At 31.4% G+C, this 123,302-nt stretch overlaps 5 protein-coding genes across 17 annotated transcripts; 1 reads left to right on the top strand and 4 right to left on the bottom strand.

Annotated features, from left to right (window-relative positions):
• The first annotated feature begins 4,120 nt into the window (after positions 1–4,120).
• LOC139520930 (cilia- and flagella-associated protein 99-like) lies at positions 4,121–32,326 on the top strand. 11 transcript variants are annotated; one of them, XM_071314019.1, is made up of 20 exons: positions 4,121–4,264; positions 8,733–8,848; positions 9,282–9,426; positions 10,473–10,567; positions 11,488–11,600; positions 16,948–17,039; positions 17,459–17,517; positions 18,184–18,291; positions 19,074–19,226; positions 19,568–19,588; positions 22,226–22,314; positions 23,756–23,960; positions 24,543–24,601; positions 24,914–24,996; positions 25,660–25,712; positions 26,535–26,675; positions 27,153–27,236; positions 27,808–27,887; positions 29,610–29,790; positions 31,355–32,326. In XM_071314019.1, the coding sequence occupies exons 2-20, from the start codon at positions 8,735–8,737 to the stop codon at positions 31,481–31,483; spliced, it is 2,004 nt and encodes a 667-aa protein (XP_071170120.1). In that variant the 5' UTR covers positions 4,121–4,264; positions 8,733–8,734; the 3' UTR covers positions 31,484–32,326. The 11 variants fall into 11 exon arrangements, with proteins under 11 accessions (XP_071170120.1, XP_071170123.1, XP_071170119.1 ...); XM_071314018.1 differs by lacking the exon at positions 19,568–19,588 and adding an exon at positions 20,960–21,010 and having other exon boundaries at positions 4,138–4,264; XM_071314016.1 differs by lacking the exons at positions 4,121–4,264; positions 19,568–19,588 and adding exons at positions 4,328–4,473; positions 20,960–21,010.
• Positions 32,327–38,627: 6,301 nt separating this feature from the next.
• LOC139520928 (uncharacterized) lies at positions 38,628–58,774 on the bottom strand. Its single transcript, XM_071314014.1, has 10 exons — positions 58,660–58,774; positions 48,614–49,008; positions 46,976–47,785; positions 46,531–46,712; positions 44,850–46,016; positions 43,861–44,051; positions 43,339–43,489; positions 42,593–42,784; positions 39,368–39,525; positions 38,628–38,922 (listed from the first exon to the last, which is right to left on the bottom strand). Exons 2-10 carry the CDS (start codon positions 49,003–49,005, stop codon positions 38,770–38,772), a joined length of 3,396 nt encoding a protein of 1,131 aa, XP_071170115.1. The 5' UTR covers positions 49,006–49,008; positions 58,660–58,774; the 3' UTR covers positions 38,628–38,769.
• Positions 58,775–66,997: 8,223 nt separating this feature from the next.
• LOC139520927 (eukaryotic translation initiation factor 2-alpha kinase 3-like) lies at positions 66,998–88,176 on the bottom strand. Of its 2 annotated transcripts, none has more exons than XR_011663979.1 (18): positions 87,820–88,176; positions 85,168–85,297; positions 84,681–84,878; positions 82,795–82,928; positions 82,103–82,230; positions 80,955–81,061; positions 80,116–80,260; positions 79,327–79,458; positions 78,530–78,628; positions 76,861–76,981; positions 76,324–76,417; positions 73,220–73,296; positions 72,667–72,786; positions 72,345–72,488; positions 71,215–72,001; positions 70,638–70,818; positions 69,534–70,471; positions 66,998–68,609 (listed from the first exon to the last, which is right to left on the bottom strand). XR_011663979.1 is itself a non-coding variant. In XM_071314013.1 (18 exons), the coding sequence occupies exons 1-18, from the start codon at positions 88,038–88,040 to the stop codon at positions 68,430–68,432; spliced, it is 3,147 nt and encodes a 1,048-aa protein (XP_071170114.1). In that variant the 5' UTR covers positions 88,041–88,176; the 3' UTR covers positions 66,998–68,429. The 2 variants fall into 2 exon arrangements, 1 of the variants encoding a protein (XP_071170114.1); XM_071314013.1 differs by having other exon boundaries at positions 69,534–69,698; positions 70,654–70,818.
• A 6,092-nt stretch (positions 88,177–94,268) lies between these two features.
• On the bottom strand, positions 94,269–99,267 carry LOC139520899 (peptidoglycan recognition protein 1-like). Of its 2 annotated transcripts, none has more exons than XM_071313929.1 (3): positions 98,937–99,267; positions 95,687–95,875; positions 94,269–94,779 (listed from the first exon to the last, which is right to left on the bottom strand). In XM_071313929.1, exons 2-3 carry the CDS (start codon positions 95,868–95,870, stop codon positions 94,406–94,408), a joined length of 558 nt encoding a protein of 185 aa, XP_071170030.1. In that variant the 5' UTR covers positions 95,871–95,875; positions 98,937–99,267; the 3' UTR covers positions 94,269–94,405. The 2 variants fall into 2 exon arrangements, with proteins under 2 accessions (XP_071170030.1, XP_071170029.1); XM_071313928.1 differs by lacking the exon at positions 98,937–99,267 and adding an exon at positions 97,512–97,636.
• A 6,243-nt stretch (positions 99,268–105,510) lies between these two features.
• Positions 105,511–118,961, bottom strand: LOC139520898 (fibrinogen-like protein A). Its single transcript, XM_071313926.1, has 9 exons — positions 118,652–118,961; positions 114,778–114,966; positions 113,028–113,051; positions 111,950–112,057; positions 111,010–111,117; positions 109,791–109,918; positions 109,104–109,200; positions 107,584–107,748; positions 105,511–105,966 (listed from the first exon to the last, which is right to left on the bottom strand). Exons 2-9 carry the CDS (start codon positions 114,914–114,916, stop codon positions 105,716–105,718), a joined length of 1,020 nt encoding a protein of 339 aa, XP_071170027.1. The 5' UTR covers positions 114,917–114,966; positions 118,652–118,961; the 3' UTR covers positions 105,511–105,715.
• Positions 118,962–123,302: the final 4,341 nt, after the last annotated feature.

Raw genomic sequence — 123,302 nt, 5'->3', positions numbered from 1 at the left:
CTTTGAGGGCTACTTGCAAGATTCATTTTTGGGATATAATTAAATTTTATTAGGTTAGACATGCCATTGTAAATGCTTTTCAAAACTACTCTGCTTGCTTCGAAAATCTTTTCCGCCATTTATACAGCTGTAGCGAGTTAAATAATTTGGTCATTCTGTGGAATAGTTCACACTATCGCATTCCATTGTCATATTCTGAAAACTTGAAAATTTATCACAAATATTGATATCTTCGTTTTCAGACATTGTCTTAAAATTTAAAATCAGTGATCGCCGGGATTACACGCCTCCGCTCCTCACCCCTACCCCCACCCCCACACCAACCGTTGACCGTCCCCTGGTGCTACTGAAGATATTACACGCACTTCCGTACGCACATAAAATGACTGACATAAAATAAGCAGCGTTGCCCGTATGAGGTACACTATCTCGGTTGATAAGTACAACAAAATGTATATTAGTCCCAGGCATTATTTCAACCGACCGTGCAAGGACTGTATATATAGCCAGTCAAGGTCGTTAAAAACTTCCATCGTCAACATTTTAAAAGATTTCAATTCCAATTCAACTTAGGAAAATCAGTGATAAGTTATTTGTCTGAGTTCTATATTTTAGTAGCATTGTACTGTAGTCTGGCTGAAATAATCTTTAGCTAAATTATTGATTAGAAATATACCGTGATATAGGCTAAACTTATCATTATCTGCCTGTCCCAAGTCATGTGTTTGTCGATGGTTCATGTCTGTCATATCTGTCGTAAATTGTTTTGTAATTAAGATAGGCCGTTGGGTTTCTCGATTGATTTGCTTCATATTTTTCATGTCGGAGCATTTTATACTGAGCCACTGACCATACGGTATGGGGTTTCCCTTCTCGTTGTGGAATAAGATTATTTAAAAATCTAGGACTGTTTTTGTTTATTAGTTGATTATCTAAGTTCTTGTTTCAAACAAAAAATCATATTGCGACTAAATTGGCAAAAAAAATTATTATTGGACACCCCCATAAGGGGCTTCAAAAGCACAGAATAACAGGGTTTTCAATTCAATTCAAAGTTTCATTTAGAGTCGACATTCAGTAAACTACATAAAAACACAAGCTTTATGGTCTATCTGACTAGTGTCAAGATGTATATAATAATATGCTGGAGATAAGCGTGTTTTGCACCCCCCTCCTGTACGTCTAACCTGGTACAGTAGAGTAACACAACACAACATAAGAACAAACTATATAAATCAGTTGGAAATGGCTTGACTCATCAGATTGGCACGAAACAACAACTAACATAAAAACAAAACTACACAAATTACCACCTAAGAGTACTAGCTCGATGTTACTGAAAGTCGGTTCAAAACCAATAACAATATAAAATAATTCATGTTTTCCCGAATAAAATTATCTACAGTTATAATTATCATTTTTATCACAATGAATTTCAAAGAGAGAATACAATAGGTACAAGTACAGTCTTTAGATCGTATTTTTTTTTACATCAGAGGCGATTTTTGTATTCACATTCATACTTTTCTTTTATGTAGCATCTACATTTTGGGGCAGGCATATATCTCTAAGTATCTCTAAGTAATCTAGGGATAACATTTCGTATAATGCTTTCAATGATAATTGGTTGTTGCTTACAGATAAGCTATTTAACAAGAATCTTAATGGTAAAGGTGTCTGTCTCTTTATGTGGAGGTTTCTTTTCAGCTTCGAAGTTTATATTATGTTGGGTTTTTTTTTCAAATTGATTCGAACGTCACTGATGAGTCTATCACTCCTGGTGCAAGCTTCTCTCACTGTGTTGAAGACCCATTGGTGGCCCTCGGTTGTCTTTTGACACATTCCCCATTTCCACTCTCTATTTCATTAAAGACGATACTTTATCACCCTAATTTCAAGTCAGTACAACGTATTTCAAATGCATGGGTTCTTTAAAACTCTTCATATACAGAATGTGGTTGGGTTAATATGTTTCGTAAACAGACTAAATATTTTTAAAGATCTTATGATGAGCAATAGTTTATCTTGGCTGAACCGTCACGATACTGTGTAAATGTACAAGTATATAAGTATAATAAATAATCGTCCATAGAACCTCCCACGTAAACACATTATGTATACCTGAATTTGTATCCATGTTTATACTATGTATGGTAACTAATTTATATGCGTTTGTGATTTTATTGTTTCAAAAATAAGTTCATCATGTACAAAGTTCAACAACTTCAGCACCTTAATTAATTCAGATATGAGGAAGCACATTGCCGGTTTAAATCTCAACGCCAGATTTCAGTTCAGAAATATGGCCTCCTTTGAATTATTAAAAAATCATACATATCTAGCTGGTGTTGTACCAACAAAATGTTCGCATTGTCGTTGAATACCAAACGTTGCTGTCTTCTGTCTGGATTTATCAGTTTTTCAAGTTCATCTTTTTTGTTATAAAAGTTTTACTTATTTGCTATCTGCTTATAGGCTATACATCGTTTGCTATATGCTTACTAATGCTTTGTGATTATGCTGCGAATTTGAACTGTTATACTTCAATTTTTTATTCTAAACACAACTTGTATGTGCGAACATGAAATTTTGATGTACAGTTGATTCTTACATGTTTGCTTATTATTACCTTTGCTAATGTGTGCTTATAAATGCTGTACACATGTTGTGTGCTAATTTATATTAGATCAAAGCTCATATGATCAAGGACCGTGACGGTATATAAGGTGTAGTAATGGAATTCTGAGTGACATTAGTAATATGTCCTTGAAGTAGCATTTATTATCGTGTGCATCATGCGTATTTGTGATATTTTTTTTATCATCTTTAATTAGACTATGTGCGCTCATAACTATATTTGCTTCTATGTCTTCTATGTGATCATCATTGGCTTTGCTCAAGTTTGCTTTGTATTACCAGGTACTTTCTATACTAGTATTAGTATATAAAGTCCCTGGTATTACTGATGATCTATATGATTGTGCTTATCATAAGTACTACTGCATATACGGTCCTACTAAAAAGCGCCCGGGAGCGCCCGGGAGCGCCCGAGAGCGCCCGGGAAAAGAAAAAGCGCCCGGGGAAAAGAAAAAGCGCCCGGGGAAGGAAAATTAGCGCCGGGGAGAATAAAATAATAATATTATATAACAATAAATTTTTTCCGTAAAAAAAATCATTGCTTGTTTTGTCCTTAATATAAATTGGGATATGTACAATGCAACATCTAAAGTGCCGGTTCTTGCACTTTTGCATTTTAGATTTCAAAATTGTATATAAATAAGTAAATAAATATAAATGAGAGTATATAGAAGAATCATGAACGATATTGTCCTCGATCAAAACGTATATTTTGTTACTTTAAAAAAAAATAATCAGTGCCTGAGGTCTAATATTTTAGCAACTGCATGGTGAACACCTTTTTTTGTGCAGATGCTGATTAGGATATATGATATCTTTTTATAAAACTACAACTGTTTTAATGGCAATGCTTATCAGGATTTTAATGCTTAGTTTTAAATTTAAACAAAACTCCTGCTTTTTACCCCCTTTTTTAACTACGGTACATGTATAGTACCGCTTTATTTTCTGATTTATTATGTGTTACTCTTTAATTTTGAAATTTTTTTTATTACATTTTTCATTTTGGTATCGTTTTTGAAAAACATGTCTTTGATGTCTTACATTTTATAAATCTTCAACATAAACTGTGATCCATTACTATCTGTCTTTCGAAATAGTAGGCCTTTTCATATATTATTGTTAAAATTGAAACATTTATACTTGTTTTTGTGTTTTATTAAAAATATCTATTATCTTAATTTACAAATTACTTGTCTAAAATTAAAAAAAAATCAATGTGCATAACTTATATCATCGCCGGACACAAAGTTGTCTCATGCCAATAAAATATCTATATAATTTCCCCGGGCGCTAATTTTCTTCCCCGGGCGCTTTTTCTTTTCCCCGGGCGCTATTTTTTCTTCCCCGGGCGCTTTTTCTTTTCCCCGGGCGCTTTTTCTTCACCCGGGCGCTCCCGGGCGCATTTTAGTAGGACCCTGCATATATGCAATGACTCCGCATTGACTACAGAGGGGTTCCGTCGTCTGTAATGTTTTAGTTTATATAAAAAAACTCTTTGTAGATATATCTTATTCGACGTCAGTAAAATGTTTGAATCTCAAAAATCAAAAACAATACAAAAGCGCATATAAAATACGTTAAACTTGCTTTAGAGCTTACGAAAAGGTGTTTAAATACACATAAGGTAAGAATATATATCACATTGTATAAATACAATTAGAAATAATCAAATAAAGACAAGTTTACTGTTGCCAAGGATACTGCAAATGGCGACCTCCATGTAAAAGTGTTTACGAAAATTTAAACACGAAACTTTGATGAAATTAGCTAACATTTAAGTCAGTTAACCATATCTACCGGGAATCCTAAAGCAATTGCAATTTTTTACCAAGAGTATGTTTATAAAAATAATATTCAAAATGTAACAAACTAAATAAAAAGAAAATTTGTCGGTGGTGTTTTGGGGGTATCAACACGACAACAGAGACATAATCACATATACGAGCTCTATATACTGGTTAGGAAATTTCAAAATATTATGGAATATACCTCAATTCAAGTACAATATCCCATTTAACATACAGTGAGATCAACCAATTGATGTATAATACAGACTACAGAATTTAATATGAGGCAGGCATTACCTGTGAAAGGGGACAAAGTCGCAAAGTCTGTATGAATTATTTTAATTAATTCACACATATTTTAACTTCAAAATTTTGGTTCTGTTGTTAGGGATTTAAGGTTGTTTCATTGGGGGGTTCCAATCCCGGATTCCTGAATCCCGCTTACACTATGTACGTAAGCAATTTTCATTTTTTTTTTGTCATTTCCCTGTTCCCGCTAGACGTCATTTCCTGTTTTCACGACACAATAATTTGACTTTCCGTGTCCCGCTTACAAAAAAATGGCAATCCTGCGTCACACTTAGACCCCAATGAGACCCACATTTCAGTGATGACGTCATATTCAATGTAAACAAAGAAACGCTATCATCAGGTTAAGTGGTATCAGGTCCGTTCGCGCCAAATACACTTTCGCACCCTACACGTTCGCACCTCGCACGTTCGCACCCAAGGTCCGTTCGCACTCTACACGTTCGCGCCTAAATTTTAATTCAAATTCCAGTTGAATAATTGGAAAATCATGATTGTTGTTTTAAATTGCTTTGGTGTAAATACTGAATGTATTTAGCTTGGTATGAGTAAAACATTGAAGATTTTAAATGAAAAACACAAAAGATAATTGTTTTTAACAGCTTGGTCCCTTTAATCTGAAACATTAAAATATAGCCATACACTATAATAACCTAAACATGATAAAATTTATTCAACACACACAAAAAAACGTAGTCAGAATCTAACTTTATTTTGAAACAAGTCAATGAAACAAAGTTATAGCAATACACTAACCAAAACATGATTTAAAAGAGTTATTCAAAACAAAATAATACGTTGACAGAATCCCAATATATTTCGAAAGGATTATTATTTTTTTAACAATACAATATCCAAAACATGATTAAGATTTATTCAACACAAAAAAAAAATGCTGTCTCACTCTATTTTGAGACAATGACAACAAATATACTCATAACAATACACTTGCCAAAACTTAATTACAAAGTTACTAAACACAAAACCAATTAAAATTGGGCGCGAACATGTAGGGTGCGAAAGGACTTTGGGTGCGAACATGTAGGGTGTGAAGGTGAAAGGGGGCGAACATGAGTGGGTGCGAACGTGAATGGGCGCGAACGGACCCGGATTCAGGTTAAGTTTATTCATAGACAATAGACAATATTTATTAGCACAAACACATTTACATTAAATGGTTATGGCATACAAAATTAAGACAATAAATTGACAATAGTTAAATTGATTATAATTATATTATAGTGACAGTGGTATTCACAGCGAAGAAAAAAAAAAGACTAAATATCAACAGTTAACACATTATTAATGTTCATGAACAAATAATAAAAGAACATATCAAAGACAAAGAGTTATTAAAATAAATGAAATTAGTATTGTCTTCCTTGAGTTCCTATATAATCATTTTACTATACTACTCAAAGTCTCATGACAACGAGAAAATGCACAAATGCAGGAAACTAAAAAAATCTGAAAAAAAGTTAACGATTTTGAGTTCATTAGTCGAATGAAAATTTAGTGAAAATTTCCCAATTTAATTTTTTTTTTCATTGCTTTTTCTACCATTTTAGGGGACCTTGTCCCCTTATTAAAAAATATTCATCATATGAAATTCGACCAACTGTTGTATAATTATCCTCGTATTATAAGGGGACTTTATAAGGGGACAAAGTCCCCTATAACCATGATAACAGTAGAAAAATGAATAATAATAATAAAAAGATTAAATATAATTTCCATTGTCATGTATGAACTTAAAATCATTTTCTTTTTTCTAACTATTTTTTTTTCTCGCATTTACGCAGAAAAATTTGTCATGATAATTTGAGTAGGATATATATTTATTAGTGTAGTTATATGAGGCAGGCATTACCTGTGAAAGCGAACAAAGTCTGTATCAATTATTTATTGTTTTAATTCTAACATATTTTAATGTTAAAAAAAAAAGGGAAATACTGTAACTTTTTAGATGTTGGTCCTGTTATTAGTGATACTCAAAGTCTCATGTCAAATGAGACCAGAAAAAAGAAGGATATTTCTGCGCAAATGCGGGAAAATTAAAAGTTAAAAAAAAAAACCTGAACCAGTTTGAGTTCAGTAGTACATTTACATTAGAAATTATATATATATATTTTTTTTTTATATATTTTTCTTCTGTATGACTGTCATCTATAGGGGACTTTATCACCTTGATATTTAAGAAATGACTGTAATATTTTTTCTGTCTATGAAGAAATAACATAAAAAATTTGGTGCACACTGAATAACGCGCGTAGCAGGTTATTTAACAGTGTGCACCACATTTTTTATGTTATTTCGAATAGACAGAAAAAATATTACAGTCATTTCTTATAATTTAATTCTAAATCCCATTTTAAATGTAGAAAACCTTGAAAAAACGTTGATGACGTCACGGTCACATGACTAAATTATGTCTATGGTCTGATAGCAAAATAACGTCGGCCAATCAGAAGATGCGTTACATCCAAAATTAAATTATATAGGAATGAGCATAATAACAATTTCATTTTATTTATTCTTTGATATGAAAAAAAAGGTACATGATGATAGCGTCTCTTTGTTTATATTGAAAATGATGTTAATGACTATAATTATGTCCCATCTAAAATCTCTGACTATAGAACCAAAATCTGAAATATTACGACATTTCTGTTTCTTTTTAAACATTAAAATATGTTAGAATTAAAAAAAAAAGTAATTGATTATGACTTCATCCATTTTCACAGGTAACACCTGCCTCATATTAGGTTTTCATGCTATTAAGAATGCACTTTGACGTCATATATCACAGTTTCCATTTAAAGAACATGAATAGTACATATTCATATGATGTACAAAAAATTATGATCTGATCATACATGTACATAACATCTTATTCTTAACCCTTTTGTTGCCAGAGAGACACATTAAATATTCAGTTCTGTATCTTTTTCAAATAAAATAATTTACAGAAGATTAAACCTTGTTAAAATTCTTTCAATACATCCCAATGTAACATCATTGTTGGTCATGGGACGCTACAAATGTAAAGCTGCTGAATTTTTGGCATATGAACTGCAACATAGTTTACATTTGTAATTACTGGCAGCAAGAGGGTTAAGCTTTGTTGAGTATTACTGTGGATTTATTATTATTCGTTGACTTGGGTACCAATTTCATGGGTTTCGTTGGAACAGGTGAACCACGAAATCAAATGTTCAACAAATGACAAATTTTCTATGAGTCTTGTATGTAGAAATTTGAAAAACCACGAAATAAAATATCCATGAAAATGCAATTTTTCGTGAATTCACGAAAATTGGCACCCACGAAAATAAATGAATCCACAGTAATTGCTTTTGACACTTCATTCTGCTTTTTTTTATTGTATAAATTCAAAATTGATAATCACTTGAATCTTATTTTTGTTCTGACTGTAATCTCTTACTGTGGATTTTGACAATAAAATCTTAAAGTTGGTACTGATGCAGCCTTAAGGAAACTAGTTTTATGTTCAAATGGATTGAAGCAGAAAACCCAAGGTTGTAGTTTTACACCCCAATGGTATATATAATTTTTAAAATTGGAAGAAAAAAACCCAAAAATTTAAATTTGAAAAGTTGGAAAATAAAGATGGCATATGTACAAATGTATAAGACAAAAAAAACCCATGTATACCAGTATGCTTTTTTCTTTAAAGCTGAAAAAATAGGGAAGCTAGGTAGGGAAAATTTTATTTTAACATTGATACAAGATGCAGGTAACTTTCAGAATGGAGGCCTAGGATATTCAAACCAAATGAGCATTACTGATTATTTTAGGAGAGAAGAAATTAAGTTATATAATTTAAATTCAGTTGTTGTCCCAAAGTTGAATAAAAAAGGCAGCACAGGAAATAAAGTATCATCAAAAATAAGTTGTTTTTCAATTGTTAACATCTTTGTGTTGTTTGTTTTGCAACCAGGCTAGCCTCTGTTAAATCAACCTTTGTTTTTGTAGATATGACACAGAATCACAAGCAGTTATTTGTCCACTGTGTCCAAGTGTTGAATACTTATAATGTGGATACACAATCTGTAGAGGAACATGTCAACAGATATCTGAAAGAAAATGGGGTAATTGTTTAAAAAATCATTCAATTTTAATGTGGAGGTTTTCTATATGTATAGATATGACATATTGTGATGTCTCATTTAGAATGGAGCTGAAATACAAATTAAAGTTGTGGGGTAAACTACAATAAGACAGCAACCCTATAACAAAAAAAAAAAGGAAAAAAAGACACCTAGTGGTTAGCATACCAAGATTCTCTTCCAAATTTCTGTTCAAAAACATGACACTAGAAGTTGCAATTCAAAATTTGACATATCCAGTAAGGACATAATTGATTTTCATTGTAAAGAGAGAGAGAGCTATTTCTTTTTCTTGTGAGAAAGAAGTAAGGAGCTTGTCTTATCTTGTTTGACATCAGAATTGGTCTGAAAATTGTTTCATCCTGAAAAATATAACAAAGCATTTGCATTTTAATTGAGTCCATTTTTATTTCAGATCTTTGATGAAAGTGATCAAACTTTTATTGTTGAGGTTTTTTCTGAATGTGTGAGATATTCCAACTTAATGGAAGTTGTCCTTAATGGTTTTTACAATAAAGATGGAAAAACTACACTTCGTTCAGAACAGAATCTATATCATGGTAAGTATAGAAAACAATTGATGTCTAGCTAAGTTCACATAGCTTTGAATCTGAGATTGCTGCTATATAGCTACTTTGTGCTGTTGCAGCCTAAAGCAAAAACTAATCAATTGAAACTTAGATCTGTGTAGATGTTGTTTTACACTTATATTTTATTTCTAATCTGGCAACTTATGAATGTCTTACTTGTTACTCTGATGAATTACAGTATTAACATAAATTCTTAAAGTTACATCGATATGGATGCAAGCTTAATGATTATGGCATGGTGATATGCTTATACTTTGTTAAAAAATTAGATATGGTATTATTAATGAAACAATGGCTGATCCAGAACTTCTCCTAAGGGGGGCCCGCTCCAGTCATGCTTCAGTGATTTTCTATATAATCAACCAAATTTTTCCAACAAAAGGGGGGATAGGGCCCCCTGGATCTGCCTATGTGAAATGTAGATTAATAGACACTTTTGTTGGATTTGTATGATAAAGAGATTTTAACTGATTATTTTGCATGACAATCCTGATATCATTCCATGACCCATATAAGATTCCATCTAATGTCTCAGACGATATGAGAGTCTTTGGATAATTTTAAAAGTACTAATATGGAAAATAATTTAAAAATATTTAGTGATAACGTTTGGTAATTAGAAAAAAACGGATATTGTAATTTTCTACATTTTGGAAGCATGTTGGTTTCCATAAAATAGAGACCTCTGAGTCAACACTCTGCAGACCATTAAATCATGTTCAACCCAAGACTTTTTGGTGGAACTAATATCAAGTCAGGAATGACAGACATTTCCCACTCTATTCAATTTTGCCATGGAGTTAAGTACATGTACATAAATTTGTTATTTTGAAAGAATCTAGCTGTTATGTCATGATTTTTTTTGAATATCCTGTTTATATATATGATGTGTGTGTAAATTAATATTAATCTGCACCATGGTTTACTTGTCTTAAGACCTCACTTTTAAGAAAATTATGTTTTGAGCGGTAAGTTTATTTTCAAGTGTATGATTATCTAAAAATTTAATATTTCAGTAATTTGTTACCTGGCAACCTTCAGATTAGATGAACTTGGAATGGCTCACTTCAGAAAGTTTGTTAGCTCACAAGATATCAACAAAATGTATAGGGTAAGTAATACTCATAAAACCAGTGATTCACTTACATGTACATATTTTTATGCATGTGAAACAAAAAAATGTTTAAAAAAACGACTTGAAATTTGAATAAAACACCAAAACACTTGAATTTTGAATTTAATTTTTAGGCACAAACCATTACATAATTGCTTTCAAACTTGCAGCTATATTTAAGCTTTTAATGTTTATATTTCTGGTGAATTATAATTTGTTTTTCATTTCTTGTTTTTTATAAAAAATATAAAAAATTATGAGAGCTCAGCATATTCACACAATCTTAGAGAATGGTTTAGAAATAGTTATTCAGTTTTAGATAAGATCTAAGAATAAAATTATACTGTAACCAAACAGTACATTTGTCCAGATATCAGCTATACATTTTTGTTTATTTGTTGTTATTTCTAAATAAGGTAAGACCATCAAGGTTATGAGATCAGGTCAGACCACATATAAAATAAATCATATTGTGAGTAAACAACATGTAAATATTTAGAATTAGTGAGTGGTAGTTCTGTTTATTATACAGATCATCAAATTAGATATGGATGACTTTCATAAACCAAATACACATATGTGTCTAAATTATTTAGATATTATTTATGTCATCTTTTCATTTCTTGGTCTTCAGCTACTCTGACTTTCAAATTATGTGGTGTGCCTATACCTTAATATCAATAGAGTACATATATGTCAGGTCTTGATGGCACTAAATGTGAGAAATAAGAAATTACATGGGAAGATTGGCAAACATTTTCAAATTGAAGAATATCAATATAAGAAATGTTATGAAAAAAAAAAACGAATATAAATTTGTACAGAAAAGGACTTATCTTCAGTCTTACAGCATACCCCTTTTAGTTGAATGTCTTTGGTGTTGATTAAATTGAAGATATGTATATATTGTTTTGTAGTTTTTATCATTTTTCCTGAATGAGAGGAATTTGTTGACTTGGATTAAAGATGGTTGGGAGAAATACTATGAACATGTGTTCGTACAAACATCACTGTTGTCACCATTACAAAGGTAGGATATGGTTAGGAGAAATACTATGAACATGTGTTCGTACAAACATCACTGTTATCCCCATTACAAAGTTAGGATATGGTTGGGAGAAATACTATGAACATGTGTTTGTACAGACATCACTGTTGTCACCATTACAAAGGTAAGATATGGTTGGGAGAAATACTATGAACATGTGTTCGTACAAACATCACTGTTGTCCCCATTACAAAGGTAAGATATGGTTAGGAGAAATACTATGAACATGTGTTCGTACAAACATCACTGTTGTCCCCATTACAAAGTTAGGATATGGTTGGGAGAAATACTATGAACATGTGTTCGTACAAACATCACTGTTGTCACCATTACAAAGGTAGGATATGGTTGGGAGAAATACTATGAACATGTGTTCGTACAAACATCACTGTTGTCCCCATTACAAAGTTAGGATATGGTTGGGAGAAATACTATGAACATGTGTTCGTACAAACATCACTGTTGTCACCATTACAAAGGTAGGATATGCAAAAAAATGGATTGCTTTCTTATTACAATGGCATTATATAACTCTTTAAAGGCTGGCATACTCTTTAAAAGCTTTACTGTTGACTCCAGCAAACAAATTTAACTTTGTTTCAGAAATTCCACTTATAATAGAAGTGTGCATAGTATGTCATTGCATTCTATTTCCCCATGAAGATTAATTTTTTTCTACAAATATCACTTGACAAATGCTTGAAGACAATTTGCTCCCTTTTTCCATTATTTCAAAATGGTAATTTTAGACATTGATTCATATATCATTTGTTTATTATTTGGAATCTCAGATTACTAAAGCAACTGTAATCAAGCTTCAATCTATGAACTTCCAACACTGTTACAAAAAGTAATAAAGTATATTTTGAGATATAAAGGAATATTTAATGCATTTAATTTTTTTGTTTGTTTTTTTCTTGGCAAGAGATATCTTGATTCAATTTGATGCCCCTAGCAGGACTCACCACTTCAATTACTTCTTTAAAAACTTGGTCTTAAATTCAAGTTGAAATACTAAATTTGTTCATTATATTTTTAAACAAGTGTTATTTTAATGTTGGACATTTAACATCATGTTAATTGAAAACTATTTTATTATTTCTGAGTGACATGTTTATTTGAAAATTGACATTAATTTAAAAACATGTAGAGCTGGCCAAGTTTTACCTGCAGACATTTAACACAGAAATATCACAAGAATACATAATGTGTTTACATGATAAATCTTCCAAATTTACATTTAAAAAGTTTGTATTTGCTTTGAAAACTGTGTAATGAATATTAATTTCTCAATTCTAAGTTTATCACAATTACCAGACAGTTGACATTATGGAAATTTGACAAGTTGTTTTGACTATTTTATTTTATTTATTCTATTTTGTGTCATTAATTTTTGTTGTGAGGTTCTGTTAATGACAAACCATCACAACAAAGAATAATATGCACCGGACTTTTTCCCCATTTTTGTTGAGCCTGCAACTTTTGTCACAGAAAGCTCGACTTAGGGATAGTGATCTGGCGTGGCGGCAGCGGCTACAGTGGCGGCGTTAGTTCACTTCTTTAAAGCTTTATATTTTAGAAGGTGGAAGACCTGGATGCTTCATACTTTGTATATGAATGCCTCATGTTACGAAGTTTCCGTCAGTCACATGTCCAATGTCCTTGACCTCATTTTCATGGTTCAGTGAAAAAGGTTAAGTTTTGGTGGTCAAGTCCATATCTTAGATACTATAAGCAATAGGTCTAGTATATTCAGTATATAGAAGGACTGTAAGGTGTACATGTCAAACTGCCAGGTGTCATCTCACCTTGACCTCATTTTCATGGTTCAGTGGTTATAGTTAAGTTTTTGTGTTTTGGTCTGCTTTTCTTATACTGTATGCAATAGGTCAACTATGTTTGGCCTATGGAATGATTGTGAGGTGTACATGTCTAGTTGGCAGGTGTCATCTGACCTTGACCTCATTTTCATGGTTCAGTGGTCAAAGTTAAGTTTTTGAGTTTTGGTCTTCTTTTTGGATACTATATGCAATATGTCAACTATATTTGGTGTATGGAAATATTTTATGATCTATATGTCAGTTGCGCAGGTTTTATTTGACCATGACCTCATTTTCACGGTTCATTGCTCAGTGTTAAGTTTTTGTGTTTTGGTCTGTTTTTCTTAAACTATAAGCAAAAGGTCAACTATATTTGTAGTATGGAAGAATTGTTAGCTGTACATGCCTGCCCGGCATGGTTCATCTGACCTTGACCTCATTTTCATGATTCATTGGTCAATGTTTAGTTTTCTTGGTTAATGTTAAGTTTATGTGACAGTTGTAATAAAGCTTTATATTAAAGAAGGCGAGACATTTCTGCGTGTGCACTCTTGTTAAATGTAAAGACAGGTTTCATTAATTGATATTTTAGTTTCAGTATTGTTATTGCTGGTGGTATGCAACCATACTTATTAATCATTTTAATACCAAATCTAATAATAAAATGTTCGTGATAATTAAACAGGTCAATGAAAAAGGATATAAAATTACATTAATTTAATTTAATATTTATCAATTGCTTATAAATCTACCATTGTAGTGAAATATTTGTTTGAATAAGATCAGTGGCGTATCCAGAAATGTTCACTCACTGCCTAAGAGGTGGCCTGTTCCAGTTATGTTTCATTGTTTCCCTATCTAATGAACCAAAAGGGAGGTCCAGGGCTCCATGAAACACTCTAACTACGCCTCTGGAGATGAACTTGATTACAGATTTTTTTTATTTTAAGAGAGTATGATCTCTAATTTTTAAGGTGTAAATTATGTCCCATCAAAATTTTGACTAAAATTAGTGCTGTGCTTACATATTTTTCTTCACGTTGACAGGTAATTCAAAACAAGAGGTCAGAATGGTATTTATGTCTGAAGTACTATTTACCTCAATAAAGTACTAGGTGTGAACTCCATGTATACATAATTAAAGCTATTACAAATTCAAACAATGATTTTGTGTTTTATTTTAAATCACCTGCATGTACATGTATACAAAGTTGTTATTGTGATTGTATTTGTAATATTAAATTTGCTTTGGTTTGTATTAAAATGACCTAAATATCATCATAGACCATGTTTTGTTCCTTTCATTGTATGTTTGTTATTTAGGAGAAGTCAAATAAGGATAGTAATTGTGGCCTAATGTTTTTTGGCTATTCCTGTTATTCCTTTTTTGTAAATATATTTTTTTCATATAAAGTACCGTTGATTCATTATTCTTCATTTAGGAGATAACTGTATTGTATTTTAAGCTCCGACGGCATCAATTGGGGATTTGATGGTCGCAAATTAAGTTTACTGGCAACGCGTTAGCGGAGACAGTAAACAGGTATTTGTGACCATCAAATCCCCAATTGATGCCGTCGGAGCTTAACATACAATATTGTTATCTCCATTCTAATGATTCGAACAGAAAATAACGTTAAAACATGTATTTAAAATCTGTCATATGCCGTCTGCGCTTGCGTGTACATCCCATAGCATCAATTGTCAATTGATGCCATGTAAATAAGTAACGTTATCCAATCAAAATGAACGTTACAAATGTTGTTGCATTAAAATGAGTAATAATTTGCATGGATTTTGTGGACACAGGTAAACCACAAATAACACATTTTTCTATTAGGTTGTATGGAGACTTTATAATATCCACACGAATGCTATATGAAAGTTTTTCTCAATCCACGAAATTTGGTACCCATGAAAATAAATGAATCCACAGTAAGAGAAAAAGACAACTTTACAGAGAATTTTATATGCTCCACAAGAGATAATCTTACAAAGAAAGGCTGTCTCATGCTAATTTTGAAGATGCTTTACCAAAATATTTCTGGAGTGAACATAGTATTTAAGGGAAACTTCCAATTATAGTAAATACTTTTCTGCCTTTAACATAAATAAAAAGAATTACAGTCAGATTTAAGTTAATAAATAGCATGAATATTCTCTTCCCTATTTTAAACACAATAGACCTCTCAAGTTGCCAATAAAAACAGGAAATATTTTGGTAGCTATATAGATATATTAAACAGAGCATTACATTGAAGAGAAACAAATTATTCATAGGTCAGAATTCGTTCTATGTGATCATATTTATCATATATATAGAACCAAATTGGTACCATTTATTTAACACAGATCAGTCTGATAACACTTAAAATAATAGTTTATTTTAAAAGGTCACTGCCTTTGAGCTAAACTTTTTTGAACATCTGACCAGATAATCGGTCAACTGTAGTGTTGACTTCTAGGTCTAGATAACAAGACGTTTCTCCCTGCATAGTTATTCCCAACACTTCAGGCTAGTCGTGTAAATATTTGTCAACAAACTTTGTCAGCTATTAATACCCAAACATTTGTTTTGCTTATCGTAACAAGGTCACTGATCAATAAAAATACCACTATATACTTTTTATAGTAACGTGACCTTGAGAGTTTTAAATTTTTATGAATCAGATCTCATTGAACATAATTGATTATCGATGTGTAGTCACTTGTTTAGTTTTATTTGTTGTGGTTAAAAATAACCACTAAAACGTAGATATGAAAAAATGTAATTTTTTACTTCAATTGAAGGCCATTCATTGTTTTAAATAGGTTTTGTTCCCTTAACCTTCTTTAGGAAACACATTTTACTATCAGCAGTTTTTGAAATAAGGGATCACTATTTAAGGAACAAATAATTTGAGTTATAGCAATTAAACAATTATGTTAAAAAAAAACCATACTAATTTTCCTATCACATTATGGTTAAGTCTTAGTTAAGATATTTGATAATAATATAAACTGAGTCATGTGTACAGAGTAGTGAACATAACTAAAATAAAAACATATACCGGTATGAATAAAATTATTCATCACATCTTGTTTTATAACTTATGCTATTTTTATAAGTTGCCCAAACTATTTGAGTTTAAATTTATTCAATTTTCTCCACTTAAGGGTATGTATTGTCATCTATGAAATGTTTCTCTAGACATATTTCCTGTGTACTGTGACTTAATTTAAAATGTTTTTTGAAATATGCCCTCTATTTTTCAGTGCTTTTAAGAAATTTTGAATATGTTTTTTTTTGGGGGGGAAGGGATACCTCAAATCCTTACCAAGATAAAGGACAGGGAAAGAAATGATTGAACTAGGGAATAAACTTTGATGATGAAAGAATTGATTGCAGCTTCCCTTTGTAAAACAATCTAATTAGATACTTCTCTTTAGTTCTACCAAATAGGTTAGGAAACTATTTCATGTAATACATTTTGTTTTTTCAGCTTAATTTAAATTGTAATTTCTTTCAGATGGATGCCAGAAATTGATGAAATGTTATCAATGATGAAAAGCACCATAGATAACCGATTAAAACCTAAATCTAGAGCAGGCTCTGTCACAGGTAAATAATCTCTAACATTTATCATGCAAAACAGTAAACATTGACACACTACCGGTATTACAAAGTCTTAAGGCAGTTTGAGTTATTTCCCTTAGTTTAATATGAAATTTCTATTTTAATAGAAACATTTATCTCAAAATTTTATAGCAAATTGTATTCATATTTTAGGTTCCTTTATTGAGGAAACATTCAATTCAATTAAAAAACAAATGAATATGAGGAATATAATACATGTAATATGAATTAAGGATGATTTTTTTAATATATGTCAATGAGACTGTGAGGCAACATCACAATTTAACTTAGACCTTCTGCTGTTGTTTTTGAATGTGTCATCTATAGAAAAATAAACATATAGACCAATTCAGAAAAACCTTGACTTTTACTGAATCAAATGGGTCCTTTTCTGTCTTTTCCAGAGACCAGACCTTTTAACATAACACAGCCCAGACCTAGAAGTATTCCTGTACCTGAACCTGTAAGTCAATGGTTTTTTTGTAAAGAGAATAATATTGTTTATATCATGACAGACTTCTCATTAGAAAATACTAGTCTACCTGATTGCTTAGTACTTTGATCATAGTTAATTATTTGTATAAACTGATGCCAATACTGCCTATCCAAGGTTATTTATAAACAATGTTGATATTCAAACTAGTGTTTTTTGTTTGTTCATGTACACATAAGAAAACATTTTCAGATCAGATTTACAGGATATATGTTTTGGAAATACCACCACTGCTTGAAATCACGTAAAAAATCAAAATTGTATAAGGTAATTTTTGTAGATTCATCAAAGTAGACCCCATTTAACCTTGCACTTTAAAAATATGCATGAAACCAATGAATCTAAGATGTTGCAAATAAACACATCCCAGCACATCCATGAGTGTGGATGTTAGGTGTCTAACTTCATCAGTGATCCATTTCTAAGTGGGAGTGTTTTCTCTATTTATTGTTTCATTTTTGATGCTATATTGAACCTTTCAATGGTTGTCTTTAGTAAAATGTGTTGTTTCCTCAAATGTTGAGAGCTAAGTGCTGATTGCTTTGTGATTGGCTGTTCTTGCTTATTCTTTGATACTAGTTTTGATGTAAAATTTTAAGTTTTTCATTAGCTAAGTTTCCTTTTATTTTATTTAAGATACCAAAGTTAAAGAAACACAAACCAGCTCCTGTAACCCTGTATGATAAACCTGTTGAGTTAGAGATGATACAGAGAACCAAGGAAGCTAATAGAAGAAGGGCAGAGGTAAATATAAAATGGCTGACTTAACATGAGACAAATACGTCTCATTGCAGGCAAATTTGTTTCATTTGTTGTTCTCATATTTAGAAAAATGTAAAAACCTTAAAATCAGAAACCTTTTTAGCATTCTGGTATTATTCACCATTTAAAAATCGAATGCATTCTGGGTAATATTTTCATATGCCAACACCATAGTCTAATGAATGGTTGATAACATACAAAAACATGGATAGTATACCAATGACATAATAATAGTTGTTGTAAGACAAATGATATTTACAATTTATAATACCATTCTTCAACAGCAAATCAGAACAAGTGTCCAATACAATGTATTTGACTGAATAAACTTTACGGTATGAATGATGTGAGGAATTACAGGAATATATGAATTAAATGGGTCCATAGCTAAAATCATATTGGGGAAGGCACCATAGAGTCTCAATACAATACCACATATTTCCCCATTGGTCTATAAAATGTTGAAGTTTTTTCTCAAGAGGTTTTGTCCTCCAAGATGAATGCTAGTGCATTCAGGTTAAGATTTTCAGAGTTGTTTGTTTATTGTTAGAACATTTAGTTTATTATCAGTAATTTCACACTAGTTTTTGTTTTATTTTTGTCTAAAATTGCCTTGTGGCCTCTAGACTTAAGACATTAGAAGTTGCCTTATTTGTATACAGTCATCAACAGAGCCACTCTAACATAACAGTTGTAATACACCATGATGGAACAACCTTACAGGACACAAACTGTGTATGTAAAACAGTTTCTTTATTTTACAGGAAAGATTGATGGAAGCTTCCAGGTTACAGTATGCCTGTGCTAATCCAAATAAATCACAGAAAACAAAGGAAATTATAAGCAATATAATCTATGAAGAAGAAAGTAAAATAGACTTTGAGAAACACAAAGCTAACCCAACTCCAGCTTTCCTGGTATGTAAACAATTAAAATAATGGTTAAAATGTATGAGGAAATCAAACATGTATGGGCTCTTCTTTTTTGTTAGAAAAGTTTAATGTGGCAATGAATAATCAAGTTGAATATTCATGAAGTTTATTTTTTTTAGCAAATATGAAATAAGATATTAAGAAGAATTTAAGATTTAATGATTTAAAAAAAATTCTTTTATATGCTTTTACATGTACTTCATAATTTAAGTTAATGCAAACAAATCCTTTACAATAATTATTATACAAAAATATTAATAGGTTAGTTTTACATAAAATGAAAAAATGATCAGACATGGAATTTAAATAAATCTAATTACTTTTAGAGATTGATGAAGTTTCGACAGGTTAGGAATTGCATGCATGCAAATGTATATTATTAAATGCATGTTGATATTTCCCATAATATACATTGTACATACATAATCTGCCATCAAATAATTATAGAAAAATTACTTCAAGACATTGTGTTTTGAAAATATACAGCTAGTGACTAAATAGAACACTAGATTACAGATGCCCATAGAGCATTTATGAAATGTTTACGTTCAGTCAGGATTTAAATCTTTTCCATTTCCCTAAATAGAATAGTAATTTTTATGTTTATTACATTAATACTGGTGAATTGCAACTAATTCATGGTGGAAATTAAACTCATTATATTTTATTATTGACAAATATTTTCTGGTGTTATATGTAATAGCACTTTGATTTTATGGTTGGGTTGCTGTCTTTTTGATATATACTCAACATCTCTTTTTTATATCATTTTGAGAAAATTGTTTATAGGATTACCATAGACTGAGCAAATTCAGGATGTAATTATCCTCTAAATTCACCAAATAAAAAAGAGAATATGTATAATATTTCTGTGAAATAATTTCATCAGTAACAATGTAATACACAATTTCCATTAGTCATTTTAGACATTTGTCAGTCATTAAACCATCTATGCTTTATAGCTAGAAATAAAAACTGTATCAACTGCATAAATTAAGTGAGTTAAGATAAGTTACTTTTTACTCAAACTTGTTCAAGGTATATAATCTTCAATTTTTAGAAACTCTGTTTAAAAGGCATTATAATAAATACATGTATCACTGAACTATAATTATGTGAAGAAATATGGATAGGTCATAAGATCAAATATGTGAAAAAAAAAGAATTGAGATAGATTGCTAGAATAGACTTGTAGTATGTACAGCGTATCATTATATTAATTATATTAATATCGATGTTTGAATATTCAGAAAGCATGATTTGTTCTGTGATTTAAGAAAATTATTTATTTTCAATTTGTTCCATTTTTTGTCCTTTAGTGTGTTTCTGTTTCAGAAAAAAACAGTAGATTTTGCAATTATAAGTTGTTAGTGAAGGTCCAGGGTTATTTGCTCTTAATTGAAAATATCTTCTGAGACTTACCATATCTCCTCTTAGGGGAGACAATTTACTGATATGTTGTTTTATGGAATTAGCTCCACTGATTGAGATTTCAGATTGATGATGTTTGTAATTTATAAAGTGTCTCCCATAAACTATACTTTAGAGGGGAAACAACTGATTAATTTTTCATATTATGATATGTTACAAAGCTGTCTCCTTGAGATAAATGTTGAAAGGTGAATGGAGATAATCAACTAATATATCTCATTTCAAATTGAGGCTCGCTTGCTTATAAATGACATTTAACACATATTACATTATCTTTCATTGTTAAGTCTACTCCAGAGATATCAGATATGACCCCCACCAAATGGAGGGCCATACTTGTAAGTCTGTGATCATATGTATATATGTGGTAGACGGTGGTGTTTTTGTTGTACAAATTGTGGCACTTTATTTCAGTGTGTGTAATATCTGAATATTATTTATTATCAATTCTTTGAAAAGTTAGCAATGCAATTGAGAAATAGGAAATTTAATGGTAAAGTTCTGCAATTCTCATTTATGTCTTATTTATAACTAGACTGTAAAAACATCAAGGCCTGAGAATTTCATGATCATCTTAAGATTGAAAGATTTGTTTGTGCTGCTCTAATTTGCAAATAAGTTGAAGTTTATTTAGGTTCCAATACACTAAAATCATTTCAATAATGAAAAGGCTTCATCATTTGAGCATTTTTTTCTGCTGTGTTGCATTTTGAATTAATGAATTTCTTATATTAGCATCAGGAATCATTAGCTTTTAAGTACTTTTTATGTGATTCATTTAATTAGTGATGTGCATTGTGTGTCTTCTTGATAACTTTGAAGTATTGTTTTCAAAATGCTTTTATTTTGTGTAAATTGAATTAAGTAATTTTAATTACACAATCTTGTTTTATGTTTAAGTTTTTCTTATTTTTTCTTATTTTGGAAATTCTCAACTTAATTCTAAGATAGTCTTCATTGTATGAAAATCTTACATGTATAGATGATTGTAATGAAATGAAGTTGGGAAAAAAAATCATTTATCTTAATAATTTCTGTGATTTTTCAATAAGATAGAATTGAAAGTAAAACATATTTTTACAAATTTGATAAGGGTTTGAATAGTACGTCAAATTTTGATAGCCAAGAAATCATGTATCACCTGGTAAAAGGGTGTTTTTTAGGGAGTATAGAAGTCTCTCACAAAAATAGGTCACTCTGACCTACATTTATAGCACATCCTTTACATGAATGTGAACTAAAGAAAAAATATAACAGTATTGTACCACATTTATTGCTTATGCATTTTCATCTACTACTGTTGTATAACTGTATTGCTTTAGAGGAAAAATAATTGGTAATAGGTAAATAAAGATATATTGATGGTAGTTTCAAAATAAAGGTAAAATATTCATTCCTTTGCCAACTTTTGCTCTTAAATTACAAAGCAAAGACAAGGGCAACTTAACTTATTCATATTTCATGTAATGCTTTGAAACATTTCATTTCTAATTGAGCATTGGCTGCACTCTGACATCCATGTCTTTTATATTGTCTGCACATTATTTTTTCAGAGTCGAGAAGTTCCTGTGAAAATGAATACTGCCCAGATTTTAAGAGAAGGAAAGTTATATCAACAGAGGGAAGAAGAGATTATTAAAAAGTAAGGCACATCTTAACAGAAAATTATAATCTCATCAACTGTGAGCAATTGGTAACTTCGTTCAAGCAATCCTTAAACAAAAAATATGTTACCCCTGACCAGATCACCAAGCAGTTATTACCTTCCACTATACTTAAACACAATCAAATCAAATCTCTAGCTATAAAGCTATATCTTTATCAAACGGGAAGCAATGAAAATTAATCCATATGAAACCCATTTTAAAGATGAAAAAAAACTTAATAAATTTATACCCCTTCCCCCTGGTGTATAAAAATATTTAGAATTTTTATAAAGCTTTAAACAATATGTATTCCCTACAAAATGAAATCTTGTATAGGCAAATTGAAGTAGACTTTCACATGTTTAGATTTTTTGATTTTCATGCAAATAAATAAAAAAGAATGCATTGAAACTAATTTAGAAAATGTACCTGAAGATATAAAGTGAAATTTTTTATCTGCTACGCAATTGATTCCACTGAAAGTTAATTACTTGTTATTTTCTCATGAGATGTAAATTAATTGTTTAGATCTGAATATTTAATGAGGGTAAACACTATGAATCTATTAACTTAAGGAAGCTTAAATCAATCGTCTGTTCATTTTCATTATTGGTCAGTAATAGAGTTGATTTATATGGGGATCATATTCAGCAAATTGGAATCTACTTCATATGTCATAGTTACTCAAAAGTCTTGTTATAAAGGTATTTAAATTTTGTATTATCATTGGTCAAAATAACAAAGTAAGATTTTTCCAGTACTACTGTGGACTCATTATTATTCGTTGGATACCATTTTTCATGGATTTCGTGGGCACAGGTGAACCACAAATTTGAATGTTCAATGAATAAAATACTTTCAATAGGCTTTGTATACAGAGATTGGCAAAACCACGAAATCAAATATCCACGAATATGTAAGTTTTCAGCAATTCATGAAAACTGATAGCCACGAAAAATTGTTGCCCAAGAAAATAAATGAATCAACAGTATTTATTAACTGTTTAAAATTTAAAAGTGAAAGTTATAGAAGTATTTTCATTGTTATTTGCATTTAGAAATTTATCATATCTGAAAGCACTTATTTTAAAAGTAGGTCAAATTTTTAAAAATTTACCAGTAATTTATTATTTATGATGATTTTTTTAAGAAAATTATTTCAATATCCAATTTTTGGTAAAGACCGAAGTTTTTACTGGACATGAAATATATTTGTTCAGAAAATAAACTAAAAATCTGATGTTTGTGAGAAAAATGTACCATGCAAACCAATCCCATCTTTATAAAATCATTAAAATGTAACAATATACAATACTTTAGAAAAACTATGTGATACGTAGCTGATGTAGGTTGTTACTTTCAGATATTCTCTTATTTGAAATACCTTTTTTTATATCTAAAGTTTTTATAACTTTATCTGCAATTTTGTTATTTGTAGATTAGAGAATTTAGAAGCAGGTGCAAAAGATGCTAGTGACTTTTTGAAATGGCAGTCTGAGATGAGGCAGAAGGATCTGGAGGGAAAACTAGCAGATATAGAAAGACGGAGATTAGAAGGAAAACTAAGTCATGAGGAGGCCATCTTTGCCAGGCAGAATCTCATCAAAGATAACAAACAGAAAGTTCAAGAAATGAAGGAAGAGGTATGTCTGTATTTAGATACTTTGTTTCATCAATCACTCATTTTACTGTTGTCAAATGATAATTTGTAGTGATGAAGTGTTTGCTCTTGTGACATTAAATTGTGCATCAAATATTTCAAAGGGAAATAATTTCAATTATTGATGCCTCTTATTTAATTTTTTATGCCCCACCTATGATAGTAGAGGGGGCATTATGTTTCTGGTCTGTGCATCTGTTTGTTTGTCCATTCATTCGTTTGTTCGTTCATCCGTTCGTCTGTCCGTCAGTCCCGTTTCAGGTTAAAGTTTTTGGTCAAGGTAGTTTTTGATGAAGTTGTAGTCCAATCGACTTCAAATTTAGTACACATCTTCCCTATAATATGATCTTTCTAATTTTAATGCCAAATTAGAGTTTTTACCCCAATTTCACGGTCCATTGAACATAGAAAATAATAGTGTGAGTGGGGCATTCGTGTACTGGGGACAGACACATTCTTGTTTTATATAATTCACTTCGAAAAATGTAAAAAAAAAAACTAAACTATTTAAGCTATTATTTATTTTTGTATATTCCTATTGTTATGTGTTTTATTTTATTTTTAGACTCAGCAAATGATGCAAGAATTCCTAGAAAAGAAGTTTAAAGAAGAAAAAGAAATGAGGTAACGAAATCAAAGTTTATAATCTGATAGGTTATATTAACATATTTGTACAACCAAATAACAAGGCGAACATAACTTAACATTGATTTTGAATATGTTTCACAGCTAAGCAATGCTCCATCTTTTGGGTCTTCAGATGAAGGATTTTAGAGTAATATATGACAAATAATATCTTTCAAAACTACAGAACAGATATATGTAATATTCTATTATCATTGTAGGCACAAAAAATTAGTTCCAAGTGTGCATATTGTATTTTGTATTGAATATGACAACATAGTTAAACACAAATATTTTTATTTTACTATAAAGAAACCTCGTTGAAGAAACCATGCAGGGCCATAAGAATACCAAAGAAGCCACAAAGAAATTAAAGGACTATAAAAGAAAAATTGGTAAGTTATTTGTATGAAAAATGAAAACATGTGAAATTAATATTACAGGATCATCTTGTTATTAAGTGACCAACTTCATTGAATAACTTTCATGGTAAATGATTATAATGATAACAACTAAACAGGCAAACATTCACAAAAAAATACTGTTTTAAAAGTAGCTAGTGTCATCTTTGAATATTTTTTTTAAAAGTCTCTGATGAAGGTCCAAGCAATCTAAGAAACAAGTCGTGCATTAACCACCAGTAGCAATACAAATGGTCAACATTCATAAGGATCAAGTTTAAGAAAATGAAAATTACTTATAGGTTTAAATATATTGTATATTCTTTGCTAATTCAAATATGTAGTACATGTGCTTATTTTTCCTTTCCAAATCTTTGAATGATGTGTTATTTTACCTCATTTGAGTGAAAAATAATAACGAAGTTTTAACTATGATTGACTGATTTCATAGAGATTCAGATATTATTCTAAATATAATAGATTTGCTACTGTAAAAATTTTTGTTAACAGATTCTTAGATATGACATGAAAGGGAGAACAAAAATTCCAGTTGATGCAGTTTTAGGAGGGGGGGGCGGACACATCTGAAAACCAAAAATGTATTTGCACAATAAATGTAAATGTTCAAGTTATAACATTATACTGCTTTTGTTTCAGTCCAGGAAGTCAATGAAGAAAGCAAAGAGCTAATGAAACAAGCTTTGGAAGAGGTAGGCAACAATATTAAATTGAAAACATCTAATGGAAAAAACAAAGCAAACCACTATTATAAAATAAAAGAAGAATAGATTATTTCCAGTTATACAGCCATCCACCTTTTTAAAAATGTCGACATTAAGAGGTCAGCATATGGGTTCTAGCTTTGAAGAATACAATACAATAAGATAGGCTTTGATAAAAACAGTATGAATGTAAAATAAAAAAGAGACACCAGTAAAAAGAACAACACCCCTGGAGTACCTACACATTGCTTGTGACAGGAAGTATGTTACAGAGTTACAAGATTGGGATGATTGCATCCTTCTAACAAGTGGCAGTGATGTTACAGCAAAACATTTCAACTAACTTAAATTCAACTTACAGATCTTTTACTTCTCATCATACATAGGACAAAAACAATAAATAAAATATTAAAACCAGTAGCAAACTAAACAAAAAAAGAAAGAAGATGTGGTATGATTACCAATGTGACAACTCTCCACAAAATGACAGAAATTATCAATTATAGGTCACTGTACAGCCATCAACATGAGTTAAGCCTATACTGATAGTCAGCTATAAAATGTCTTGAAATGAAAAATGTGAAACAATTCAAACAAGAAAACTAAAGACCTAATTTAGGTACAAAATAGTGAACAAAAATAAATATGTAACACAGGAACAAAACTTTTTAATACAGAAAACAAGATTTATATAAAAATAAACCAACTTTTCAATGCAAATCTTTCGGAGACATTGATAGTGTACAAGATTTTATTGTTGTGTTTAGTTTGATTCATATTTTTATAGATCTCAAATATCTTTCTTTACAGGCTGAATTGGAGATGAGAAGGAAAATGGAACTAATACACCAGATAAAAGCCATGGAGGCTGTTCCTATTATACGACAGAAATTAGTGGACCTTTCTGAATCTGCTGGTCACGGTTTACTCAGTGAAATGTCTATTGCAGAGGTAAGCCAGTTTTTGTTAGTGGTAATAATTCATATGTTGTGTAAGAGTGCTTCTTAGATTAAAAGATATTTTGTTGTTTTTCAGCATTCTTAATTCATCTCTCTTACTTGGAAAGATAGGTTCTATGATTTTATTTTTGAGAAGTTGAATATTACAAAAAAAATTTGTCATTGTACTATCTTTATAGTGACCTGAGATAAGAACAATATTTCATGACAAAAGTTTTAATTCTTTGCTTAAACAGTTCTTTTTTATTTTTTGTATTTTTCTTTTGAGAAAATTGTAAATATCTTTTTCCCTAATAGAGAGAGCTATTTTTTTTTTAAATCTTTGAAGGGAAAGACATTTATAGGTGAAACCCAAATGCAGCACTTTAACTTTTAAGAATTTTTTGTTTGCCTATATTTTGTAAGCAGATTTGTGATGTAGAATAAGTTACTAGATGTTTTAATGCTTTTATTTGCAAACCTTTTACAGTTAAGAGAAAGAGTTTCTTTATGTAAAGCTGCAGAAAAAGAATCAGAAGAAACTAGAAGAGATGACATCCTTCAGAATAAAGAGGCAAGTTTTATTCTCTACAAAAAAATGTTTCATACTTATGCCAAACGGTTTTTATAGGCCAAATATAGGAATTATCATTAATAGTTCTTATTTGTTTGCATGTTAGAATTTTATTTGTATTTCACTGTCTAGTCAGGGTTTACACAACATAAAGTAAGGTCTTTCTTTGTGAAATTGAGAAAAAATGTTATCTTTTTCAATAAAAAAAATGGTCTGATTTGCTCATTGGTATTTCCAACCATGTATAATTGTATGTATACACAAATTATGACAATGTCAGATTTTTAATCGTCATACTTTTTACATCAGGCTAAATTTATAATTATAGATGTGTTCTAAGGGAGATAATTCATCATAAATTGTCAGTGCCTCAGTTTAACAAGAAAGATTGTACAAAATAACCTGTACTGAAGAATCTATTTCAGTGAAGAATAAAATTGAATCAAAAGTTTTCAGAAACAACTTGAAGTTTATCTGTCCAATTTTCATTATCTTCACATGTTTTTACATGAATGCACAAAAAGTAATTTTTTCCACATATGTAGTATATTAATTATGTTATACTCTGCAGGCTAAAGACCAGCTCTTACTGAATACATTAGAAACAATATCTAAGCACAGACTAGAACAAACTAGAGCGGCTGCCACCAGGTATAACTGTTTAGGAAGTCTGATTTTACATAGTATAGTTCAAATCTGTTCTATGTTATACTGAACAATAAATTATAATGACTCTTAATGTAATAGTATATGGTATGTACTCGTAATACATAAACTTCTAATTACTATAGAATAACTGATACAAGAATTCTGGTTAGGCTAGGAAGAAAGTCTTATATAAAGCTCAGTTATCTATCTCATGAAAGATTTAGATTTTCATGCTGAAAGTTACTATGCAAAAGAAATTCTCTAGTTTGGAAAAAAAGTTTTCACTAATCACTCTGAAAGACACATACATTTCAATTTCGCTTGCCTACATCCATGAAAGAGGGGGTCAGAGGGGTCCTGATCCCCAAATCCCAGGCTTAAAAACATGAAATCTGAGGTCACAAATTTAAAGAAATTTAAATCCTGACATCCTGAATTCCAAAAAAGAATTCCCGGATTCCCTGAAATCCTAAGCTTAAAAACACTCGATCCCGACGTCCAAAAAAAAGGTCCCCCCCCCCCCCCCTGAAAGCTATGCAAAAAATTTGAATCCACTATACTACCTTATATCATTGAAAGGTTAGAAATAAATCTATTTGCCAAATCCATAATGTTTCCTGGGATAAGATATCCAATGAACGAATTGATTCTTGTAGGAGGGACATAAATTTGTATTGCAAATGAAAGGCAAATTTATCAGTGCTTAATGTATGTAATCTGTTACTTTTTAAAATCTTCTAACTATATTTAATCTGTTGTTAAGCTAAAAAAAAAAGACCATTTATATCAATACTTATATTTCAATAAATCACTTTCATGTTTTGCATAGACAGGAGCCCATTTCCAGTTTTCAAATAGAAAAGGAGACAACTTGTGTTCAAATTTGTAAGGGTTCCACAGAACCCAGTGTCTCGCTACTTTTGCTGTTAATCCCAGGCTGAACCAAAATGAGGAAAAAATCAATAAAATTATTCCTCTGGATACTAACTTTTGATTGTAAGAAGCTTCTGTCCAAGATTGGTAAAAACCAGTTTATAAATCTAATAAATGTTTTAAAAACTTTAACTGCATTCTCTATGAATGTTAACTGGAAGAAAAACTAAGTCCATTTATAAGTAAAATACAGATACACAGGTACAAAATTTTAACAAAATTTTCTTCTAAGATACTAGCTTTTGGTCATAAACAAGCTTCTGTCCACGTTTTGTACAAATCCAAAATAGTATAAGAAAGTTATTAAAATTTTAAAAACTTTAAACACAGAGTGAATGTGTTGTTTCCTGGCAGAAAATCTAAGTTCATTTAAAAGTATAATATGGAAAAAAGGGAATTTTATTTTTACAAAATTTACTTCTGGATACAATCTTATGATCATAAACAAGCTTCTGTCCAGGTTTGGTAGAAATCCAGTATAGTTTAAAAAAGTTATCAAAATTTCAAAAGCTTTAACCACAGAGTAAATATTTGTGGATGCCACCGACGCCGACGGAATGTAGGATAGCTATGTCTCGCTTTTTTCGACTTAAATCGAAGGATCAACAAACATGATTAATGGATCTTATTTGTAATTTGAAAATAGTCTATTGAAACTGATGTTGTATCTGTCTCCTAGAAGTATGGTGATTCCTAAGCCATTGAAACAAATAAAACCTTCATTAATATTGTTAATAAAATAAAGACATTTGAAATAAGTATTTATTAAGTTTCAAACTGCTGTCTTTTCAGATTAGAAACAAAGAAGAAATCGGAACCAAAGAAAATAGAATTGAAAGATGAAAAACTCACTGAATTACAGAAGAGACTTGAAGAAAGAAAAGCTCAGAGAATGAAAGAAAGACAATCTGCTAAATTAGGAACAAAACGGAGTTCAGCTGATAATAGAACAAGAAGTCTTATTAATCAGAAGGTATTGTATAGAGCAATGATTTGTGCTTTGTTTGTGTTTAACCCTTCTTACAATGACCATGGCTATACTATGGTGATCAGTTTGGGTTGTTAGAGGTGTCAACGTATATTTGTTCCACCTAACAGAAGTTCCAATGGAAACTTTGTTATAAACAATGTCATTATATCTGTTCCTGTTGGAACAAATATTCTATACCATTTATTCCGTTAGAAACATTTACTGTAATATTTAATTAATCCATTGGAAATAATATTCCAGAATATTGTTTCCATTTGGAACTTATATTATGAAGGAACTTCTATTCCGTGTCAGAGGAAGTCAACTCCCCTCTAGAGATCTTTTTTAATTAAAATCAAAGACAAGCTTACCTTGCCACAAGCAGAGTTAATTTATGCTTTTCTTGTGGTTCTATCATCAGCACCTTCTTTTCTTTTCACTTTATTTAAGTATAAGTATATATGATATTTGGTGTTTTGCAAAAGCAAACATGTGTCTTTATTGCTAAATGTTAGTTCGGGTGTAAAATGTAACTACTTTCATGCATTAGAATGAATTTGGATGTGAATTGATGTGTAATTTATTATGAAATCCATGTGATCTTGAATCAGTTACATTTTTATGTCTGCTGTCCAAAACAAGTGCACTCAAACAGTTTTGCAATTATTTGCCATATAATTTACGATGGAATTTATTTTTTAAAGAAGATTTGTAAAACGCAGAACAATGTCAAAGTCTTTAAAAAAAATGTATCTACCTTGGTATACAAACATTTGAGCTGCATCAGATAGTAATTGACCTGATGCATGTATAACACTATTGCCAATTTCGGATTTTCAAATATGAAATAAAACATAAATTTTGGTCTGTTTTGTATGGTCCTTTAACTAAATTTTCAAAAGGTTACAGACTTTCCATACAATTTTTTTCAACCAGACAAAATTGGTTACCAAATTTACTGATATCCATTTTTATCGTCCTTCCCTCCGCCTATATCACCCTGCTCTGTTGCTCCGTAATTTTCGTATCAAGACTTCAAAACGAGACCAGGCATTATCAGCGACGTCACAATGTGAGACGAGAAGTTATCAGCGACGTCACAATGCGAGAGGAGACGTTATCAAGCTTGCTTTTGTCAAGTGTAAAATTGTCTTAAGGAGAAAGAAACGACCAGTATTAGCACGATAAAAAGATAATCGGGTTTTCTTCGTATAGATATCGTAAAATATCAGCCGTTCGACACAATGTGACACTTTTTAGCTCATTCGCTACACTCACTCGCCAAAAGGGTTCACATTGTGGCTCGCGGCTGATATTTTACGATATCAATGTGTAGAAAACTCGATAATCTATACGCATACGGTGATTTTTTATCCGACACAGCTCATTTGCCTTAGATTAATCATTGGTCCAAAATCACCTGTTCATCTTCAAAAAAAAATTTTCAAGAAGTGTTAAAAGAATTTTTATGTGTTACATTTATCTAAACTGAAATATATGTAAATTTTTTGTATTGTTGGTTTTTTTTTTTATCTTTATTCTTTAAAGTTATTTGTATTTATTGCAGAAAGCTCTTGAAGAAAACAGGTGGAGAGAACTTGAGCTTACACAAGAGAGAGCAGCTAAACTTATGGATGGAAGTCTTGGGAAAAGTAAATCTGCATCCCGACTAGCTTCTAATCTGGTTATGACATAGACATTGGTTGATTTCTATAAAACACACACTGTTACAGGCATTCTAATTTACAAAAGATGTATCCCAAATGCCTCATTTATTTTGTTGAAGCTCTTTCTGTGATAACTGTGGAAATATAAAGTATATATTATGGTTGTTGGATATTTTACAAAAATAAAAAAATAAAGTACGAAGGATTAATGACAAGTTTAAATTCTCAAAATTCCAAAAAGAAAGAGAGGAATAATTATTTGTGAAAAGTGGCCAGTTTAATGTTTTATTGAGTATGATTTTATTTTTAGACATAATTTCATGGCTAGCGAAAAAATTACCTGAGGAATCTTGAAACCAAGGCAATGTTCTTTTGTTTAAACAGATTCTCTGAGATATTTCTAAAACATGATTTTATTGTATAGAGTTTATCATATAAAATACTTTATTTTTGGTAAACTTTGTATGTGTAAGTTGTATGTATAAATATAATTAATATTGAGTATGAAGGACTATATAAATTTTTTTCTGTATTTTTTGCTATATTTATTATGGATTGGTTGTATGATAGAACAAAGCATTTTTATGAAAGTTTCTTCGTGCTGCAGATGAACTTCTATGGCTAAACATTAATATCTAGAATACTAAGCTAACAAGTTACAATATTTTCCAATTACCTGGTCATGTTTATTAACATTTGTTACACCGTAGTATTTCATAATGATATATATCTATTTTTAGCAACATTTTAATGACCAGTTTGATGTTCAAGCCATTGAAGTTCTTTTGTACCATCATGAACATTCCGTCCTAGATGTTATTTTTACATCAATTGTTTTTATTTTGTGACTATTTATTAAACAATGTTTTGTATTCAGTTGTTTATTATTCTTGCTTTGACAAAATATGTCTAAAAGGTATGGTAATGGCTCTATTATTTTGTCAGAAAAAAAAACATTGACTTATTGCATATTTTATAGAAAAGTGACAAAAAAGGTTGAATTTTGAAAAAAAGGAAGTTTTCAGTGTCCAAGATGGATTTACTTGTGCATTATACACAATAATAAAGAGATCTATTTGCCCAGTTTTATACAGATAGTTTCTAATTTTGCAGGTATAAAGACAGAAAATAATTTAATATTTTAAAGTGGAGTTGTAGGGTAAAGCCAAAATGAGACAGAACATCAATTTAACAAATAACCATGTGTAGAATCTGTTTTATTTGAATTGGCCTATTTCAAATCTAATGCTTTCTGGCCTTTCTGATAAATATTTTTAAATACATACCCCAAAATATAGGGAGTTCATCCTTGACATTATTTTCTTTTTGGGATATGAACAATGAGCAAATTCACCATAGATACCAGGAATAGGATTATGAAATTACAAATAGTCCTTTCAATTATGAAAAGGTGAATTGATTGATTTATGGCTGCTTTAAATTGAAACATGTAATTTTGTGAAAATGTGTAAAAGAACAAGTGATATGATATTTCTTATCCATAATTATGGTGGTTTAGCTAGCAATAAAACCAGGTTAAACCAATTATTTTCCCCTTCGTTCTGTTGATTGATAAGGCAAAAAAAAATAAAAAAATACATGTGTTTCCGCTAACGCGCTAAAAAAAAAGGGTAGGTAGGAAGGCAATATTATTTTATTTTTGAAACTTTTGAGCTGATTACTACTGGGGAAACAGTCTGACTTTAACAGTGCTTGTTCCAAAATGGCATAAAAAGTGTTAGGATAGGCATTAAAAATTAGGGTAGATAGGGTTAGAAGAAACACATGTATTATTTTTTTGGGCCTAATGTGAAATGTTTGATTTGTCAGTTTTTATGGACTTACTCATTTTTAATATACCTTGGATTTAAAAATACGTGTATACAACAGACATAAAAATATGTGTATACAACAGACACAAAAAACATGCAGCAAACTAATGACTGAGGAACACAAACCAACTTACATCAAATATTGTTGACCTATTGGTTATAGTTTCTAAGAGACCGACAAAACCAGAAAAACTAAACAATGACCAATGAACCATGAAAATGAGATCAAGGTCAGATGAACAATGCCTGACAGACATGTACACCTTATAATCAATCTGCATTAAATATAGTTGACCTTTTGCTTATAGTATCTAAGAAACAAACCTTATCATGAAAACTTATCATTGACCAATGAACCATGATAATGAGGTCAAGGTAATATAAAACCAGTGAAACTGACATGTACTTCATAAAATATTTCCATACAACAAATATAGTTGACCTATTGTATATACGGTAGTAGAAAAAAGACCAAAACACAAAAACTTATCTTTGACCACTGAACCATGTTGGACATACACACCTTACAATCATTCCATACACCAAATGTAGCAGACCCATTGCTTATAGTTTCTGACATGTTGGCTTGACCACAAAAACTTAACCTTGTTCACTGATCCATGAGATGAGGTCAAGGTTGAGATCTTCCACCTTCTAAAATAAAAAGCTTTTAAGAAGTTAGTTTAGACTGCTGCCTCTACCGGATCACTCCTTATGTGGAGCTTTCTGCAACAGAAGTTGCAGGCTTGACACAAATTGGAGGTGAATTTAGAGTGCTCACCAAGGGTAGGCACCTGGGGTGTTGCAAGTAAGAATTGGGTAATAAATCACATTTGGTAATTAACAATGAAGGAAATAAAGACATTATTGCCATTACAAACAATCACAGATTTTCCATTAATGTAAACCAAAACATCCAGGAAGCTTTCAAAGCTTTGACTTTACCATTTGAAACCCTTGTTCAATAGCTCATGCAAAATTTCCTCAATCAAGGGAACACAGGACTAGATCATGTCAGTTTTGGTATACTTTTTGTTTGAATCCAGGTAACTTTGATGTATGATGTAACCCTTTCTAAAACAAGATATTTGTACATTGGTCATTCTTCATAAATGAAACAAAGTAGCACTTATTCAAGTTTGGAAGAAGGAGTACAGAAGTCATTTATGTTTATACTACTACAGGCAGGCGGAAAGAGGCTAAAATTGTATGTACTCCAACAGATCTTTGGAATTTATAGTAACCGAATCTAATTCCCATAATCCCCTAGGACTGGAACTGTAACAGAAACTCAGATTTTTTGATTGTTTATCTGATCAATCAGTAGTTATTACAAACGCCATAGTAGATAAGGTATAGAGTACTAGATATTTATTAAAAGTTAAACTTCGCCAAGAATCCTCACAGACAAGTCTTGTAATGCCAAAGGACACATTTCAATTTATTGTTTTGTTAAAAACGTACATGTGTAGGGTACTAGAGATTAGGTCTTCAAACATCAACTTAAACTATTGGTTAACCAGTTAATTGGTCGAACGATCATCCGAGTAACCGGTTAGTCAAAACTGTTCTATTTGACAACACTAATGTTTAGATGTGTTTTTCAAATACTGATAGCAATATTTCAGTTATATTTGGTGTATGGGATAATTGTTTATCAAATCTTGACCTCATTTTCATGGTCAATATTAAGTTTGTGTTTTGGTTTGTCGTTCAATCAACTTGAGCAATATGTCATCTGATTTGGTGTATGGAATATATTAAGGCGTAAATTTATCTCACAATGACCTCATTGTCATGGATCTTTAAAAATGTCAAGTTTAAGTGATACTTGTAGTAAAACTTTATCTTTGACCTTAAACATAAAATCAATTGTTAGTAAAGCACTCTTATTTATGATTTGCATCAAAAACTTCACACAACACCCCTTTTCAATCATGAAATGACCTTTTTCAGAAACCTACTGAAAAGCATCCTTTGTAACCCATGTATTCATTTGTATCAAGTTGGTAAAAATATGTGGAATTTTACAATTTCTATGGTTATCCTTTCCTTTTCATGTACACCATTATTTTATAATCTTCAGTTTAAAACTACTCTGGTCTTGAGCTCTGACTCGTTCATGCATGAAAAATAATAGGCATTTCTGATAGCTATACATGATACTCCTAGAGCAGACAACAGTTTTTTTTCCATATATGTATTTGACAGCATTTGACCACAACCACTGACAGACAGACAGATGCAAAGTCTATATACCTGAATAAGTGTGGGTCAGGTAGAAATTGACAGCTGGGAAAGATTATCATACTTCATGCTTATATGTAATTTATGACCTTCGGTAAAATACAGACACATAAATCTGAGGTGAAGAGCCAAAAAAATGACAATATAAAATAATTTTTAAACTTTATTCTTGTAACATTTGTACATATTTAACAAAAAAGAAAATTGTTCCCATAAACAAAATGACTAGAAAATAATTACAAGGTCAATTTCTGCTCAAAAACACTTTTCCATTCACAAATATATTTTTTTAATAATGTACATTAACCCTTTAATCTGAAAGCAGGACTGAAATATGATAATTTCTTGTACATTATTCAGTAAAAAATCTTGTGATCTTCATTTTTTGAAAAGTAAATCTCTTATTAATGGAAGTTAAAGAGAGCAGAAATTTTCAATGCAATTTTCAAATACATGTATTCAGCAATTAATTAATTAACGTCTCCACTGACTGATATCATTATTAATCATAGAGTATTGTAAACATTCATCATCAATCATTTAGCTATTAATATCATAAACCTTTCTGTTAGCCCTTTTTAAAAAAAAAAAGATGGAAAAGCTACAAGTGAGAGTAACAGAGATGGATACTATTACCATATCTATTGTGGAATGGGCAATTCAGGATCTGAAAACTTGTCCAACAGTAAAGCTGAGAAGTTGAACCTGGCAGTACAATTAGAAAGATCACATCATAGGGAACATGTGTACTAAGTTTCAAGTTGATTGGACTTCAACTTCATCAAAAACTATGTTGACCAAAAACTTTAACCTGAAGCAGGAAAGAGACACAGACCGAAAAACATAATGCCCCTAAAAAAAAGAACATGTGACCATGATTTGAATGTGTGATGACTGCTTTTGTTAATTCACTTTGGATATAGGTTTTCAATTTAAGGTACAGTTTGCAGTTTCTTTTTAATCTTCAATTTGAAGAAACTTGGTCAAACAATGTTTGCCTTGTTCAACAGAAAGCAGACACACATTACATCTCCTCATTGTAAACGTGCCAACTAAGAATGAAATCACTGTTCTGTTATTCATGAGAAAAGTTAATGATGGATTGAATGGTATTTATTCAGTTATTAATGTTGGAGGAAGACAAAGGGCCCAGAGAGAGCCACTGACCTTCAGTTGGAAAACTAACAGTCCTGGTCAATTAGATGAGTCGAGCGGGATCCAAACTCACAACCTCAGTGTTGACAGGCTTGGGATAAAGCAATTTGTCTATTAGACCACTAAGCCACCAAGGTTCCATGAAAAAAGTGTGAAAGAAATATGTCATGGATAAACGGACATGGTGAATGCGTCATAGCCCCACTTTTAGTGTCTGGATATCATTTGCCACTGCCAATTGGGGAAGAATATAAACCAATTAGTGCAATTTATTCTTTTACTGCTTTTTCTAAATGGTAAAATTAATCGTCTACAAGTAGGAATTTTTTACAATATATTTATCCTGATTTTTTTTTAAACTACTTCTCTAACAGATCTAGAAAAAAAGAAATATATAAATACATTTCAATGAGGGCTAAAATCTGCATGGAATCTTGTCTTAGGAAACACAATTGTTTACATCATATTTCTAACACTAAAATATGTTAAACTTGATACAACTATAACAAATTATGATATTTCAACTCAAAAAAAATATTATACAATTACTGTCTTTTGATGAGGTAAATATGCGGTTTTATTGACTTTTGAAAAAATGATATTCACTGAGGCGGACGGCCGAAGTGAATATCAGTTTTTCAAAAGTCAATTAAACCACATATTTACCAAAACAAAATACAGTAATTGTTTTATTCCATATTCCGAGGAGATAAAATGTATTTGATGACAAACATAATACCAAAACAAATTTTACATGAAACATTTTACCATAACGTAGCATGTAAAAGCGTGCGACGTTTAGCGCGGTGAATAACACTTTCTCAGGTGAATAACACTTTCTCAGGTGAATAACACTTTCTCAGGTGAATATTCTTTTTTATTCAAAATCCAATTCATATAGAGAAATCTACTAAAATAATATCAATATGGAATAAAACAAATTATTACCTTTTTTTAACTTGTATACAATATTATTGAAAACAAATACAGATTTAATGATACTTACAAACACATTTGTGTACCATGGATAATTCATGATAACATCAATCCAAGACATAATTTGCAATTAATTAAGAACCACAGACTTAATATAAATGGTTGTGCAAGAAATAAGGTTGCAAAAATGATTCAAGAGCAGTCAAAGTTGTATATAAATGTATATAATTTCACTCTAAAGGACAACTGACTTTCAAACTGCGGTTTACTTATGTTGAAATGAAATCTGTCAGGTGGAATTGTCAAGAAAATGGAACTACATATAGTCCTACCTAGTATATGAAAGCTCTCTGACAAATAACCTCCAAGTATTTGGCAACGTTGTTGTCCACTTGAGGTCAATGTTTCCAGAGTTGTTGAAAATTTGATAAATAGTAGATTAATGACATTAGAAATACCAGCATCAGTTTGGATATGGCAGTCATCACAAATACTGCTTTTCAGGCTCACCTTAACATCAATAATATACAGTGGATTTATTATCGTTTGTTGGAAACAAATTTTTCATGGATTTTGTTGTTACAGGGAAACCACAAATTTAAATGTTCAAGGAATCAATTATTTACTGTAGGATTAAATGTAGACTTTTGGAAAGCCACAAAATCAAACATTTACAAAAATGCAAGTTTTCCTCAATCCAAGAAAATAAATGAATCCACAGTATATTCACTTTCAACCATTATGGCCACAACTTACAACAGTGCCAAACACATAACAATTATTCTTAATTATGCCTAGGCTGAAATACTGGCCTTACATATAATACAAATCTACATAAAACTTAATAACTGTTAACAAAAAATTACATAAAAAAAAATAACATGATTATTTTGGAATGCGAATAATAAAATCTAACATGTAGCACTACCACCTTGTTTTATAAGTGATAACAAAGTCATTCTAATTTGCTTCTTTTTCAATATCAGTTTATTGTTCAAATTCCTCTATTACATCTTGTTACAACTTCACATTATCATGAAAAATGTATTTTTTTCTCTCATAATAATCAGGGAATAACAGGCACATATTCATTTCTTTGAAACCAATTATGATTTTGGTTAATTGACAAGCCTTCCACATAATTCTCAGGTATCACCTAGTTTGTAAATTTTGAGCTGATGATTGAGGAAGTTGACAACAATAAGACGTCCATCTTCTGTTAAATGCATATCGGAGGGTCTTTTGATGGGTTCTGAAAAACCAACAATACACACAAATCCACCATCTGGACGGAATATCTGAAATACAAAAAAAAACTTTACTTGATGTTGTTATAATTTACCAAGTGAACTCCTTAAATGATATAAGAAGTTCAGTACACTAATCCCATCAATAATTATGTTAATGTTATCAACAAGTAATTACAAAAGTCTGTTGCCTTTAGAGGAAATATTTCATGGGACTAGATCATCACAAAAGTTTTGTAAGTCTGAAGTTCCAGACAAAGTACTTGAGACAAAGTCATATTAACTAAAACATCAACACACAATAAAAAGAACATGTGTACTTTTAGGTTAACATGTGTACTTCTAGGTTTCAACTTCTGAACTACCTTTATCAAAGATTTAATATGATATAGGATATACAGAAACAGGCAGGGCATATGAGGCAAAATGTAATTAATGCTGAAATTTCATGATGATTTTACCACTACTATCCACAACCTAGTAAACTATTTCCTACCTGAACCCTGTCATTTTTACTGTCTGCTACAATCATATTACCAGTACTATCCACAACAACACCTGAAGGTTCAAAGAACTCTCCATTGCCATATCCTCCCCTACCAAAGTACGACTTGATCTTTCCTTGTAGATCGGTTACATAGATCTCATGTCGACCTTGAAAATAAAATTTTTAGTAAATCAGAAATTAGAGACCTTAATCCTTTGGATATTGGATGTGTATTGATTGATTGATATTTTTGACTAAGATATTTGATTTTTTTCCAATTTGTTGTTAGTTGCTTTGAAACAACCTGCAAGTACTCTCAGATCTCAGACTACTTAGTAGGGTATATTTTATGTTGTTGTTAGAGATAAAGGATGGATATGTACACTGCCACGTCCTGTATGTGTTTTTGTTGGATTTTTTCTATTGATAAGGATATAAAGTTTACTTTCAAGATGAGTTGAATTATCTCCCCTTTAAGACAGTTGGCCTCAGATCACAATTAATTCCCTTTGTTCGTGGTCTAGGAATGTAGTTCCCAATTATTATATGGGGTATTTCTTCCCAAGTAATCTGTCTACTGTTTTCTTTGAAATGTTTACTATTTAAGTGGTCCTATCAGTTGCATATATATTGAAATAAGTAAAACATGTGGAAACCAGGTGCTCCGCAGGGCGCAGCTTTATACGACCGCAGAGGTCGAACCCTGAACAGTTGGGGCAAGTATGGACAAAACATTCAAGCGTGATACAGCTCTGAATTTGGATTGTGATCAAATTTTTGACATTACATGTTTTTTTTTACACAAAACAAATGTCAAGATTTTACAAATCAATTAAAGATTTCTTCTTCAAACTTTTTAAATCTAAAATTAAATAGTTGACACAGCATAGGTTTCTGACACAGAATGAATGTGGTCTAATGAACTTAAAATATTTTTTTTGCCTTTGAGCAATTCACTATGCTGTTGAATATTAATCCTCTCAAAAAAATGTTTGAAGAAATTTTCTTTTTATTTATGAAATCTGAAATGAGAAAAATTTAAACCCCCCCCCCCTTTTTTTTCACATCCCCGTTTCCCTTTTTCCAAAACTGATATCAATTCAAATTTCTAATGGAGTTTGCAACAATAACTACTCTTTTAAATACATCATAAAATATTAAAATGTAAAATAAAGTGCTTGTTATCACTGAATGGTAAAGATTGGTTGGTAGTAAAAGTGAATATACATTGTTTATTGTATAAAACAATAAAAAAAACTTCATCAGCAACATTTTATATTGGCAAATTTCCAATGAAGTTATTTACATAAAGTTATTGGCAAATAAAAATAGAAAATGACATCATAGTCATGTCTGGCAAATGTCCAACATACATTATCTAAAAACATTTTAGATAAGATAAGGAAAAAAAGCTTCATCAGCAACATTTTATATTGGCAAATTTCCAATGAAGTTATTTACATAAAGTTATTGGCAGATAAAAATAGAAAATGACATCATAGTCATGTCTGGCAAATTTCCAACATATATTATCAACTTCTATTCTATACAAAGAAAGATAACTCCAATTGAAAATTAATTGCTATTGCACAATATTGTGCAATTAGATATTTCTTGCTATTGTGCAATACTGTGCAATTGAAAATTTCTTGCTATTGCACAATACTTGATATGGAATCCTGATTTGGACCAACTTGAAAACTGGGCCCATAATCAAAAATCAAAGTACATATTTAGATAAAGCATATCAAATAAGCCCAAGAATTTAATTTTTGTTAAAATCAAACTTAGTTTAATTTTGGACCCTTTGGACCTTAATGTAGACCATTTGAAAACTGGACCAAAAATTAAGAATCTACATACACAGTTAGATTTGGCATATCAAAGAACCCATTTATTCAATTTTTGATAAACAAAGTTTAATTTTGGACCCCCATTTGGACCAACTTGAAAACTAGGCCAATAATTAAAAATCTAAGTACATTTCTAAATTCAGCATATCAAACAACCCCCAGGATTCAATTTTTGTTAAAATCAAACTAAGTTTAATTTTGGACCCTTTGGACCTTAATGTAGACCAATTTGAAAACGGGACCAAAAATTAAGAATCTGCATACACAGTTAGATTCGGCATACCAAAGAACCCCAATTATTCAATTTTTGATGAAATCAAACAAAGTTTAATTTGGACCCTTTGGGCCCTTTATTCCTAAACTGTTGGGACCAAAACTCCCAAAATCAATACCAACCTTCCTTTTATGGTCATAAACCTTGTGTTTAAATTTCATAGATTTCTATTTACTTAAACTAAAGTTATTGTGCGAAAACCAAGAATAATGCTTATTTGGGCCCTTTTTTTGCCCCTAATTCCTAAACTGTTGGAACCAAAACTCCCAAAATCAATCCCAACCTTTCTTTTGTGGTCATAAACCTTGTGTCAAAATTTCATAGATTTCTATTAACTTAAACTAAAGTTATAGTGCGAAAACCAAGAAAATGCTTATTTGGGCCCTTTTTGGCCCCTTATTCCTAAAATGTTGGGACCAAAACTCCCAAAATCAATCCCAACCTTCCTTTTGTGGTCATAAACCTTATGTTAAAATTTCATAGATTTCTATTCACTTTTACTAAAGTTAGAGATCGAAAACTAAAAGTATTCAGACGACGACGACGACGCCTACGTGATAGCAATATACGACGAAAATTTTTTCAAATTTTGCGGTCGTATAAAAAATTATTGTTGAAAGTGAAAGTAGTGATTTGGCCAAAATGAAAGTAGGGTAGAAATCCGCCTTCGTCATTTATTCAAGATTCAAATCCTACCATGGGCATGCTAATAGGGCCCTCAAAAGAAAAAGCACTGACGGATTGTTCTGGGACAAGCATAGTTTATTAGAATAATAATGGTCTATAAGCAGTTAAATTTATTTCATGTTTGTAGCGGTGCAAATTTTTTAATTCAATTTGACTTTAACTAAAAAATGAATTGTAGCCAAGGGGAAGAATAATTGTGTTCTGAGGCCAGTTAACTGGTATAAAATATGTTAATAGATGGTGTAAATGCCATTTATGAAATTAATTTAAAGTTTTTGGAGACAGACAAATAAAAAAAGGCTTTTCTGGGTATCATGTACATGTATGTTTGAATGCAACAGATCCAAGATTAGGTAATTTGAGCTTTGTTGATGATGTTTTAGTTGTGCTTCTAGTTCAGATTTTTCAGTAGCTATTTACCTAGATCACTGACAACAAGTGTACTCTGGCCAACATCTAGAAATCTACACCTTGTCTGCGGAATACGTCCCTGCAGTGGCTCATAAGGAAACGAGTTAACCAATTCTCCCTTCTGGGAGAAAATAACTATTTTAGGGTTTCTTTTATCAACATCCAGTGTTAACAGATTTTTGTCAGGAGTCATACTCAGACCTGAAATTAAAGAGTTGATAACATTGAAGAATAGAAATTCAAGTTGAAAATTACCATTTTATATACAACAATTTTTTTATAAAGAGTTGCATTGAAAATTACAGTGTTACCCAAACAAGACCTGTAGATTTCACTGAGGTCTATGTCATTTGATCATCTTCACAATTTCGTATCTTGAATTAAATCTTGTACATAATTATGTACCAACCATTTCAAATTAAGTATTGAATGTTTATATCTGAATTAAACAAATTAAGTATTGAATGTTTATATCTGAATTAAACAAATTAAGTATTGAATGTTTATATCTGAATTTAACAATTCTTTATCATTTAGGCATATTAATGAAGGATTAGAGTAATCCAATTTTCTTCAAGTATAAATTATATATCTGAATATGACAATACTTCAACATATGGGTGAGAAAGTGGTTTTCTATTTGTTTAAGTTATATTTGAATTTTATCATACCATACCAGAAGGCTGGGAGTGTTATCCATTACCATCTGTCTATTAACTATAACATGTTTATATCTAAATTTAACCATATTTTACCATAAGGTTGAGAGAGCTGACCAATACCCATCTGTCTAATTATAGCACCTCGCTCTAAATCAAACATTCTGATACATTTATCATCCTTTACAAACAGTTCATCTCTCTCATTTACAACCACTGCTGATGGTCTCTGCATGGCAGGTTTCAGCTGGCAAAAAAATAATATAATATGCTAAATAACCTGGATAGATATCACAGAGAGGTCTTACTTAAAACAAATAGCTTTTCAAAATTACCTAAAATGTTATGCAGAAAAGTACTGTTTTTAGTCTGATTTATAGAAGGGCTGTTCTATTTATGATTGATTGTTGGTTGCTTAACATCCAGTGGCAAATATTTTGCATGTTCAGGACAAGCCGTTCCATTTAAACATTCACGAAACCCACGGAAACAGGCACATTCAAAATTGAAAAACAATATAAAGAGGCAAATTAAGAATTTCATTTACATTTTCAAAACTGATGAAAATTTTGATCATTTGTTTTGCTCATAACCACAATTTGTTATAAATTAAATTACCGTGGTACCGATGGTCAATTTCAGTTTGCCGTCAGCCGTGAAAATCTTAACAAGGTGATTTCCAGTGTCTGCCACTATGACATCCCCATTACTTGAAGTGGTGACACCTATTGGGAAATGGAAACCCTGGTCTTTCCCACCAATTTTTCCAATAAGTTTGGCTGGTATTGGAGGCAGAATCTTGGATACACCTATAATATCAAATAAACATTCATGTGTCAGAGTTAATCAGGTTTGTTCATTATAAACTTTATAGTTTCACATACATGAGCAATAACTACTGAACATTAATATTGTTGGAAAACCACAATTACAACAATACAAGCCTGTCTTTTAGCCTTAATACATTTTGATATTTATTCATAAATTAAATTCTTACATTTATTTAACACTAGATGTGTCACAGCGACACGAATGGCCCTGTCTCCAAAAGTTGAAAAATCTGCAATTTCAATAAAAATTACAGCAAAAATTAGCCGAGCGGAGGGAAACTTAAACCTGATCTGTAACTCATCATGAGTAACTCACAAACCAAAAATCAGCCCAATATCTGGAAGCATTTAGAAAAAAAAGTCTGTATAACTGTGATTTTCAATAATTTATCAAAGTCTAAAGCCCGTAATTTCATCAAAAATTAGCAGAGCAGATCAAAACTTAAACTTGATCTGTAACTCATCTTGGTTAACTCACATGCCAAAAATCATCCCAATATCTGAAAGCGTTTAGAAAAAAGTTTGTATAACTGTGATTTTCAAAATTTATCTAAGTCCAAAGCCTGTAATTTTGACTAAAATTAGGGGAGCAGAACGAAACTTAAACTGGATCTGTAACTCATCATGGAGAACTTATATTCCATATATCAGCCCAATATTTGAAGCGGTTTTTAAAAAAACTCCCTATAATGGTTTGTTGCGGAATGACGGACAAGGGTAAAACTATATGTCCCGACCACTTAGTGGCGGGGCCATAAAAAAATATTTATAATATACCTTTTGACATTTTCTCTATGTATTTAGCAACAGGACTAGGTGTACTAGCTCTAGGATTAACACTCAGTGTGTCTGGTTCAGGTTTGTTCAGTTTTGCTTCATCTGGTTCTCCGGTGTTAATTTTGCTTGTACTGATTCCTGTTGAAGGACCAGTAACTGAACTACCCCAATCGTCTTTAGGGTTATGCCCCTTTTTGCCTGTTAACAAACTGGTTACTTGTTTACTTTTAGCACCAGACCCTGTCTCACACCACTCATCGCCTGAACTATATGCTTCCTGTAACTTGTTTAAGCTGTGAACATAATGTTGTCCTGTTTTAGAATTTATGCCTGTTTCACACCAGTCGTTCATTGCATTGTGACCTCTCCCCACATTTGACCTGTAAGCAGGGTTACTTTTCCCAGTTGTCACAACCTTGGGGACAGTTTCTGTCCATATTTCTCCACCCCTAATGAATGTAGCTTTGTCTTGGGAGGTTTCCAACGAATTATTGCCGAACTTTCCGGAATCTTTACCATCAGACACTCCAGAATCTTCTTCCCAGCCAGAATCAGCTATACCGCTTGAATCCCCATCCGTCCTGTCATCTTTGGTCTGAAGATTTTCAGTCTTGACCATTGATTTTACAGGTAATGGTACAGGTTCAAATTTTATAGGTAATGGTAGGGGTTCAAATTTGACAGGTAATGGTACGGGTTCAAATTTGACAGGTGATGGTATAATACTCTGCTTCTTATGGTCAAGATGTCCACCACTTCCTTCTAGACTGGCCATTCTATAATTTATTGGGATAGCATTAAAATTGTTATTTGCATCTTTTTCAGTTTTAACTGTTACTGGACGGGGAGATATCTTTATATTGGTGGAAGGGCGTCTCAATCTAAATTCCTCTGCTTCTTCGTCAATAAGACTTTGATCTGTATATACTGACTCAGTAATTTTCTTTTGACCTTTAGGTGTACTTGTAATAGAATTAGAGGTCATCATGTCTGACTGGTCGTTCAACCAATATTCTGTTTTACTGTCCCCTGATCCTAGGCCTCCTCCAAATGGTAGACATTTTTCAATAGATTTAGGTTCTATAATTGGAGATACATGTGACTGGAAATTTTCTGTATCAGTTGTTTTTCGCCACCAGTCTGAATTTTCAGCATCTTCAGGAAAATCTAAAATGCATGAAAATAATAGCATTGTAAGCAATATTCACTATGAATGTCCCATGCGAGATTAGTGCAAAATAAAAATTTGCATTCCCTAAAATCTTCATCTGCACCTATTACTATTCAGACTGTCTTCCATACCTGCCAACCTCTGAAACCTTCAAAGAGGGAGATCTCCCTCTCAGCTATGACAGCTGAGGGGAAGATTTTGTGCGAACGACCTTTTCAAGTGAAATATATGACCTGATTATTTATTCTTCTTCAAAACACATATAAAAGTTGATAGATAGACTTATTATTTTAAATATGGTTATATTCTATTTAGTCTATGTTGGTTTGTTTCTTTTACTACCAGAAGTCATTTGAAAATAATTTCTCATCAATACAATATCTACATATTATTTTATTAACTACAAAATTTCATGCAATTCTGTTGTGTAGTTTCAGAGGAATTGTAATGACAAACTGTTGTAGAAGAATGCCTAAGTTCAAATGAGCGTACATACATGAGCATACCAACCTTTATGACTAACATGTGGCTCATGTATGACATTCTCAGCTTTGGCTGTAGTCATCAGACCAGTCAACATAGACAGACTTCGAGCAGCTAACATTGGTTTCTTCTGTTTCAGTGTCTCCTTCTCAGATAGAGGGAGAGCTGGCATCTTTGGTATTTCTGCGATACCAGGAGGTTGAGGTGGTCTGGAAAAATACAAGCATTCTTAAAAGTTAAAATACAAGTCTGATAAATCTTATAATATTGTTACATGTAATTGGTATTACCAGGCAGCTATGTTTTTCAATGAGCAGATCTAATGTTATCTATATCAAGCACAATAAATTGATTAAATTAACATGAAAGGTGTTAATTCGGGAAATGGAGCATTATTTTGGAAATGGGTACATATTTCCAACCTCAAGAAATACTATAAAAAAGTAATGCAAGAAATGTCTTTTTATCTTACACATATAAATTCTGTGTGTGGTTGTCAGTATCATGTCCTAGATGTTTTTTACTGTCTACTTTTCCGTCTCCATGATTTTTGACATTTAAGGACGATCTTTCCTCCGCCATCTCATCATCACTACTATTCCAAACAAAATCTTCTTCAAACTTTTTATCTTTCAGTTTCTTTCCAGCCGTTTTTCTCATTTGAACTTTCCCTGGTAATTTCTCCTTCCTAAGCGGTTTTGAAGGCGAACTTTTACAATCTTCAGGATATGAGGAAATACTCTCCTCTGATGTGGATCTCTTACTCAAACCAACATCCTCTAGAAAGTTACGTACTAACCTCACACAAGGAGAGATGTTAGGATTAACAGTTTCCAACAATTTTCTATTATCCAAATTTTTTAAAACACTGTTTATAGCTATGTCCTGACCGGGACATTTATTTTGTAAAACCTGTTCAGTTGAATTTACTGATTTACTAGCAATAACATTCCCATCCACATGTACAGGGGATGGTGTTTCACACTCTACACAACTTATCATAGTCTGGCTGTCTACATCTTTCTTGCCTTTACTGTAAGTACGTCCACAAAATGGACAATAGTCTTTAAACAGTACTTCTGTTTGACTGGACTTGGACAGTGTCACCCTATTTTGGTTCAAGTTTTTCTGATTGTTGTCTGCTTTAACAAGGTTGTCAGCATGATTAATCCTAATACTTCCAAAGTTAGAGTAGTCATCAGCTGGTCTCTGAGGTACAAAGTCTAAACATATTACATCTTCCTCCAGTTCAAGGTCGGCAGAATTTTCTTTAGAAATTATCCTGAAATGAGATACATGAAATTCTAATAAGCAGATTTCTCAAAATGATGCGTCAATTGATAATTAGAACTACAGAGATTGAATCTGTCAATGAACACTAAAAGATATTGTATCCCATTGGTTACTTTGAATAATTGTCAGTGTACATAAAAAGTTATTGCAGCCCAATGGTTGCTTAACATAAAGTTAAGTTACATGCACAAAATGTACATCATAGAATGCACTTTAAAATTTAAAGAACTTAACATTAACATTTAATAGAACCTGTACAAATGTACATGTACAAACTCCAGACTATGAATATTTTTAGATCTATAATCTTGAATTCATAGATTTAATTTTTTATCAAGGTTAAGAAAAGCTTTTTGACTATATCATGTAAATATCTCAGAAACAACAACATACTTTCTTTGTCAAAGAGAGGTCTCTGTTTTTTGTATATCAACTCATGATAAAAGTTATGATTATACAGTTGTTTCTCATGTTGATAATTTTTAAAGCCTGTTGCATTGAAGAAGGTTTACCTTATCCCTTTTTAGCAGTTTTTATACACAACGAATCACATGCACATGTATGTTATATGCTCATTTTTAATAATATTCACAAATCTGCATTAAGACCTGATGATATCTTACTATCTATAAATCAGTAGACACTTTTTTTTTTTTTTTAAAGATTTGAATGATACAAGTATATTATTAGTGTAAGTTGTTCAAGAAGGTAACATATAAGTTGTCTGTTAAGAATACATTTGTAACTTGTATAAGCATGCAAGTATTTAAAACATTTAACAATGAATCATTCATTTCTAAGGTAATTTTAAGCATACTTAAAAGCTTCCAGGAGAGTTTTCCCTCTCTGAAACTGTGCAGGATTAACTGTTTTGACAACTTTCTTTAGAAGTCCTTCTGTTTCCAAACACAGTTGTTTTACTGTAGCCTCTTCTCGCTGTAACTGCACTAAACATGAATTGAGGTAAGATGTTTTTTCCTGGAAGGCACTGGCTAACTCATGCATCATTTCCTCATGAAATATTTCTAGTTTCATTCTAATATCCTGTACATACTCAGACAGCTGTTCGTTACTTGTACTCTGTTTCATCAACAGCAGAGTATGGGAGGCATTCAGCTGACGGGAAATGGCTTTCATTTTCTTCAGCAGACCATGGGAATTCATTAAAGAATGCTGAAGATCGCTGACAATATCTAATGGATGATCCATTTTCTGAAAAAATATTCAGTTCAATCTATAAACATGTATTTATTTCTCAACCGTCATAATTCTTTAGGCCTAGGATTTAGCATATATGATTTTACACTAGTAATTTTGGGGCCCTTTATAGCTTGTTGTTCGGTGTGAGGTAAGGCTCCGTGTTGAAGGCCGTACTTTAACCTATAATGGTTTACTTTTTAAATTGTTATTTGTATGGAGAGTTGTCTCATTGGCACTCACACCACATCTTCCTATATCTAATTTCTCCATATATATTATACTAGGGATTGGTATGCCCATAGCTTCTTAACATGACAAAAATTGTTGAAGGCATGTTTCTTCATCTTAAAACTTCCAGAGTCAACATCTTTGCTCTACACCTAACGGTAACCCCGGTATGATGTTGTATCATATACACCAAGTTCATCACACATTACCTCTCGCCCAACACATTCCAGAACAAAGGCCAGGTTGGGTTGACTAAATGTTCCGAAGAATGGATAGCTTTGAAATTAAATTGGGTAAGCTCGAACAAATTTACTCGGTAGTTATGTCTATAAATTCTAAAGTAAATAAACTGGAACAAAATGCCAAATCGATAGACGATCGAATGGACCAGGTAGAAAGAAGCTCCAACCTTATAAGCAACGATTTTGATACACAGAAAGTTGTTTTTTTCTGAATTTAAAACTGAGCTTGACAAGATTTTGAAGCAAATTAAATCAGGTGGAATACATTCTGTAGATGGAATAGGGGAAACCTTGGATGTTATTCGTAAGGAAAATACCAAACTGAAGAGCGAGTTAATACACATTCAAATGAGGTCCATGCAGAATAACTTAATATTTTACAATATCCCAGAATCGGAAGGTGAACAATGTACAGACATTATAAACAAATTTTGCGATGAAAGTCTGAAAATAGAAAATGTGGCCACAAAGTTATCTATTGCTGAGGCCTATCTTCTAGGAAAGCATGGTGAGAAGACTCAACCAAAACCAGCGAAGTTTTCAAATTTTGAAAGCCCGGATTTGGTGAAAAAAAGCGCAAAAAATCTAAAAGATACAGGTTTCGGTATTTCAGAACAATTACCCTTGGACATCCAGAAACGAAGAAAAGAAAAACTGCTGATTCTAAAGGACTTACGCGAAAGGGACATTAAGGCTTACTTTGTGAAAGACCGTATATATATATATATTTGTAAATGGGAAGGAATATTTGCCATAGGACAAATCCAGAGAACAATTTTGTAAATTAAAATATGTATGTTGGAATGTTCATTATTTGACTTCAGTCTACAAAGATAATGACTTTTGAACTTAATAAATGATTATAATATTTAATTTCTCAGCATGCTCAGTGAGACCTGGTTTAAAGATAATAACTTGTTAGTTATAGATGGTTTTGAAAGAATTTCTTGTGTATTTCGTAATAAAAATATAGGTACAGTTGACTCCCGTTGTCTCGAACTCGGTTGACTCGAAATTTCTGATTGAGTCGAAATTTTCCCGTGGTCCCAAACTTTGTTCTATATAGATACATGTATTTCTACTCCTGATGAGTCGAAATTAGATGAGTCGAAATTTCGGATGTCTCGAATTAAATTTACGGCCCCAAGGCTAACAAAAGTATTTTAATTACATTCTAAGGTTGAAGTAATACACATGTGTCAAAACGTGACCTCAGGGATTTAAATCAATTTCATGATGATTTAATCCAACAGTACACTTGTTATTAAATTTACGGTCATTGAACACTGTACGTTTGATTTATGACAGAGTGTTTTCCTATGGCTATGATTATCTTTGATGTCAATAATCAATAATTTGCGATGCATTGTTATAGATTATCTAAAGCCTGGTTGATTAAGGGCATACAATACAGTTACCGGGGAGGTAATGACGTTGCTAACGTAAAATGTTATTTTCGCGACGTCAAACTATGACATATCGGGAAGAGATGCATTTTTTGACTGATTTTTATCATTCAAACTGATTTAATTTGAAAACAGGTGCATGGACCCCTATTTTTTAAACCGACATTTTGTTTCATTTTGCAGGGAGATTATGTGGACCAAATTTTATAAAACTGTAAATAGTGGAATTTTTTTTATTTTGATAAATATGCAGCAAAAAATGACGTTTTTTTCTCAATTCATGACTATTTGATAATATCGAGTTACATGTATTTCTTTATAAAAAATGCATAAACTTTTAGGATACCTATAGAATACAGAAATTACAAATTATTTAACAAAAAACAATTTATGTTTATCTTTTAAAACAAAAAAGTTTCTTTTCTTTTCTTTCGAAAGGAAAAATACGGCCACAAATCTGAATTTTGAGCAAATACAATGTACATGTATATACAAAATTTCGACCTTATTTAATGCAAAAAGTAGCAAATGAAGGTGCTTTTTTTTAATTACATATTTGATTTAATCAGGCAAAAAATAGCATACATTTGTAAATGGAAATTTTCATCAAACTTCAAATACGGGCTCAAAACTGTATCGTATGCCCTTAAAGGTGAAATACTGACAAAGGATTAAATTGACTAATTGTACAAGTTGTATAAATAACGATTTATTTGATGCTGTTGAAAACATGTAACATTTACAGAACCTCAAAGACAAATGAAATCAACCTCAAATATGATATTTATGGCTTGTTTTCTATCCAACCCAATGGAATACCTATATAAGTATAGTTGTCTTGGACTATTTTAAAATTTTAGAATTTGACAAAATGCAAACTGTATTTTATCACCAAATACATGTACCCCAGGAGCCAATAAAAGAAGACCAAGTATTTAGCCAAATTCAACTCTGCCTGAAGATCTAATTTCAAATGGTGCAGATCCAGTACCAAGGGTCAAGACAATGCTTACTACACTTCATGCAAAGCTGACTATGGTTGCCCAAATGACTGGATCAAACATATGGAGACAGCTACCAACAGCAAGCCTACAACTCTATCAATTGAACACCTTCTGTTACAAGCATGTTCAGTAGTGGTACCAAAGTTGACAATGTAGCTTAATCAGAGATACTTTTTGCCAACTATGTATGATCAGTGTTCTCCCCAGGCCGTTTTAGAGTCGCGGTTCGGCGACACTATATTTTCTTCCCGCGACGCTATAATTATTATGAGGATGTTACTTTTCTCGTTTCTATATGGCAAACCCATGTCCTAAATTTTGAACTTTCATCTAATTACCGCTTATGATCATAAAAAATATATCACCTTTAATCCCTTCAAGTCGGACAATAGACTATTAACCCTTTCGCCGATGAGTCCCGGTTTACCGGGATTCATGCTTCAGACAACTGACGATGAGTCCTGTTTTACCAGGATCGGAATACCTCTTTTATATTTCCCGCTTAAAACAGTGCAAACATGAGTTATCTTTCTTTGATGAATACCGGGATGAAAGTGTAAACATGGCGTTTCTGTTTGTTGAAAATCGTGTCAAAATCAGAGGAAATTTACGGAATTTACGAGAATTTGAAATGAGGGAACATTTTTTTTGAAAGAATATGGAAGAATTGAAGCCAAACTAGTATACTTTTTTCCCATAAAATGTCGTTTTATGTACAAAACACTTGGAATAGACATCGTTCAGTGTGAGGAATTTGTACAGCCTCATAAAATTTTTCAAAATTTTGCCTTTTTGGGTTAAAAAATTACGATTTGGGGTCAAAGTGCGGAATTTTGAGAATTTTACCTAAAAAATGCTGAAAATTTGAAAATTTGAACATTTTATGAAGAAAAAATTATCAAAACATAAACAAAACTGTGAACATGGTGTTAGTGAATGAAATAAATACACAAATAACTACAACAAACAAGTTTTTATTGACATTTATTATGAAGATCTCCCACTTGAGTAATAGTAGCCAGGGAAGCCATTGTCTCAGAGTAGCTTCTGTCTGGGCAGCAATCGGTGAAAGAGTTAAGAGTGATCAAATAGGTGTTTATTGCCCTTTGGGGGATAACTGTTTGGATAGGAATACCCCAAGCTGTCACTTGTGACATGATTAATACCATGTGGCATACCTGTCAACCTCTGAAAATGAAAAGTCAGGTCATGACCTGCATTGAGAAAAAAAATCTCAGGTCATAACGCGTACGACATTTTGCGGGCTCAATTGAAGAACAAAAATATGTTTACATATAATTTATATAGTCAATATAGTCAATATGTATATGAAACAGTTAGAACATGTATACAAGTTTATTTCAGACTATTGTTATATTCCATAGTAGCAGACTTGGCATTCTTTAAAAGAACTGCACTTGGTTTCAGTTCATAGCAATGCAAATGTGTATTCATTTTACAAGAAAGAAGAGCACACAGTGTATCCTTATTAAGATCAGCCCTAAACTCTGTAGCTATTTTCTTTACTAAAGAAAATGCCCTCTCACTGTCTGCATTGCTGTTTGGCAAAACCAGTAATGTTTTAGCAAGTTTTGACAAAACAAAAAATCTTGGCTTGTTAAGAAAAATGTCATGCAACTTGGACATTTCTCCCCAAAATGTACCAATGTCAGTTTCAGAGGAAGTGCAAAGTGGAAGTTCATCTAATGGGGTCAACTGATAGTCACTGAACTCATCTTGTAGCTGTGTTGTCTCTTCATATCGTTACGTAGCTCAGGTAAACAGTCCTACATTTTGACTTTTGGTTACATTGAAAAAGACCGATAAAACCGAAGGTCGTATTACTTCTAAATACCGGAAACAATTCCGGTCAGAAATCCGGGTGAAACGGGTAATGTTAGAAATTCCCGGGACCCGCCGGGTAAAGAAAAACTCCCGGGTGAGAGGTGAAAATAACGGGTGTCACCCGCAAAAAACGGGTGAGTTGACAGGTATGCATGTGGTCTGCAAAATATTACAGTAGTATTACTTTCTTTCTCTTCCCATCACTTTTTGTAAATCGAGAGTGAAAAGATTTCGTGGATAAATATTATTATCCTTAGGCCAAAATAAATAAATAGTGTGTTTCCGGTTTCCCGACCCTACCTCCGTTTCTGACGCCGACCCTAAACATTTTATTGACAAAAATAAAAAAATATCAAAAATCCGGATTTTTCGGTCTGTCCGGATCCGACTCTTCGTTTAGAAAACTACAGATCTTCAAAACGTTTGATAGCAATGACCAATACAGATAAGTCAAGCGTTTCAAGAACCAAGATTTAAAATAAACAAGCATGGCTTTGAACAACTGTGCAGCATATTAGCTGTCCAATATGCAAAATGTAATCACATGGTTGCAAAATATTTAATAGTAAAATGAGTTCAATTTACTGTTAAAATCCACAGTAACTCGGTAAAAATCCTAGGATTTTTCAAATACAGATATGGATAGTAAACTGCACACTGCAATAGTCGTGTCAGCGTCAAATACGTTAGTATTAGTAATACAAATAGATAGGAAATACTAAAAATTGACGACAAGGGGCAGACAATGTGTAAAAAGAAATAGAAAGCTTTCTCCAGTAGGCAGACATGGTGTATGATTCATGTTCATTTATAAATGAATCTGCCCCTGCACCATGTCTACTTTTTATTCTTTTAAATTTTCTCAGGCTGGTCCCACAACAGTTTATAAGGAAAAGAAGAAGAAAGAGAAGGGAAAAAATCATGTCCTATTAAAATATCTACAATTTTTTTCCATAAATTTAATAAGAAAGATTCTCACTTTTCTCAAAACCTAAATTTTAACAATATTGTCAGAACCCCACTCTTCAAGATTAAATTCTGTCAACAGGTCAAACATCAAAACACATCTGTTCATTAAATAAAGAGGGTGCAAGAGTACTACCCCTCGAACAATCATAATAAGTCGCTGCTTTAGCATCAATTTGCAGTGTTTTTACTACTAAAAAAAGGGGTAGGAATCTGTTCCCACATGTATACCCTGTGGGACAGAAAACAGAAAGTTAAAAAAGCTGTAGATTTGAGTACTATTATCAAAGAAGCATGCAGGCACATCAAATGATTTTTTTCTGCTGTCATCGATAGAAAAAAATAAAAAGTTTTCATAAAATAAAATGTTTTACCTACCTACCCTACCTAATTTTTTTCGGGCTGAAATAGGAAACACACTATTTATTTATTTTGGCCTTACATCATGTACATTGTATATTTTATGATTTGGATTATATTTTTTTGTTGATAAAGGTTTCTGCAGATATTTTCAGGTTTGTTTGAGACATGTAGTCAGATGGGATCCATTAGTAGTTTCCATGTGGGAAACTATCAGACCAATCTATCTGATGTCTGAGGGTTTTAGCTGTCCCCCTAATGGATCGGTAGTTTCTTTCCGAGATCCTTTATCATAGGATTTTTGGCTTTCCTCTACCAGGAATACAGCTGGGCATTTAGCGGTATCGGTTTGGATTCCAAGTATGTCCTCTCCGGTTTCCCGTTCGTTGTCTAGGCATTTGTGCGGCATCCGGGGTGACCTTATCCTTTATTTTGTATATAATGTTTTTTCATATTATGCATTCATTTTTTATATTTTTGAGGATGAGCGAGTCAGGTGAGTGGTTGTGGTGTGTTTGTATGCTTTATTACATTGTATTGTTTTGGGTAAGCCTAAGTAAGGTTAACTTTCTGGTAGTAAGACCCGTCACGGCCAGACTGGGAAACTGGATAGGCAAATGCTCACATTAAATCTGTATCGATACAGTGTGTTAAATGTTTTCCTTTTTACACCATAACCCATGGTGGTGCTCCTACTAAAGGAGGGAGATACAGAACATACATACATACTACATTTGCACAAATGGCACAGTAGACAGAAAACAATGATACCTAAAGAGAAAACTAAGCATTAACAGGCTTTTTGTTAGATAATTTTGTTAAGAATATATATCATTTTGATAAAAAGAAACAACTGGGACTGATTCATTGAATACTATGAACAGAGACATATAGACACGGTATACATGTCTCTGCCATGAATCAATATATTTCATAGACATGATAAAGATTTTTTTTTAACTGGGTAGGTAGGGTAACTGGAACCACACATATATTTTTATTTGGCCCAAGAGGAAAAAATAATTCTGGACCTATAAATGAATACAGAAAACATAAACTGAGAATACTATTATCATGGTTATAGTTTAATTGTATTCTCAGTCATGAATTCAACAATATTGACACAAAGAATAGGGTTGAAAAGAATATTTTATTCACCGAATAAAACCTTTAGCATACAAAAAATATAATACATTTTGTAATAAGGCCAAATAAAAATATATGTGTGGTTCCAGTTACATACTTTTAAAAAATAGGGTCGGTAGGTTGGCAAATTTTTTTAATTTTTTTTTTATTTTTATTTTTGAATGTCAAAATCCGTAAAAAAAATCCTGTGTTTACCGATATTGTTTCCGGTATTATACACGCCCCAACCAGAAGTCCACCATTTTTACATGTGTTTGGTTGTAAAATAAACAGTCATGATACGTTTTTAGTTAATTTTGTTGCATTCTGTTATGAATTGTTGCATTTTAGCCATAACAGACCTATGCTTGTGATGGAAATTCAGATTACAGAAATCTATGAATTTAATTATTTTAATTCACAATCCTAAAATTTGATCGTTTGAAAATTTATTTTTCAGAAATGAAAAAAAAAGTTCTAGGGTCGGGGGTTTTAACTAGGGTCGGTCGGGTTACTGGAACCACACATATATTTTTATTTGGCCTAAACAATAACGCATATATCATAATGGAAATAGAGCATTGCCACGACGCGACAAATTACATTGAAAAAAAATACCTTTCTGGGGAGAACACTGAATTGATGGCTGATCACTTTATCTTGAATTATACTTAATGAATAAATATTTGAAAACCCCTTATCTTTTATTTTTATGAAGTAAAAATGGATATGCAGGTGTTTAAAGGTATGGAATTATTGTTCTTTTAACCCAAAAAAAAGAAGATATGCAGTTTAAACACACACAAAAAAATTGCATACGTCGATAAAAAATCTCCAGTCGTGGCTTGGCAACTCTGTCACATACATGTATGACTTATACATGTACATGTAAATTTTTTAGAAAATTAAAGGGAGATTATTCAAACATTACTAACTTATATTTATAAGTTTAAGTATATTTTGTTTACTTGTACAAGAAAATAAAAATTAATTACTTGTACAAGTAGTACCCCTGACTTAAATGTGTACAGTTTGAAAACAGGTAATTTTTCCTGCCAAATATTTAAATGAATCGGACATGTTAATAATACTTAATAGAAACCCCCAAGTTAACAAAACTAAATTATACATAGTGAACTGTTCATAGTGAATTAATTTAATAAAATAATGTTTTTTAGTCTATGGTTGCTACTGAACCTAACCTCAACCTAAGGCTATTCATTGTCATGTTTTAAGTTGCAGTTTGAGCCCAAATTGGAACTTCAAAATTTAAACCCAATTAGCTGATTATTTTCTGGAGCCGTAGAGGGGGGTGTTTTCCTTCAAATTCAAATTCTGTGTCTGGAAACTGAGGTGACATGATTACTAATACTAATGCTTGAAAACAGGAAAAAAAAAGGTGAAATTTTAATTGGTTAGATTTCTGGTAACGATTCTTATCTGACAAAAATGTATACGAAACGAAATGTTATGTGAAACTTTTACTGTAGTACTAGACAGGAAAAAACTTTACTCATGCAAAGTATTACCTTATTTAAAACAAAAATAAATTCTGCATAATTTTTTGAAAAATGCAAGTTTAACAAAGACTTAAAATAAATATGGGAAGAACACTGAATGTATTTACTTCATAATAGCTCAGCCATAATTTTACCTGCAAAAAAAGGGAAAAGAAAAGAAGATAAAGGACATCCTTGACAGATTCCTCTGGAAGTTTAAAAATCATTGGATATCCAATAGTTTTTAATAACAGATGTCTATCATGTCTATAGTCATCAAAGCTTCCAAAGAGTAAAAATCGAAATTTCTGGATAGCCTATAGTCAAAATAATTATGATGTTTGATAAGGCTGTTACTTATTGCCTTGACCATGTTGACGCCTTACAGGGATAGAAAACCAACTTGCAATGTGATGCCACTGATGGATTAATTATCCTTAACAGATGAACATGTCTTTACTGATTAAATACCAGTGGTGGATCCAGAACTTTTCATGAAAGGGGGGGGGGGGGGGGGGGTGATCTAAAGGGGGGCCAGCTCCAGTCATTTCCTATATAATTAACCAAAGTTTTCCCCGAGGAAAAGCCCCCCCCCCTTTTTGGATCTGCCTACATGTATGATAACATGTCCTTATCTGTATGATTTAATTGGAAAATAGTCCATACTATAAACTAATGAAGGCAAGCTAGCAGATAACAAAATTATTTCAAATTTCCTAAGTGGTCCTGTCTTTTGAGTTCAAACAAAATAGTATGTGTGTGTTTACTGTCATGTGGCTGATGTGCTGGAAAAAACCCCACTAAACAGGGTAGGTAAAAACTTTTGGGTTGGGTTTTAAAATAAGGATATGTTTCAAACTACTAAAAGGGGGTCGTTCTTCAAGCGCCTCTGGCACTGTGATCACACGCAAGTTTCAATCCTCAAAGCAGTTTACAAAATGTTTCAAATGTCTAAACACGTTAAGAATAAGTAGAATAATTTCCGTACTAGTTCTGTCTGCTTTGAACTTGATATCTTTTAAAATAACTGAGCTATCTACGGTCAACTTTTCAGAGATTTTCAACTTCACATCATCAGCAGCATGCAAGTTCTAAATCGGAAGTAATGATTAGTCCATAAGGAAGGGGTGTTTATTTTAAAAGATAGTGTGACAATATACTCAGCCGTGCAGTTTCTTATTCAATCAATTATTTTGTAATAATTTTTAAACTAAACCATATTATTTTAACTATAAATGAAAGTTAACTACCATATTAAATTAATTGTCACCTTTTTATATCAATTTTCCACCCCTATTAAAAAATGGATATAGTCCAATTGACGCATGGCGGGGAAATATCTTTTAAAAACATTGATCAGAAGTTGTTCAAACACTAAGCTGCCTTGACCCCCTCGACTTTGGCCACTTCAGGTTTATTTAATTACTTGAGTTTTAAACATTTTATAACGACATCATCTATATATGTTGAAAGTCTACAGATTTATGAATAAGATGTCTTCTCAAAAAATTATCAGACTGACTTGGCAGAACTGCTAGAAGATATAAAAGTTCAAGAGTGTGTATGAACTTTGTAAATTAACATACAATTGGTATCAAAAAGAAATTTTGAAAATTACATGATTCAGTTTGTCAAATGCTTAATTTGATTTTAGTGCAAGTGTATTCTCGATTCTGTAGGTGTCGCTGTTGACACTGGATACACCTTTATATCGCTAATCCCAGCTGACCCGGCAGCTTGAACTTTTGACGTCAACAACAATCACTTTTCCATTGTGGCGTCAGATATTTTGTTTTATGACATCAAAATTTTACGGGTACCTGTGTGATATCCAATATTCAAGTCTCGCGTGTAAATATTTCACTCTAGTAAACAACTCACTTGTACTTTGCAAGTGTAAAGCAAAATTCTATCCAAATGAAATATCAACCCGCGGAAAAAAATGTTACAGATGATGTATTGTCGTGTCATATGTTTATCAACCACATTTCTTTGGTTTCCATTGCATACGCCTACATTGTGGCGTGTTTTTCGGTTTCTATATTTGGAACAACAACAACACTACAACATGACAAATATTAATGTATGACATATTCATAGTCGCTATTAAAGAAGTAAGAACTAATTAAATTAAATTTACCTGTTCAGCAAAATTAAAATTATCATGGTTCTTATGAAAATGGTTGTTCAAAATCCATTTTATTTAATATTCTTTTGACAATTCTTATACTTCCTTTTTACATCATGTACATAGAACTAAAAACAGTCTTAAATATTTACATTTAATCCCAAATTTTGAAAACTGCATTTTATTTAAAATTAAATAATGTCCTTTAAAGAAACCCAGTGCAAATCTGAAATAAATCACAATGTAACAATTTTCAGCACATGAAACACTAACCTAAAACTATTAACTAGTTATTTTTAGTCCTGAAAAGTATTTTATTAACTTTTTTATTATTCAAGGGATCACCAGAATCACAACTTTAGAAAATGCTAATGTCCGGACTTTAAAGTCATTTCCTGTCCGTGTATTGATCCAATTTGAAATACAAAAATCGCAAAGTAATTGGCAACAATAAAAAAGTTGAAGTAACCCTTGACAAAAAATCTAGATACTTGAAAATATTCCACAGAACATGCTTTTAAAATTTGAGTAAACACCTGAATAAAAATTCAACAGTGAAAACTGTAAGCAGTGAAAAGACTTCACACGAGGATAAGACTTTTTTCTGAAGGAAAATATTTCATTGTGGGATATTTTCCATTACTATGAATTTTTTTCTGGGAAGTTATAATACATGTAATATTGAATTGTTAATAAAAAAAAACTTAATCTTTGCAAAAACTATGGACTAATAATAACTAGTAAGTAGTGTATTTGAATATAAGCTAAATTAGTGAATAAAAAAACAAATAAATGTACGGTGCAGTCAGGTGTATCCACGCACCTTAGTCACCTAAGACTTGTGACTTCACTTCATTCAACTGGTAAAACCAATAATTGGATAATGTTCTGTTTGCATGGTTTCACCCTCAAGATTTTGTGTAATGTGTGTCCAAAATTATGAAATCGATTCGGGAAAAAATAATATCTTCAAAGTGAAAAGTTTCATAATTACCTCCCTTTGATTGATGAACTATGCAAATTTGTTCTTCCTTGGTGACACATTTATCATTATGGTCAGGTATATATATATAGAATGCAAGAACTTTTACTTACATTTGTAGCACTTAGACAATAGGATTGTATTTCACAAGCTTATGTAAAATATGGAACGGAAAATATTAACTGCTACATTTGTAAATACTATCCATATAAGATTGAATTCAACTTCTCTTGAAAAAATCTACCTGTAAAAAACCATGTCTGGAAAAAAATTGACTGACAAATTGAAATTCTCCACCAGAAAAAATATCAAAGAGGAAGAAATAAACCGTTACACAACTACTTTAGTAATATGACTACTCTAAATAAGACACCAAAGCAATAAAATAAATAGCCTTTTACATGTTTTAGGTAGCACTCCACCATGTCCACAGTTAAAAAATAAAACTAAAATTGAACCTCAAAATGTTTTATCATCTCCTGTTCCTGGCTTTCTAATACATTAACCTAACTGTCTGTGATTTTTTTTTCATAAAATTTAATCACAATAATTAAAGTTCGTGCGACAAAAAGTTGGAAAAAAACATTACAATAATTTGAATAAAAGTCAATAATTGCCAGACCAATGTCATGAATGTATGGTATGGACATGCAAATACGGACTGTCATACAGAAAACAGCCTATATTATACATATACATTACATAATCTTGATGTTAATACAAACCGCCTTTGAAGGCTAATTTAATCTTCAGCTATCCAAAAATGAATTATATTACACACTAGCTCTCATATTTGAAAAATCCACAGGGGCCAAAATGCGAAACTACACACCTAACTGTGGAGTGCTACCTAAGATGTCATAATTATTAGGACTAGAGACATACATTTGTATATTTGTATGGGATGCAGATCCAGGAATTTGAAAAAGGGGGCCCCCACACATATTTCATTGGGATGTACATACAAAAAATGTAGCTAAAAAAAACCTGTTAAAATATATATATATATAAATAGTAGTTCTGTACATTGTGCATGCTGTAAAAAGTATTAAACATATTTAAGGAGGTATTATATATTTTTTGATAATTGTGTTAAATTATTTTTATTTTCAGTTGATATAAAACTGTGAAGAATGACAACAATTGTAAATCCTGGGTAAGACTATAAACCATAAGACAAACCCATCAATTGGATAAATAACTTAAAAATAAACAAAAGAACCAAATACTACTAGATCATACCCGTAGCCAGGGGGGATTCGTCCGACCCCCCCCCCCCCCCCCCCCTTGAAATAAAAAAAGCACTGTTAAAGTCAACGTTTTGTTCAAATTGTGACTGTTAAAGTCGAGTTCATGAGTCCAACGAACCCCTCCCCTTGGAAATTCCTGGCTACGGGCCTGTAGATACAGTATGCTACACATACCTTGTTCAAATAAACACAAATTCTTATTCAACCTGAATATATTAAGTGAAATATATGTCATGGATGGGAAGCAACCAACAATCAATCAATCCTAACAGATGATAGCCATATACATGTAGTAAAAGTTCCAAGAGGCTTAATTCATTGAAATATTACTGGTCACTCATCCTATTTTTATTAAACCTCATTTATGGGCATTATGTTTTCTGGTCTGTGCGTCTGTCTGTTCGTTTGTTCATCCGTCTGTCCATGTCCTGCTTCAGGTTAAAGCTTTTGGTCGAGATAGTTTTTGATCTTCAAGTAGAAGTCCAATCAACTTGAAACTTAGTACACATGTTCCTTATGATATGATCTTTCTAATTTTAATGCCAAATTAGAGATTTCCCCCCATTTTCACGGTCCACTGAACATAAAAAATGATAGTGCAGATGGGGCATCCATGTACTATGGACACATTCTGGTTCCAATGTAACTTGAAATTGCAATCAATTGTTATTTGACTATTTGTTCACCAATCAGTGATCAGTACCAGTATGTTAAAAAAATTATACAAGGTACAAAAAAATGTAGTTTTGAGTGAGAACAGTATAAAGTGTCTTAAATATGAATTAAAAAAAAAACCTATAATAGACAGTAAGCCAATCCTATTACATGAAGACTGCAGTAAGACATGTAATAATAGAAATCAATAATTGAATTGAATTCAAAGCTGTTTGTAAATAAAATTATAAGTTCTATGAGTATGAATGATGTCAGGGTTAGAAGAGACGTGTCGTCTATGTACAAATGTAATGTCTTTAAATAAAATACATTGTACTGTAAATTCTGAAATAACCGACGTTTTTATTAATGCAAATAATGTGAGTATCGTAATAATGAGAACTAGCATTCTGATATTTGCATATTGTGTCCATTCTTCAACAATCGTAATGATAATAATTTCTGAATTTACAGTATAATTGCTTTATAACAAATATTTGTGTTTAGATGTTAGTTAATGGATAGTGACATTATTTTCAGTTTTGAAGACTTTAGACCAGAGAAAGTTCAGTCAGCAGGAAACCATCAGTGTGTCATGGCAGAAATAGATAAGATAAATAAAGATCTACAGGAACTCAAAGATGGGCTAGTTGATACAAGTGGTAGGTAAATACATGGTCACATGAGACAGCAACCAAGTAACACAGGCTGCTTAATATAAACCTACTTTCCACATTGATAGACATTGTGTGCACATACCATATATTTTAATTAAATTGTCATGAGTTTTAATGATTTTTAATAATAAATAAAATTGAGAATGGAAATGGGGAATGTGTCAAAGAGACAACAACCCAACCAAATAAAAAACAACAGCAGAGGGTCACCAACAGGTCTTCAATGTAGCGAGAAATTCCCGCACCCGGAGGCGTCCTTCAGCTGGCCCCTAAACAAATATATACTAGTCCAGTGATAATGAACTAAATACATGCAGTGTGTTTTAAGCAGACAACACTTCATCAATCAGAAGCAATCACAAGCAAGACACAGTTTCATGGAACCAATACTTATTTTTTTCTATTTACTTACTAGTTATTACAAAAGTATAAAAGATGGTTTCCCAAAACACTCTTTATCAAATTAGAACAAAAGAGGTTGTAGCATCTTAGATAATTTAAAAGTTTGTAGTATATTTCTCTAATTTTTAAATTTTGAATATTTTCAGTTAGATGCCACATGTTAGAAGTGGAGTTAGCCACACAGTTCAGCCCATATATGGTTTCCACTGTCAGGAACACTAAACAAGATTGTGCAAAATGTACAGAGACAATTCGGAACTATGTTGGAGCAGTGTCAGAGTAATACACAAAGTTTACTGTTTAAGATAGTTCTTATGTTTGTTAAATTTGTTGAACAATTAAAGCGCTGATATTTTATATATATATTGTAAGCCAAAACATTATCATGTTTATATTTTTCTGTTAATTTCTTTTATATGTTAAAATATTACATTGTATTTTATGTAAAATAATAAATTAATGTCTAAGGAAGTATGTAGTTATGTGATGTTTTAATATTTTGGATATATATACATGTCATATTTATAAGAGAGTGGTAACATGGGATAAGAAATATCAAGTAATGGACTTCTAATAATACATCAGTTTTCTTTTGTTGCTGTAGATCATATAAGTTGTTAATTTTTTTTTTTTTGTCGAGCCTGCGACTTCTGTTGCTGAAAGCTAAGCATATATATGGATAGTGAGCCGGCGTCTGCTAACTTTAAAAAAAAGATATCTATACTATTAAACCAGAAGACCTCATTTTGTGTGTCGCTTCTCTTCTTTCCAAAATAAATTAATCAACACGCCTCTGTGTCCTATAGGTACAGTGCAAAGTCGCATTTGTCATCCATTTATATGATTATTTAAAAAGGCATCCGGATTGGACGAAATTTTAAGTCCGATTAGACTTCCGGTTTGCGTTTTTCTGTATACTTTGAACATACATATACTACGAATAAAGTGTATTGTAATTCTATCTGCTATCATTTTCAAGTTTACTATCCACAGCGGTCACAGAGTTTATTAAATGGAGAGGGTAACCGTCTGTATACTATATCAATTGACCGCCATGGATCGATTAGTAAACTTGGAATTGAAAGTAAATACACTTTATTTATATAGTAATGAATGTTCATAATATACAGATAAGCGCTAAAATTATTCATGTGAACTTCTGATACCTTTTCTGAAATTCTCCAGTCATTAAATCTTTTACAAAATTTATTTATTACAACATCAAAAAAAGATGTGATATGATTGCCATGTTGAGACAACTCTCCACAAGAGACCAAAATAACACAGAAATTAACTAAAGGTCACCGTACGGCCTTCAACAATGAGCAAAGCCCATACTGCATACTCAGCTTTAAAAGACCCCGAAATGACGATGTAAAACAAATTAAACGAGAAAACAAGTGGCCATATTTATGTACAAAAAATGAACGAAAAACAAATATGTAACACATAAACAAATGACAACCACTGAATTACAGGTTCCATACTTAAATGTTCATAGCATACTAAGTGTGTTCATATTGAAATTGATAGAAAACCAAAAGTTGGAAATGAAGGAGGAGGGATAAATAAAAACATTTTCCTGTCCCCAATAACCTATGACTTGTGATACATTTGCTGAAATTCTCCAGTCATTCAATATTTTACAAAATTCTTCCAACAACACTTTACATACTTTAAACTACGCTCTGAATGCCCGTGATTTCGAAGGTGTGTTCTAGTGTTTTAGAAAGTGAAAGACTTGGATGCTTCATACTTTGTATAAAGATGCCTTATGTTACAGATTATGTCCATTGTCCTTGACCTCATTCTCATGGTTCAGTGACTATTTGAAAAAAAAAGTTAAAATATTTTGCAATGTTAATTTCTTTCTTGGTTGTGAGTAATAGAGTAACTATATTTAGTATGTGCATACCTTGCAAGGTCCTCATGATTCATCTTTCATTTGACCTCATTTCATGGATCAGTGAACAAGGTTCAGTTAGGTTTACTTTATTTGGTGTATGGAATGATTTTAAGATATACATGTCCAACTGGCAGGTTTCCTCTGATCTTGACCTCACTTTCATGGTTCAGTGGTCAAAGTTAAGATTTTGAGTTTTGGTCTTTTTTCCAAACACTTTATGCAATAGGTCAACTATATTTGGTGTATGGAATGATTTTATAATGTACATGTCAGTCTCCAGGAATTATTTGTCCTTGATCTCATTTTTACGGTTCAATGCTCAGTGTTAAGTTTTTGTGTTTTGGTCTGTTTTTCTAAAATTATAAGCAGTAGGTCAACTTTATTTGTTGCAAGGTGTATATGTCTCTGGCAGGTATCATCTGACTGTGACTTCATCTTCATGGTTCATTGGTCAATGTTAAGTTTTCATGGTTAAGTTTGTATCTAGGATAATATAACTTAAAAGCAATAGGTCAACTACATTTAATGCATTGATTGATTGTTAGGTGTACATGTCGGTCTTGCATAGATCATCTGACCTTGACCTCATTTGCATGGTTCATTAGTTAATGTTTATTTTTCTTGATTAAGTCTGTTTCTTAGAAACTATATTAAACTGGTTATGATGAGACTATTTATTAAATATCAATTTCTTCAAGCAATAAGGAAAACTGATTTGAAGGAGGGATGGAGTGCATTCCTTGTACAGAAGTGGACTTATAAGTACTGAGTAAAAGATGTAGTTGCCAAAGACCAGTTCCCAAGTCTGGCCAAAATAACATATTTATACATGGGAAGAAGGCAAATGTTGAAATGTGACTATACTCTACAACAGTGAACACAACATACAATGAACAAATGATGTGAGGTATACATCAATGAAAGAGTAAGATCCAGACAAAAATAGTAAAAACATCTTAAAATTTACAAATTTCAATTTCATGGAGATTACTTTCCCTATCCCTCATGTTTATGATGTATTGACTTAAAATTTAGCTTAGTTTACTTGTTGAAGCATTGCCATTGTAATTTCAAGATGTGCATTATAATTAAATGGACTATCAATATTACATAGGAGGCAAAACAAATCAGTGCGTCAACAGTCTATGTATTTAATTCAAGAAGGTAAATGCTTATTAATAGGCAGTTACTGTATAACAATTCTAATCAACTTTTTATTGATTTCTTTTACTATACAGTGGAAAAATATCTCTCGTGTCAACATATTATGTATTTGAAGTCAAGGAAGTGAATGCATATTATAGGCAGTAACAACAATTCAAACACATTTATTATTGATTTCTTTTATTATATCTCATTAGTAAACCCATTTATAATGTCAATTAATTGTGTCAACCATTTAAAAATTAAACAAGTGAAAAACTTAACAAAAATATACATGTTTACAAATACATTGTAAAAACAGGACATATAGAAATAACAGTAAAATAATTGGTCACTTTGGCTTCCCTACTTCCATCACCATCTACAAAAAGCATTTACACAATACACAATATGACTTACACATACACAATTAAACTTACACAACATCACTTGTTCATACACTTTATTACTTGTGCATACAATATATCACTTGTATATACATGATATCACTTGCACATACACAATATTCATTTACCAGAAAGGGATAACTAGAAAATAAGAATCCAAAATGATTGACAATGTACTAAACTTTATCATCCAAATTATATCATCTACAATACTTGTATACAGCAATAACGAATTTTGTCATTATGGCCTAAATAAACAAATATATTACTATTAGTACAGTTACATGGTCAAGACTACACCTAGCACCAGTAGGGGTATATATGGCTGTTTTAGTACAATTTTCTACTCTTTGACCACCATATAAAAATATTTTGTAAGTCATTATGCCTCCTTGTCAATGGCTTTTTGCATCAAGTATGAATAAAAAAAAAAGATGTGGTTTATTTTTATTTTACAGTTTTAGGATTATTTTTTTACTAGGAAAAAAACAATAACAACATTCATTCGACCCTAAAATCTACCTTTATAGGAGAATGGGAAAAAATGGATACCTAATTTGTGTAATCAACTCCTCCCCGAAATTTCACAAAGATGGTACACATAATTAAGTTGAGCATCTTTATTGTACTTACATTACGGTCATTTCTTAGTATCTTCTTATTTACAGAATTTACAAAATAAACACCAATCGCAAGACAGTTGTTTTTTTAAACTTCATGAGTTATAAGATATTATGCTTAATCTTTCAACAGTTTCTATCTAACATATTGAATCTTGTTTTTCCTAAAAAATAAAGCTCAGAATTTTTCTTTAACTTCTTAAGAGCTAATATGTTTATACCAAGAAGATAAACCAAATGGCATAAAGCATTTGAACAGTCTGATGATATTAGTACAATGGATAAATGAAATAGTAGCACCAAAAAAAACCAATATTTTTAATGGAAAATTATTTATAGTTTCCTATAAAAATACTTGACACTTTCTCCAATAAGTTGTTGTATGAGCTAAATTTCTTTGTGATTCCGATACTTTTACTCATATATATACTCAAACATTAAATGCAAGGTTCCTCTCTAATCCATCAACTAATTCTGAGCATGTTATTATAAGCAGTAGACAAAAACAGTTCTCTAATATGAAGAGTTATCTCCCATTAAATCATTTAAGTACCTATGGGACTAAGGCACCTGTCACTACTACTCCTTTCTATGATTGAGTTACTGGCTCGTTAATTGATCCTGAGCTACTTGAAGATGTCGTACGGAGACGATTACGTGACGTTGTGTGACGAGATGAGAAATCCTTCAGCAGGTCACTGTTAAGAATCTCTGTAGCGGAAGGTCTTTCAACTGGGTTAGGTGACAGCAGCCATGATATGTACATTGCCTGTTAAAAAAAATATCTTGTGTTGTGATGATGTTGTGAAAGTATGTGATTTTTTTTTTATTTTCGATTAATTATCTGTTTTGCATCTGATCTTTTCAAGACTATCATTCAAAAACAAAATATATCTGACAGGAAATATAAAAAGACTTTTTAGCTTCTACTCCCCTCTGTCATCCACACAAAACTGACCTCATGGTCCTTTTGAACTTGATTTTTCTATAGCCCCTCATTGATATGCTTAAGTAGTTATTGAATAACCACCTTCTATGATGTGCTAAAGTTATTATTGTATCATCCCTTTATGATATATGCTGAAGTAATAATTGTATATTCCCTCAAAGATGTTGCAGATGTGCTAAAATATTTATCGTATAGTCCTTTCTAGGATGTGATAATTTTTTTTTATTATAGTCCCCTTTGAAGTGCTTTTAAAAGTATATTTTGTATAGCCCCTCAAGGAAGTGCTAAAGTATTCATTGTATAGCCCTCCATGATGTAATAAAGGATTTATTGTGTAGTCAGTCCCCATTTTGGATGTGCTAAAGTATTTATTTTATAGTTCCCTCAATGATGTGCTAAAGTATTTACAGTACAGCCCCTCAATGCCTAGCTTAAGTACCAGTATCCATTGTAAAGTCCCTTTTTAGATGTGGTAATGTATACAGTGAATTTTGTTTAAATGAATACTGTAAATTCCTTTTTTTTTCTTGCATTGCTTCTTAAAAATGTCATAGGATTAGTATCACATTAATCAAAACATACAATTTAAATTCAAAATGGCTAAATTTTAAGTCCGCATTTCTTTAACTCAGTTTTCTTATAAAATTCCCATATCTTGTCCACTGATCAATAATGGCATGAATAACTACATTAAGTAACTTCTGATTTTATGGTGTTGTTACAATACCTCAGAAAGAAGCCTACCTCAAGTGGATACTCTATCTTGAAAGAAGCAGGAAATCTTTGTCTTTTAACATCCAATAAAGTTTTAACCCTCTCCATTTGTGTGGAAAAACAGTAAAATAACTCAAACAAAATCATTCCCAGTGAAAATATATCAACCTTGTGACCATAAGTCTTTCCATTTATCTGAAATTTAAAACAAATATCAACTCATTGAAATAAGTAACTCATAGTTTCTTAAATTCATGAAGACAAGCTACCTTACTAATGGGGGTCTGTTGTAGACTCTGCACAATTCATCACTTTCAGCAGTGTTCTAATCAAATCAGAAAATTCATATAGCTTGCTTATCATTTCAATAAAATATTTTAAAATGTAATATGCTTTTAAATAATTCCCCCTTGTCCATATAAAAAAATAAGATCTTGTATGATTGCCAACTAGACAACTCTCCACCAGAGACAAATTGACATAAAAGTTAAAAACTAAAGATCATCAATTGCATTCAACAATGAGCAAAAGCCAAATGGTTATACCCACTAGACTTTATTGGATCTAATAAATTTCTTTAAATGGTTGAGTTTATGTACATGTTCTTCATTGAAGTCTTGTTGTATTGTTATTTATGTACATATAACAAACCCTTTCATTTCTTAACTTATTATGAAAAATTAAAAATATGACAGTCAATCCCTTACTGTTCCAATGGTAATCGATTAAAGGGATTTTTTTTACTAAATTTAACCAGTATTATCAAGACATAATTTTAATATACCCTGAATATTATTGATACTTATTTTTAATATACTCTGAATATTATTGATACTTATTTTTAATATACCCTGAATATTATTGATACTTATTTTTAATATACCCTGAATATTATTGATACTTATTTTTAATATACCCTGAATATTATTAAATTATCTGTCCATTAACATATATGACGTCCATTATCACTGTACTATTATGCATATTTTAGGGGCCAGCTGAAGGACACCTACGGGTGCGGGAATTCTCGCTACATTGAAGACCCATTGGTTGCCTTCGGCTGTTGTTTGCTCTATGGTCGGGTGGTTGTCGCTTTGACATATTCACCATTTCCTTTCTCAATTTTATATATACTATCTGACAAACCCACCTGTTCTGGACTCATGTACATCTGAGTTCCTACTTGAGCTGTGTGTCTTTTATATGGATTGTCTTCCCCTAGATATAATTCTAATTCTTGATCTTCTAAAGCTGTCACCAAACCAAAGTCACCAATTTTAATAACACCATCAAGAGAGAAAAATATATTGGATGGCTGAAAAATAAAATGACATAAAAGATTAAGAGAAATATTCTGATGCAGCCTTTAAAACTACAAAAGAATGTAAATATCAAATTATACAACTGTTCTTATCATGTTTGTTATTAAAAAATTTATAGTAAATTGGGTCTGCACTCTGCTTAGATGTTAAGATTGTATTTCAAAGAAAAACATGCTTAAATAATACATTTTTTTCTAAAAATCTATTATAAAATCTCAAGCTATCAGATTGTGGGTCTAAACAATACAGAATTATTTTTGATCTGTTACATCTTTTTTTAACTAAGTGTTGATTCAATTCGAACAACCAATGAATAATGTGTCTTTTGTCATGTGAATGTAAATGATGTATGAACCAAAAGCAGTTGTGAAACCAGAAGTTAACATTACCTTTAGATCCCTGTGCATGAGTCCCTGATTATGGACATATTCTACAGCACCAATAATTTGATCAAATATATCTAACACCACACCATTGTCTCTGTCACCATTGTTTGATATTAACCAGTCCTTTAATGTCTCTCTACGACACAGCTGCATTTGTATAAATAAATACAACTTTGGGGTCGGTGCTTTCATTTTGTAACTTGATGTGGTATTTTGGTCCCTTGTGGAATGCTTTTTACTGGAATTTGATACTTTTGGCATTGTTGATCCAGATTTTGATATGTCAATATGAAAGTCATTATTTTCATAAAAGATGTTATTACTTTCAGTGAAGTCATTACTGAATATAATTTCACCACTGTCACTTTTACTACTCTTCTCTGCACAACCTGAGTCTTCAAATACAACACTGAAAGAATTACTTCTATCAGTTTTATTATTTTTCGCATTTGAAAACGGAATGTTATTAGAACAGCTGCCGCTGTCGTCACTTTCTAGTTTAAACTGAACATCAAGAGAATCTTCCTCCAAAGTTTCATCAAAACCTTCCAACATACTCTCTTGACGTACACTTCCATCTCTTGAAAACGAGATACTATCTGTGTGAACACTAAACTCTTGACTACCGCCAGCTTTTTTAGACTTTTGAAACGCTAGATCTAAATCCTTTTGTCCACCAAATGGATTCAGCATGTCAAAGGAGCCTGGGGATGGTGGCATTTTGATGGACAAGGAACCAGTTCCTATCTGTGTTACAGAGTTACATGGAGTTGGTGATGTTAAACATTCACTGAAATATGTAAAACGATATTGGTAATAAAAAAAATGATAAAAGAAATTTGAAATTTTGAGTTTAATACTTTTAACTTTTAATTTGATGAAAAGAAAGAATTGTACATTTCTGAAGAAATTTGAAAAATTATATTTGTAGTCTTTTGGTCAGATGCTTTAGATCTAAACAAAACAATATTTAATATTTGATAGACAGTAAAAACAATCAGATTAAGTCATGCAGTTCAAGTTTTTTTTGCAAAAAAATACCAGCAGAACCCTTTTTTTTTACACTGAATAGATTAAAATATGATGCATTATCAAAACCATTGCAAAAATACAATTTGTTAATTGTTTAGTACCTGTCTTCAAACTGCTTATCTTGGATTTCCTGCCAACCAGGGGGAGGTGACTCTAGCCAAGCATTGAAATACCTGACAATACCACTGTGTTCTAACTTAGCCAAGGCCTTCACTTCTCTCATCACTTTTTCTTTTGATCCTTCACTGAAACATAAAATTTATAAATGAAGAGGATTTGTTCAAATCTTAAAGATAATTATCACAATACCCCATTATAGATGCATACTGAACCCATTTTCTGAATTATTAACAATGAGACTTTTTATAAACAAGGTTACACAAAATATGTCACTAAATTATATGAAGATAAATGGTACAGTACCTATGCAGGGTAATTCTTTTAACAGCATATTCACAGTCGTCCACTTTATTTCTTGACTCAAAAACAATACCAAACCCTCCTTTACCCAGGACTTGAATATGGTCAAAATCTGAGGCATATCTGAAAAAACAAACTACAGCTGTTTAGACCAACATTATATCAAACCCTCCTTTACCCAGGACTTGAATATGGTCAAAATCTGAGGCATATCTGAAAAATAAACAACAACTGTTGAGTCTAACACAATAGCAAACCCTACTTGACCCAGGACTTGTATATGTTCAAAATCTGAGGTATATTTGTAAAAAAAAAAAATAGAACTGTTCAGACCAACATTATACCAAACCCTCCTTTACCCAGGATTTGTCTTGTATATGGTGAAACTGACAGATCATGAACTGTTTGGTGTGTTATTGTAAAATAATACACTTCAAATGTCTCCTCTGGTCAATAATTAATGTATATCATTCATAAATCTGTTTGAACAATGCTAATTAACTTCTTTTTTCTTTTCCTTTCAATTTCTTGATATTCAGGTCATGAGTTTACATACCTTGATACAAATTCTTCTGTTTTCTTTTCAACAATATCTTTTTTGTTGCCATTGACATCTTCCAAACAATTTGGTTTCTACAATAGATAACAGACAAAATTTCAACATTAAGTAGTATGCATTCTATTAACTTTATAATTGCAATTGGTTTCCTTTTTTGCATATGTTTAGTTTTGAGTTTCAACTTTTTTTTTATCATGCAACCATTTAGATGATAACCAGCTAGCATTGATAACTTCACCAAATGTTTGAAATGTATATGATATGCATTAATAGAATTAACACATTGAGAAGTTTTAAATTCAGAATGTAGTGATCAAATTTTGTTATACATTTATAATAAACATGCTTAGCTAATTTAAGACCACATTCTATGGTCTTTGCAACAGAGATTATTTCACTGTAATTGTCAAAAAAACACTGTGTTGTATCACCACTAGATATAGGTACAATGTAAAAAACAAATTTGAAGTCAGATATGGTCAAATTCATCTTATTTGTATTATATTCTAAGTTTTGCAGACAAGTGTAAAGTTTATTGTAATATTGATTGCTAATACTAGAAATGTAGCTACTGTTTTAGGCTGATTTGAATCTTAAATTGGCTTTCTCGGTCTTCAAATCATCAGAATCGGACCATGTAGTTACTGGTCAAGGAAGCATGTGATGAGTTCACTATTTTTTTTTTTTACATCTATCAACTTTTCATTCGATGTTATCTTGTCAAGGAGCCTAGAGGGTACAAAAAAATCAGCAAAGATTCAAACATTTATTTTTCATTACAAATTTGATTTATTATACTATCAGATGATACTTTATGATATGGTACAAAAATCAACCAAAAAATCAATTCGTTTTGGCCCCAGATGTCTTTTAAAATGTTTATATCACTGAAAAAGCTCGAAATTATCTCCCTTTGGTGAAAAAAATGCCATTTTTTGCATTAAAATTGAAATATCTTTTTTAACTCATCAGTGACCTATATTTTTTAGTATTTTTTTAAAGTAAGCTGTACTAAACTAAACCATTGTCAAATTTAAGTGAATTCTGTAATTTCGATATTACCTTGTTTCTCCTATTAGTTCAACAGAAAAAAAAGTACCTTTACAATAATGCATGCTTCTTTCAAAGGCAGATTGTGACCTTAAATGAACGGTGACCCCATATTTTTATTTTATTTTTCTATTAATTATAGGATAAAGTTTATTTAAAGAAAAAAATAGCGAAATCCTATATTTAAAAAAATTTGATTTATACCCGCAATTAAATCATTATATCATGTTTAAGCTTGAACAACACTGCATTTCGAAAACATTATTCACACAGAAACTTATGTAAATAAAGCAGATATATTGTTTGGTGAATAGTTGTTTACAATGTTTATAATACGGGGATTAGTATGGATACTTTTTGTATTCATTGTTTCTTTGCTTTTGGGGTACCAATATCCAGTGATTCTACAGTGGTGATGCTTCACAGTGAGAATGTATGTTTTGTTAATACTACCGTATATTTTCGAATTTAAAGCGCATCGTTTTATAAGCCGCACGGCCGTTTTTTGGGGGGAAGATTGTTTTTGTCCTTACATAAAACGCACCTGAATATTAGGCGCACACTGAAGAAAACGTATATTTATTCTACTGACATGATAGTGTCATGAATATTTTCTCCTTTTGTAACTCACACCGTAATTTGTTTCATTTCTATTTTCAGATTGGTGAGAAAGTTGAGAGTATTTTTGAATATATTTATTTGTGTCATATTAAAATAAAAAATCGTAATAAAATAATTATACTTTTCTCATTGTTTTAATTATGCCAGTTTCGTTTGATGTTTTTTGTCAACAATGGCCATGTGTTGACAGCTTGGGTGTCCATTGAACCTTGTTGTTTTGATTAAAATTAGTATGGTATTGATTGCTTGTTTATTGTTTGAATTGGCATTAAGGATTTAAATTAATCTTAAAAATGTATGCATGAAAGGTCACCCAAGCCATAAAACTGCCATTGTTTACCTTGATTATGACCTACTTACCTGTACCCACGTGTGAAAACTGTTCACCCAAAAGTCAAGATTTTTTTTTTAATTAAATCAATCTTAAGAATTTTATTGTTGTCTATAAAATAAAAGTTGAAGTTCTGAACGTAACAAACATTTTTCAATTTTAATTTGGATGAATACAACAAACAAAACAATTTACTTTTTGCAAGTCATTGTCTATTTTTAAATGAAAGTGTTATGAGCAATGACAAGGGGGATTAAAAGAAAACGGCAATAAATAAATGTTTTAACAGATTAAATTATAAAAATTAGTATTCTTTTTTTTTTAGTTAAACATCCAATAATATTTCGTAAAGATATTTCGTTTTGAAACACAATAAAACGACAAACAGTTACTCTTCAGTATTTTATCCTGTTTGGTACCTCTTCTCAAACACGATTATCTCTCTTTGTTTATGAAGCACTTTAAAGTGTCGATTTAAGCACATGCATCACCATCGTCATTTAAAGAAACTTGTAATATTGGCAAGACACACAATCACTTTCTTTATTATTTCATTAGAAAATTTTATATTAAAACACATTAAATCAACTAACAACTACATATTTATGATAAATACACAATTAATATCCTGTATGGACACAGTTATCTTTCTTTGTTTACGAAATGAACACTAAACACATGGTTATCGACTTCCTGTAAACCAACAATGATTGAATGAAATAAAAACAAACGATTTAGTTAATATATTTATTTATTCATAACAAAATATGCAACATTAACAATTTATCAAGTCACTGCAAGCACTTGACAATCTGACTGTCTCCAGAAAACAAATCCAGATATTTTTTTCTTTCACCGTCGTCCTGAAAACAGAAAATAATACTTACATAACACGCACCCGAGTATAACACGCAGGGACAAAGACAGAGAAAAAAACCTGCGGCTTATTTAACGATTTATACGGTATTCAATTATTGGTTTTAAATTTAACCTGTAACAATTTCTAATATTTTTGGTTGATAATCAGATTTTTCAGTTACGTAAGAGAAAACTCAAACTGGTTAAGAGTACATTCTTTTCAAAAGTGTATTATACATACCTTAATTACAATGAGGCCTTGTTTGACAGCCACTTTAGTCAGAAACAGATGGACAAATACAGCAAAAAACATACTGAACGCAAGAACTTCCTTCCTGCAAAGTAAATGTAACTTACATGTGATAAATGTTTTAATTTGCAGCATAAAAAATCAACAACTGATTATCCCACATGCTTTTCCTTTTATTTTAAGAATTTTGTATTAATGGCAGATCTTTGATGTGATAGTTTCAGTTAGATTTATATACAACTTTCCTATGTGTGGGGCAACTTAGTTCTTGGCATATTTTAAGGAAACTCTAATTGAGGACCATATGTAGACTTTTGAATGTTGAATAATTTTTTTTAATTGGCATTGACATTCAACCAACATCTTCTTTTAATCAAAATGATTTGGATTTGTTCACATACTTTGCTTGTCATCAATAAACACAAGCGAACAGACATTTTTTTCTTATGATGAAGTCGTGTCTGAGAGCTATTAAACTCATATATACATGTTTTTGGATTAATTTGCTGACATATGCAATATACTTACCAGTATGACCAGAATGACTGTGAAATGTTAACCAACATATCTGGTTCATTTGTATCATTGTTGTCAGGACGATCTTCTGGTACAGAAAATGAGAATTCTGGGTATAAATAATATCCATTATCTGAAACAATAAACAATAGAATGCAAAGAACTCATTGAATTATTATCAACCATTAAAATAATATTTGTAAATTGTTCCCTAGATTCCTGTGACTTGCTTGATATTACTGCTGTCAAAAGTGTAATATTGTCTGCTAAACTCCAAGCTTATTTATTTAATAGCAAAATACAAATTAAATTAAAAAAAAACATTTTTTCATCCAACACTATTTCTTGATCTTGATTTTTGTGTCAAAGTTTAATATAATTGCATTCAGAATAACAAAATTATTGATGTTTTAATTTTAAAAGATTTTCAAGAGGTTTATTATTTTTAATTCAACTATTGAGTGGAAATAATACAAGGTTGGCAAAAAAGCGGTCAATACTAGTATTGACCATGCCAGTGGTAATTACCGGTATTTACCAGGAAATACTGGGAAATACTGGGAAATACCGGCAAATACTGGTCGATTGAAATTTTGAGTGGTCATTACTATAAAAACCACTATCTACTTGGTCAATTATAATTACAATTAATAATTAATTTATATATAGAAAGTGTTCAAATAATTTTTAATGCTTTCATTTCTAATTCTATTGTAAATTCAAACAGGGATCTACATTGATTAATGTGTACATAATATTATAGTAAAAGATAAAAACTTTTTGTCCCTGCTTCAAATTTCCATTTCCAGCATGAAGAAGGTTTTTATCTCACAGTTAAATAGCTATAGACAGGAAATAATTTATTTTTTAAGGGAGTCTTCATATATCAATTTTATTACTTTCAACCCATGTACTGTCAACTTTTATTGGAGGCTGTTGTTTTAGTAATTAAATTTTCACACCTATCAATGCCAGGTGATACATGTAGGTTAAAAGCCCCATGTAACTTCATTTACTGTAGTTTTATTTACTTTTAATTTTAATTACCTGTAAAATCATACATTTTGAATAAATATATATTGATTTAAACATGTTGAAATAAAATATAAATTTGTATATATATATCTTAAGTACAATGAAGTATGCAATATCATAATTCATAAAAACTAAATTTTTAAATCAGTAAGAATAAGTGTTATAAATGAATAAAAAATATCAAATTCATTAATTTTATAAGCTGACACATTATACATGTTATATTTGACTTTTTATCAAGATTTTACTTCAATTAATATTAGAAACAACCATGAAAATTTCAATTGACCAGTATTTGCCAGTATTGACCACTTTGGGAATATTGTCCGGGGCGGTAAATACCGGTAAATACCACTGGTAAATACCGGGGGTGGTATTTACCGCCCAACCTTGAAATAATACTATACCTCATTAAAAAACAGAATTTTTCTACCCTTAGTTTTTTAGTCTTCTTGTGTGAAATTGGACAACATTTGAAAATAATTTAACCACATAGGTGTGTGCTGTATTAATTAATTAAATGAAAGACAATCAATTTACTATGCTTTCATATTTCATGATTTATTGAAGGACAAATTATTTTTACCAAATGAATAGTAACAAAATGAAATATTCCATTATTTCTTGAAAGATTCAATGTACTTACCAAATGGATAGTTGTATAAAACCATCCCAGTCTCTTTAGTTCGTCCTTCTTCCAACATTTTTACTTCTTTGTTTTGCATCAGCGGGGTTCTAGATGGGGCTGTTAAAAAAACCATTTTAATTTTGTCAAGTTACCTTCTTTACATCATCAACTGCTGACACAGAGATATGTCTTGCCTTAATTGAATTTTATAGTATATAACAAATGTTGAAATCAAAATGGCAATAATTTATCATGTAAACTATGAAAACATGCAAAGTAAATGAACCATGAGTGAAGGAAAGGGGCCAAAAATTTCCTCAAATTCTTATAAAACTGCATACCAAATACCATTGACAAATCATAAGTGTTTCCATTTAAACTGTCAACCTAAACACAAACTTAAACACATAAACTATACACAATTTTCAAAGTTAATTAACCTTGAGAAAGGAGCCCTATTATATCCATAAAATGAGACATCTGAATGCTAATACATGTACAACTGCATACCAAATATCATTGACTTGCAAATAGTGGTTCCTCTTAATTTGACCTTATCACAAACTTTAACCAAGCAAAAGTTTCAGTCAAAAGATGTTGTCTAAGAGGTCAGGATAAAGCAAGTTTCCATAATCAAAACATCATGGATTTTTTCTGAAAATAGTGATTAACATGTTATCTATAGCCTTATAGGCTGAAGAAAGTTTCTTGGCTACATCTAATCTCAGGAAAACCATAGATAATGTATAATCCTATTTTTGTATTTTATCATGTATATGTTCCAAGTATGTTTCTTTAAGGATAATGATATTTACCTGAAGCTAGATAAGGTTTCCATGTGACCCTGGGTACATTTCTGTTAGGATAATCTGTATTGACACCAACCTTAGCCAACTTCTCCTTCATAGCTACTGATGGCTGTACATATAATTGGTTTTGATGTTTACCTACAGAGAAAAGTGCATTTTATAATTAAACTATAGACAGTGCACAGGGAACAAAAGTATTTTTATTTTCATGATTTTAGAGGTTATAAGATGTTTCTACTTAATTTATCCAATTATATTGATAAAAGAAACTTGAATTGGAAAATAAGCCAACACTAAAGAGAAAGTACTCAACTCTATCGAACATGCAAGATTAATATGATTTGCTAAAGAAAAATTGTATTTGTCTGTTGGGGGATGAAGACTGCCTTTCTGTTTAATCATCTGTCTAATGCATTTTTAACAAAGGATAATTTTTTCATATTTTTTGGCTTAAACCTTATTCTATTCCAAAACAAGACACCGATAAAATATTTTGGTAATATTAAGTACCATTAAACTCAGCAACCACTGACTTATCCTTTATTGGAGTTTACTTCCTTGTTCTAATTTTAGCATTAGCACTAATGATGGTTGACAGAATGTACTAATTTGAATGTTCCTATAGAAAAACAAGTTGTGTTTTCAGGTAATTAAAAAAAAGAATGTTTTATGAATGGATTGTTGCACAAAGAGAGATTACAAATATAATGGGTGCATATTCATGACACAGGGACTCATTTAAATTTTTTTCAATGAATTTCTGATATATTACAGCAATTCCAATGGCATCCTTACCTACATATAGCAATGGCTCAGGAGAGGGAGCATTCTGTGGTGGTTCAAAAGACGACATTGCAGGTACATGCTGATTGTCAAATACACTGATGGGTTTAAGTATACCATTCCTCAGTAGCCAGGCATTCGCTACAGGGCTAGTAAACTAAGAAAAATAAAAATAATAAATGAAAGGTTTACTACACTGTAAATAGATATATTGTGCAAGTTCAGGAAATCTTTTTTGATCTTAGAAAATTGAAGGACAACAGTTACAGTGACCATCTGGTCCCTATAAATATGGAATTTTTGTTTTCAAATGGTAAATTTAAGGTAGAATCAGGGTATTACATCATCCTAATACACAAGAGAATGAGAGCGTCATTCTAGATTCAAATTTAGCCAATTTTATGTACCCAGAAACATATGTGTATTATATATGAATACCAATGCCTATCAAAAGTTTGTGTTCCATCCTTGATATGGCAACATCACTATTGACTTAAATATTATAAAGCAAAAAATTGTAGTAATTACTAATATAAGATATTTTAGCTTCCATAGAAAATGATTGAATTGTATTTTGAAAGTCTTTCAGAAGCACAACATTGAAAAGAAATGTACTTTATTTCAATTAAAAGGCCAACTACAGTTAGTCTACTTTCAAAAGCTCTTTATGATACATGTTTAAAATTTGATTCTGTAATGTGTCTTGATCAAATAATTTTAAATCTGTGGTAATCACTATTTGATTTTTTGGTAAATATTTTGTATTTGAATCTGTGGTAGTCGCTGACTATAAATAAAATAATGATCATGTGTCAACATAAAGGTTGGTTTTTATAGACTCTTATATATACCTTATGTTTCCAACTGATAACTTCAATATTATCAGAACTCAGTCCAACAACCAGACCTTCAGGAACAACTATTTTAAGAAGGGGTTCTACTTCAATTTCTTCTTCTTCTGAATAAAGAAAAAATCATGATAGAAATCGTCTTAAAAATTAAACAAATGTTACAATGTTTTGGTGAAATTGAATAACTCTTAATAGTGTTTATGTTCCAGACCATATGAGTATTTGGACCGTACGCGTACGGTCCGGACCGTATACGTATACTCATACGGTCCGACCATACACGTACGGTCGGACCTTATGAGTATACGCGTATGGTCCAGTACGAGCTGACCATACATGTTATTGGATCATATGGGTTAAATTCAAACGAATATTTATCCCAATCTTTATTTTTAGTTTAACAAATTGTTATTTTTACAATTAGATCTGAGACTACTATAACACATGTTATAGTAGTCTCAGATCAGATGGATAAAATGTTCAAACTAACAATTGAAATTAAATATTTGTTTAATTGTATATCTAAATCCTATTTTGGTACTCTCGCCAAGGTGACACTTGCTACCACGTACAAGTAATGTAATATTGTTTTACATTTACTTGTTTGCAGTTCATGCATGCATGCTCCTTTGCATATGCATTTTTCTGTAAAGTTGCTAAATATTCTAAAACAAGTGTCCGCCCACATTATGTGTACTTCCGATATCATCAATTTCAGTGAGAATAATTGTCATAATTCAATTAATGTATTACTGATCGAAATACTAAATACAAGAGATTAACAGATTTAATTAGCATGGATTTTTTAAATAGATAAAATATAAAGTTTTTATTTCAATTACAATTGAACTTTTTTATATCAATAAGTTATGATGATCTGTTATATGTATTTATATCTAGTAAACTTGACCAACTTTTTAATATTAGTCAGACCGTACGCGTACGGTCCGACCGTATGAGTATTTTGAAAAAGTACGCATACGGTCCAGACCGTGCGCGTACGGTCCAAATACTCATACGGTATGGAACATTTATATACAATTGAGTTGTGTTGTTATGTTTCTGTCCAAGTTAATTTTTCACCCAACTTTGCTTTTATTCATGCACCTACACTTACAAGGTAATAAGAAATACATGTATGACCTTACCATTGGCTGGACAGGTAACAATATTAACATCATCGTCAAAATCAGTATCAGTATCCACAGGTTTGACTGGTTTAATGTTGGTCCCTGGTAAAAATTCCAGCTCATGAGATCCTACACTGAAGTTCCATCTACAACAACGATGATTCTAATTATTCTAACATCTTTGTTGTGACATGTTAAACATCTATTCTATTGCTGTTTATTTATTAAATATTCAGATCATGTTTTTTATAAAATAAATATATAATATAAATATGAACTACACATTCTCTGTTAATAATTGTAAAATCACATGTCATTCTAAACTAGACAAAAAATAGCATAATTCAAGGATACTGTTTTACTTTTAACTGAGTACTTAACTCGAACATACATGCATAATGCAAATTAGTGAGGAAATAAAATATAATCCTAGGTAACACATATCAAAATTTGCTGTACACAATTGGTGCATTTTGCATGGGCAATCAGAACGAACGACAGACAAAAATATGCTGCACATAATAGCAAAGACAACTGTTTTATTGTATCTACCATATTTATTGTCATTTTATAGGGTATTGCTTAAAAATTAAATTATGTTAAAATATATGAACGTGTTTTTCCCCATGGCCATTAGCGGCAAATATTATCTTGAAGATGGTGACATTTTTGGTAAAGTTCTGTAACTGAAGTGCTTGGACCTAACTTACTTTTCCATTCCTACTCTAGAATCAACGGCTCTTACAGTTTGTGTATTTCTAGTAACAACAAGGACATCTTCCTCTTCCGTTACCATGGAATCACCAAATGTATGGCAGCCATGAGCACTGCATGTGTACTTCAGCTATAGTAATGAACATATTATACTATAAATACACAAAATTTGTTTATACTTCTAAACTATAAAATGCAAGTTAATCATCTATTATTTTTAAATATTTTATTCAAACTATAAACATAACGTTTAAAATGTTTTCTACCAGCATGTGAATATCAACCTATCATGGCAAAATTTTATAACATGCATTGACTTGTACAGGTTACAAGACAGTCAATTTAATAATATCTTTAAAAATATTTTCTAAATAAGTAAATACATTTACAATGTTTTCCTTTGCAAATTATTATATTCTATATATCATTTATGTTGCATACACAGAAAATTAGTTGTTATACTAGTTTTTGTTCACTTATTACCACTGTATGGTGACCTTGCCCTTGTTTTGGTCAAATTTGATTTGTTTGGTTGCTTTCTCATCAATGTTCACCTCATTTCTTTTTATTCATATATATTTCTATCAGCTAAAAAATGTTTATGAATTTTCTCCCTTTAACATGTTTAAATAATTCAATAAGTCTTAAATATGGTAAATAGTCAGTGTTGCCAACAAATTGTGCGTCTTCCGTGTTAAGATTGTAAATTAAATGGCAAAATCTATTTCATTTCAGTTTTTGACTCTTTTTATCTCTTTTTTGAAAGTATATGCCCTCTAAATCAAATCATGTAAACATCAGAACGGGGACCAACTTCCAAAGCAAGGTTGTCGACTCTCCGGACATTCCCGAAGTCCTGTGTTTAATGTTTGATTGCCGAGTTTATGAGCTTTGGTCCTTGCTTGGAAGTTGGATGGGGACATTCAGAAATTATTTCTTTACATGACATACTACAGTACTGGTACATGAATCAATCTTTCGGAAAAATTGCATTTTTAAAAAAAATATTTCTTGTGTTATCTTTACTCCTCTATTATTGCGAACCCTATCGTAGTTTTCCATAGATTCACCTGCAAGTTACCTGTCCATTTAAACTTTTGGCAGTTCTATTGTCCCATCTAACAAATACAACAGGTATTGTTCTCTGTGTAGTTTATTCACTCAGACCTTTAAATTTCTTCTAGGAGAAATATATCACTCATTGATTAATCTACCTGAGTAAAAAATTGAACTGTCAATGAAGAAAAAATACTTATACCAATACTAAGTAAGGACTCACAAAACTGCATGTGGTGTTGTATTTATTAGATACCTGGAGTAACTCGTTTTTAATGTGTTCAATATTACATTTGTAATACTGATTCAAAAATTAAAAGTTGATTTCTGATCAAATATTCAATATTTTTGTGTGTTTGATAAATAAAAAATTGAATATTATTATTTTTAAATTAAGGTCTTCATAAACATAAGTCTATAAATGAACAACAACAAAAACATGTAAATTCATTGGAAAATACTAAAAAATGTGTCTGAAATAAACTTTTTAGTATTAAACCAGATTTTATATTGAACAGATTGAAAATATATTAATGATAATATTGAATAAATACAATATTGCATACAGTTTATGTGAGTTATTAGAAGTATTTCAATAAAAAAGAAGATAATTTTTTGGTCAGGTAAATTAATCAATGAGTGATATATTTCTCCTAGAAGAAATTTAAAGGTCCCAGTGAATAAACTACACAGAGAACAATACCTGTTGTATTTGTTAGATGGGACAATAGGACTTACAAAAGTTTAAATGGACAGGTAACTTGCAGGTGAATCTATGGAAAACTAAGATAGGGTTCGCAATAAAACATGAAGATTAAATTATTACCTGACCAGAAAGGGGGTCTAAACCATACGATAATAAATCTTTGCCACCAATCATAGTTATATCTTCTGTCATCTTAAATGACGAGCTAAGTAGTGTTTCTGCAGACAGGGGAACAGCCTCGATACTCTCTCCATCATACTGGTACAAACCACCATCAAGAGAGGGTATCAGTCGTGTTTTCATTCCATTTCTTGTTATCTGAAGAAAAAGAAACATAAAGGTAAAGTATATTAATGAGGCATTGCATTAGATCATTTATCAAGAATTAATAGACAAAAGATATACAACACATAGGGGAGCAGAAAAAATGTCAGATTAAGCAGGGTGTCGGAATTTTTTCTACAAGAACAGGCATATTTTTGGACCATGAAAATGTGTCGGCTAAAACCAGGATGTTGAAATACTCAGTTGTCAGATTAAGCAGGTTACACTGTAGCTTAATTCCACACTCCAACATGTTTTTTGAAGAATTTTGACTTGTACCTACCTCTAAGTTTCCTATACTGGATGACAACAGGGGTCTAGTATCAGCATCAACACTCCATAGTATCTTGCCACTATCCTGTACATCTAATGCTGAAACTTTGCCATCTAGAGTACTCACTACCATCAGAAATCTACAATATATACAATTAATGATCATTTTTAACCTTCATAATACATTGTATTTGAAAACATTTGTTCTCTTACAATGTATATACACAACAAACTGGCATATCTTCAAAAGTAACATTTGTTCCTTATTATATTTAATATTTCATGTTTATACTGAATTGATTCAATACAGAATGTCAATGATTGTCTGAATAAAACAGATACAGTGGAAATTGGACCTTCTTCTATAATGCATCATGTTTACCAAATTTTAATATATTACCTTATACAATGTACAAATAGGAAGATTTGGTATTACAGTGTATTGCCAATGTGACAGCTATAGATCATTGTACGGCCTTAAAAATGAGAAAAACCCAACTGCATAGTCAGCTATAAAAGGCCAAAAAATGACATTAAAAACAATAATGAAATACAAATGTTAAACGCCAACACACAACAACAACTGATTTATCATGTTTACAGGCTCCCGACTTTGGACAGGCACATACAGAATATGTTGGGGTTAAACATGTTAGCTGCCACACAACCTCCCTAACCTCGGAAACTCATTTCAACAGGATCAGTATAAAAAATACCTTTGAGATACTAATTCTGATTTTGGTTGTGTATTGGAGAACATTAATAATTAATACTGTCCAGTAAATTCATACATTGAGCCTTATTTGTGTCTGAACTAAAGCATTTTTTCAATAAATTTTAGGTAAAGTATCATAAGTGCCTACATTTTTTTACTATTGGGTTCCACTGTGGTATATACAGTACATGTATTGTGAATTTGTCTACGTAAAATACTTTGTTTACTTGAAGACATTTGTACTTAACTAATTTGTAAATAATTAAATCTTAGACAAATATTGTTCATGGCTTTGTCTGACTATAAAAAGCTACACTTCATGAATAGTCATTTGATTTGATTTAAATATTTACAAAGCTCAAATTTTGAGGAAAAATTTCTCACTTAAAGTGGTGGCCATGGTTATTTCTATATTTGGTATTATTGAATACATAAATATCTTTATCAGGATGAACATGTACTTATTGTTTATACAATACATGTACAATGTAGGCGGCAAACAATGAATAATGGTATTAAATGCAGATTAAATTAAGCTTTAAAATAAGATAAAAAAAGTGTGGAAAAAAAAAAAAAAATGAAAGAAACTGAGGTTTTGACATGTTTGAATTAATAGGTTACAAAATAGCAATGAATTCATTGCTTTTATTTTATTACATAATTATAGTCAAGTTTCTCTTTGAATTATATATTACATGTACAACAAGTCCGCAGAATTAATTCCATTTCTTATTGTAAAGAGTTTTTTTTAAAGCCATTTGACAAAATATTCCTAATTTAAAAAGAAAACATGTGTTCCAACCAGCTAGATATCACAAAAGTTGCATATCATGTGTATGTAGCAGTTTTTTGTTCAATTTTTAACATCGTTTAATACACATGATACAGTTTATAATTGTTCAACATTGTGCATGGTAATTATTTGTGTTAATAATACACTGTATGCATGAAGACTAATTCTTGAAACTTCAATAGAAGAAAAATTAGTTTACACAAATGCAGCCTTATCTTAATGTTCACAGTTTATTCTTTTCTAAGGTAAACATGTACATGATGTAGTAAATTAATTTGTTTTGCTTTACATAAAAAAATGAAGATTTTTCGTACTGGATCTGGGAACAATATATCTATATGTCAATATGCGCCTGCCCTAAGTCAGAAGCCACAAGTAAACAAGATTAACAGGTCATAACCACCAGATTAAGAAGATATTGCATGGTGAATCATTCTACAAAATATTATTTTCCTTTGTTGGACCCCTTTGTAAATTCAGATTATTCAGGTTCTTGCTTATGTTTTGGAAGTTCTAACTTACACTTTGCTGAAATAACAACAAAGTATTATTTTTTTCTCCAGTAAATACTTGAAAAGCTCACTAGAGCTTGTGTTACATGTATGTAGTTTATTGAATATCAACTCTAAATAAAACTTTGAATCTTGAAAACTGTACACAGGACTACTCAATTATTTTTCTGTATTATATCAGTCAGTATACATGTACAGTCAACTTAAATGTTAACGGTCTATATTAAAAGAGTATATTCTGTTGTGGATCATGCAGCATTTGCCCACTGTATACAAAAACTAAACCGGCTTAAAAACATGCCTTGCAGTTGAGCCTTTTGCTGCATAAATGCAGAGGTCAATGCTCTGGGAGAATAAAAAATAAAAAATAAACAGAAGACTTTTGTACAAACAGTGTAAATACTAGTCACAAAGACAAGCAATCAAGGGGAGATAATTTGTTGTATCTCAAGAGTGCTTACTGTAATCTTTTAAATGTCCAATGTTCGTTCTTTTGATTACAAGTACATATTGTAGCATGTCAGTCGACAAAACCAGTACACTGTACTGGCAGTGGGTAGGTCTGTCAGCATGGTCAGATGAATGCAAATAAATGATTTATGAGATGATTTTTTTTCAATATTTGCAATTATAATTACTTACTTATTTAGAACAGACGGAGGTTTTGCCACACAGGAGGATGATCTTTGACCAGTAATTTCGGGTTCCCTGGGAAAATCATAGTAGGTTCCAGAATCGACAGATCTCGAGGTGTCAATATCATCCGCGGCTTTGATGCAACTGATCGTATAAAACAGAGCTCCAACCGACGTAGCAAACCAAATCATACACGAATTCCATCGTTTACTTCGTCTTCTTCCCATTTACAATACAAAAATCTACATTTACATCTGACGTAAGATAATCTGTTGAAAACAGTCCAAGTGTTTACACCGGAAATGAGATCACCTAAGTCGACGTGGTCAAAGCGACACTTCCGATTGTCATACGATTGGTTTTAGGTTTTCCCCTAATCTATTTATAACCTAGTCCCAGCTCAGCTGACTTTAAAAAAATCAAAAAAATCCAAATTTAACATACTAAAAATGCATTAATAAACGACAAACAACATTTTTTAACAACCCTGATAACAGAAAACGAATTTTGTTGCTTATAAAGAAGCGAAAGTTCCCGTTAATAATTATATGTCTCTGATTTTAGTAGTCAGAACTCCCAGTATACTTTTTTTTCAATACCGATGTTATTTTGCATTTCAAATATCTTTAATTATTTGGCCAAAAAAATATATTAAAAAATTATCTTTTAGTAAATTTACTGAAATTTTTGTTGTTATTTTTGCGTCTTTTAAAAGACAAACTATACAGACAAATCCTTGGTCTTAATTTTAAATCTGGCAACCTTTATATTTTTGAAAGTTTTTGGCAAAATTTTAACTCCGGAATGGAGTAGATATGTTATTTACGACAGACACTAGTCTCTGAAAAACGTACGAAATTTCGATTATCATACGATTGGTTTTCCCGGCCTATATATTTATATCTGACACAATGTGACCCAGCAGTGATATTTTCAAAATATACAAAGACAGGGGCGTATCCAGAACCTCGTTTTCTTGGGGGGGGGGGGGGGGGAGCACCCAAACATCGATATCTGTATAGAGATACCGATATATGTGACTTTTGGTGGTAATGGTTGTGGTATGTGTGGTGGTGGTGGTTAAAAAGGGGGGTCAGATAATTTGCCACTGGACATTAGACAGCAAAAATCAATCATCGCAATATACTTTCAATAATATCATCTTTTATTCTGTTATCTTCAGTTTTGGTCCTGCTATTTTTCGCTCTATCCTATATTTGTTTATCTCTTAGATTTTTCCTAAACATGCCTATATTTGCCACTGGACACTGATGATTAGGCAACCAAAATCAATTATTATATTCTTCACATTTTAATTTCACCATTTCCTTATTTTGTTATCTTTAGTTTTGGTCCGGCATCTAATGACGTTTTTTTTTTGCCCTGTAAAAACCATTCATATCCTCATCCATGGCCTCATACATGGAACAAGAAAAATAGATATACGATAATTGATTCATAATTTACTGTATGCTTGGACTTCATGCAGAAACTTCTTAGGAAGAAAGATAAAAAGTTAGCAATATCCTTTAACTCTACTTTCCGCTATATAGATGATGTTCTTTCACTAAACAATTCAAAATTTGGTGAGTATGTGGAACGCATCTATCCAATCGAACTAGAGATAAAGGATACTACAGATACAGTTAAGTCGGCTTCATATCTTGACTTACATCTAGAAATTGACAATGAGGGTCGGTTGAAAACAAAACTTTACGACAAAAGAGATGATTTCAGCTTTCCAATTGTGAACTTTCCATTTCTAAGTAGCAACATTCCAGCAGCACCTGCATACGGGGTATATATCTCCCAATTGATACGATATTCCCGTGCTTGCATTTCCTATCATGATTTTCTTGATAGAGGTTTGCTGCTCACAAGGAAGCTATTAAACCAAGAGTTCCAAATGGTGAAGTTGAAATCATCCCTTCGAAAATTTTAAGGACGCCATCACGAGTTGGTTGACCGTTATGGAATAACCGTTTCACAAATGATATCGGATATGTTCCTTACGTCGTAACTACAATCCCCTTCCCTTTCATGAATATGACCTACCGAATTAGACTATTTACCGGATTTGTAATCACATAAGCAACACGACGGGTGCCACATGTGGAGCAGGATCTGCTTACCCTTCCGGAGCACCTGAGATCACCCCTAGTTTTTGGTGGGGTTCGTGTTGTTTATTCTTTAATTTTCTATGTTGTGTCGTGTGTACTATTGTTTTTCTGTTTGTCTTTTTTATTTTTAGCCATGGCGTTGTCAGTTTCAAGTATGTTGGAGATGGGATTAACGGCCAGTTTTACAAATCAAACTGTAATTAATTCTAAATAAAGATTCAGTATTAATAAAATTATGTTAAAACTTTTGTTGGTAACCTGAACTGGGGAGGGGGACATGCCCTTAGGCCGCTTAGTGCCCCCTTTAAAAAGTTCTGGGTCCACCACTGCACTGTTTTGTTATTTTAAATTGTAAAAGTTTTCTGCTATAATAACATGACATCCCGGCATATGGATGACTGGCTTTCCTTCTAGAATTTTTTTTTACAATGTTACCTCAGTCTGCTAACATGCTGAAAATAGTCTTATTCCTGTATGTGCATGTCTGTTCAAAGTCAGGAGCCTGTAATCAAGTGATTGTCGTTTTATGGTGTGTATCATATTTGTTTTTCTTTCATTAATTTGTACATAGATTAGACCGTGAGTTTTCTCGATTGACCTGTTTTACATTTGTCATTTGGGGGCCTTGTATAAGTTAATGTATGCAGTATGGGCTTTGCTCAAATTGTTGAAGTTCTGGGTCCACCACTGCACTGTTTTGTTATTTTAAATTGTAAAAGTTTTCTGCTATAATAACATGACATCCCGGCATATGGATGACTGGCTTTCCTTCTAGAATTTTTTTTTACAATGTTACCTCAGTCTGCTAACATGCTGAAAATAGTCTTATTCCTGTATGTGCATGTCTGTTCAAAGTCAGGAGCCTGTAATCAAGTGATTGTCGTTTTATGGTGTGTATCATATTTGTTTTTCGTTCATTAATTTGTACATAGATTAGACCGTGAGTTTTCTCGATTGACCTGTTTTACATTTGTCATTTGGGGGCCTTGTATAAGTTAATGTATGCAGTATGGGCTTTGCTCAAATTGTTGAAGGTCGTATGGTGACCTTTAGTTTGTAATTACATGTGTTATACTATGTTATTTGGTCTCTTGTGGAGAGTTGTCTCATTGGCAATCAGACGACACCTTCTTTTTTATATTCAATGTATTCGAGCAGTTAAGCTTTAATTTGTAAACAATTGCTATATCTTCAACAACATAGTAAAGCCTTTATAGATCTTGGTTTGCTTTAGCATACATAAAGCACATACAGTGTTGTTATGATGATATTTAGCACATACAAGCCTTTTATAATGTTTAGAAAGTCTTGTATATGTAAGACAAGAATGCAATTCAGTCTACATTGACAAGCAGAAACCATTTGTTAACCTGACTTTTGTGCAATGTATATATGTTCTGTACGATATCAAATGTTATTATCGTTCGTATTTTGTGTGTTCATGTATCAGGTATGTATCATGAATAATACATGTTTCTTTCAATTTTTGTTGCAGGCATATTGTAAGATACATAATAAAATAAAAGTTCTGAGTTGTGGTATGATTGTCATTATCCCATTAACGAAGAAAGGACAAATATGGGATCCAGTACATGTCACAGTACTTTAACAGCCGTCAGCAATGTGCGAAACAAATACTGTATAAGTTAGTAGTACAGTTTTAAAATGGCCCTGGGATGACAGATTGTAAAACAATTCAAACGAGAAATACGAGTGTTTGATATATTTTACAATATTAAACGAAATACATAACTATGACAGACATCTACCAACCACAACAAACTCGAATGTCAGCGTTCAACTCCCCAATCCCGGACAGAGGAGTACTCGATTGTGAGCGTTCAACTCCCCAATCAACCAACAACAAACTCGAGTGTGAGCGTTCAACTCCCATATCCCGAACAGAGGAGTACACCATTACAGAAAAACAAATAGAATTGTAAAATCAAGTAGAATTGGGTAACTTTGACTGTTTTTTTTTATAATTTTGATCCTGTGTTTTGATTTTTAGTTCCCTGATTATTGAAGATCCTTATTGGAAAACTAGTCACCGCCTTGTCATAGGCTGTATACACCTTTTTACTCGTATTGTTTTAATTCCGCCGTTTTATTTTCTCATAATGTATGTTACAGCTTTCTAAAATACGTAACTTGTAAATGCTTCTTATTCTACAATGCGTGCTTAATCTTAGCATACTTTTTTGTTGTTATATAGATCTAATAAATGTTAAATATTGAAATAGGTAAACATCGAGCTAGCTTTTGGCGTGACTTGCTATTCATATGCCTTGCTGGTCTGCTGTGTGTATCATAGTTAACACCATACTTAACAGACTTAAACAATTTAACATCAGACGTACATTTCGTCAGAAGTCTTATTAATCTCGCTAAAATGAAAATAAAATAAAATAAAAGTACGAAGTTGAAGAGTATGTCAATTTGAGGACCCAAGGGCCTGTTTATCGAAGCTCTCTTAGGATTAGGACGTGTCCTTAGACCAACTTAGGACACATCTTAGTCCTATTGGGTTTATCAAACATGTCGCAACTAAGGAAAATCCTAGGAATTGTCCTAACTTTAGGATACCAATTTAGGTGTCTTAAGTTGGTCTTAGGATTGTCATAACTTTAGAATATATTCGAATTTCGTCTTTTGTTCGTTATCACGCCTATTATTTTTTAGCAGTAGTAAAAATAGTTGAATATAGACAACAAATTAGATCATTTATTAGTGATTTCGTTACATCTCTAATGGTATGAGTTTAAAAAAAATTCGTACGTGTTGCTTGAGAGGCTTTCTTTTCGACTTGTCTGATTAAATTTCTTTAAGCCTTGAAAGTCTGTTTATCAATAATTCAGCACGATTGTGTACTGTTCGGATTTTTTCTTCGATAGACATTCAATAATTAGAATATTTATTTATCTATGTTTGTAAACCATTATGTTTTTGTTTTACATGTATGTCTGCACATATTTTTTTTTATATAAAAAGGGATCAGATATGATTATTTTTTTAAATTCATAACTGAAATTTTTGAATTTCTAATTCATTTTTATTTGTACTGTTTTGTTGACTTTTTATTTTACCATGCCCATTTAAAAAAAAAATGTTGTTCATCAGCAAATTTTAAAGCATAGTTTCATGCATATGTAAGCTATTTTAATTAAGATTTTTATAAATCTTATCATCTCTTTTGCATCTGATAAAAGTTATAACTGTTCGATTCTCATATGCTAAAAAATTGATATTTTATTATAAATACTTGTATGAGTCTTGTATATGTGAATTGATATATGATGTATAGCTCTTAGGGTAATTTTAATATTATATAATCTGCTGTTAAAATACTGTATAATTATGATAATAACACATGGATGTGAACTAGTGCAATGCCTGGGAAATATTCGTGCAGAATTCAAATGCAATCAAAACATGTAGTTCAAGATATATTCACATTTGCTTGATTTAGCACCCTAAAACACCAGTAGACGTAATAATTTATGATCATATTAGAAGTTTATTGAAGGAAATAGAAAGTTTTTTTTTACGGTTTATACATGTAAAACTGTCGACCGAGATAATATTATAAATATCTAAATAGAATTCATATAAACTGATAACCTATTTTCAGAATTGATTAGACATGATTGAAAATGATATGATAAAATTCGTATTTGACACAATATCATTTATTATTGTATAGCAATATAATATTTCCAACAGAAAGTAACCAAAAGTTATCGTGCAATAAATTCTATTATTGCACTAGTGCAATAAATCTTCAAAATTCATGACGTCATCAATGACAAAATATTATTTTAAACCAATTTTTACTTTCAAATATTATATTGCTATACAATAAAAGGGTTATTGCATGAATATTGGGGAATATTGTCCCTCGTAGAACATATATTGGACTCGCAAGCTCGTGCAATATAAAATTCTACTCGGGACAATATTCCCCAATATTCATGCAATAACCCTATATTATATTCAACTGTTTACCAAACGTATTTCTTTTTTTTTTTTTTTTTTTTTATAGAAAAACAAATGATTTTCTACCTCAAGAATAGATTTCCTAACTAGCAGTATTTGGCAAAATCTTGCTGAATTTTGGGCCCTCATCGCTCTTGAACTTTTTGTTTTATTTGACCTTGTAACTTTTTATTCGAGGGCAACTAATAAGTCTTTTGAATAAGAATCCTGGTATCTAGACTATGATGAGTTAATAAGTCACAACCTTATAATGACATTTCGACTTTAAAAAGCACTTAACACAGATTTTTTTTCAGAATTTATCATGTGACACAAAAGGATGCATGAAAAATAGTTACAATGTATAACATTAATTCATTTTCTGAAAACAAAAACACACACATGCACACATAAAACTACTCAAACAGACAAACACGATTCTTTAATATACAGTATATTTCTTCCCAACCGTGTCCCAACCACAACCAATGACGGGGTTAGCCGCTTGTTTGAGTCTGGTGATGTGATGAACTGGTTGGTTTTACTGGTTTTGTATGACCAAAGTGAGGCCAAGTCTGTAATAAAGCGTAAAAACTGTTCCCTGGACACTCTGTTTGTCTTACATCCCTATGTCCGTACATTTTATAATTATGAGTTATCTTTCCCATTCTAATACCACATGCAATTACATTCTTAAGTGCAGTCAAAGCCTTGTCGTTGGGCACACGATCATTAAAATTCCCCATGATAGAAAAAGCAACTGCAACGTCATTCCAGCCGTACGTATGTGCCCCTACTCTGTCCCATCCTCTTGCCTCATATACTTGACCGTCCTCTCCTATAAGAAAGTTGTATCCAATATCGTCCCATGCTGTAAAATATTGGAGCAAATTTAAATATAAAACTATAACACTATTTTTTGTTTGTAGACAATCTGAATAGTACGAATTTATAAAATACGCAACGATAGCATTTTATAATGATATCGGATATGTTCCTTACGTCGTAACTACAATCCCCTTCCCTTTCATGAATGTGACTTCCCGAGTTAGACTATTTACCGGATTTGTTATCACATAAGGGTGCCACATGTGGAGCAGGATCTGCTTACCCTTCCGGATCACCTGAGAGCACCCCTAGTTTTTGGTGGGGTTCGTGTTTCTTATTCTTTAGTTTTCTATGTTGTGTCATGTGTAGTATTATTGTTTGTCTGTTTGTCCAGTTTATTTTCGATTAATGAGTTTGACTGTCCCTCTGGTATCTTTCGTCCCTCTTTTGTAACATTGACCGTTCTGCATGTTTTGTTTATTTGCTGCTTGTCAAAGTCTATCCATTACCCAATATTTGATTACGATGACGATGCGGATACGCTTGTGTTTAAAGTCTGCTGTCTACAATTCAGGACGAGAATATGTAAAATAATATAAATATTTCTATATATACTGGGAATTGTTTTGTGGTGGTAACGTACAGTATGCATTAAGCCTTGCATACATAGTTCGTTTGCCGATCCTAAATACTTATATAAAAGTTTCAAATCTTTGGTATGACTCGACCAGGAATTAAACCTACTAACCCCTGTATTCGAAGAGAGCACATTACCAAGTGAACAACAAGGGGAATTTGTTTCTATTTGAAAAAAAAGCTTTATTGCATAATTTTAGTAGTGTACTTGTACCCCAATCCAACAAACAACAGCAAAATTACTAATTTTTTTTTAACTGAAAAATAAGACAAAACTTATTTTTTGGAGGGACAGGGGGTTTGAAAAAACTTACTGCGATTGTCCATATGAAAATTCTGAATGACTTTTAGTTCCTGTGAGCATGCGTTCTGGTCAAAGCAGTAGCTCATGGCTGTGTGATGGATGAACACAAAACCAACAGGCGTTGACATCAGGTTTATGCTCTTTGAAGGCCTGGCTCCCCATTGGTCTCTGGTAACCACATTATCACAGGACATGACACCTACACAATATAATCAAAACTGTTTTCAAAAGTACATTAGTTTTGCGTGTATATACCTACAGTGTACAAGTAAACCCCCATGTGACTTAGATAAAATAAAATAAACCATACTACTAGTATTACATTCAAAATCACCTTTCACCTATAAGTACTATGTTGGTTATTATTGAGTTTAATGAGACCCTTATCTCATTGGTGGTTACTGAACCTTTAATTCTGACGTAAAAAAATACTTTTGGTTTTGGATCTAAGAAGAAGCAGAACACAATTGAACTTAGTATAAAACCAAAAGCACACAGTCCCTCCCAGTCGTAAATATAGCAAGTGTGGACACAGAATTGTGTTGTTTGATTGGCATATCTTTATAATGATTTGTGCTTGTAGGTGCAGATGCCATTATAAGTTCAACATTATGTTGTGTTGTTTAGTCGACGAATGTGGACAATATTTACATTGGAATAGTAAAAACAGTAACTTAAGGAAGTAACAAAACACTTAAAACTAAGGACAAGTCACAGAAGAAACATCATTGCTTGAAATTACCATAGCTGGTATTGTTCTACACATATGTTGCTATTTAACCAAGCAGTGCATAGACTCTCATTAACAAACTGAAATTTGAAGGATTTGATTAAAAATAAGCAAAAAAAAAAAAGAAAATGATCCTATCTTTGAGATACGAACTGCAAGAGAAAAGAGTAAAAACTTGTAAAATTTAGTAAAAACTTTTATACGGATACTGGAAATGCAATTAAAACATTTAACATCTTGTCTGTCTTGTAAATATTATAAGAATGAGATACTGCTTTGGGTTATGTTATAAATTCAGGTGATTTTTTTAGTTGACATTTCTACACCTAAGTGTATTTAAATAAATGAACAGGTTAAGCATTTTGATTGATGTAAAATGACTTTCCTTAAAGACTCAATTAACTTAAAGTCTTTGCCTCGATATTGTAGAATTCGCTGCATCGAAACAAATTGTGTTTCATAAATAGTATCTTTCACAACAGATGAACGATGTAAGGGTTTGGGTTTGACCCATTACCTGTGTTTCCACGGTGATCTAAATTGTTCTTATCTTATCTCAAGCTACCACAATCTGTGGTAGTGATTTATTAAATCTACAGTTGCCATAATAGGCAATCTGCCGCTAAACTCATATTTTCAGATATATATTAGTGACAGTTCAATTGCCAGCGATCTACGGTAATACATATCTTGAGATTCTTATATCATTGTATACTAGTATACAAAATGTATAAATTTGGAGGCGCTGATGTGTTGCCAGGTTTTAATTAACAAATGGGATCACGACGTAACAGTTTATTAACTTATCAAATTGACGAAATTATTGTAAACAGAGCCGAATATCATCCTTGTTTATAATACGGAATATAGGAACATCAAAGCAGCTGTAATAAGTTCCATTTACCGAATTGTGGTGAAGGTTTGCATACAAGGACATGCTCAATAAATCCGACGTAAATAAAATAAAGCAAACACAGTTCTCCGCGGTAAACAGTGATTTCTGAAGTTTGTCTCTCCTTCAGCAACATAAAATGATTGAGTTAATTGAAGGCTATTTCATAGAATTATTATTTAAGATACAATATCCTTTAAAAATAAGTCTTACCTCGAGCAAAACATAATATAAGCACTATATACGTGTCCATATTGATTCACAGAACTAGCACAGAACAGCTCTGATAAGGAAAAGTTAGGGTTTCCAGTGACGACATGATATTGGAGGCCACCACTAGGGTACTAGCATGTAAAATGCTAGAGTTTAACTTTTATGTCATTTTTGTTTATAACTTTATATTTATTAAAGTCCAATGATCAGTGAATAGTTACTATTGATGTGACAACATAGTTTATCATTTACGATTATTGATCGATAAGATAAAAACAATTCTAAACAGAAAAAATCATAACTAAACCACATAAATTTACAATTTACAACAAGCTTTTACAGTATTATAGTTCGATGTTTTGAAAGGAAAAATGAGTTCCAGCAATAATTCAAAAGAAAATTTATTGTTTTTATTTCGACAGTTTATTTGAAACAGTCCTCCAAATCGACTTAACGTTTCTGTCTTCCGTAGACAATAAAATGTAAATGCAGATGCGGAAATACTTTAGAAACCATGATTTAACACATGTCCTTGTCCTTGGGCATGCGGAGGCAATTATACCATATTTCCTTATCCTTATATGATTGAACGAAAAAGAAATAATAAACAGATCCGGTATATATTTCTTTTTATCCAAATTATTTTGGTTTTATACCTTGCAAACATTATGTTTATGCTTAACGTATTTAATTTTTAGCGCTTTTGATGAAACATTATGCAAACAGAAAACTCAATAGTCATGATAACAGCCAACATAGGTAGGTGCTAGATTAACTTATAATATTTGCTATCTTGATTGGAGAAAAAAACATACACCATGTTTAGGCATTTCATAGGATGGACTGGACCCGAGACTGGACTCGCTTCTGGGGAAACTTGCTTTTAGACAACGGTAAAAAAAAATCTAACCTCTAGATATAATACTCAAAATGAAAGTAAGCTTGTTGCATTGCAACAAGGTTTTAAAAATACATGTATCTCAAATGTCTCTGACGTATAAATTTCTGACAATGAAACATCTAGTCTAGAATTTGGTTTCTCCCGAGTCAAAAAGCCACATTAAATTGCTATTTTTTTGTCTACAGCAACTATAATGTCTATCGTTTTTGTTGGTCCAATGCAAAAATAAAAAGAAGCTTGAAAATCAGCAATAACTATTTAAGCTGTATCTACAACATTACGTTCATGAAAGAGACATTTTCGGGAAATTAAAATAATTAAATAAAACTATTCATATGAAATGGCACGAGAAAAAGAAAGTGATAATACAAATACAAATACCACTTGAACATGAACTTATCAATCAAATGTAGGTTGCATGAATTAAATTGTATAACACTTAATATGAATTATTTAACCCTGACTATTTTACACTTTACTTTTACCATGATCTTAACGATAAAATAGTAAAACTATATGCTAACCTTTGTTTAGTCCTTGTTGTCACAACACATTTATATCGTTGTAAAAACGACATCAAATACACATGTTTATATGTAGGTAATCCTGACCATGACAAAGTCTACACCTTTACATATCTACTTCCTATATTATTCATTATTATTGGTTATGAATTTAATAGGTCTACCCTGAAGTAAGACTTTCCCGGACTTTGTGTGTATATTTCATAAGTACATTGTATTGTTTTCCTAATGACAGTTTTACGAAGGTTCAATCCTGTCCATCAATAGTATAAAATATTTGAAATTTCCCTTCTAAATTTCCGACAGTTATTTTAAACTTAAATGGAGTGTTTACAGTTGAATGACCTATAACAATATGTTTAAAATAGCACTTCAATACATATTTTACTATTAGTTTTTCGTGTGAACATACATACTAACATAAGTATCATCAAACAAGTTCGTCCTTAGATAAAGATCCGTTTTCAAACGCTTTCATTAGTCAACATAGTGCATAGCTATGATACCATTTATCGGACTAATTTAATTTATTCTTTCAGTTTACAAATAAAAAATGGTGATTCGCTTGCAAATGAGATACCTATCAATCAGATTCAAAATGACGTACTACATGTAGATGTTATAAACTAATTAAAATATATATATAGTTTGTTTTTTAAATGTATTCAAAAGTAATATGAAAAGCAGAAATCCCGGCATTCTGACCAAAAACACCTGTGTTCCAAGCTTAGACACGTGATCTGTATTTTAATCAGATTGAAATCCGGAAAACATTTAACGAGTTGAATGACAAAAAATGTGTTTGAAGAGGGTCTTTTTGTTTGAATTTTCCTCGGAGTTCAGTATTTTTGTGATATCTACACAGAACATTCATACACTATGCATTTTATTTCCATAGACACTGTGGATTCACTATTATTCGTTGGATACCAATTTCCTTGGATTTCAAATTCGTGAGTACAGGTAAACCAAGAAATTAAATATTCAACGAATTACATATTTTCGTTAAGGGTCTATGAAGACTTTTGCAAAATCAAAATCCACGAAAATGCAAGTTTTCAACAATCCACGAGAATTGGTACCCATGATAATAAGGAAATCCACTGTACTTTAGGAAAACACATTAAACACACAGAATACAATTTTTGAATGGAGAAAAAAATCAAAAAGCACTGTCCCTGGTTAGGGGAAGGTCGGCGCATTCAAATATGATAAACCCTGCCAAATACCTTACGTGCCTGTCTCAAGTCAGGAGCCTGCAGTGTCCATGGTTGTCGTTCATTTATGTCTGCGATTATTACAGAATCTGATTCGCTAATTCGTTTTGTTACAGATTATGCCTTTTGTTTTCTCAGGTAATTTATTTCCAATTTTTCATGTCGTGGTCTTTTAAATAGCCGACTAAACGGTTTGGGTTTGTCTCATCTGAAGGTCGTACGGTTGCCTATAATTACTTATATCTACTAGATTTGAACTTTGATGGAGAGTTGTCTCATTGGCAACCATATCACTAGTCCGAGATTACTCTGACGTCCAACGGCTGTTTTGCCAGACAAGCTGGGGTCGTGTCCGTTGGACGTCAGAGTAATCTCGGACTACCATATCACATTTCTGAATATGACAGTTGTTAAAAATAGATTTCAATATTTAATCAATCAAATATCTAGGCATAATAAAATCTGCACACACAATGATCTGTATTTTTTCTTGATATTTCGAGGATCAATGTCAAATTTAATATTTGCAAATTCTACCTACATCTATTTACCAAGTGTTTATAATGTCATAAAGTGATATAAAATAAATATTGAAGCATACAATTATAAATATATGTTCTGTATAAAATGTTGATTTTTATTATGTATTTTAAACTTTGAATCCACATTACAATTTGCTTGGAAGCCTTCATTAGTCGTTTCTTCAAAATCATTGTTTTTGGTGATTTTGATATAAAAGAATTTCAAACTACAGAAAATTGTGTGGCGATATGATATTGGACTCTAGTCTATAAATTTATATTGAACATTTACGTATGAATAAAAAAAATCATTTTTTCATAAAAAGAGGAAATACCTTTTTAATTTGGACTAAAACTTGGATATGCTTAAATACCATTCTGGTATAAAAGGAGGAGCAACAAATAAAATGCCAAAACACTAAAGTCCGAGGAATATTCAAAACGGGAAGTCCCTAATCAAATGGCAAAATCAAAAGCTCAAACACATCAAACAAATGGATAACAAATAACTTTCATGTTCCTGACATGGTACAGGCATTTTCTTATGTAGAAAACGATGGATTTAATCTGTTTTTATAGATAAGATCATTATTTGATTTACTCTACCGTGTATTAAAATATATAGTTTATGTTCATGGTTCGTAAAAGTAAAAATTCCAGCAAGTATATTGTAAGAGATATCTTTCCAAATGCCTGCTTCAAATCAGGCCTTGAAATCATAAAACTTTCGAGTCAGTTTTTTGTAATCATACTACAAAATCAACCAATCAAAATTCTGAATTTGATGTTTCGAGCATGATTTTTGTGTTCCGAGCACTGAACAACTGACTCCAACCCCTGAAACTAACAACAGAAAAATATGCCCCAGCTGAACGTATTCATTATTACGCTGTCAACGTTACAAACTAAAGACATAACCAGCAGAACCTCGTTTGTATTTTTTCGTTTTCACCTACTGACAGTTTTTAATGATGGAAGGATATGAAGATGTTGTATAGAATAATTTCAGCAATTAATCCCAAGGGCAAGGTTATCATGAAACAAATTAAAATTAGCCATCACGAGGACATGCTTAAACTGTGGACGTTGGAAAACTGATAGAAGTGACTTTAAAAATAACATGCCCGACATCAAATATTCGACAGAGATTTTTGAAGGCTGTTGTCTTCATGATGACAATGAAAAGATGCACCTAATGCAGAATAAGAATCAGACTGTCATACAAGTGAGAGGTTTAACTAGCTATAAAACCAGGTTTAATCCACCATTTTCTTTATAAGAAAATACCTGTACCAAATACCTGTACAAAAGCTTTGGATTTTGACATTTGATTACGGACTTTCCTTTTTGAATTTTCTTCAGAGTTAAGAATTTTTATGGTTTTAATTTTTATACATCATCTTTGCTTGAGCCTAATCAACATATCTACATGCATAAACATTCTGAACAAAAAGAATTTGAAGTTTGTACAGATGATGGAATACTACGGAATACTACGGAACTTAAAGATCAGATTAAATACATATTTTGTTACAAAATGCTAGAACAAAATATCAAGGTGTAAAAGTATGGCTCAAACATCTTACTGACGACATCACAAGTTGGATCAACAATAAGAAATATCTGTTTCACAGGTGAGGGCGAGTATCTTTCAATTGTCTTAACAACAAATCCGTTCTCTTTTAGGAATTTTGGTTCTCAATGCTCTTCAACTTCGTACTTTATTTGGCCTTTTTAACTTTTTTGGATTCGATGAGTCTTTTTAGACGAAACGAGCGTCTGGCGTATATACTAAATTTAGTCCTGGTATCTATGATGAGTTAATTTTCATCTAATGTGACCAACCGAGTTAGACTCATCACCGTGTTTGAACTTATATGGACAACACGGATGGTGTCACATGAGGGAGCTTGTTCTGCCTACCATTCCGTAGCTAATCCGATCAACCACAGTTTTTGATGAAGTCGTGTTGTTCAATCTTTTGATTCAGTGTTATTTGTATTGTTTTTGTCGTTTGCCACTGTATTGTCAGCATGTTATCAACTCACGAGGAAGTATGTTTTCATTGAATCAATTTTATAGTAGTTTAACGTTATTTAAATCTAGCAATTCGATTTAGAAGAGACAAATTAAGGTAAAAAAAAAAAAATAAAAACCTGAAGGAATCGTATGAACTCATACATCAGCAAACAACCTGTTAAGACAGGGTAAAAATTGCTCGCTATAAATGCAAATCTATTTATTAAAGTTTAAAGACATTTCGTTTGTCAGTAGAAACACCGACAAATCGTATCCGTTCATAAAAAAAAGCGATGATGACCGTACAACTGATGTAGTGCATTTCCAGTAGTTTTTAATCATTACTCTATTTAGCCTGTCATTCTCATACAAAAACAACTTGTTCTTACACAACTTCACAGAGTGTCATGGATATACTGGATGCAGTAAGACAATGATATGAACATTGCATTTCTCCAAGGATAAGAAATAAATCTGAAGAAATTAAACCTGTTACAGGATTCAGTTGCTGAAATCTTTTCGTAACGAGTTTGATATAAATATACGTTATATGATCACTTAGACACACCAGTTTCCTTCTTTATTTTGTTTCAATACTAGTAACTGTTTTCAGCACTGGATTGAAACTTCTTCTGGTGGACTATTAATCCCCGAGGGTATCATCAGCTCAGTAGTCTGTACTGCTGTACTGATATGATTTAAAACAAACCTTTCTAAAATTGGTCCATTAATGAATTGTTAAAAACTAAGGTTTCAACTGCCTCAGGCAAAGTTCAGCTTAGATGGATTTGGCTAAATGTTATTAGGTCCTTTGAAATTTATATCGTGTTGTTTTCATTGTTCAGTAAATATCGTGTACGCTTTTGAAATTGAATTTGTTTTTTTTATTTGCGTTTGTATGTGTCTTTTTTCATCTTACTTTTGTTAGATGGTGCTCCATTTAATCGTTTGATTAAATATGTAAAAGTATTGTGTTTCTGATTAACACATTATTTTTCATCATTAGGTCCTGTAGCAACAGATCGGATACTTTTGTCTTATTCCATGCTTTTTGTGGGTATTTAGCTATTTTTGTATTGAAACACGTTTGTCTCACTAATATGTCAGATTGTTTTCGCGCAAAAAACGAACATTTTGATTGTGCTTTTTGAAGCTATCGATCAAATATTTTCTTGTTAATTTGGTAGGTATGGTGAAAAAGTTTTGTCATCGTCTAGACAGCAATATTTATTTTAATTCTTTTTCATCATATTGGGGATTAGAATTTTTTTTTGAAAAAGAAAATAATCCCCCAACCCGCCCTTGAAATAGAATGGCCGTTCCCTTAACTTCGTTATAATATTTTGGCATATTTCAACCAAGTAGGATGACTTTATATGAAATAAGGAGATTTGGTATAATTGCCAATGAGCATCAGCAATCCACCCGAGACCAAATGACATAGAAGTTAGCAATTATAGAGAATTGTACACCATGCAACAAATAGTGAAACAAATTCCACATAGCAAGGTGCGTTATGACAAAATGTATAACAATTCAAACGGGAAAACCAAGGGCTTGGTTTATGTACAAAACAATTAGCGTGAACAAATTGTGGTCATGTCGACTTATTGTAGATCTTACTTTGCTGAACATTATTGCTGTTTACAGTTTATCTCTATCTATAATAACATTCAATATAATAACTAAAAACCGAAAATTTTCAAATTACTAATGTAGGAGCAGCAACCCAACAACAGGTTGTCTAATTCATCTGAAAATTTCAGGGCAGATAGACCTGATGAACAGTTTAACACCACGCCAGATTTACTGTAAATCCTATAGTTTCAGAGATATAAGCCAAACACTGCTTTTTACCCTATTTTCTATTTTTAGTCAAGACGGTTCGGATCATCTAAATACCTCAATGATGATTGTGGCAAAGTTTGGTTAAATTTGGCCCAGTAGTTGCAGAGGAGAACATTGTTGTGAAAATTAACAGACGACGGACATCGGACGACGGACACTAAGTAATGGGAAAAGCTCACTTGGCCTACGTGAGCTAAAACGGGTCGTCCTTTATCAAATGAAAAAATCAAAAGCTCAAACACATCAAATAGAAAGGAAAAACAACTGTCATATTCCTGACTTGGAATAGACATTTCCTTATGCAGAAAATGGTGGTTTTATAGCTTCATTGTGAGAGGTTTTCAGTAGGTGTAGTGATTATGCTTGGCAATATAAGTGGTAAATTTTTACAGACATAAATACCACCAGCATGTTAAAATGAGGTATTCGCATTTAAGGATGTACTAAGGTGAAATTAAATAAATCAATAATTCAAAACTGATACTTTAAGCCGGAAGAGCATTAGTAAAGGATCAAAATAAGCTAAAAATATTGGAGCTCCTTTTCGAGGTATTTGGTTTTTAAAATATGGCGGGAAAAGGCTGACTCAAGTTTACCATATATTTGCAATTTGGTAATATTTGGGTCTCAAATTAGAATAAAGAAAATCAAGAATCTAAAAGACCTTTTATGAGCTATTTAGTCTTATATGAAAAGATAAAAGGGTGTTGTGGGGTAAAATATTTTACTTTATATCGTAGGGAAAACAACAAGGAGCCCGCACATCTGACACAAATTCCAGAACCTCACCTAAGTACATACTTAAAGTCCCTAATTCGAAACAGTTCTTTCTCTAACCAGTTTCATATGTAATAAGCATGGATGATTGTTGACTATATTACACGAGCTTTCAGGTAAATATAGTTCTAATCCGAAACACTATAGTGCTTACCATACCTGTCAGAATGAAATATTGATCAAGATGCAATATCTTTAAACTCATTGTAGATACACTGCTTTCTACATATATTTATTAAGAAACACCAGTAAAATATATCGATGAATATTTTCGGAAAAAAATCTGTTGTCTGTTATTGATGATACTTGCATTCATCTCTTTTCTTAGTGTAAAACATCTTAAAAAACATCTTCAACCTGAAGAAAAATCCATCACCAGTCATAAATTTCAAATAAATCAACTCGGCTTAAACATCATTCTGGTAGTTTTGAGTCCAGATTTTCCTTTCCAGCTATTCCAGTGCATATTGGTTTCACTAGAACCTTCGAGATACAGTCCGTTGATATTTGACCATGTACATCTAGCATGCCACCATGGGCTCAGTTTATTAATAGCACAATTACTACTGGTTACATCGTTATCTCTGTCAATAGTGGTAAACATGAAATTGTCATGAGTGTTACCTTGGGAATCTTTCATAGAATCACCTGTTAAAACATAAAAACTATGCAGGAGAATAATAAGTTCAAATTGAAATTTTACAAAACGATGCTCTATATTAAAGAAAAGTTCATTAACATTTGTATAAGCTTTTAAAATTTTCAAATATTATTGCCCCGAATATACATGAATTGTCGAAATGCGTACCGGTACCGTTAATAAAGATTTTTTTTAAATGCATCGAATTATTTTTGTTGTTTTTTGCTGTTGTTGTTGTTTAATATTAATATTCCACTAATATTTCATTTGAGTCTTAGAGATCAAATCGAACTTAGTAGGCATGTTGTTTTAAGATATAATTAAGATTGTATCATATATTCAAGAACATCGACCAATATCAAAACGTATCCTTCGAGTAATCAACATACAATAAGCTGGCAGAATTTTGTTATACCTTGTACCGTTAAGTGTTGTTATCGACTATCAGTTGACAAAAACTACAGGATACCTAAACAGGCATTAGCTACGATTTATATCGTCGATGCCACTGCTGGTGGACGTTTCGTCCCCGAGGGTATCACCAGCCCAGTGACAGCACTTCGGTGTTGACATAAATATCAATTATGTGGTCATTTCTATAAATTTCCAGTTACAAAACTTTCAATTTTTCGGAAAAAAATAAGGATTTTCTTATCCCAGGTAAAGATTACCTTAGCCGCATTTGGCACAACTTTTTGGAATTTTGGATCTTGAATGCTCTTAAACTATTTTGATATCGGTGTCACTGATGAGTCTTATGAAGACGAAACGCGCGTCTGGCGTACTAAATTATAATATCTTATAGTTCATTTCTATGTATGTTGCATTGTCTTTTGTTTTTTGTTGCACTTCATTGTTTCTGACGTTTCGTTGTTTCCCCCTTATAGTTGATGTGTTTCCCTAGGTTTTAGTTTGTTATCCGGATTTGTTTTCTCTCAATCGATTTTTTACTTACGAACAGCATTATACTACTGTTGCTTTTATATATGTGACCTTTAATCCAACCCTTAGCTAGAGATGGGTTTCGCATGCATTAGGAGTTTTTATCTTTAAAAAAATGGTAATACTAAAAGTGCAACAAGGGAGAGGCCATATGTGAACTTATTATATAAAATCAAAACGACCTTGCAAAATCCAGTTGTACTTTATCGCATTCTATTTACATTGATATCTATGTTCATATCGGGTTATTTGACCGTCGTCAGTTTTCAGAGGCCATCCCAATGTTCAATAAGGTATCGTCTATACTAAATTGCACACATTAGCGAGACCATGCATGGTTAATTGTTTATTTTTGACTTTTTGTAATTCGTTGTAATTTTAGTGTCCTTACATGTATATGATTGATTGTGTTTCCCTCAGTTTTTGTTTGTGACCCGGCTTTGAATCAGTATAATCGATTTATGACTAATATACATGCTACTATTGCCTTTTTATAGGATGCTAGAAATAAAATATGAGAATTTGAATCAAATCGATGACCATGAAATTGACAGATTTGTCGAGATCTCTTTAACAGTTTAAGCAAAAACAAAATATACGATATTAAAAATATGAATGTTTAATATTTTTCATCAACGATTTACCTGTTTCTGTTAAAAAACAAACCAAACAATGTATCTTACCAGCAGTTCCACTGTAATCAGATATCCTCAAAGTGTAGCTACTTTCCTCGTTACTGACATTGAAAGTATTATATAAAGCATACGCTGTATTTCCATCAAAGTCTTCGAGATCAAATCGAACTTTGTAAGCATTTTGTAGCAAGATGTAATGAAGATTGTCATTTCCTAAAACAAAATAAGCACTTGTATCATAAAATGTATGCCTAATTTATTAATGTAGAGTAGATTGTTTTTTATTCGGTATTGAATCAATTTCAGTTCCTTGTTGATATAGTATTTTAACTTTTTTTTTCATTCGTTGACATGTTGGTTATCTGAAAGAATAGAGAGTTTATCAAAAGTTCTTCGAATCTTGAAGAAATTCGACGATACCAGAGTTATATTTAAAGTTATAAGTGGAAAATAAACCGACAATGCTATGTCTAAAATGAAAAAAAAAAATAGGCCAATAAAAGTAAATAACACACAACATAGAAAACTAAAGACTGAGCAACACAAGCCTCACCAACACCAGGGTGATCTTTGTGCTCGAGAAGGGTAATCAGATCATGCTACATATGTGTCATTGTCATGTTATTCATGTTTTTACAAACTCGGCATTAATTCTAATTCGGTAGGCCAAATTTGTCAAAAGGAGGCGGGATTTTATGCAGGCGCTATTGGAATGATGCTGTATGGAAATAGATTTTTTTTATCGTAATGATTTTTTTCCAACCCACCCTCATTGTCAATTTTTAGTTGTAGTCCAGATATCAAGATATGAGCCAGACTTAATTGTTTCTGTTGAATCCTTTATCTCAAGTTCGATCGGATAGAACAGTTAAAAAACTGTCAACAAATTTTGAAAAATTAATTGACAGAACATCATCTATATAGGGGAAAGTAAAGTTAAAGGATACTTCTAACTTCTTTTCTTTCTCCCTAAGAAGTTTCTGTATGAACCCTACCTAATGAATAAAGGAAAGAGTCGACAAGAGGAGGATCACAGTTCATTCCCATGGGAATAGTGATTGTTTGTTGGAAAACACGTCCTCCAACCGTAAAAAATATGTTGTCGATCACCAAAGTATAAATCATGCAAATGTCAGTTTTAGAGAATGTTTTGTTTGAATTAGAGTGATTGATTTTGAAAAATGTAGGATTAATCCCCCCTAATACAAGCTACTTGTATCTACGTTGGCTATTTCTTTATGAACCAAAACAGAATCAACATAGAGTTACATTATGAAAAGTGTAGCAATTTTACGATATCGTTTTCAGGTTATTTGTTGTTAGAATTTGTGCATTTCTTCACAAAGGCATTTTTAGTCACTAAATTTATGCATCTTGTACCATTTATTCATTTTAGCGGTGGGAAAATAGTGTTAGAATTAAAACCTAAAATTCAATTTAAGGCTTTTAACTTAGTCCTGAGGGTATCATGATCCCAGTAGTTGCTATGAATAATGACTCATGAGCTGCTAACAAGCTCTGGGACTAACAGTATAAAAATTCCATTATCTTGATAGTATATAAACTACCTAACCAATGTTCACCAGTGAGGTTACCAAAACCAGTTTTGTAGTCGTCCCAAAACCTTAAGAAATTCGTTTTTCCATCTAATCTTCTTTGTACAACCTGAAAAAAAGTCAATTCAAAAGAATTCCAACTGTTAAGCAATGTCTTAAAATAATGTTTATCTTACACACTCATTAACTAAAAAACTATAAGTAGTATCTGAAATACAGAAAAATGCGGTACAACCCTTTTAAAAAAATGAACATAATTGAACAGTATATCTAGGTGTTTAAATGAACTATTTGTTTATATGTAGAATACTGGATACATAAGCCCAGTATGTTCTAGTTACCTGACTTAGCGGTAAGAACAAGTAATTACTCCGACTGACTTGATCATATTGAGATATATAATTAAAATGTAAGACTCTGTTGATTTTACTGAGGAGTCGAATGTGTGTGTTTTTTTGTTTGTTAAATAGATACATGAAGAAATGTTTTTTTATTCTTTCAATGAGATGACAATCAAAAAAGAAAGAAAGGATTTGATTGATTTCTGATTCTTATGTTTGCTTTATAGTTTATAAAAAAAGGCAACTGTTTGTATATAAAGAGCTACGAGGAAAGAAAATGTCTTCTCAATAAATGTTTATTATAAAGGCAAAGAAAACGTCTTTTTGACCAATGTCCATTATAAAGATAATTACTTACTGTCCATCCTCCATCGTCCACTGACATTTCACAAAATACTGATATTTCCATATTATTCTCAAGGTAAAGTGTATACACTCCACTGCTACTATTTTGGGGCAGGTCATTGCAGTCTTTTATTTTTCTATCTGAAATAAAATGTCATAATAGTATATGTGGAATAAAGAACCAACAGTAGTTTACCGATGTTTAAATCTGATAAATCATAAAAGAGATACCAATCAAGGTTTTTCTGAACATTTTTTCAATATCAAATTCATTTTAGGATCCCTTTTAACCCTAATCGTGTCATGTTTTTTTCAAAAATTGTCTTATAAATGATATTTCATATCAACACATAAATGCTATAAATGGGCTATTTGTATTCACAATTTAAAGCATTTACTGACGTAATGTCTAGTTTGCTTATTGTAGCCTTTGGAGTCTTCTATGAGTGTTATCGCAACAATACTACTGTGAATTCTTCTATTTTCGTGTATAAATTAAGTATGGAATGATAAAAAAAAAAACTGTTTTTTTTTCTATAGTCAATATACTAGCCAGTAGAAAATGTTTGCTTTGCGGAACATCAAATTCGTGTTTTTTATTATCTTTCCCAACGAAAAGAACGTAAACTAGAATCACACGATAAAAATTAATCCCCATTATAACGACTTGAAAAGCACATGACAAGTGTTTTCCTGATAACTTTAAAAGAGAGTCGAAAGATACCAGACGGATACTCAAAATCATAAGTCGAATAAAAACGGACAACTCCATGGCTAATAAAAAAGACAAACAAACAATAGCACACAAAACACAACATAGAAAACGAGCAACACAAACCCCACCAAAACTGGGGGATGATTTTTGATACTCCTGCAGGATAAGTAGATCCTGCTCCACGTGTGACACCCGTCGTGTTGTACATGTTAGAAAAAACCCTGAAAAATGTCTAATTTAGTAGGTCACTTTCGGGTCACAAAATTGTTATGGCTCTCGTGAAAAAAAACATTTTTAAGACAAAAATTCTTTCAAAGTTCAAGAACCTCAAATACCAACAAGGGAGTGAATGTAAATAGTTTTCAAAGGTACCAGGATTATATTTTAATACGTCAGACGCGCGTTTCGTCTACATAAGACTCATTATGTTACAGAGATGTTGGTTTGATTCACAACCAAACTCTATATGTATTTTTAAGCTTAAACAAATATAGTATGTAAAAAGTAATATACTGACCATCACATGTCGTTCCACCATATGTATCAGGACAAACACATACGTACGACTCCTCTACAACTGTACAGGTACCATTATTCAAACAAGGTTCGGTGGTACATGGGGTGACTGTTAAAATTTCATTTATGTTAAAATATAATAGTGTATAGGTATCACCATGCTTATTTCTGGTTTTGACATGCAATATGTACGTTTTATTCTCACTCACTCATTCCTTTTCATATCTCATAGTTTTCGCAACATTATGTGAACCACATGATTAGACAATAGATTGTATATTCTTAAGTTTGTCTGGCTTGATTCGTATTGATTCACTTTTATTTAATTCGGATTGTGTTCCAGATATCCACAACGATATTTTGATCATATTTTATACCTTTTGATTCTATATTGTAACAGTAATATTTTATGATGTTCATAAGTAATCAATCTGTATATCTCTAAATTTTGTCTTACTTATTTGCATCAAGTCTTAAACCCTTTCTCTTTAGTGCAAAACTGCAAACACCTTGTGACCTTGATATTAATAATTTGGAAAGGCGTGAATATTTTTCTGTACCGATCAGCAAAAAACGCTTCGCCTCCAATAATTTCTTTTAAAAAAACATCTCATACCAAAGTTGTGCTTAAATATTCTAAAGTTTGAAAAAAAGCTAAACATTAATATGTTAATAATGCATATATCGTATGTAGTGGTGAGCTTTTTGTTTTGCTTGGTACATGTTAGACATATCAGGGGCCAACGATAGCTATGATCCTACTTTTTGGTTTCATCACTCCAAGACCAAAAATATTCAAAAAAATAAAATTTACTTTAAGACGTTTGATTTCAGCATAGTTTTTTCATTGACATTTAATATTGCAAGCATTAGCTTCCGGTAATAGAATATAAGTAAATATTTATGAAACAAATTAATTTAACAAACAAAACGATAAAAACCTTCACAATATGTTCCAATATATCCAGCAGGGCATATACAGAAGAGAGCATCGTCCACTACAGCGCATGTGCTGTTGTAATAACAAGGATTGCTGGAACATTGAGAATCTGTAACATTTGTATACAGTCATTATTTCTTGGGCTACATATACTGTTCAATAATATAGAATTATCAATTTTCGAACTTTAATTTCTGTCAATATCATTATAAAAAGCAATCTTTATAAATATCATCAGAACGCATTTTCACTGACTTTTAACTGAATTATCACAAAGACCCAGTGTAAAAAAAAAGTTTCACAGGTATAAGACTTACAACATAATGTAACAAACAAATATGTTATTGTGATGTTATACTATTGTCTGAGTAAAAGTGAGAAGGTTTGGTACCATTAAAACGTTTAATCCCGCTGCAAAATGTTTGCACCTGTCCTAAGTCAGGAATCTGATGTACAGCAGTTGTCGTTTGTTTATGTCATTTATACATGTTTCTCGTTTTTTTTTATATAGATTATACCGTTGGTTTTCCCGTTTGAATCGTTTTACACTTTTAATTTTCGGGCCTTTTATAGCTAGTTGTTCGGTGTGAGCCAAGGCTCCGTGTTGAAGACCGTACCTTGATCTATAATTGTTTTCTTTTATAAATTGTTATTTGGATGGAGAGATGTTTCATTGGCACTCATACTACATCTTCCTATACCTATATATGATACTATACTTAAGATAATACAAATTGTGAATAATTAAAACATTTTTTTATATCTGATTATCCACCAACCAAACGTTGCAGATGTATTATTTTAAAAATATTATTAAGAGCGATAAGTTTATCATGAAGTTTTTAAAATTCATTTTCTCTATTATTATAGTGATATTGGAATATTGGAAATACAACACAGAAAACTTAAAACTGAGCAACACGCACCCTATCAAAATCTGGGGTGATCTATGGTGCTCAAGACGGTTCAGAATATTTCTTATGTAATTGTTTGCATGAACTGTCACTTCTTATCAATAGTTTTATGGAATAAACACTTTTGTGTCACTCGAAACTTGATCTATATACTTTACTTTTTACCTTTATTTTGTAAACTGCAATCTTCTAAAATATAAAGTATGGAATCTATATACAAATGTGATAATAATATTATGTTATTGTATTACGCTTTGTGTACTTATGTAATGTAGATATTATAGATACAAATGTACTTATTGTACTGACAACTTCACGCATTTTCTTTCTTTCAATTTGGTCAGTGACCCTTGAGAACTTGACACTTTACTTGTGAAGTTTGTAATATAACGACATACATGTTTGAAGGGAAAACAAACAATTATGATATCCTATGATATGCATATTGTATTTTATATCTAGAGAAATATATAAACCGGGCATAGTGAAAAATTCTTTAAACATTCCCTAATTTTTAAAAACCTTGCTTATCTAACTCGATATTCAATCAAATATTTTGGAGGCTAAATTACAGTCAAATAAATGAACAACCTGCAGTTCTCTGTTGATCTTTTCGAAATTCAGCAGTGCTGTTTTAAAACTTGGATTTAAAAAAGAAAAAAAAATTAACATACTGTGCATACATATTTACATTGTATAAGTTTTTTTTTGTGGATACATTTATCAATACAAAATAATATAAAGGTATCATTTGTAACGAAACTTTCAAATTGTGGTATAGATGATTGAAAACGCATTTTATTTTCATTATACTTTTAATGTGTTTTTTAAATTATTTTAAAATTTTCTTTAAAACTGATCACCAATTCACATTAAAGTGAATATCTAATGCTGAAAACTTGCTATTGTTCACCGTTTCTTTTAAATAATTGTCTTAATGTTAGTCCTACATTTTTTGTTTTAAATTTCCAACTGCAAGGCTTTATATTTGATACAGATTTAGTCTATGTGGAATAGATGTAAAGGTACATTATTTTTCCTGATTGAATAGGTATAGAAAATAAACGTCAGCATTCTGAAATTTGAAGTATCATGTCGATTTAAGACAACATTCGTCTTTGGGGAATCTGTTGGCCATGTCTATTATTGCTCTCTCGATGAGTATTTAGAAATAAATAAATATAACTAGATCATGAAGAATGATAACGTTTATTAAGTGTATTTGCTGGCAAATACACTTACGAACACAATCCTATGGTTGCAAAAGCAATTCACATCGTATTAATAGCAGATAGAACGTAATTTTGGGTAGTGACAAGGGAAGCATTACTTCTCTTTGTAAAATTCAAATGCCATAGCAAGAAGCAAACGTCAATTTCAGGAACATACAAAAAAATGTTACAAAAAATAAAGATGTGCGGAACATGGCGTAAACGTAAAATCAAAAAAGTAGAAGACTTCAGTCAAAATCAACATAACACACTTGAGTGGATTACAGATTCTGCGAAAGGATCAGTAATCCTGCTTCACTTAATACATTTAACGTGTTTTTCATTGAAAGCTAAAATTTGGTGGATAGTCTCAATCGGGGACGTAATAATGGAGGAAAGAGGATGAAATTGTGACTACCACTAGTTACAACAACAAAAAATGCAGGAAACAAAACCTAGTCAGTCTTCCCTTTTAGTAAATATTACACTTCTGTTTATAAATTGCAATAATGAGGACATACTCTGGCATATTTTATCAAATTAGATACACTAATTATATACATATACACAATAGAAACCTGAACAAATCTATAGTTTGATAAATCGTAAGTTTTAGTAATAGGTAACTGTAAAATATATTTTGTTAGTGGATGTCGAAACTGTTAAAAATGTCAAATTTCATTTTTAAATTCTAAATATTATACCTTTATCTTTTTTAAGGGAATAGTAGATACATAAAATGAAACACAGAACAGTTGAAATAATCAGGAAAATCGTACACAGCTTCCAGAATTTAATTTTTCTTCTCTTACGAATTTCAACTTCCATAAATTTCTTCTCCATTTTATATTCGGATGACGATCCTGTTCTACGTCATTGTTTTATCAGAGCATCTGTGAAATATAAGCAACCTTATCCATTTCATAATGATATCATGCATTTGATATATATAAATATAAGGATATGTGATTAATGATTATCAATGTCATATAACTTTCAATCAGAGACCAATGGACTTGGATATAAGCAATATTACATAATCATGCGACCTTCGTCAAAGAGTAATATCAATATCGTATAGAAAGATATAAAAGATAAAATTTCATAGCTTGTTGCATCTGATAAATTAATCATTTGCCCCTGAAGTATATAAAAGATAAAAAAAAATATGAATTAAAATAAAAAAATTAGGAAACATTTAAGTAATTGAGGTAAAAGAAACCTGTAACCTTTTAAATTACTGATCATACATATATTACGATCATTTCAAAAAATTTAAAAAATCACCAGACATGGGAATAGCTTTTTTCGTAATTTTGGAAAAGATTTCACCGTGTTCAACTAAATAATCAAAATCTAGAAAAGGATAAGTTTTGCTGATGATATCATATGAATTTTAATCAAGTTTAACATATGTCCACATTATACCAAGCTATGTCTCCATTTTGTTAAACTGAAATATCATCAAGGTAACGATACGCGTAGTTAAGTTATTCGATACTGCACGTTTACAAATTATTGCGAGGTTTTATAAGTGCAAAAAATGCGAAAAGTTTGGTTCCACGATTTTAAGAACTAGTATTCTTATATCGGATACAGTATCAAGATTTTCCTGAAATCTCATTGAATAATCTCACATTTTTGTTCACTGGGCAAAAATAGCAATAAGAATTGCACTTAATAATTTCTTAATTTCAGTAATGTTTTAGGCTTATTGTAAAAAGAAAAATCACAAAAATACTGAACTCCGACGAAAATTCAAAACGGAATGTTCCTGACCAAATGGCAAAATCAAAATATAAAACACATCAAACGAACGGATAACAGCTGTCATATTCCTGACTTGGTACAAGCATTTTCTTACTTAACGCAATGCCAATACATTTGAATTAAAGAGCTCTGTTGTTTTTATGTATGAGTTTTCTCTAAATCATATATAATGATAAATTCTTAACTATACATTTTTGTGACTTGGAGTTTATTTTATTTGAGATCAATTGCTGTAGATTGTTTTTACAGTTAAAAGTAGATACAATCTTGGGTAAAACCGTCAAGCAGAAGAAAATAGAAAATAAATATTTTGTTGTCATATTTTGTTAAATGTAATGCAATGTATTACTTAGTACATGATACCGAAAATTACTTTGTAAACGTGACGTATTAAATTATATTCTTAGTTTAAGCCAAGTGCATAAACACAATGTATTTTTAGAATCATTGTTATGTTAAGTAGCATATGTCACCTGCTGATTTTTCATACCGGAAATTGCAAATTTTATCCCCTATTATAAACAAAGGTGCATTGGTTTAAATCGATATAAAATAAGTTTTAACATGACACCAGAAGTAACTTTCCAAAATTAGTTGGGTGCAATTATCTCCTGCTCGGGTAAAACTATATAAAAACCTCATATAACTTCTCCGTACACGATATCACACAAAGTTTTACTCCTAAATGTTTGCTACTCTTTAATATTTGTATTAAATTTTCGTTATTTTAATATTATACACCTTCAATTATTCTATGAACAACTGGTTTTTAATTATTATTTAAATTTTTATTTCATTTTCAAACATTTGGTATTGTACCTAAACTAAACACATGTCGTACACATACCCAAATTGTATTTCATTTTCTAAAAATATTGAATAATATCCGTCATTTCAAATCCACAGAAATTATGTAATTTTGACTGAAAACTTAAACCGGGGCTGAAGTGTCATATACCTTTTGACCAACCACACGTTGATTAATTTTTGTCTCGATTTTTTTGCCGCCGTATCAATTCGGAGCAACCCACTCAGCATTTACCATAAGATCAAAAGAGAAAATGATTCGACCACTTGACCCCGTTTACTACAATATTTATATACTCCCGATAGTCAAATATGGAGTTTGAAAATTTAACTGTCTCGAGTGCAGAACTATCGTTATAAATTGGATTGTATGGCAAAATCTGTATTTTTAAACGAAATTAATCTTACTGTAAAAAATTTTGTATTGCGTAATATCTATGCTGAACCAAAGTACTAAAACAATGTTCAAACAAGGTGAAAGTATTTAAAAAAAGTATGCGGGGGATTTTCTCGCTAGTTGAACCCACTGGTGGTCTTTGTAAGTTTTCTGCTCTCTTGTCGGATTGTTATCACTTTGACATACTTGCCGTATGAATTCCCTATTTCATGATATATCCATAAATTATCTACGTCGAATAATTTGGAAACTATCACAGTTTCTAGTTCCAACGGCAAACGTAGATTGCCTTTTCCATTCTTTTTATGTCCTGTTTGCCATTTAGGTCCCAAATTATCTGTTTTCATACAGCATTGGCTGTCACTTTTTTTTGGTGTAGGTAAATCAAAAAAAAATAACTTGTCAGTTCCAAATTTATAAAGTGTTACCATTATTTCATAAAATATTGTAAACATGAAACAACAATAAGAACATCAACAGTATTACCGTGAATAAAAAAACACAATTGAGATTAGACCTAACATAAAACAAAAAACCACAAAAACTAAAGAAACTATAAAATAAAACAAGATAACCATTGACGATTTCCCCCCAAGGTTAAAACATCTATATATGAACATATTATTGGAAAATAGAAAAAATGTGGGAGATTTCAATCCAATCGAAGTAAAAAATTGTACATTCTAACTTTCAAATAAGCAATGAAATATCCAGTATTGTTCAATACTTTTTCTGATACACATTAAAAAAAAATGTGTATTTTTCATGATTGACCAATTGGTATTGATGATTCTAGAAATTTGGTTAAGGAAACATCTTATAAGAAAGGATTTTATTCAAAATGTGTATATTGTATTTGCTAAACAGCTTTCTCTATGTGCTATAATATTCCTTTTTGTCCTATGACTTTTAACATGGCTTGGTATTTATGCATCCAGCTATCGCGTTTTTGGTTATGTTATATACAACTTTAAAACAAGTAGAACATTTATCTAGCTTTAAAAACGATGGAAAATGTCTATACTAAATCAAGAAGATGGCAGTTGTTTAACATTCGTTCCGTTGGCTTATATCTGATTATGTTAGTTTGTATGTGCTACCCTTTTTGAATTTAACTAGTGATTCAGTATTTTTGTTGATACTTTTTGATTAAAATTTTTACAATGTGATTTTGATGTACACCCACTTCAAGTATCCAAAGAGTTTCACTAGCGTTTAGATGCACGTAAATGTGGCATAAATATCAAATCGACTGTCAGGATAGCAGAAAAAGAGTGAATTTCATCGGAGTTCAGTATTTTTGTGATTTGACATTTTCCTATACCTTTGCACTATATTCCTTCCGTATAAGTTTAGTTATTGACGACATTCGCTTAATTCTCATTCAAAAGTTATAGTAGGTGAATATTTCATCACCCACAGGACGAACCAATGTTTATTTTTACAATTAAAACCGTCTACTTGTGTTGATGGATTATTTTACGAACTATTCAACTTTTTAAAACCAAATCTATAAACTTTGATATGCTCTGTTATGTAAACATATTTGATAGCCAGTATATTAACACACCATGTCAATAATCCCACATCGTTTGCATACTTACAAAATATGAATATTTATAATGTTATCATAATTCCCGATTCGTGCAAATATTCCAACAGTAATTATTTCAACATTAAACGCAGTCCATTTGTTTGATCCTTATTGAAATACACCAAAAACAAACTTATTGGTTTTCCCAATGACATATTTTGAGAAACTGTAATCTTACTGCAATGCTTCATTTAAGAAGGTTTCATGTGTGTTTATATTTATTTGTACGCACAAATATTATTGAAAGTACAATCAACTAATTGCCTTTATCCTATTTTGAACAATGCCTTTTAAAAAAACAATATCATTTACACTCCTGTATTGTCGATTCTCAGTATAAACCACCGATATTGATACACGTAGTTTAAACCTTGTGTACTTTTATTAAAATTGCAGACGTTTATTTTAAAGAGAATGAAAATACCAAGGTGAAATTAAAAAGCATAATTTGCCATAACAACATGGGAAAAATATTTTTTTTTTACAAAGAATACACAACGGGATTGGTATTTAGTGGTTTAAATTTTAATACTTTACTTCAAAAATATTTAATAGGCATTTGTCAGCCCGATCCCTTGAAGGACAAATAATATTTCAAATTAAGATTCGTATTGATAACTGTAAAATGTCTAATTGTTTAATCTGAGTGAAATGTCTAATTGTTTAATCTGAGTGAAATGTATCATATGTTTTATTGCATTTTGGCCTTTTTTACATACATTTTCGAAAAAAAAAAAATGTTTTGGAAAGCGTTCACATTTTCACCAACTGTGAATTACAGACCTTGGTGAAATTTAAAAAGTTTTTGAATAAGGCAAAAAAACAAACTATTTTGTTTTAATTTTTTTTTAAAAGATGGAAAAAAATAAATGAGAAACAAATGGTCGACACTATAGAATATTTAAACGACAGTAGCAAAATTAAGCGTATGTCTATTCCTATTTTCCCCAACACTATCGACTATCGACTATCAAAATACTATGTTAAAATTAGGATGTGTAAAATATGTATTGCAATGAAATAATGTGATTTCCAAGGAATATAAGAAACGAAAGTTTCCGACAATAATATTCTTTGACGCCATTATACGAATTAGCAATGTGTTGAAAATGTACCTTTTGTTTTACTATCTACTTTGTTTCTATTAGTAAGCGCACGGTCAATGCAATAAATAAATAACTAATCGAATTTTAACTGTTAATTTTTTACTGCCGTGGATTCCGATTTCAAGAAATTAAATGTTTCTTCACCGATACTAGAGGTCTAAATATTTGACAGTTAATAATTAAAAACGTTGAAGAGCTAATGAGGCAAACATGAAATAAAACCGGGACAAGGGTTTATGAGTTTTACTTTGATATATTCCTTTATTTTACTTTCATGATTTCTAGATCGATTTACTGTATTCCTATAAAATTTATTTTTGCATGTTCCATTCTCATTTTCCTGCATTCAACAGGTCGGCCATCTCAAGAAACTCTATTGTTTGATATAACGTTCTTTTTTTTAATTTAAATTTGTTTTTGTTGAACTGTTGTTTCGGAGATTATCAGGACGTTTCATTCAAATTGCTCTAGAGCATCGAATGAAATATCTAATGATTCAGTTATTAATAAATATCATGTAATAATGCTATGAATAATTATAACAACCCTGATAATAAAGATAACAAAATGATAATATTATAGAATATGATATAATAAGAATTCAGTGATTGGGTCCTATTTTTTATAACACAAATTAAAGATATTTACCAGTGACATATGTTTTGGAAATACATCTTTTCATGATGTCTTTAAAAAGACCAAAAATACCAAGAAGACACTTTCAATTAACAAAATTTTGACATTTAACTAAATTAAAAAATATCACATATACAAAAAAAATAAAAAAATATATGGTTCGTCTTTACTAAAAAGTCTACTTGAAAAATACTTACAATATATATGTCCATTTAACATGAAAATCAAAGTTTTAGTGATTGAAAGCTACTAAATTATATCACTTTTCATCAACCCTCTTTTCATAAATATAGGTGATTTTTAAAATACATATTTGATTGGCAAAGCCACTTTAAACCGTTTGATATAGTTACACCTCATCCCATTTTTTTCTGGAAGAGTAAATATGTAAATCGACAGTCTTTAAATAGACCACAGGTATTTAACTTTTCATACACGTAATTAATCAATATTCAAATCAGCATGTCATATAAGTTATAACTGTTTAAAATAGACCCATTCAAATAAGTGCAAAACATCCTATATCTATACAACAGTTTAAGGGAAATAAAAATCTCAAATTTAAATGTAACGACATCAACTGCCCTTTTTGCGCCTGTCACAATTCAGGAGCCCCTGGCCTTCGTTAGTCTTGTATGTTTTATAGTTTAGTAATATGTTAGAGAGTTTAGTGTGACATTCTTTTTCACTGAACTAGTACACATTTTTATTTAGGGTCCTGATATGTACCACCTCCTGTTGTGTGATTTACTCGATGCGTTGAAGACCCATTGGTGGCCTTCGACTGTTATCTTCTTACTGGTCAGGTTTTTTTCTCTTTGGCATATTCTCCATTTCCATTCTCAGTTTTACAAAGGGGTTATAAAAATAAACATAAAACAATGATATTCTACACAAAACAAATTTTCACCCGCTTTGAAACACTTTGCCCAGATTGACTGTTAAGAATAGACTGAACTGTAAACTAGTACTTTTACTGTTAAAGCATGTGATTCTTCTTAAGAAGGTATGTCATTGTTGGTCTCTGTTGGATAATTGTCTCTTATACAAGCATAAAGCATCACCTTACTATTACTTCATATAATTGTTAAGATAACAACAAATGCGCTATTTAAAAAATGTACGTTGATCCATCTTTAATCATAATGCAGTTATAATCACAACTACACACAATGCATATATTATGAATATAAAAAAATATACAAATACGTTTAAGTCATATGAAACGAGTGACAAAATCCTCAACCTTATTTGAAAAATAAAATATAAAATACTTCTTAGATTAAAAATATATTTTGGTAGAGAAAAAAATAACAATACAAAAAATCATTCCGGGTTCTAGGTTTGAACTAGGCACTGTAAATATCACAGTTTTTTTATCATTCGGTGCCAACGACTAGCCGATCACGGCTATAAACTACTTACATGTTAAACTTCAAAATTGACATAATTATACATTGTACATCTGTAGCATAAGCAATTATGCTTGGGCTTAAAAATGCGTACCGCAAATAATACTAGTTTATTGACTGATTGACGATGGATGCCTACTGTAATAACGTTAAAATTTAGGTATAATTGTTCAATTAACACCAATAATTTTATCTATTTCATCATCAGCTGGTGCCATGTGCAGTGGTATACTTGTGGCATTTACACTTCAATTAAATTTTAAATATGTTTGATCATTTAATATGTGTTGTAATCCCAAACATTTGGGAGATAATACCCATTATACATATATATGGAAGTGTTTAACGACCTTGACTGGCTATACAGCCCTCGCAAGGTCGGCTCGTAGCTCGAAGGTGAGCATTTACATAATTTTGTGCCATCGGTCAGGAATGAGAGGTGGTCGCCATTTTGGAGGTCGCCATCTTGGTTTTGTGAGCTGTTTTGATTTGATTTGTTTACTAGTTTGATGTTATAATCTTCACAACGGCTGCTTTCAGAGCCAGTTTGGTCAGCTTGGCAGCCGGTTAACCTCGACGAAGAAGTACTGGTAGATGAGCCTCGGACGTAGTATTATAGATGCCAGGAAGTGTTATCAGGACCAAAGCCGCGAGGCAGTGAAATGAAGGTCAATCACCCAACACCTAGGATACAGCCCTCGGACGTTAATCGGCTAACACTTCCCCATGATACAATGGGTTTTGGAGTGCATGTTAACGTGGGTACGCCTACTACTACGTCTACTGTACGGCTTGGATTGGTTTCTGTCAACTAAAGTAGTAAGTCGTTGATCATCTAACTGTAAACCCTCATGGAAGATAGGGGTAAAGGAGAGCTGGCCCAGCACGTTCGTTCAGCTGTAATGACTGAGACGTGATTGAATGCGATGTAATGCCCATTATACACTCGAATGCTAAATACTATATTTGTAAATATTACATGTTTCTAAATTTTGGTAATTAATTTTTTTAACTTTCCAAAAAAAGATAAATAAATTCTGTATATTAATTATATTTCTTTTTGAATACATTATTAATCCTAAAATCTATTTAATATAAATGATTTGTAATGATTAAAAATTGAATGAAATATTTATGTACAAATATAAAATCTGGCATAAAGTCGCTCGTTGATTATCGTTTACGAATCCACTACTTCTTATCAATTCTCTACTACATAATCGCCAAAAACAAATATTCTCTCGTTCTGTTATGATGTGACAATATGACAGCAATTTAATTGTCGTATTTAGAAGCTTTAGTTTACCGATTGTCACCTTATTGTAAACATCCACAAAGAAGCATGGATATTGAGCACGTGTATAACATTTACAATAAGATAATAGTTCATTTCAATGACAGATCCATGCGTATAGCGATCACCGGAATTTTACAAGAAAGGCCACACTGAGTTCACTGCATACGGAAAACATATCTGCGAATTGTTTACTGGAAGCAAACAATTAAA

This window comes from Mytilus edulis, chromosome 4 (genome assembly GCF_963676685.1).
Source record: "Mytilus edulis chromosome 4, xbMytEdul2.2, whole genome shotgun sequence".
Classification (NCBI taxonomy): domain Eukaryota; kingdom Metazoa; phylum Mollusca; class Bivalvia; order Mytilida; family Mytilidae; genus Mytilus; species Mytilus edulis.
The sequence above is the reverse complement of the archived record's forward strand: the minus strand, read 5'-3'. Positions and strand labels throughout refer to the sequence as shown.

What these genes read in the sequence shown, in the direction of transcription:
- LOC139520930 (XM_071314018.1), top strand. Translation starts at nt 8,735, where the DNA reads ATGACACAGAATCACAAGCAGTTATTTGTCCACTGTGTCCAAGTGTTG. An exon ending in TAGAGCAGGCTCTGTCACAG is followed by an intron (nt 17,040 to 17,458) that starts GTAAATAATCTC and finishes TGTCTTTTCCAG; the next exon opens with AGACCAGACCTTTTAACATA. An exon ending in ACTAGAGCGGCTGCCACCAG is followed by an intron (nt 27,888 to 29,609) that starts GTATAACTGTTT and finishes CTGTCTTTTCAG; the next exon opens with ATTAGAAACAAAGAAGAAAT.
- LOC139520928 (XM_071314014.1), bottom strand. Translation starts at nt 49,005, where the DNA reads ATGGATCATCCATTAGATATTGTCAGCGATCTTCAGCATTCTTTAATG. An exon ending in CACACACAGAATTTATATGT is followed by an intron (nt 46,713 to 46,975) that starts GTAAGATAAAAA and finishes GTATTTTTCCAG; the next exon opens with ACCACCTCAACCTCCTGGTA. An exon ending in GTAAAAATGACAGGGTTCAG is followed by an intron (nt 38,923 to 39,367) that starts GTAGGAAATAGT and finishes TTTGTATTTCAG; the next exon opens with ATATTCCGTCCAGATGGTGG.
- LOC139520927 (XM_071314013.1), bottom strand. Translation starts at nt 88,040, where the DNA reads ATGGGAAGAAGACGAAGTAAACGATGGAATTCGTGTATGATTTGGTTT. An exon ending in GATAAGCAGTTTGAAGACAG is followed by an intron (nt 72,002 to 72,344) that starts GTACTAAACAAT and finishes TACATATTTCAG; the next exon opens with TGAATGTTTAACATCACCAA. An exon ending in TGTACATGAGTCCAGAACAG is followed by an intron (nt 69,699 to 70,653) that starts GTGGGTTTGTCA and finishes TTTAAATTTCAG; the next exon opens with ATAAATGGAAAGACTTATGG.
- LOC139520899 (XM_071313928.1), bottom strand. Translation starts at nt 97,551, where the DNA reads ATGGACACGTATATAGTGCTTATATTATGTTTTGCTCGAG. An exon ending in TATATTATGTTTTGCTCGAG is followed by an intron (nt 95,876 to 97,511) that starts GTAAGACTTATT and finishes TATATTGTGTAG; the next exon opens with GTGTCATGTCCTGTGATAAT. An exon ending in TTTTCATATGGACAATCGCA is followed by an intron (nt 94,780 to 95,686) that starts GTAAGTTTTTTC and finishes AATATTTTACAG; the next exon opens with CATGGGACGATATTGGATAC.
- LOC139520898 (XM_071313926.1), bottom strand. Translation starts at nt 114,916, where the DNA reads ATGGAGAAGAAATTTATGGAAGTTGAAATTCGTAAGAGAAGAAAAATT. An exon ending in TTCCCTTAAAAAAGATAAAG is followed by an intron (nt 113,052 to 114,777) that starts GTATAATATTTA and finishes TTTATATTTTAG; the next exon opens with AAGATTGCAGTTTACAAAAT. An exon ending in CACTGGTGAACATTGGTTAG is followed by an intron (nt 107,749 to 109,103) that starts GTAGTTTATATA and finishes ATTTTGTTTTAG; the next exon opens with GAAATGACAATCTTCATTAC.